Raw genomic sequence first — 129,869 nt, 5'->3', positions numbered from 1 at the left:
CTTCCTGTAGGGGTACACCAGTCCATTAGCATCCATTCAGAACTTAGAATATTCCCTATCTGCTGTTCATTCTATACCATCATGCTCTATCATTGCAGATTCCAGGCTTTTGAAAGAGTTTTAAGTGGTACAGTCCTTTTGGAGACATATATCACTTCTGGGGTTAATGGGCTTGACTTAGCCTTAGGTCAGGTATACTTGATGGTCACTGGTTTGCACATTACAAATTGAGTTCTATCGTTTTCATGTGCCCATAGCATTGTATAATTACATCAGAACTGTGATATAAAACCTAGGTTTGCCGGAACACATTTAGATTGTTACATGCTCAAATAATTATTTGAAAATACAGTCCTTATTTTTCACTGTCAGTGAAATATATTTTGAAGACCGCTTGACCATCAAATATACCAAAACCGGAAAGGTATAATTAGATTTATATATAGAAATCATTAAATGAATAGGGCATAAAGGATATGCGATATGATTGAATATATGATGAGTTAAAACTAACACAGGTCTGCTATTATTTTGTTTTCAACTTAGGTCCACTTCAGTGGGAATATCACTCTTCTCAGCCTGGATAGAGATGTTTCTGGGAGAGGAAACGGGGATTCTAAAAGCAGTTCTGAGTCAAAAAGTAGTTCAGAGGAGGATTCTGACAGCAGTTCTGAGGAGCAGTCTGGTGACAATGGTGGTTCAGGAGACACTTTGAGTATTAGAGACGCTGGTTTATTTGAAAACGGTACAACGACTTATGTCAGTTACATATTCAGAGACTTCAGTGGTGATGACAGCTATGGTGAAGATAAAGTAAATCATGAAATCAGAGTTCCTGTCATAGAGGGAAATGTACAGAACACGGCTGCCATTAGAAATCTCACAAATGAAGTACGTGGTTTTGAAAGCACTAGGGCAGATACAAGAGATGGAAATCTTAAATATTTTAGTGTTCAGAAAAGTGTAGAAGCCCAAGATAATGAAGTGCTCTTATTTGCAAAGCCTGGGGAACGTGAAATGAGTAAGACACCCTATGAAAAACGACGTAGCGATGATAAAGCAGAGAATGCTGCTGATCTATTCACCTTCCAAGAAACAATAGACAACTATGACTTTGACGACGAAGGCATGCAGGGAGATGATCCCAGTGGTTCTTCATCTCACACTAGTGCCAATAAAAGTTCCAGAGAATCAAAAGACACCAGTGACTCTTGCAAGTCCAGTGATTCTAGTGACTCCAGTGATTCTAGTTCTTCATGTAGCTCAAGTGACTCCAGTGATTCCAGTGACTCCAGTGATTCCAGCTCTTCATGTAGCTCAAGTGACTCCAGTGATTCCAGTGACTCTAGTGATTCCAGTTCTTCATGTAGCTCAAGTGACTCCAGTGATTCCAGTGACTCTAGTGATTCCAGTTCTTCATGTAGCTCAAGTGACTCCAGTGATTCTAGTGACTCCAGTGATTCTAGTGATTCCAGTTCGTGTAGCTCAAGTGACTCCAGTGATTCTAGTGACTCTAGTGACTCCAGTGATTCTAGTGATTCCAGTTCGTGTAGCTCAAGTGACTCCAGTGATTCTAGTGACTCCAGTGACTCCAGTGATTCCAGTGACTCTAGTGATTCTAGTTCTTCATGTAGCTCAAGTGACTCCAGTGACTCTAGTGACTCTAGTGATTCCAGTTCCTCATGTAGCTCAAGTGACTCTAGTGACTCTAGTGATTCCAGTTCTTCATGTAGCTCAAGTGACTCCAGTGATTCCAGTGATTCTAGTTCGTGTAGCTCAAGTGACTCCAGTGATTCTAGTGACTCTAGTGATTCCAGCTCTTCATGTAGCTCAAGCGACTCCAGTGACTCCAGTGATTCTAGTGACTCCAGTGATTCCAGTTCGTGTAGCTCAAGTGACTCTAGTGACTCCAGTGACTCCAGTGATTCCAGTGACTCATGTGGCTCAAGTGACTCCAGTGACTCTGACTCCTCAGACTCCAGTGACTCATGCAACACCTCCAATCACTCAGATAATGGCTCTGATCATAACAGTAGCAGTCAGGAGAAGAAATAAACACCATAATCTTGAAGGATCATTGAAATAAAAAAGAAATACATGGGTCTTTCAATCACAGATCTTGTAATTTAAGTATTGCTGTCAAAGATATTTAGTTTTTTACTATTTTTGACACAAAATAGAAATATTTAGATACAAGGTTGTGTAGTATTATGGTTTATTGAGGTATTGATTATGAGAGCAAAGGAGCTTAGGTATAAATATTGTATTATAATGTATGGTTCATTGTCAATGTCCATTTTGTGGAATATGTAAAAATTGTTAAGTATAGTATGTTAAATAAACATCAAATATTAAGTCACGTTTCTTGTATTATTTGTAGTTAGATTGCATTTTTGTTGACTTAAATATAATGCATTATTGTTGTTATTATTTTTACCAACTCCTTTTTCCAAGCTGGTACATTCATAACAACCAATGAACTGGACAAAATAGTATGATGATAGAAGACAATGTAATGAACAATGGTCAGTTCTTCGGATGAGAAGTTAAAAATGAGGTTCTAAATGCTTAATCACTGAATATGCAGTATTAGTTAGTGTTCATAAGAGTACTGGTGTTAACTATGGTGCCCTTCCTAAATTCCACTCTAGACCTCAGCATTCTGGGCTCCCCAAATCTTTCACTTAATTCAACTGATGAAGCTTATTTGTTTTTGCCTTTGGTACTTCATGGTAACTTCCACAGTCAACTAGAAATTCACTATTTTTTAATCGGAAAAGGTAATACATCCGACCACCCAAAAATAGCTTTCGTCCAGGAATTTCAATTCATAGTGTTTGTCACTACGATAACAGTGTGGTAGTGCTGTGATTGCCCACTAAATACAAAGACAGGATGAGATTCTTTCCCAGAAGCATAAGTAAACAGAATGACTTCAGCCCTACAAAGTAATATAACAGTGGTTTAAGACTAAATATACGACCAAAAATAGCATGGTTACCTGCAGCTAGATGATTTCCATTGTCTGGGTGAGAGCAGCAAAGAGAAAAGACATCTACATATGTAGGTTGGTAGTGAAGCACAAGAGAGAGCCAGAACCTTAGCCAAGGTCAAAGGTGACTTTTAAAGGCAATGGAATAGTAGCTGGACACCCAACTGGTCTGTTCCTTAAACATCTTGCATCAGAGCGCCATCTGGCAGTTGGGAGGGGAGCTGTTCTCTACATCCTTATTCATGGCAGTGTGAACACCATTGTCTATTCCCATGAAAATAAAAATAAGCATCCTGAGCTACTCTTTCATTATATAAATAATAATACAAATATTTTATTAGCATTATTCATTTATAATAATATAAAAACAATATGTATATATATAATGTTATTATATAATTGAGGTTGTAATAAGTGCGTTTGGGAGTTATTGAGTTTGGTTTACTAACTAGGCCTTTAAAAAATTGGTTGTAAAAGAGGAGGTGTTTCAGAAATTAACGGCCAAGTCCAGTTCCAGGTACAGACATATAATTTCATCTGAAGTTTGTTAGTTCATTTGTTATTTTGTTTTTTTCCCTGTAGTGAAAACCCAGGTTAATTTATTTTCTGAGAACCTTTCATTCATAGAATTTGCTTTGTTCTTGGAAAGTTCTGTTTGCTGCAATTCTCAAGTTTTCTTCACTTTTGTCAATGTGGACATTGGGTTTTAGGGTGAAGTTCGATTTAAACATTAGGATAAGGTTTAGGCAAAGGTATGGGTTTACTGTAGGGATGGGCTATTGTTAGGGATCAGATAAGAATAAAGTCAGGATTTTAACAGAGATGTCACAATTAAACAGTAATTAGGAAAATGTGTGGTGTTTTCTCCGAGTTCTTTTCTAGTGCAACCAGTGCAACACTGTCTTATTTTTAGCCATTTGTACACCATACACTGCACATAGAGGACCTACTGTAGATTTTTACCAACCAGCTAATAATGCAAACCAGTCATTTATCACAAAGTGCAAATCCAGCAACTAATACTAATACTTTGCAGTTTCATCACAGTTTTAAAGTGAGAGAGCGTACAAGACAATGAAACAAGAGCCTGCAGAGATGAGACAAAAAAAGCCAATGGTTACATTAGAACATATGATTACAAACAAGCAGAGTCATTTGGCCCATCAAGCCTTTACCAATTTATTGATCCAAGGACTGAAAGAAACCAGGGTATCAACTTCAACAACAGGCGTTACGCAAAGAGGGGTCTCCTGTTCTTGATAACAACATTACATATTGATATGTCTAGATAGGATTATTGTGTTTGCTGAATTCTTTTTCTGGTGAATGATACGTTTTATATAATGATTTGGAACTAGCAGCTAATATTTTAAAAGGCATGCGCTCCCAATTACGTTAAACAATTCTCGGTTCCAAGCCTGTATGAAAGTACACGTCTCTTCTGCATGAAGGGTAGCATCACAGTACCATCTCACTATCATCCACTTCTGTCTACAACTCTGAAGTAAGAATTCCAGAATTATTTTTCAGTGTCCTTAATCGATCAATATATTCAACACTAAAAGTTGATTTATAGGTCAATCTTTGATAAAGTCTTTTTCATTACTAGGCCCTTTCAGGTACAGTAAGAATAAATTCACAACATGCTTTGCCTATCCCGGTTGCAGTGTTAATATTGATTCGACACCTCAAACAAATGTCTTTGATTCTGAAAAAGTAGGAAATCTAGTTTGATCGCAGGAACAAACCCAAATCTGTCCTTAGTGTATATTTTCAGAAACGGGGGAAATCAGTGTTTGTTGTCATTGTTCTCTCAAGCTTAAAAATGATAAAGATTTTAATTTTCCTTTGTATGAAAATCACAATGTTGAAAACACACAATTTCAGAAATTCAAAAATGTAAAAACTAACTTTTTCATAGTACCCATTATACAGTATATATATATAATATTATTATTATAATTACTTATAATAATTATAATTACTTACACTTATATAGTGCTTTTCTGGACACTCCACTCAAAGCGCTTTACAGGTAATGGGGACTCCCCTCCACCACCACCAGTGTGCAGCCCCACCTGGATGATGCGACGGCAGCCATAGTGCACCAGAACGCTCCCCACACACCAGCTCTCAGTGGGGAGGAGAGCAGAGTAATGTAGCCAATTCATAGAGGGGGATTATTAGGAGGCCATGATTGGTAAGGGCCATGTCACGTACAGTTCTTTCCGGGCCCTATGCGGACGACACAATCCAGAATAGTGAAGACACAAGGGGAAAAACGGTCATGCAGGAGAAGGGTCTGGAGACGGGGGGCGTGTCCATGCAATGCAGGTGTCCAGGGGAAGTGAATCCAGGCGAACAATCCATGTAGGAAATCCAAACGGGAATCAGAAACAAGGGCTGAAGTCCATAGCCAGGCGATCCATCCGGAGGGGGGGGAACAGGAACCGGGTCGGAACCGGCGAGGGGAACCAGGAACTAGGAACCGAAAGTTAAAAGCATAACGGAGCCAGACGCAGCAGGACCCCCGGGCTCTCACGATACGGAAATCAATGAGGAACCAGGAGTAAGGTCCGCGTCTGGCTTTTAAGGGGGAGCGGGATTAGGGACCAGGTGCAGACAATGGGGCATAACAAGGAAGAGCTAGAGCACCCTTAAGAGGAGGGGTTAGCAATCGTGAAGTTTTTGGCCAAGATGCCGGGGTCACACCGCTACTCTTTTCAAGAAACGCCCTGGGATTTTGAATGATCACAGACAGTCAGGACCTCGGTTTTACATCTCATCCGAAGGACGGCGCCTGTTTACAGTATAATGTTCCAGTCACTTTATACCATATATATGTATGAAGGGTGGCACGCGGCATAGTTGTTAGCCATGCTGTCTTGCAGCAGTGAGGCCCTAAATTCAATTCCAGGCCTGGGGTGCTCTCTGCATGGAGTTTTCATGTCCCCCAGCATTTGTGTGGGTTTCCTCTGGGTGCTCCGGTTTCCTCCAATCGTTCAAAGGCATGCGGGAAGGTTAAATGGCTTCTGGGAAAATCCAGCATGTGAATGTGGGTCCTGCAATGGACTGGCATCCAGGGTGTATCCTGCCTTGTGCCCGTTGCCTGCCAGGAAAGGCTCTGCCTCCTCCAAAACACTGAATTGAATATAGCGGTTAGAAAATGGATGGATATATATATACAGTTATGCACACTCCCTTTATTGTAGAATATTCTTCCATTAAGTTTGAGCAATTATTTTCTAGAATTACACTTACACTTGAGTTAGACAGCAGCAGCGTTTTTTTTTTGTTTCAGAGAATATTCAGAACTCGTGCTTATTTAAATGTGTTCAGTCCTGTAATTTTGCTTTGCTTTGCATCTTGATTCAAGACATGATTCAACAAGGCTGTGTCTGCTTGGCTGCCACCATAATCCTTTAGTAAGACATAAACACACGTGGCTTCATGTTACAAGTAATCCAGCTGCATTTTGTTGGATAAGCGACACCATTTTGTAATCTGTTTAATTTGTCAATTTTCAAGACTTTCATTAAAAGTTGGTGGCTAAATATAATTTCTCAGATAAATGAATACAGCATAACAACTAAACATTAAAGCATCATCTTTGAGAATCCATATATCCAACATAGTCCTAACAGTAAAATAGTGAATGTGCTTGCACTAGACCTGTCACTTATAGGATATATTTCTTGAGACAGTGATGTAGGTCATTTGCCAGTACACATTCCAGTGTAAATCCTGCATATTATTACAATTTCAGTTTGTCTGCTGAGGTAACGCATGAAACAAAGACATAAACGTGTGGAGAGTTTCCTGTAATGCATTTTGGTTTATATCTTAATCAATATCTTAAGCATCTGGAGGTCTGTGTCAAAGGATTCAATAAAAAAAATGTAATTATTTAATGTCAGTACCAAGACAAAACTTAACAGGTTAAGCCAAGAGACAAGAAGCCAGAAAAATTAACAGGTGAAAAGAATTATTACTTACTTGTTATTTCCCTGTTTAGCTTTAAAATGTATGCATAAGTATCTTTGTGATTTTTACTCAGTTTATTATATGGGGTGTCCTTTGGTCTTTATACTACTATGAAAATATACTTAGAAATATTAAACACAAATCCAGGTCGCCTCTTTTAAATTGACAACAATACTGTATTTTACAATGTCTTAACACTTGCAATTACATTTCTGGAGCAGGAGGAGAGGAAGGAGTTAATCCCTAAGGTCCTCACCTCTTCTTTATCTGGGGCACGCCAGTAATCCATAATTAGTGGCATCATCGATGGCTGCATCTTCAATCATCTTCAAAGCTCTGCTATAAATAGGTGTGTCTCCTTTAGAAGAACAGCGTGTCTTCTATGAAAAACGTTTCATGGTGCCAGTTCTCTCATTTTTCTTTCTTTTATGTGTTTGATAATCAGGATGTTGCAGCTTACATTTACAGAACGGGACCAGTAAGAGAGACGGAGCGTCAAGTGATGGACTGCTTAGTCAAACAGGAAAGTATGCTACACCACGGAACCAATGTAATGTGGAATTCAGGTCCAAAAAACTGGTTGCCTGGAGCAGTTCAAGTCCAAAGGGCAGATTGTTTCAGGACTGTTTCTTGGAGTCGCACCTGTCTCCTTGACAGGTGACTTAGCAAAAGGCAACAGGCATAAGAAGTATTTTTAATAGTATGTATTGGGGAGCTTAACCAGTCTCAGGCTTAAGTTCATGGTGTTGTTGTTCTTGGGGGATAAAGCATTTAACAGGTTTTTATGACATGTCCTAGCACTGAAAGGATTGTATTGTGCCATTTCTTTTAGATAAAAGATGTTAGCGTCAATTCAAGAATTTGTCCGTTTAATCTAGATTCAGCAGTGCAGGGGGTTAAGGCTTCATATTTGCGTTTCAAGCCTTTTTCTTATCAGCCAACACTGATTGAACATTCTATGTTTTTGTAGCGTCTAATTTTACTTGAAGTGGCATAAAGAGTGCATTTTATATTACGTGCAGAAGAGCTAAGGTTCAGTTTATGTAAAAAGCCTCTCGTACATGGGAAGATTACATTTTCACACTGAAAACAACACAAAAGAAATCTGGACCTTTTTTTCTCTGTGCAGTCCTTTTAGTGTTTCCATTATGAGACGTGTAACATCAAAACACAGAGTGTCTGATGTGATTCACCTACAACTGTTTGTTAGGACAAACAGGAGTTAGCAGGCCACTGGGCATAACAGTAAGGACTGCTGATGTTGTTACTTTTTTAATCGAAGGACTCAAAACAATGAATCCACTGCTTGACTCTTAAACACTGACATTTTTTATTTATAGATTTTTGCTGAATGACTGAAACCCTTAACAAAGTGTTTGGTAGTCCCTTTATAATGAAGAACAAGAGAATATGTAAGTTCTTTTTCATGTTTTATATTTGTATATATTAATAAAAGGATGATCTCTTCATTGATGCAAAAATTCCAAGTAGCAATATATGGGAGCACAATATTCTTGAAAAGATATTATTTTGTTGGCAATATCAAGTTTTTATTATTGAAAGGATGTGCTAATAACACTGTGCTTAATAAAAGCACAATTTGCTACTGTGCAATTTACACAATATTTTCAAAATACATATTTATCTTAACCAACAAACATATGATAGCTGCAGCAAAATTAAATTACAATAAAAAACTGCCTTTCTCTGTTTTTAACTTAAAAATTGACATATTCAATCCAAATTTACTTTCTGGGCTCTGATAAACGTACAACTGATATAGTTTACAGCTGTTCCACTTTTCAATTCAAAAAGCTTCACATTTCCATCATTAGTTTCAAATTACTAATTTTGAAATCTTTAAAGTTGTGTCTACAATGCAGGTTTTAGTTAATGTTGGCTTTTAAAGACTTAAAAACAGGAATCTATATCAAAATGTATTAATATAAATAAAAGGAAAACACACTCAGAACTATCTTAATATTTGTCACTGACAAAAGTCACTGCATTTTATAGGACTTAATGACATTTGCAAGCTGCCCTGCCTTTTATAATACAAAATACCAGCAGCACCCAGACAAAAAACCAACACAGTGCAATAGTCTGTAATATACAGTGGAGGAGGAAGAGTTGGTGTGGACATAAAATAGAATTCAATTGCTTATACATTTGGCTGAGAAACTGCAATGGTGTCAACCCTATAAATGTGACCAATGTGTGGGTGTCTTTCAACCTGAAAAAGTATCAGTTTTGTGCAGGTTAGATGAGGGAACACTATATTTTATCCAGGAAATGGGGAACCCTCAGTAAAAACTGATGCAGAAAATAAGATCTGTCCGGAGTAGGAAAGCATGGCCCACATTCGGCCTGCTGCTTTCTTGATTTGAAAGTCTGCATCCTGGCAAGACGGAAAAAGTGGAACCATTCATCTGGTTAGTAAATACAATTGTGACAGTAAGGGAGGCGCCAGAGGCAAAATGCAAACTGCAATATGTCATGAACATGAAAATGCCCCGTTAATGGGGTTGACTGGGTGGTGAACTGCAAATGGCCAGGAGTGGTCACAATTCTCAAGATTAAGTGAAACATTCCTGAGAAACACTTCATTTTCAGACCAACCTCAACAATGCGTTTGCGAAGGGCATTTGTTGATGTGTTTGACTTCAACCCACTGAGTCTGAGGGATGACTGCCTAACCATATGGACAAGGAAGTCAGCCCACCCCTGTGATAAATCAAAAGACTCCTAGATTGATACTGGAGCTTTGGGTGGTGGAGGGGATGCTGAGAAATCGTGGTTCAAAGGCCTGTAATGATTTGCAGGAACAGCAGTTTGTCCTTCTCCCAGTGTCTCCCCAGACTTTCAGTATGACTGAAACTTGCATTGTCCAAAACCAAATATCTGGTGAAAAAAGTTTAGTTTAAAAGAATAACTGGGCTGTATAAATTGCTCTTGTGGATTGCATGGGTATTTGAGTTTACAATATCACATAAATGTGAAAGGAAGAAAACAGTCTAATTACAGTAAAGCACCTTCAGTTAATACAGCAAATCACTATTATATCATTGACTTTCAGATATATGAGGAGCATCATTTTACTTTTAAAAAATAGACACAAAGACTGAAAAAGTATTCAGACAGTTCTAAAATAATGCTTAGATATCATAGAAGTGAAAAAAAAAACATACTGGAAATTGTATCCCTTTTCCTGGGACTTATCAGGTTTTTGTGTTAGAGCCGAGAAAAATACAGTATACAAACAATGTAAAAATAGATTTTGAAGGAAAAAGGAAAGAATAGATTTAGAAAGCAGTCCCAAACCTTTTTCAAGACAGTCAATTAAGCTAACAGTTGTCTAGCCATCTTGTAACCACAACGTCCATCTGGTGTTAAATATACCTCTGTTTGCGTTTCCCATAGTGTAGGCGTCCCATTCTCTCGTAATTATGGTGACACTTTGCCTTCTTAAGATGAGTGCTGATTGGTTGAAAAGCTCCTGGGCACCATTTAAATTAAATTGCACCTTTGAGTATTGGAATTTTTGGGGAATTTCAAAATTAATCTCAAATACGACAGAAGGACATTTAGGCTTCCGAATTTTTCTGACTTTCTTTTATCGTCATCTATAGGAAGACTGTTTTCAGGTAAGAGATAAAAAATAAAATATACGTTATAGTATGCTCTTTCAAAAGGCTGGAAAAGTGGGGTAATTTTTCATTGCAGTAGTCATAGAATAATGATTTCTGTGTTTTCCAAAAGACAAAAATGACATTTATTGTTCAATAATGTGTCTGAAAATTTCATGTTTGAATAATAGGAAGGATGCACTTAATATTAAATGCACTCTTAGGCCTCCTTCACAGCACAATGATTATGTACCTTTGTTCCATAATTATTATAGAATTAAAATATGATAAAATCTGTAAAGTTTAAGTCCCTTTAAAGAGGATTTAAAAAGACTCGGACTGGCCAAAGTGGTTCTGTTAATGGCAAAAACATTATTATATAGTAATATAAATAAGAAGCATCTTTTGTTAACAATCTTGCTAGCATGCTTAGATTTGCTCTTTAATAATACATCTGTATATTTCGTTTTCTTATTTAACCTTTTGGTCAGATATGATGCAAACGTTTTTTTCTCTGGTTCCTGAACACCAATGCCTGAATTACAATGTGACTGGACTTTACTGCCCTCTTGTGGTGACAAGAAATGTTGGGTTTTTTTTTGTGCAGTAGTAGCGTTTCACACTTATACAGCTGAAACACTCTTCTTTTCCTATCATCGTGAAATAAACCTTTACCTGTTCCTTTGCAGCTGACGCAGCTCCCTTCTCAAACTTCATTATATATATATATGTTTCTATAGTTTGCTGTCTTTTTAACAAATCTTCTAATTTCTAAAAAAATCTTATAGTTTAACTGTATTTCAACCACTGTAAGACAATTTAATAAATCTGTTTTAAATTTCCTTCCAGAAAGGTCTTGTAAAATGAAGATTGCCCTGTTGTTCATATGTTTCTTGGCAGTAACCCTTGCTTTACCAGTAAGTATATTTTGGAGATAAAAAATATATTGTATTCTTTGACAATATTATGCACTGATAGCAAACTAAATAACTTGAGATATATATTTTAATACTGTAACTTGAAACTGTTTTTAATATTAAAACACATATCGTCCACCAATATAAACTGCATATTTATCTGCTTCTCTATTATTTAGGTACAAAGGAAACGAGTAGCCAGGTCTGACAGCTCACAGGAAAGAGGGGTAAAAACTTATACTTTTTAATTAAAGGAAACAATAATTGTGATTAGAATTACAATGTCAGATACAAATACATTGTTACAGATATATCACAATATGTGCTTATGCAGGGAGTCACCAACAGTTCAAATTGCTATTTTACTGTATTTTATTCTAATTAAAAGGAACCCAAAAAAACATTTGCATATTAAAATTTTCCACTTTATAAATGTACAGTCCTAACCTTTTACTTTTTTGCATGGTGTGTAAAGTACTAATAACTTGTTGATTAAAAGTACTGGTGTAGTTTCTTGAACGTAATAGGATAATAATCTTTTACTGGAATTAAAATGTCCATTCCACTGAGTTTAACTTATGCTCATAAGTGCAACCTGAACTCTTAAAAAAAACCAACACAATAAGTACAGTTTCCCCAAGGATAGAAGTTATTTTCTTCTCTCGCTCTGGTGTCCTGTTCTGCAGAGCGACTCCAGCGAGTCAAGCAATGAAGACCGAGACACCAGTGAGGAGTCTGAAAACGAAGAGGACAATGGAGGAGAGGAAGAGGGGGAGGACGACAATGGGGAAGAGGAAGATGGAGGAGAGGACAATGGAGGAGAGGAAGAGGAGGAGGACGACAATGGGGAAGAGGAAGATGGAGGAGAGGACAATGGGGGAGTGGAAGAGGGGGAGGACGACAACGGGGAAGAGGAAGATCGAGGAGAGGACAATGGAGAAGAGGAGGAGGAGGACGACAACGGGGAAGAGGAGGAAGAAGATGGAGAGGATGACAACGACGAAGAAGAGGAAGATGGGGAAGAAGACTGTGCGGAAACTGACAATGGGGAGGAAGGTGAAGAAGAGCCTGGTGTCTCCGAAAAGAGTGGAGTGAAGGTAAAATTTCTGCTAGTGCCGTCTCCAGTAGGGCCTCTACCTAATGGATGATGGTTTAGCACAATACCTCGCCAGTGACACGGATGGATTAACCATGATTGCTAACATTAAGATACAAATGACCACAATGTGATCTCAGTGGATGTGGATTTATCTGCTCTGCTGCCCGTTTCAGCCTTTATATTGTATTCTGCCATCCACCCATTTCCTCATGCCTTCTTCCAAGTTCAGGGCGGCAGGGGAGCTGGAGCCTATCGTGGCAAGCAGCAGGCGCAAGGCAGGGTACACCCTGGGTGGGAAACTAGTCCATCGCAGGGCAGACACATGGACACAGACATGCACTAGGCCAGTTCTCCCAAAAGCCAGTTAACCTGGAAGAGAGCCACACGAACATGGGGAGAACATAACTCCACACAAACAACACCCCAGGTTAGGATTTTATGTTTCTGTGTGCATTTACAGTACGCGTTACACTCCGCTAAAATGAAAATAATTGGAAATATGCCGATTCAACAAATTATCTTTATTTTTATGATCAAATCTAGGTGTTTTATTAACCACAATTGCTATTATAAAGTTATACCAACATGCATTACATGAAAAGAAAAACACGCTGAATGTTTTGCACATTTGGTCTAACATATGTTTTACTTTTGGGTGTAATTTTCTGTGTTTGTCTGTAAGTACATTAGTTTAATCAGAAAATTGCATTTATCATTATTGGATTACATACATTTTAAAACACTGAATTTTACACAATACGATAAGCATGTGAAGTCTATTACAAGATTTTAAGAGGATAAAACAGTATGCATGGAGAAAATGATTTTAAAACATATTTTATATGTTTACCACACAATAACTGAGCCTTCTGTTGATGTTTCAGCTTATTAACTTTCAGTATACACATCTTCATATTGTGCAAGAGAGTGTCTCTCCACTGAATGGAATTTTTTTTGTGTGGGATTTCATCATATTCAAATTAAAAATAAATTAGTAGTCTTAAATTATCACAATCTATGATAATTTAAAGTCAATTGTCTCCAACCATTTCCTCATGTTAATAGTGACTGTTCCCACCCACACTGGTTATCATGTGGATGTTGACTCCACTGCTGCATAGTGTGCCATTAACCCACATTAATTTTCACTATAGTTTAAGGTCACTATTTTGCTAGCCTTATTGGATTGGTCCTAATACCACACTTTTTTTTACAGGCACTGAAAAGGCAATACGGACATTGAAAGGCCTTTGTTTTATTTACAGATAAAATTATGATGGACATACAGTACACACTTATTCATGAAAAACTGTTACACCTGAAAAGCATGTTACACCTAAAGCATTTTGTTGGGTATTTTTTCTTAGACAGTTTCTTAGACAGCAATTAGTACTTCAACAGTAATTGTGTGAGTACAAAAAAAAAAGTTGCTCAATAATTTACATTTATGGTGTCAGAATGCTTGGACTATATATAAGGTGTTACAAGTTATAGAGTATAATATTTGATGCATGTAACACTACAATGACAGAATCGAACTGCAAACTAGTAGTAACTGAATAACTGAATTCCACAATATGTAGTAAATCTATAGAAATTATAATGATAAAATGTTCAAAATTATGAAAAAAAACAAATTTAGCATGTTCTGAAACTGCAAATCCTACGTCCCAAATGCAGAAGAAAGTAACACCTGAGTATCAGATTTTTAAAAAAGGAAATTCGATATGAAACAGTCTGAGTTTTTGGTTTAATAACTTTACCATCAACAGAAGTTAGTGTCTATCGGGTTATTAACGCTCCATTAAATATGTACTCAGCTACTGCAGGTTATTAAGGATTTGTAAATCCAACCCCTAAGGTGCTGCCACAAAGTGTATTTGCAGAGTGAGGTGGTGATGCTGTGTGTGAGGTCTTCCTAGTTAATATTTATTAAGTCCTGTTTCACAGGCTCCAAAACATACTTGTACAATATATTCTGCTGAATGAAAATTCTGCATTCTTTATACTTCTTCACAGGGTAATGGAGATGAGGATGGCGACAATGGAGATGAAGACAACGGGGAAGATGAAGATGTGATCAGTGGCTGCAATGGCTATGATGAGACTGGAAATGGCATCACCAGAAATGGAGAGGGAGAGGGGGATGGCGAAGGGGCTGAAAACGGCGAAGACGGAGCCGAAGCTGATGGGGACGAAGAAGCAGAGGAGGAGGAGGAGGAGGGAGAGGAGGAGGAGGAGGAGGAGGATGCCGAGGGCGATGAAGACGAAACCTCCGAAACGGTGGACTACGACGGCGCTGAAAACGGTGAAGACGAAGGCGACGGGGACCCCGGCGCTGCAGGAGAGGGAGAGGACAACGAGGAAGGCAATGGGGAAGGAGGAGAAGGCGACGATGAGGAAGAGGGTGAAGAAGAGCAAGAAGAAGAGGGAGAAGAAACTGGCGATAACGGGGATGGAAAGGGCAGTGAAGACTCCGGTAATGCTGGACGTGGAGATTCTGATCATGAAGAAGACAACGAAGAACAGGAGAATGGGGACACAGAGGAAGAGTCTGATAACGGGGGAGAAGAACACACGATGTATACTGAAGAGGGCCCAGGAGATGACAGCAATCACAATGACATTGAAGAAGAGTACGACAGCGAAGACAACAGCGATAGTGAGCAGGAATATTACGAGACGAGGCAGCACGAAAATGCTATTAAAGAGAATTCCGAACAAACTGAGGAATACGGATCTGAAGAACACGGGGATTACAAAAGCCACGAAAATAATGGAGATGACGAATGAATAAAATGAAAAATTAGATTCCAGCAATATTGTTTCGACAGCATTGATATGGGAGGCTGGTGAGAGACGAAACGGAGTTGTGCATCCCTGCATGATTTCCCGGGAAGGAAAAAATATGTACGATTGTGACAGCAAACACAACAGAAATCAAAACACGCTTTGCTTCAGCAAAAAAAAAAAAAACATTTTCAACATTTCTTTGCAAAACTGTTTTCTTCCATAAATACCTCAGCTTCAGGACAGTTATGTCACTTCTGTAACTAAGGACTGAACAAAATCATGAGGTCAGAATCTCGGGTAAAGACTGACAAAACATTGGTATTTTTTTACCATTTGTATAAAATGCATAAATACTGTACATACATAAAACAATCAGTTTTGACTCTACTTGCAATGTAATTTACATGAAGTATATCATTTTCTGTATTGAAAGCCCTATTTAATTAATACAGTTTGTGTTTGTACCAAATTTCCCAATGTGTAATTTGAATAAAGATCCACAGGGTTTTACATGAATAAAGCACTGCTTACTTGCATTGAACAACAGATATTAGCAAACATTTGTGTAACGTGAATACGACCTGTTTGTTGGCTTATGATTCCTTTTTGCAGCACTTTTGCTTCAGGTTACCATAAAGTTATAAAAAACTGAAGGAAACTTCTAAGTATGATAGGTGTATATTCAAAATACAGTGTTAGAATATAACTAATGTAATTTCCAGCATTTCTTTCTATAGCATTATTCTTTTGAAAATAAGAATCACAAATATGCTAATATAAGAAAGGAGACATACATTGTATGTCTGTCATTTCATTCAGTTGCCCCTTCATTCAACCTTTTCACTAACTTAAAATGAACCACTCAATGAATGGAGTGAAATGCACTATTCTTCTTAATGAACCTGTAAAACCGTTAAATGGAGAAAATCTTTGATGAAATCTATATACACAAGAACATTTTGTCGCCCCACCCTGACGAAGCCGAGTTTCCCTTACTGAGTTTCATCTGATCAAGAAAGCTTTTCAATCCACCCACCTCTTTTTTATCCCGCATCTTAGAAACTCGTCACCTGATGCTTTAGCAGCAAGGAAATGAAACATCAGTAAAGGGAGAAAGCTACAGGTCTTTTTGAATGTAATTCAATGTACTTCAGAGAGAGTTATACACTGTAAGCAAATTATATGAGAATTATAGATGTTTATTTTTGTTTCAAATATTTAAAAAAATCTCAGCGTTTGACTACAGGGATGAGAGACCTCTAAAGCAAACTAGGCTGTTACTACACGTAGTGCAGAAGAACCGGTAGGGGGCACTCTTCACTCTAGATAAGAAGGTCTAAGCTACCAGAGATCCTGGGCTAATCAAAACAGTGAGAGTGTCATTCTCAGTGTCCTAGCTAAATGCTACTCAGGACTTGCACAGTCCGAGCTACCTCAGCTTCCCTTTCTTCCCTTTTAATTTAATCAGTAACACAGCATCTCACTTCCCCACTTGATCTGTTAAACCTACTGTAAAGTAGCACAGAACGGAATTAATTGCGCAAGTTTCTACTGCAGATGTGAAGTTTTCCTCTCAATTCCAATTTCAACACCCTCTTGCCCCTTGGAAAAAGGACAGGCTTACCCAGTGTTCCCTCCTGACCTCGTTCATTATACAAAGAGCAGGTAGCAACATTTTGCAGGACTACATAAAAAGATTTTTGAAGCACCGTTTTTTAAAACATCACCCTTTTGCTTTCTAATTTTTGGGGGATTTTTTTAAATATGCAGGCATCTTTAGAAGGTGTGAATCAGCCGATAAATAGCCAATAAAAAACCCAAAATGTTTGTGCAGCTGTGAAAATTTTTAGCGTAGAAAAGTGTATTTAGGTCTGTGATCCTGTTATCCTCCAAATGTACAGTTCACTTACATTATTAGACAGGTTACATATATTTTTATACAGTACATACACCCATTTAGGCATGCCAAAGTGCTTTATTGTGGAAAGAAATAACTGAGAAATTTTACCGGGTATGTGAAGATATATTTCTATTATGATAAATTTGCTCTACGTTTTTGGAATGTAATGATTTTCCAGAATTACACAATTTTCAGAATTGTATATATTAGATGAATCCATGCTGTATAAACTTTGTTCTTAGTGTGTAGCTCCTTATTTTATAAAAATGTTGAAGGAATTATGCTGTTCCCGACTGAACATATATGCAAAGTAGATCCCAGAAACAAGGTACTGTAGCTTATGAAAAAAATAGGAACATTGTGTTCTTTTTGCAGAAAAAAAGTCAATGCAGGTCAGCCTGTTGCTAGGTAAAGTATAGCCATGATTTTTGTGTGAAGAGTCATATGACTTAAAGGAAACTCTTCACTTAATTGTAACTTATAAACCAGTTAGGGAAACAACAGATCGAGGTAATTGTTTTTATTTCAAAAACTGTTTCCTACGCTTAAATGGCATATTTTAAAGATAAAGTTACAGATTATCCTCCAGTACATGGGACTACATTCCCCAATAGTTTAATAATAAATCATTGGGCTATATAAATTATTGATGTTACCCACAAAGTGATTTTGTCTTATCAGGTAATCTCGTATCAATCCAGCCTTCATTTTAACTCGGGAACCAAATGAAACTATAGCAGAGGTTTATGCAACCTTAACAGCAGAACACATACCAGGTGGCACCTACAATCAATTATGAGGAAATGAGTGAGGCCATGACTGTTCAAATAAGACGTGCTGCCAAGTGAACAGCAAATGACTTAGATGACTTTGAAAATTCTAATATATGTTAAGAATATGAGCAACAATAATTTAGCCTAAGTTATACTGAAGTTATAATCTTCAAAACTCACAATCACAGAAATTTAGTGAACAGCCAAAGTTTTGTACTACCTCATACATGGTATTTTTCCAAATTCATTTGATGATAATGTTAGGTCGTCCTGCTCATTCACATCATTTCTTCCTATACACCCAAAAGTCCATGCAAAGATGAGACCATGTTTGATAAAACCTAGACAAGAGCATTGAAAAATATAGTACCAATATTATCTGCACTTACTGAATAATTGCTGTGTAACACACCTCCTGAAGACCTTTTTATACTATTATTTTATCCAAATGGAAAGATAAGCCCAGCGTACATACTGAGATATATTTAAATAACCTTGAAATGCTGAACTCAGCAATGACTTAATAGGTTGCAGCTCCTGTACTAGCCTGTGTTGGATGAAGAGGATAGAAAATAGATGCTAAAGGGTGTTAATGTGATGTGTAGTTATCTTTTAGCACCCTGCCTGTAAAAACATGTAAATTCTTCATTACTGTGTTTCAGCACCTTTTTGCAGGGGCTGGTTTTTGTCAAACCATTATGCTTTTGGAGGGATATTTCTTCCTCACAAGACCTCTCACTGTGAGGGAGGATGAAGACATCACTATTAGAATAACGTAATTCAAAAATGATAAAATTGCATTTGTGAAATTTTATAATGTTCCTTTTTGGACACAGTACCTGCCTTTAGAAGTTGAAAACAAATGTCAATGTAGGAACACCTCTTTCCCCTAGTTCTATTTGCATAACACTATTACTGCAATTGCTGTTACACCTTTTAAACATCTAGTCCATGGCTAAGGCACAAAAAAGTTAAATGTTAAAGTTAAAAAAACATGTTCTATGTAGCATAAATTGCTCTCATGTTTATTTAGAATAGTGCAGGTGACAGCACATTTTGTGCCTATTTTCTGCTGTAAACATTTTAAAACACTGTGATTTCTCTTTGAGATAAAACTAGTGTCCTGCCTAAATCACTATAAATATAAGTAGATTTTTGTCTCAGAATTCAGTCATACGTTAAATAAAGAGGACAACTGTCGTAATGCTTTTCATTTTCTTTGTGTCCACTTATGTGATTATGTGTGGGAGGGGGAGGTATTTTGAGATTTTATAAATGGACATCTTGTATATTAAGTGAACTTTTTTAAGGTTTCAGTTACTGTGTGGGGCAACAACAACAACCATTGACTCGATTCCTTCCAAGAGAGAGGTAAAGTGCTTTTCTTCATTTGAAACTATTGGCAGGTTTTATTCAATGTCTAAACCACATATGGTGTTTTTGAACACTTAACGATATGGTTATTTTTCTTGACGAGTGTTTTGCTAAATACAAAACTAAACATGCATTACAAATACACCTTTTCTGTGCATAACAATATTTATGAAAACGAAGCGTTTTGGCATAGATGGTTAGAGACACAGATATTAAACAGAAACATTCACATTCAGAATTGTAAGTCTAGTGAACTCTTATAGGTCTAGTTGGCTATTTCTGTTTCTCAAGGCAAAGCTATCTGTGCTTTCATTATAGACACAATCGGGACGTTAAGCTGTGATTAAAGTATTCGTTCTTTTGAAGATCTGAAGATGAAGTCAGTGATTCTGCTACTTTGCTTTGTGAGTGTAGCTTTGGCTATGAAGGTAAGTACGGTTATGAAAATCACAGATACATCTCCACTCTCTTAGCATGTAGCATTCTGCTATAATCAACACAATAATGCAATGTGTGTTTTGATCAAAAAGCTAAAAATGTTGTTTCTTTGTTTAGGCATTTCACTATCCCTACAAAAGACAAATTTCATCAGGTTGCATCGATGAACGTGGGGTAAAGTGTTGACATTACTCTTGTTATTCTATGTTACCTAAATCTGCAAAACCTCTAACACTGCTTTTCTAAAGCACTAATTTCTAAACCACTGGTCAAGTCCTGGATTCTTAATTGCTGGCTGATTTCAATTTTTAAAACTAAGGCATACTTCAAAACTTGCTTTTATCTCATACAAGTCTGATTGGGATCTGTAACTGCTAGCAGCCCTGTACAAATTTCTGTGTTTCAGAATTTCTCTCGCTCCGGTGTGTTTTCTCAGATTTAGCTAATCTAACCTGTTCTTCATAACTTCATTACCTATTAACAGCTTTTAAGCATGGACAGAAATAAGGGAACTATTTTTTCCTGAATAAATTGAAGGCACAGTCTATAAAGATCCGCAGGCCAAAGCTGTGCTTTTTTAAAACCAAGGAGTGATTGCAGTTTATTAAATATGTTAGAGCAACAAGGGACATCAACTGATTTGCCACATGCTAATTTGCCTGGAAAATGGGACCAACCTCGTCATAGAATAGATCGTGATATTTTGCACCACACACATCACATCTCTCTGCCTTCCCCAATGTCCACTTTTTAGTCATAACCAACACGATATATGATCAATGTGACCTGGATCATGATGCCAATTCATATGCCTTAAACTGCACATTGTATTGTTTTACATGTATAGGGCTGCCGCAGTCCCCCAATACCAGCATATAACATTTATAAAGGAACACAATCCCATGGGTTAATAAAGATTTGCACATGCACTGATGATTCTGTTTTTTCTCTTCAGATGTATTACAGGACTCACAAGTTACAAAATGGATACTATGTTTTCAAGTATTTCCACGTCTACCCCCCAGGACATCCGCGATATGTGAGGGTAATTTTTCTCTTGTGTGTATGTTTGTCTCTGTCGCCCAATTGTGGCCAGTAAGCCACTTGTCTTGCACGATAAAAAAAAAAAACATACAACCATCTTCAGTGGAGCAATGAGCAAAATACCTAAGAATCCTGTAATGACAGCATGTAATATTGATATCATTAGAAGGAATTCAATTGTTTTCATTCCAGTTTGTTGCTATTTTATTTGAGAAGGCAATTAAAGCATATATGTTTATATATTCACACAAGGGCAGCACAGTGGACTCTGTGCTGTGGACTCTGGACTACTGTCTAAAGATTTGTGGGTTCAAGTCGCCCCCTGTTGACTCCAGCGCTTTTCACCCGATCGCTCCAGTGCACCCGGATGCATGAGTGGGGTCCCCCTACTGTTGGGGCTCAGCCCAGCCATGCCCAATCATACCACCCGGGGGAAGAGTTACTCTCCTTCGTCCTCACACCGTGAAAAACGGGCAGAACAGCTGACTGCATGGACTGACCTTGCCTTAAACATTTACACAGGGGCGCCGTTACATGGGTGATGAAGACGAGCGAGAGCCCGAAAGCGAAGAGGATGGGAATTCTAACGGGGATGCTGACATCGCTGAGAAGGCTGAAGTGGGTCAAGGCGGCAAGCAGCCAAATGAGGTTCTGAGCGATGCCAAAAACTAAAAACAAAAGGGGCAAAATGATCAAAGCTACCTTTCAATAGACGCTAAAGCTGCGGCATTGCGATAGTGCATGACGATTAAAGTGATAGATTTAAAAAAAACTAAACAATCAAAACCTTCCAGGTAACAATTGCCTAGCAGCTACTTTCTGTAAGTTATGGACTGATGAGGAAAATACATAAGGTTTTCTTTTTCTTGTTTAACTGTAAAAAAGAAAAAATAAAGTGTAAAGTGAGATGTGAACATTAGACTCATGTTCTGTTTGGACAAGTTGAAAACTTCAGGTGGAAAATAATACATCCTCTCGTTACGGCGTCAATTGATTCAGTGTAAAATGGGACTTCCATTTATGCGACCTTTGCAGAATGTTCAAAAAAATAAAACATTCCTTCTTATTCAACAAAGAATGTGTTTGTGATTTATCGCTGCTGTTCTTTCAGAAGCAATAAACCGAAATATTTCTTGAAGCATTCAAGGTGATGCAAAGTTACACACCATATTTTGGATATCGCTGCAGATACACTTCAGGAGAGATGGGGTTTGCCTGAAATTGCCAAACATGCCTTAGAAATGTTTTAGATCAACACCAGCCACAGTAGATGGAGAGCCACAGTTCTTAACTTGTCATTCCAGATCAGCTCTGAATAAAACAGTTGCTTACTAGGGTAAATGCTGCAGGTTTCCCAGATCTCTGTTAATAAAGCATATTTAAGGTTTCATATACAAGACCTGCAGGGCTACGACTATCCAGGAGCTATGGTGGTTACCTGTGTTCTAGATTGTAAGTAAGGGACTCAATTCAATTCATTGCTACTGTAAGTCCTAGCATGTTTACTTTATTTTCTGTATAAGTACAGTCTGTAAAACAATACATACAAGAGCCTCAGAATTGGGGCTAGATGTAAGAGGATGCAAGTTAAAATAATATGGAGCACAAGAAGAGGACGAACAAGATATACATTTTCAAACTGATCTAAATATTGAGTAGAAATTAGTTACAATGTTCTTGACTTACCAAGTTGTTTTATCCTGTGTTGGAATTGTTGGAATGTCCAGGATGCTTATCTTACCAGATCAGCTGAGTGCTCTGGTGTCTCTCTGGAGGTGTGGGTTTAAAACCCACTCCTGACAGATAGGTTTAAAAGCATAAGATTTAAACACAGAAATGTTAAGATTAAATCGTACAATATACTAATCAAAACATTATTTAGAATATTGTAGACAATATTGGTCATCATATAAAATACTGCTGCTCTGGAACATAGAGAGGTGCTGTCTAGGACAGTGAATCTGCCTGCTCCTGAACAGAGAAGACTGGAATGAGATCTGAGGCAAAAAAAAAACAAACAAATTAAAACATCTAAATTCCCAAAAGCCTTTGACAAAGTCACCCTTGTGAACTTTTTTTTAAATATTTTTTTCTACTTTTCAGTGTGGAATTACCCTTCCTGACCAGAACATTTTCCCACTGACATGGTCAAGATGCCTCTATATCACTTTACACCTTGGTTTCCTTTGATATCAAAGCACTTGGCCCCCTCTTCCTTCAAACCATCCCAGTCATTTTGTTCACAAAACAAAGTTTGCATTGCTTTTGATAAACATTTCTCTCCTTTTTTCTCTGAGGGCAGAACCCATCTGCGGGATATAGCTCCACTTGAAATAGTTATATAACTAATCCCCCACTTCAAGTTGCCCAGCTCTATTTCAAAGCAGTTCAGTATGTTTTGCGTGTTCCTTTTTTAATCAGCAGTGACTGAAGACCTGGGAAAGCTGTTAAGGCTCCAGTCAAGGCAATATCCATCTTAACAGGGTCTATGAATGCCTGGCTGTTATGACAATCTTGAGACAGAAACCCTTCAGCACTGGAGGTTAAGACTTCTCATATACCTCCTAATTGAAATATCACATTCTTAATTTAAAATATTAAGGTCAATTAAGAGTCCTATCTTAATCAAAATAAAATAACTGAACTAATCTCATGGTCAACTTGAACTCTGCTTTCAACTCTTCATTTTGTTGGGAGTCCTTTTATTACATTTTAGAAGTCTGTACTTTTTGAGTACATAAAACCTTTGGAAGTTAACAACTGAGTGACTCGTTCAATCAATAAAGGGTTATACCCTCATAACGTTTTAGATACACTAATAAATCTGAAAAATTAAATCTGACATTCTTAATATAGAGTATGTCTTTCTAAGTGGAAAACATGTTAAGTTATTTAAAAACACAAGTGGACAAAAACAGTATAGTTATGAAAGGACTAGAAAAGTAGATTAAATTGACATAGTATCCCAAAATAGTTTTTATTGCGTCACTTTGCTCCAGCTCATGTCAGTTAAGGCAAAACAAACTGGACCTCAGAGCTTTTATACGTTTTTCAAGCGTTTTGAAAGAAAAAATCATACTCGAAAACTATATCTCCCTGAGGTGAAAGATCTTTCTAAATAAAGTTATAAATCATGCCTAACAAGTTATGAACTTCTCTAGAAAGCTCAATACAGGTAGAAATTCAAACAGTCCTTAAGAAGGGATGCATGTGTTGGTAGAATGAATGCAGAAGAAATATTTAAAGATATTTAACACACTGACATCTAAGAAAAAAGGTCAGCTTCTGTATAACTGTTTTATGTTCACTTTCTTAACTACATATTATTTTTCCAGTATGCCATGTGATTATTATATAAAGATCATTAAATATTTAAAAAGCACAGCTATTTGTGTTATTTTTTCCTGGAAAAATAAAAATTGAAACCATTATGGTATTAATTAAGTTTTAAATATAAACACCATAGAAAGAAAATTGGTAGAAAGCAGCCAATAACAAGTCATAAAAATATGTTCCTTGAAAAACATTTTGATATAAATAGTTTTTAATGTCAGCAAGGAATGCTATATCAGGAAACATTCCATTTTTTAGCTCATTTTGAAACAAAAGTTGGTCAGTCACTTGATTCCCTTACAGAAACAAACAACAACTCTGCTGCCCACCCAGAAAATTACACGTGGGAGTTAAATTACATGACTGACATTATAGCAATTCTGAGATCGAATATTTCTTGGATCTCTTATAAAAGAGCTCCTGTGCTGGCTGGGTCAGAATATCTGAGCTGAATTCTCAAAGGGTTGCCAATACATTCTCTCTGCAAGGCTACAGAAAGGTAATGTCATATTGTTATAATATTATATTTGATATCAACTTTGATTACAAGGCATACAGTATGGTCTACTTACTGTAAATAGAACACAAATAAAGGGTTTCGGTAATGCTGATAAGATCTTAATATGCCTTGTGCTCGAGCCTTTAATCTTTGCTTTTGCAAAAACTGATTAAAATGAATAAACTAAACACTTGGTGATTAATATCTGTTTTGTCAATCTAGAGATAGTTTTATTCAAAAGTATTAAATGACAATTACATTATTAGTATATTTCCTTTCTATTGAATAAAATAAATTGAATACATATTATTTGTTGAGTGGTGTAGTCTTAAGCCAATTTCAGTAAACTCTTTTGATTTTGTTTTTGTATGCTTAATGTTGGCATTCATTCATGAATTTACTAAAAAGTTTTTTTTTCCAACCCATTATAACAATAATCTATTTCCTAGGCAAACATCATGAAGTCTTTACTGATCTGCTTTTTCCTTGTGAGTGCAGCTTCTGCCATGATAGTAAGTCTGATGTTTTCTTTAAGACACAATTTATAGAAATTATTTTCAGCGACATGCAATACTTATTTCATCATAATCAAAACCTACACAATCACAAAATTCATGACTTTAAGAACAATCAATTTAAATACGCAATATTACTTATGCATTTTACAAAAACAAAAAACAAAAACAAATACAAAAACAATTAAATTTTTAATACTCAGAATTTCTCTCTTCAGCTTTATGTTAGAACTAAAACATGGGTATTTGTATTTTAAAATACACAACAGTTATCTTTCTGGATGCTGTCATATTTCCTAAAAAAAGACACTCAGCATAGCATGTTTTAAACCACACATTAAGAGAAGTACGACATTATCACATTTCTGATAACGCAGGGACCGCAAAAGACTGAAGAAGAATAAAACATTTCCAAAGCTTTTTCTATGTGTTAAAGAATCTATTTACTTCTAGTATGAATACTTCTAAAAATCACCTAAATGTTTTTGCTATTGCTGTTAAGGGAAAAAGTAATGTGTTAAGCCATGGTCTCTAAGACATTTAAGAAGGAATATGTTAAATTACTACAGTATATATTCAAAGCTTTCCCATCAAAGAAACAAATACTCTGTGTTTTGTTAAAATAATGATAAAATACAAGATATGACCTCATAACATTTAATTTAGGTTTGAAAAAGCTATCATTCTTTCTATAGCTTAAGATAAAATTTTATAGCTTTAAGAAAAAACATATTAGGTAAATAAATGTTTTCCTATTAAATGGTTTTATCTGTATTTAGGGGTATTTGGGAAATAAAATTGTCTTATGGAAAATGATCTTTTTTTACTTATGTCAACTGTATCTATTATTCAGTTCAAAAGAAACCATAGCTCTGCTTCTTTCACTGAACTATCTACAAGCATCTGTATTACACGTTGACATAAGAGTGAAAACATTTGCAAACCAAAAGTGAAATCCAGATGATCGAAATCCTACTGAACTGTTATAGTAGAAGTTTGAAAGGATATTGCAGATGTCGTAAAGAAAATGTTTTATCACAGGGGATGTACATAAATTAATACATTGAATAGACCATAACGTTTGTGACAAATGTTTTCTTTTCAGTACTTGATATTACCTATTTGTTTCGTATTAGTCAATAACCAACTTAAGTCATGCCTACTACAGGATGAAGGTTTCCTATAAGAGAGAAGCTTGGAAGGCCAAACCTGTTTAAATGTAAAAAAATGTTTCTCTCTAAATGTATTCCATTTGTTTCCTGTTTCTTTTTAAATTTCATTAGATGTTCCGCCACCCCTTCCGCCGACCTGGGTCAAGATGCTTTGATGAACAAGGGGTAAAAAAAAGTTCTTGATATTTAATTGTGCTTACTGGGCTCAAGCCAATTTCACAATACCACTGTAAAAAAAAACCCTGTCTGCGAATTTGCATGTGCAAAGGTGATGTCTGAATGCACAAACACTGTACACAGGTTCACTGGTTTAGCCACATTAGAAAGATACATCGCTGCAGTCATCACTGTATCACTGGAATTCCAGCAGTGTAAACAGACAGCAATTGTGACTGACACTGACCAACTCAGCAATAACCTAGGACAGACTGCGATTGCTCCTACACTGCAACAGGTGTAGCTCATAACCTGCTTAGATGTCATAAAAGATTGGGTTTCATTAATCAGATGATTCTGAGCACAGGCACCCTCTCAGTAGATTTGAGTCATTCTTTGGTCAGGGCTAGGCATCGGTATCGGTGATAATGTTTTCAATAATATTACTAAGTAAAAACAACGTAGTTCTAGGCTTGACACCAGCTCCACATCAGACAATTTACATCTAAAAGAATTAAGACTGATTTGAAAGAGATGTATTAAATTGCTTCGGTGGGATGCTTATTTGAAGAAGGACTGAGTGTAATTATTCTTTTTTACCACTTAAATATATGGTATTGTGAAGATATTATAATATCTTACGTTTCCACTTCAATATCAAGGACTTGTAATAGAAATTGTAAGTTAATACATTTCTATACTTTAAAAATTGGTTATCTATGAGGAAAAGACAGGAAAGAGATCTGCAACTTATAAAACAATGTCACTTTTCTATCATTTTGTTATTTTTATCAATCAGTCCCTTTTCATTTTTACTGTTCTTCAGATGTTCTACAGAGGCCGGATCTACCAAGACGGGCACTATGTTTACAAATATCTCTACGTGTTTCCTCCAGGACAACATCCAAAATACCACGTATGTTACTTTTTAAATATTGCATTTGCTATAATTGACGGATGTATTTGGTCGTTCTAATTAGTGATACATTTCAATGTAAAGTATTTGGGCAATTCAGACCAAACCAGTGGAAAAATACGCTACTATACAGGTAAACCAAAAATGTTAAAGGTTAAAGACAAATGTTAACTTATGTGAAAAACAGAAGCCTCAACATTTTTAAAACGGCATTATACACTATTTAACAAATCTTTCCTGTATTTTACTAGACTTAACGTGGTTTTTACGACGTAACTCATATGATAACCAGTAAATAAATTCTGGTATATAAGAAGCACACTTCACCTGCATAAATGACACTTTTATCAGCTGTTTTTGGGTATCTGATTTTTATTATTTGATATCTACACAGGGATTAAACCGTTACCATCCTGTTGTGTTAGCGGACAAAGAAATGGCGGAGGAAAACGAAGAAATTGTGACTCAACAACAGGAAGGTCAAGAAAATGCTTCCTGAACACAGAAGTGTAAATAAAAACGTAAAAGAGATAGGTATCAAGATTAAGAATTGGATGTTAAGACCTGTGCTGTAGTGAAAAGGGATTGTAGCAATGTAAGCAAATATAAAAAGGAAAAAAATAAAACCATCTGTAGAGGAATGCAAGGCAATACAATCTGTGATGTCTCTGCATTGTTTAAATAAAAGTATTTAATTATTTTTCGTATTAACTCTAGTTTCATTTTTATACTCGAATTATACACCCCGTTTATAACACATAACTCATAAATATACTCAAGGCAACGATAACCAATCAAACACGTGTCACTGCGAACAATTGCCCAATCACAGCCTCTGTTCTTATTCTTGTTAATTTCGTCCAATCGGAGCCCGCGATGCTGCCAAGTGGAAGGCTGTGGCTTTAGCCAATCACGTGTCGGTCAGCTTTTTGCCTCCGCTGTTCAAAATAGCAGGAAGAGTTACTTTTGTTTCCTCCTACAGTTTTCCTACATATATATTTTTATTTGGATGGCATTTCCAATTAATGACACCCCCACCCCGTTCTCCGCAGTTTTTTATTCAAAATTAAAAACATTCACCTATGAAAAACAAACATAAAACCAACAGTTAACACGCACTTCTTAACAAACGTCTAAGTTCCGCTGCATCTGTTTCTGATACATTCCTCAAACTTCGCAAGAAAAATACAGAATGTCTTCTTGAGCATACCACTAAAACATCGTTAACACCATGCAATACAAGAACCCGAGGTAAGCGTTTTAGTGCTGCCTCCGATGTGAGTAATATTAAAACTGAAAACACAACGCATGCAGAAAATGTCTGCAACTCAAAATGCTTAGCCAGCATTAACAAAAACACACAACGCTTGGTAAAAATGCTCTGAAGCTGCAAATCTTTGTTTATTCCGGGCAGTGCATTCCGAAAAAGTGACTCTATAAGAAACGAGAAATGCTGAACTCTAACCACGTTGTTGCCAATACTAAATAAGTAGTACTTGTACTTACCATGTGCATAAACTTGTACAGGGACTAGAGTACACTGGACATCTTTCCGCCGAATAAAATCCAGGATTTGAATATGTTTTTAATAACAGCATATTCAATACGATGCATGCCTTAAAAGTTAGTTATTCATATAAGAAAGAACAATACTATGACAAAATGCGGTCTTTCAATTTTAAACGCTGAAATGATTACTTGCTCAAGATGTGAGAGATCATCCTTAAATTTTGGAAAACTCTTGCTCGTCCGTAATTTCACAACAATAGCTGAATCGACGCCCTAAGCGGTAAAACCGGCCCTTCTTTCGCGTAAAGCAGAGAATGGGAACGAGGGAACACGGTATGATATCACGTCCGATTTACAAGGTCTTACAATTAAATCGTAGGAATAAAAACAAAAGGAATGCGCCCAACGTGGGGCTCGAACCCACGACCCTGAGATTAAGAGTCTCATGCTCTACCGACTGAGCTAGCCGGGCACCTGCTTCACTTTCCCCTGCGCTTTTCCTCAATCGCGCTCCCACTCTTGCCTCCTGCGTTGTCTACATCAAACAGGAAATTACGCAAAACAGCTACTGTTCCACAAAAGGACAGCTGTTTTACACTGACGTCACTCCTTCGGAGGGAATCCAGACTGTGTAAAGCACACTCTGAATGGTTCCGAGTGGTTCTGAATGGTTACACTCAGTTTAGTGTCTTACTGGGGCTTTCAGGAGGAGCAACTTCACAGCCCGTCAGGATGGCCGAGTGGTCTAAGGCGCCAGACTCAAGGACTCGTGTCTTTCCAATCCGCTTGGGTGTTCTGGTCTCCAGATGGAGGCGTGGGTTCAAATCCCACTCCTGACAGACGTGCTTTTTTGCCTGTCTGAAGCTGCCAATGGCTATAGGAGGAGAATGGACAAACCGCTCGAAAGCAACAACTCGAAAGGCACTTTGTGAACACTGGAGGTTGATTAGCAGAGAGACAAAGTTAGACAGCTTTCGCTTTCTGCATTCAGAACTCTTTGGGCTCCCTGTAATCAAGGACAGATCTACGCTAAAATGTGCATTTAGATGTCAAAGACCGAAATATAAACGCGGCAGAAGAAACCTGCAGCACAACGCAATATTCGCCCCATCGATTTGCAACGCACCCCTCAAACCTTGCAACCCAATACTAAAAAGGTCGTCATGTGCAACAATTATTCCACTGCGAATATGTTTTATTAGGCAAGCCTGAATAAAATAAAAGCCCGAATAAAATCTTACCGAAAAAATCTGCAATCTGCAAATCTGCAGAGGGTAGCAGCATGAATTCAACAACGGGCACTCGGTAAAAACCTTCTGAAGCCGCAAATCCTTTTGATGCCGGGCGGTGCATTCAGACACTGCTACTCTGCATAAGACATGAGAAATGCCAAACGCCAAACACATTGTTGCCATCAATACTGCTCCTTGTGCCTTCGCTTTAAACTGTATTCAGCGGGCACGTAGAGTTTTAAAAGGGCAGGACTATCTTGCACTGTGTGAACTCCAGCATGTCAAGTGACTGAAGCTTTTTTAATCACGGCATTTACAATGCCATACGTGCTCCAAAAAGGCTACGTTTTAGCTAAAGAAGCAGCAGCGTTTCAACAAAGTCTGATCTTCAAACAGTAAACGCTTAAGTGTCTAAATACTACTCCTCACTACTGCTCATGCTGCCGTATCTTCAGGCTCTATTCAGTCGCTACGTAGAGTTGTACAAACAGCAATATATGAATCGAGACCAGGAATGTTAAGAACACTGATTTACACAAAGGCAATAAGGTAGTGGGGATCACACGGTACGACCTCACATCCTGCTTGCACGGTCCTGTGAAGAGGCTGGAGGGATCAAAAGGAAACAAGCACGCCCAACGTGGGGCTCGAACCCACGACCCTGAGATTAAGAGTCTCATGCTCTACCGACTGAGCTAGCCGGGCGCCTGCGTCACTTTCCCCTGCACTTTTCCTCGATCACGCTCCAACTGTTGCCTCCTGCGTTGTCTACATCAAGCAGGAAATTACGCAATACAGCTACTGTTCCACAAAAAGGACAGCTGTTTTACACTGACGTCACTCCTTCGGAGGGAATCCAGACTGTGTAAAGCACACTCTGTATGGTTCCGAGTGGCTCTGAATGGTTACACTCAGTTTAGTGTCTTACTGGGGCTTTCAGGAGGAGCAACTTCACAGCTTGTCAGGATGGCCGAGTGGTCTAAGGCGCCACACTGAAGGACTCGTGTCTTTCCAATCCGCTTGGGTGTTCTGGTCTCCGGATGGAGGCGTGGGTTCAAATCCCACTCCTGACAGACATGCTTTTTTTGCCTGTCTGAAGCTGCCAATGGCTATAGGAGGAGAATGGACAAACCGCTCAGCAACAACTCGAAGGGCTCTTTGTGAACACTGGAGGTTGATTAGCAGAGATACAAAGTTAGGCAGCTTTCGCTTTCTGCATTCAGAACTCTTTGGGATCCCTGTAATCAAGGACAGATCTACGCTAAAATGTGCATTTAGATTCATTTGATATATTCGCCCCATCGATTTGCAACGCACCCCTCAAACCTCACAACCCAATACCAAAAAGGCGTCATTTGCAACAAGCATTCCACTGCGAATACGCAGGCAGGTCCGAATAAAATAAAAGCCCGAATAAAATCTTGCCGAAAAAAACTGCAATCTGCAAATCTGCAGAGGGTAGCAGCATGAATTCAACAACTGGCACTCGGTAAAAACGTTCTGAAGCCGCAAATCCTTTTGATGCCAGGCGGTGCATTCAGACACCGCTACTCTGCATAAGACATGAGAAATGCCGAACGCCAAACACATTGATGCCATCAATACTGCTACTTCTGCCTTCGCTTTAAACTGTATTCAGCGGGCACGTAGAGTTTTAAAAGGGCAGGACTATCTTGCACTGTGTGAACTCCAGCATGTCAAGTGACTGAAGCTTTTTTAATCACGGCATTTACAATGCCATATGTGCTCCAAAAACGCTACGTTTTAGCTAAAGAAGCAGCAGCTTATTAGCTAAAGAAACAGTAAACGCTTAAGTGTCTACGTACTACTCCTCACTAGTGCTCCTGCTGCCGTATCTGTAGGCTCTATTCGGTCGTTCCGTAGAGTTGTCTGCAAGTGGCAATATCTGAATCGAGACCAAGAGTGTTAAAAACGCTGATTTACGCAAAGGCAGTAAGGTAGTGGGGATCACACGGTACGACCTCACGTCCTGCTTGCACGGTCCTGTGAACAGGCTGGAGGGATCAAAAGGAAACAAGCACGCCCAACGTGGGGCTCGAACCCACGACCCTGAGATTAAGAGTCTCATGCTCTACCGACTGAACTAGCCGGGCGCCTGCGTCACTTCTCCCTGCGCGTTTCCTCAAGCCTGAATAAAATAAAAGCCCGAATAAAATCTTACCGAAAAAATCTGCAATCTGCAAATCTGCAGAGGGTAGCAGCATGAATTCAACAACGGGCACTCGGTAAAAACCTTCTGAAGCCGCAAATCCTTTTGATGCCGGGCGGTGCATTCAGACACTGCTACTCTGCATAAGACATGAGAAATGCCAAACGCCAAACACATTGTTGCCATCAATACTGCTCCTTGTGCCTTCGCTTTAAACTGTATTCAGCGGGCACGTAGAGTTTTAAAAGGGCAGGACTATCTTGCACTGTGTGAACTCCAGCATGTCAAGTGACTGAAGCTTTTTTAATCACGGCATTTACAATGCCATACGTGCTCCAAAAAGGCTACGTTTTAGCTAAAGAAGCAGCAGCGTTTCAACAAAGTCTGATCTTCAAACAGTAAACGCTTAAGTGTCTAAATACTACTCCTCACTACTGCTCATGCTGCCGTATCTTCAGGCTCTATTCAGTCGCTACGTACTGTAGAGCTGTATAAACAGCAATATCTGAATCGAGACCAGGAATGTTAAGAACACTGATTTAGGCAAAGGCAGTAAGGTAGTGGATCACACGGTACGGACCTCACCTCCTACTTGCACGGTCCTGTGAACAGGTTGGAGGGATCAAAAGGGAAGCAGCACGCCCAACGTGGGGCTCGAACCCACGACCCTGACTGAGATTAAGAGTCTCATGCTCTACCGACTGAGCTAGCCGGGCGCCTGCGTCACTTTCCCCTGCACTTTTCCTCGATCACGCTCCAACTGTTGCCTCCTGCGTTGTCTACATCAAGCAGGAAATTACGCAATACAGCTACTGTTCCACAAAAAGGACAGCTGTTTTACACTGACGTCACTCCTTCGGATGGAATCCAGACTGTGTAAAGCACACTCTGTATGGTCCCGAGTGGTTCTGAATGGTTACACTCAGTTTAGTGTCTTACTGGGGCTTTCAGGAGGAGCATCTTCACAGCTTGTCAGGATGGCCGAGTGGTCTAAGGCGCCAGACTCAAGGACTCGTGTCTTTCCAATCCGCTTGGGTGTTCTGGTCTCCGGATGGAGGCGTGGGTTCAAATCCCACTCCTGACAGACGTGCTTTTTTGCCTGTCTGAAGCTGCCAATGGCTATAGGAGGAGAACGGACAAACCGCTCGAAAGCAACAACTCGAAAGGCACTTTGTGAACACTGGAGGTTGATTAGCAGAGATACAAAGTTAGGCAGCTTTCGCTTTCTGCATTCAGAACTCTTTGGGATCCCTGTAATCAAGGACAGATCTACACTAAAATGTGCATTTAGATTCATTTGATATATTCGCCCCATCGATTTGCAACGCACCCCTCAAACCTCACAACCCAATACCAAAAAGGCGTCATTTGCAACAAGCATTCCACTGCGAATACGCAGGCAGGTCCGAATAAAATAAAAGCCCGAATAAAATCTTGCCGAAAAAAACTGCAATCTGCAAATCTGCAGAGGGTAGCAGCATGAATTCAACAACGGGCACTCGGTAAAAACCTTCTGAAGCCGCAAATCCTTTTGATGCCAGGCGGTGCATTCAGACACTGCTACTCTGCATAAGACATGAGAAATGCCGAACGCCAAACACATTGATGCCATCAATACTGCTCCTTCTGCCTTCGCTTTAAGCTGTATTCAGCGGGCACGTAGAGTTTTAAAAGGGCAGGACTATCTTGCACTGTGTGAATTCCAGCATGTCAAGTGACTGAAGCTTTTTTAATCACGGCATTTACAATGCCATATGTTCTCCAAAAAGGCTACGTTTTAGCTAAAGAAGCAGCAGCGTATTAGCTAAAGAAACAGTAAACGCTTAAGTGTCTACGTAGGACTCCTCACTAGTGCTCCTGCTGCCGTATCTGTAGGCTCTATTCGGTCGTTCCGTAGAGTTGTCTGCAAGTGGCAATATCTGAATCGAGACCAAGAGTGTTAAAAACGCTGATTTACGCAAAGGCAGTAAGGTAGTGGGGATCACACGGTACGACCTCACGTCCTGCTTGCACGGTCCTGTGAACAGGCTGGAGGGATCAAAAGGAAACAAGCACGCCCAACGTGGGGCTCGAACCCACGACCCGACAACGTGGGGCTCGAACCCGACTGAGCTAGCCGGGCGCCTGCGTCACTTCTCCCTGCGCGTTTCCTCAATCACGCTCCCACTGTTGGCTCCTGCGTCGTTCATTATTGAATAGGAAATTACGCAATACAGCTACTGTTCCACAAAAAGGACAGCTGTTTTACACTGACGTCACTCCTTCGGAGGGAATCCAGACTGTGTAAACAGCTTATGGTTTGTATTCCTCCAAAGGGCCCTAGCAAAGGACAATATTACACCAAAGCTGGAAAGCACACTCTGAATGGTTCCGAGTGGCTCTGAATGGTTACACTCAGTTTAGTGACTTACTGGAGCTTTCAGGAGGAGTGACTTCACAGCTTGTCAGGATGGCCGAGTGGTCTAAGGCGCCAGACTCAAGGACTCGTGTCTTTCCAATCCGCTTGGGTGTTCTGGTCTCCGAATGGAGGCGTGGGTTCAAATCCCACTCCTGACAGACGTGCTTTTTTGCCTGTCTGAAGCTGCCAATGGCTATAGGAGGAGAACGGACAAACCGCTCGAAAGCAACAACTCGAAAGGCACTTTGTGAACACTGGAGGTTGATTAGCAGAGAGACAAAGTTAGACAGCTTTCGCTTTCTGCATTCAGAACTCTTTGGGCTCCCTGTAATCAAGGACAGATCTACGCTAAAATGTGCATTTAGATGTCAAAGACCGAAATATAAACGCGGCAGAAGAAACCTGCAGCACAACGCAATATTCGCCCCATCGATTTGCAACGCACCCCTCAAACCTTGCAACCCAATACTAAAAAGGTCGTCATGTGCAACAATTATTCCACTGCGAATATGTTTTATTAGGCAAGCCTGAATAAAATAAAAGCCCGAATAAAATCTTACCGAAAAAATCTGCAATCTGCAAATCTGCAGAGGGTAGCAGCATGAATTCAACAACGGGCACTCGGTAAAAACCTTCTGAAGCCGCAAATCCTTTTGATGCCGGGCGGTGCATTCAGACACTGCTACTCTGCATAAGACATGAGAAATGCCAAACGCCAAACACATTGTTGCCATCAATACTGCTCCTTGTGCCTTCGCTTTAAACTGTATTCAGCGGGCACGTAGAGTTTTAAAAGGGCAGGACTATCTTGCACTGTGTGAACTCCAGCATGTCAAGTGACTGAAGCTTTTTTAATCACGGCATTTACAATGCCATATGTGCTCCAAAAAGGCTACGTTTTAGCTAAAGAAGCAGCAGCGTTTCAACAAAGTCTGATCTTCAAACAGTAAAAAAAAGTCTGATCTACAAACACCAATATCTGAATCGAGACCAAGAGTGTTAAGAACACTGATTTAGGCAAAGGCAATAAGGTAGTGGATCACACGGTACGGACCTCACCTCCTACTTGCACGGTCCTGTGAACAGGTTGGAGGGATCAAAAGGGAAGCAGCACGCCCAACGTGGGGCTCGAACCCACGACCCTGAGATTAAGAGTCTCATGCTCTACCGACTGAGCTAGCCGGGCGCCTGCACCGATTCTCCCTGCGCGTTTCCTCAATCGCGCTTCCACTGTTGCCTCCTGCATCGTCTACAGCAAACAATTAGAAATACAATAGCAATACAATACAATCGCGGTTCCCCTAAAACCAATTCTTGAACAGTTGAATTGGTGACTACATTAAATACTTTTCTGCATTGTTTAAATCGGTATTTTGAATGATTCTTGGACTTCTTTTATGAACACGAAGAGACCGCCAAGTTTAACTTTATATTCGCCTGATTCGTCTGTAACACACCTCAAACGCTATTTTTCATCTTAAGAAGAGGGTACTGCTACGACCAATTGCAGTCTCATAAAAGGTAAATGTTGTTTGAAGTGTGTGGTTGGTCAAGATGTGAAAAGACCACAATTCAAACTCGTTTCCCCTGTTTTTTACAGAAATACCTGAATCGTGCCCCAAAGCGGTAAAAAATACTAAATTACAGAACGGCTCAAAGGTCGAGGTACGACATCTGTCTTATTTGCACTGTACTTCAACACGATGCGGGACGGATGAAAAGCTAACACGCCCAACGTGGGGCTCGAACCCACGACCCTGAGATTAAGAGTCTCATGCTCTACCGACTGAGCTAGCCGGGCGCTGACGGTGTGCCCGTCTGCCCTTTTTCTGAATCGCTTCACAGTCTTCGCCTCTTTAAGGATCGTGTTTTACGTATAACCCATCCTGATATGTAACGATGTTCCGGGACTGCAAATGAAATCCTGCAGGAGCCAGTAGAACAGGACTGGAACGGATCTGAACCAGCGAGTTTTATTTCCCTAAATCTCCGTTCACTGCGTGCATTCAGTCTGATGAACGCCTTGGCTCTGTGTTGTTAAATGCAGTCCCCTGTGGCCTTTGTAATGGCGTCTTATTTTGAATACATCACAGTCTGGGGTAGGACAGCTGTCTCAGTATCAACTAGCCCGCCGTACTACGTGTGCTGTTTGTGAAGGCATTTCCAGAGCACCGGGCGCCTGTAGCCGATTAGTTCAGGTATTCAAATCATAGTGCCATAAACGCCAAGAGCACGCGTTGGACTCCTGTTCGTGCTTAAAGGATTGTAGTACGCTTATATTTTGCACCATGTATCGGGCAAACCCCAACAAAACGTTTTAGTCTTGGCTCAACTGTGCTGCATTTCATTATACCAAAAGAAAAATAAAGAGCACAGAACAGAAAGTGAAATTTACAACATAGTGCAGTCAATATGATCCAAAATTATAAAGAGTAGTAGATTTGAGTAATATTCAATCCTTACATTACATTTTGTAAGCTAGGTAAGTGTCACTAAATCTTTGCACCTTGTAAATTCCATTATGTTTAATTTAATTTTTCATAACAGTATTTGCAGTTCAATTCGTGCGCATAAAACATGTTGTTAGCGTAAGAAATAGCATTCTACAGAGGAAATATTGTCACTACCTCGTTTTCACTAACATGAAAATAATGTGGAAAAGGTGTGGCCACTGTTGTCCCGCATCCCACTGAAGGTTAGAGATTCGGTTTAATGCAGAAGATAACCAATGAGGTTTTGAAGGAACTCGAGTAAAAATATTCAAACTTTTTCCTACGCCTTAAAACCGAATTAGTTTTAAAAACTTAAAACTGATGTACTTGTGTAATTTATCATACAAGTGAAGTAAATGTTTAACTATATGTTTTTATCAGAAAATTATTTGCATTTTCTTGGCTGTTTCATTGTAAACCCACTGCTGTCCACAACAGTGTGTGCAATGCGATCCACAAAACACGCCTTTTATGTCCCGCTTCCCTGAAGCTGTTGCATTTAAATGATTATTTGCAGTAAACATCAAATGAGTAGTGAAGTCATTAATGAGCCCTCAGAGCGGCATGCTTAAAAAAACTGTCTCTCTAGGTAAGGGTCTCTGTAAATCTTTGTTCCTTGTAAATTCCAGTAAACGCTGAAGTGTCTACGTACTGCTACTAACTACTGCTCCTGCTGCCGTATCTTCAGGCTCTATTCAGTCGCAACGTAGAGTTGTCTGCAAGCGGCGATATCTGAATCGAGACCAGGAGTATTAAAAACGCTGTTTTACGCAAAGGAAATAAAGGTAGTGGGGATCACACGGTACGACCTCACGTCCTGCTTGCACGGTCCTGTGAACAGGCTGGGGGGATCAAAAGGAAACAAGCACGCCCAACGTGGGGCTCGAACCCACGACCCTGAGATTAAGAGTCTCATGCTCTACCGACTGAGCTAGCCGGGCGCTGAGAGCCTACTTGTCTGCCCTTTTTCTGAATCGCTCCACAGTCTTCGCCTCTTTCAGGATCGTGTTTTACGTATAACCCATCCTGATATGTAACGATGTTCCGGGACTGCAAATGAAATCCTGCAGGAGCCAGTAGAACAGGACTGGAACGGATCTGAACCACCGAGTTTTATTTACCCAAATCTCTAGTTATGCCGCCGTTCAATGCGTGCATTCAGTCTGATGAACGCCTTGACTCTGTGCTGTTAAATGCAGTCCCCTGTGGCCTTCGTAATGGCGTCTTCTTGCGTTCCGCTACAATCCTTGATTTTCTTGATGCGGGCTGCTTTTAAAAAATCATCACGTATTCTGCGCTATGTACTGATAGTTTCACGGCCGTGTAGTGAAATCATTAATGAGCCCTTAGAGCGGTATGCTTAAAAAAAAAAACTGTGTGTACTCTATCAACGGGCACCTGGTTTTCCTCCCAGCTCCCGAACAAATGTTGACTAACAGGTAGATCAGAGTCAAATTGACCCTTTCGTTCGTGTTTCCCCCCCTGTGTTTGACGGGTGTACCGTAGAGGGTTGCGACCTAGGAGTGAATCCGGTATGCAACGGACTGATATATATAGTTCAGATGGGCAGCTGCGTCAGTATGCGTAGCCTGTAAATATATATATATATCCGACTAGCGAATCTGCTTCCCCGAATCTCGGAACTCGTTATGACTAACCTCACTGCATGCATTCAATCTGCTGAGCACGTTAGTTATACGTGTTCAGCCTACGCTTGACCTTGATGTGGTAAGGGAAAAGTGGAATATCCAAATTAGTCAAATACTTTATGAAGACACTTGGGGTCGCCGTCAACGCCTCTCGGATGTGGCCGGTTAGCTCAGTTGGTTAGAGCGTGGTGCTAATAACGCCAAGGTCGCGGGTTCGATCCCCGTACGGGCCAGCTATTTTATCATCTTTTTTTCCCACTTTTATCGATTAGGATTGTTTTAGACGATTAATTCACTAGTAAATAATCTTGCTTCAAAATAATTTAAAAAGAACCAATCGAAACAATGTCTAACAGAGAGAAGTGCAGTGTAAATGATATTAAACAGTAAAACTTGTTTAATATGAGATACGGTACTAATAAGGGTTTAATTGTTCTCCCGCCCTCTGATAGTCGGTGTGCGGGGAGCGTACTGGCGCACTTTAGCTGACGTCGGATCATCCAAGTGGGGTTACACCCTATTGGAGGGGAGTCCCCCTCACCTGTTATTCGGTCTTCCGAAGAGCTGACAGAACTGGGCTCAGGCGACTTGCAGAATGTCACAGTAGCGCCGTAAAACTAGTTTATTCCCTGAAATGCTTTGCTTCAGAAGAGCGAGCATCGCATGCCCCGTGTCGACTAAATGGGTCGCATAACTCAAGAGAAACAGGATGAGGAAAATCGTGCATAAGAGGTTTGTGCTCACATTGTATCTTAACATGTTGCGATCTCAAGTTTTGAAAGAATACAGAGCTAATGCAACTTGCAGCCCTTACAGACGAATTTATTTTCTAACAGAAGATGTCGCTACACGCCGAATATCCTGCCTGTCTTGTGCTATAGAACAGGCGGTCTTCAGAATTTATCATATAAAAGTGTTTCGACTTCTAAAGTTTTGTTATATAAAATGCTGTTTTTTTCATCGCTATCTTTTCATATTACATAAAAGATATATATATAGAGAGAGAGAAACGAGAGATTTATAAATACTCATTATAGCTTCACGCTATTTATCGATTTTTCATTGCCCTTTCCCGCAAAACTGGAAAAAAAATTTGATGTGCGTTTTTCTTATCTTGCCAGTTTTGACTACGTAGGAGCCAAACACTGTGAAGAAGGAACGAAATAATGTGCTCCTGATGACGACTTGAGAAGGAAGAGAAAAAGGGAACTAAGAGGGTTAACATCCTTTTATTGTTCCTGGACATGGTTTTAACGTGCTTCATGTATTTTCAGAACGTCATTCCCTTCTTTTTAGCAGTTAATTTTTAACACAGGACTGCCCTATTCATGGGGTATGCTCTGTAGTTTGCGCGTTTTCTTCTTTCGTCGTGTACACTTAGTTAAACTAGATTGTTTTTGTAACATGTTCAGACACCGAAGGCTTTTGCAATGGCATTGATCATTCGGTTCTGCCAGACGACACCTCTGTCTTTATCTTGGACATGCCAGCATGTAGTGTGAAACGGCGCTCTGGGGAGCTCCTGACATTGTGCTGCGTATGTTCAAACATCTCGATGAAGCGCTATTCCTCTCTCCCTCCAATGGGTTTCGTCAGTCTAGAGAAACGTCATTTAATTTCCCACTTTAAAATGCCATCGGTTTTCCCTCAACCTCGGACTTCAGTAAAACAAGGGAATATACATATGTAAATAAAAACAAAGGGACGTGTTGGCAAATACTTGACCTTTATGACAACCACATGACTTCCGCTTATTCGAGAAATTTGATCTTGAAATGTGTCTGCCTTCGCAGGCCGAGAGCCGTAACCTGCCGCTTCAGCTGCCCCGCGCTTCCGATGGGATTACGGACAGCTCTTGTGCAACATACCTGTGGGAGGAGTTACAATTGCAGAACGCACACTGTCCAACTGAAAAACCTGCTACATGAAATAAATTATTTACATAAAACTTGTCTGTTTTCCTACAATGCGTACACAGTACATACAGTCCCCGAGAAAAAGTTTGAGAGCCCCCTAACTTGGTCAGATTTCTCGCACATTTTAGAACTAAAACGTACTTGGATCTTCATGAAAGTCCAAATTAAATTATAAATATAACCTTACTAAACATGCAACACAAAGACGAGTATGTATATTTGATTATTTAAATAACAAAATAATACAGCAGTGAATGTCCTCGGGTGAATATGTATGTAAAGCACTTTTACATGGGTAACAGGTGGCACGCCTTTGAGCAACGAATTCAGCTACATGTTTCCTGTAACTTTTTATCAGTCTCCCACAATGCTAAAAGCATTCAACTGTTAAGTCATGAAAACAAATAGGGATTTTATCATTGTCGTTTTTAGAGTTATTTAAAGATAATTGTCACTTTTTAACCTTATGGTACTGAAAGAGTTCTGAGTGAAAAATGTGATCATATGTCGTTTTGTCTTCGTACAGCCATTGTATTGTGGCTGTATTGTGTTACTGTTGTACATGTTATACGTACAGATGTATATGCGCAGATGCTGAAGTGAGAAATTCCAGCACCTTTTGGGTGAAGGGGAAACTTAGTGAGGTCACATGGTACATGACCTAAGTGAAATTTAGCTGGGATATTAGGGTTAACACAACTACTCTCACAAACAGTGCCATAGGATCTTCAATGTCCAGGGAATGAAAGCTTTGTCTTTTCTCCTAATACAAATGATGAAACCTCCTAGAACACAGTGTCCTTTTCGCAATACTAGGGCATTGATCTGGAAATTCTGGTTCAGAGGGAGTAATGATCCACAATCATTTACATCAACAACCACATTTCCTTTAGAGATCTGACATCACAGTATTGACTAGGTACAGCCTTGCTTAGTTTTTTAGATGTGTTATAACTATGTGTTGCATAACGATCAATTTAGACACAAGCCATATATTGTTTAAGTACTGATACCAAATTCAAGATGGGGCAAACATCTGACTGATGACACTTAAGAGCACAGTGTTACACATGGATAGCAGAAATATAGTAACCCCTGTGTCATATATCACATTTCATGGTTCATCATTTCAAGCCACTGTACAACAGTCATAAGAGACAGGTATACACAAATGAAACAAATTAAAATTAAAAGCTCAACTATGAAGTGAGTTTTAAGATAGGGTTTGCTTTATCAGAAGTGCTGCCTGAATTTCAAGATCTGATATGGACTAGGAGATGAGTCCACAGTGCTGGGGAAACAGAAGAGAAAGCAAAAGCTTACAGGCTCACAGTTTGGAGCCATGTACTTGGAACTGAAAGAAAAAATGGAAACTGAACAAAAATGGACCAAGAACAGGGTCTTGTTTGAGGCCAGATGGGATCAGTTTTGCTGAAAAAGAACAATGACCAATTTGGTTGTTTTTTTAATCAGGTAATAAAGATTTAAACTGTAACAATGTAGTTTTGGTAATACTAAGAATTCTCTGATAATAACTGAGTAAGATGGTGACTATATTCAGTTTTTTAAACTGCAAGATTAAAGACTGAGGCACAAATTCCCAACTTTAATGATCCATTGATAGCATGCATGACAATGGGACAGGGCATTGCCAACTTTGAACAGAACAAAGCAAAACCAGTTGATGTACCAAAGGCAGTAATGTGTAAATCATGTTGTTGTTTTCTGGAGGCAAGCAATCTAAAGTGCTATTAAGGACAGAATAATAAAGAGTAATTGAGTCCTCACATCAAAAGGGCTAAGGGCTCCTGAAAGTAGGCCTTAAGATGCATTGTAAAAAATAAATAATGAATAGACCTAATGTTGAATGAAATGTAATAGCACATGCATCTCCTGGAACATAAAGGAGCAACTTATGTAACAGGCATGTTGGCACAGTACATTCATCTTGTAGACAATGTGAGTAAGAAATAAAAAGGTTAGCAAAATGCTGAAGCTTATAGCATCAAATTGGAATCTAGGGGTGTTAAATGTTAAAAACTAAACAAGTAAGCCATAATTTACTGTAGAACATTATTAACAGTACACGTCTGGTCACCACTTTACAAAACTATGTTGGTGCTCTGTAATTGATCCAGAGGAACCAAATACATCATTGGGATTATAGACATGTCCTACACTAATGGGCTAAATATTATGTCCATTACCCCTGACCAAAGAGGACATCCAGAGGGCCTGATTCACATAGTCAGAATCCTTAAAGGCATTAACAGGATAAAGAAGAGAACACAAATGCAAACTAACTCAGGAAACCTTCTTGAAGAAAAGGCCAGGTTGTATTTTAAGTTTAATTAACTACAAGCCGAAAAATGAGGTACATGGGCTAAATGATCTTCTCCAGACTTTTGCAACATTCCTTATGTCTATGCATAATGTCACGTTTGCAATGCAATCTTATTTAAAGTAAAATAAAATCAGACTTAATGTGCCAAATCGTGTTTAGGATAGATTGATGTATTTTCTTCTTGATTTAAGTACTCTTCATAATACACATGCTTGTTTTGCATATTGTACTAAAAATGACAAATACTTTCATCCTGACTGTGCGTCTTTTCAATTACTGGGCACTAGGTTTCACATGAGCCTCTTGCAGGTTCCTCTAATAATGGAACTTCTCCCCTGTTTTTCCTTGTAATTATTTTAACGGAAGAATCATTACATTTATCAGTAATTTAGTCATATTAGACTAAGGAATTTGGCAGAGTTACAAAGTTTATTAATACTATTACTGTGCCGAGAAAAGGCTTGTGAACGCAAACTATTATAATGAGCATCTCAATTTCTTACCATGATGATAAATTCTATCACCATAATAACTTTTTTAAATTACAACTGGTATAGTAGTTTATGAAGTAAAAAAGTACTGTAGATGAATAACTGAGAATCAGTGTACATGTATGTGAAATAGTGAAAAGTTTAAGTACTACAATTAAGGGAATAATTATAATGAGGTGGTTAATAAATGGATAACAAGTCTTTAAGTATAAGGTTGGGCCACCTTATCCTACAGTTTACAATGGATGGAAATATTGTGAGTTTGGTCTTCTCAATACAGGATAGTGGAAATACACACAATCTAAAGGAATTTCAGAGGACCTCAGAAAATTAGTAGTTAATGCTTATCATTTTGGAGACAGTTACAAAACTACTTCTAAACATTTGGGACTCTATCCATCTACTGTTAGACAGATACTGTAGTCTACAAATGAAAAAATGTAACAATGACCCTATCCAGCTCCAGTCATCCTGCAAATTGCTCCCTGAGCCACTCAGAAAACCATCCAAGAAGCCCATGGTGACATCTAAGGCTTTCCAGGCCTCACTGAAGCTTATATCATTGTTCAGGCCTCAACTATCAAGAAAAGACTGAACTGGAATGGTTTTCTTGGGACAATAGACAGGAAGAGGGCATTGATCCTTACTTGCTGCCCATCTCAAGTTGGCCAAAGAGCACCCGGACCATGCACAAGACTACTGCAAGAGCTTAAGCCCTTTAGCCCCAATGAATAGTGCTGGCCTGTGTTGTACGCACTGCTTGCCAGGATAGGCTCCCCCACAGCTCTGTACTGGATAAGATGGTTAGAAAATGGGTGGATGGATGAAAAATGTTATGAATAGTAAAAACCAAACACTGTCTGACCCACATAGCTTGCCATCATAGATGGAACTGAGAATCTGCTGTTGTATTGGCACATTCTGCAGGAGAATATCACACCGTCCATTTGTCAGCTGAAGCTGAGCCAAAAGTGGGTCATGCAGTAAGACTATGATCCTAAAGGAACAAGTAATAGGCTTATTCCATGCTGAAAAAAAGAAGAGAGAAAACACAACGTTTCGGCCGTGGAGCCTTCTTCAGGTGTGAGCTCTTCTTCAGGTGTGGCCACCTTCTTCAGGTGTGAGCTCACACCTGAAGAAGGCTCCACGGCCGAAACGTTGTGTTTTCTCTCTTCTTTTTTTCAGCATAGAATAAACCTATTACTTGTTCCTTTGCAGCCTACGCATGCTGACGCAGCTACCCACCTGAACTATGATGCTAAATACACAAGCTGATCTGCAACAAGATGACTGAAGAGGTACGTAATTTCACATTTTGGATTGGCCAAGTCAAAGTCTGAATCTAAATCCTGAGGCAATGTTATGGCAGGGGCTTGAAGCAAACTGTTTAAGCAAAGAAACCCTCAAATGTTACTGACTTTTGAAGCAGCTGTATATGGAAGAATGCACAATTCCTCAAGCAAGAGACTGATAAAAAGTTACAGGAAATATGTAATTGAAGTCACTGCCGCTGTATGATATATACTGTATAATATATATGAGAATATGAATCAGCCTACAGGTTTGACAATTTTTTGGCACTGTACACGTGTTACTGTAATACTTCAGTACAGTATTGATATAATTCACAGCTGCTTCTTTCAGGGAATGTCTAGTTTGCTATTTTAACAGTAACCTATCTCTTTTCCCTAACCTCCTTCAAACATCCAGTCAGTTTTCTATTTGCCTTAAGCTGCTGAAATGAGGTATCAAACATCCCTTCTGGTCGGTGTTATTATTGTAGATCATACTACAAGTCAACATCTATGTGACATACCCCACAGAATTAAGATGAGGGTACATTTGTTTTTGCAGTTGCGTATGTTCTGTACTGGGAAGCATCATTTTCTCTACCTGTGATCCAATGTTCTGTGTGAATTGTGAATTATAGATAATCATCTCAACATTAATCCATTTATTACTAGTATTTAAAATAATTTAAGCAGGGGAACTTAAGATGTTTTTGTACCATATATTACTTTGCAATACAAAGTTTGCGGAATTCATCATTGAAATAGAATGATATACACTTCCTAAGAATACATATTTGATATTTACTGTATTTTAGTAATAACTGCTGGATTTACGCAAAACATTTGATTTCATTCAGCAAGTCAGTGATCCACATTCCCAGTCTTGAAGAGTAACAACTCTGTAGATTTTAACAGGGTATTAGATTATTGATTTGACTTAAGACCTTGAAACAATGGCAATATAAGAGAATTTTGGTTTTAATTGACTCAAGAGTTATCCGTCCAATCAATCAATTTGAATTAGAATCTCAGATTTAATGAATTCCAGAAGGCCCTTTGGCTCTCCAAATCCAGGTGTAAAAATCATCAGTACAGTTGAAATATTACATAAACAGTGAACACTGCGCAGTGACAAATATTTATAAAAAGAAGACGGATACAAGTGCCCCTTGTATACTGAACAATCATGAATATTCGCAAAATACTGATAATTGTTGGCCAGGAGCACTTAGGAGCACTTAGCGCGCAAAACCATATGACCAAGCCAATATTTCCTCCTGCAGGTACAGCAGAGAAAAACAAGTCAGTGGTTGTGAGGATTATTGTTTGTAAGGACAGACTTACATTTGTCAATAAAATTAATTTCCAGTCACACAAGCCCATCAGAAGATTGAAGGGGATTCCTTAGAGAGCTATAGTAGAAGGAAGCTTCGCATCTGCAAAGATGGTAAAAGAGTCCAGGTCTCTGTAATTTTTAAACCATTTTCCATTAAAACATTCTTGAGCCAAATGCATCAGAAAGTACAAAAAACACAACTGCAACAGCAGCCATCTTTAAGGATAATGTATATGAATAGCCCACTGGCTGCAAAGAGGCTTAAGGAAAGAATAAAAACAAAATAAAAACATTACACGATGGACAATTCTACGAATATTGAGTGTTTGTCGGTACTGTTTAATTGGTAACGCGACATGTAAGAAACATTTAATCACAAGGGGGGGAAAACACTTGTTAAAAAAAACTTCTTAAAAGTCTGCTGTGCCTTTCATTTTTGTTTTTTAAAAAAAGTGTTCGTTATGTAAGAAACCATGAAGTGAGAAACTTAGAAATTGTCCCGAGTATATCAACCGTGTGTAGCAAAGTGAAAAAAAAATCCAGAATGATCAAAGTCTATTAAAAAAGAGGTGTTACGAATTCACCAGACAAGTTTACCGTCTATAACCGGAAACATCTCACGCATGTGCAGAAGTAGTCTTACTCTGTGACATGGCTAGATACATTCTACTGGAAAAAAAGAGAGAGAAACGGTTTCATTAAGAAAAGGAGTCAGGAGCGCTTGATCTTTTTCATTAATACATTTACCAGAAGTTACCAGAAGAGCTTAATCAGAGCGGTGCGGAAAAGAAGCAGTCATTGAAGGATCTCAGAGTTGCTAAGAAAGAAAAGTACAAGAAAAGTCCGCCGATGCGACTGGGGGAAGTCCCGAAGGAAATCCCCAGTAGGTACTGGAATATTATTTCGAAATTGTATGTACCGATCTATTATACGGCTGACCCTTCTCTCTGGGAGATGTTCGTAGAGCCCTCAGTCGAATAAAAAGTTAGTGCGCGTCTCAAGTGAAGAACACAGCGAATTTTAACCTGGAATGCTGGAGGAATAGCGGAGGGACATCCGATGTCGGCTCTTTCAGGTTGCGCAGAACGCCCGATCGCTGGATACAACCAAGCTGATTCTCTGATGGAAAGCATAAAGCGAGAAAACGCGGCGCTCAAAACAAAACTACAGAGCTACAATACTTTAAACACGTTCTACCACGAAACGAATCAAGAAATCGCCAAGTTAAGCCATCAGATGTGCCTGAAGGACAATATCATTGCTGACTTGAAGACAAGATTGGCCGCATACGAAAACACGACGGTTCATATGGGTGGAGAGGAACCTCTGGTTTTTGGACCTTCTAAATCCTTGTTCGAGAACCTGTGTCAAGAAATCGGTAAACTTAAGCATCAGCAGAGAGAGACCGAAAGAAGCGCTGATCGGCAATTGGGAAACATGAAACTAGTAAGTGATTTTTTGGTGTATAATGTGTACATCTGCTGCTTAAGATGTTATAATACTGCATTAAATGCATTTTATTTGTAGCGGTTCCCCTGCTATTAGTAATAATTCCTTTTTTTTATCTGAAAAATAAATATCTATATATATTAAACTAGTGGGTAATTTAATTATGACTGTAAGCCGCTGTAAATTGAAAAGGATTGTAATTTTCTTGTGACGCAAATAGAAAGGGGGATTTCTGCAGCGTCTGATGTAGGATGTTAGGAAGTTTCATTATAGGCCAAATGGTTACGGCTATATTTCCAATTCCGCCTCGCTGAACAAAGACAATTCGGGTTATATTACAGTATCGGTATAGTTAATTAAATTAGGTATTTTTTATATTTATGTCCAATATTTAATGCACTTCTCAACTGTAATTAGAGTAATTATTTAAAAAGTACACAACATTTTGAACTTGGGTTGGACTCTGCTGACCTAGTTTTATTATAATCGAAGAATAAACGGCTGAGTGAACTACACATTCTATAAACGTCTTCCAGCTTTTAGCGATGAACGCGAGTGTGTGTTATATTGCTTACAACTCTAATTTAATTCAACTCTATAGCTCGTCTTTTTAGTGCCTTAGACAAATATCTCAATATCGTAAAGGTTCAGACATTCAGCGAAATAATTCATTTGCAATACTGAAACCGGAAGAGTAAAAACTTAAAACAAGCAACCTCCACTTTAGCTGGAAAAACTCAGTTTTTCCAAACCCCAAGAGCATTTCTCAGGGAAGAGCTGTATCATTTCATGGAAGGCACCGATTGGCAATGCTGGTGCTTTCACTAGAAACAAATGTGACTTGTTTATATGGTTTTTAAAGTTATCATTTACATTCATAAGCGTCTGTAAACAGGGTAAATGCAAACAGAAAATCAAGATTGTTTTGTTGTTGTTTTCAAAAGTATCTTATCTGGTTTGGTTGTTTTGTTTTTACTTGTTAATTTGTTTGGGGATTTCTTCTGTTTCTCTGCCATCCCTTTCCATTATGCCAGAAAGTGCATGGAACCTATTTTTGAAAAAAGGACTGTTTTGAGTTTAGTGTCCTGCGTTTTTTTTTAATGCTATTAGCATGTTGTGTTTCAGGGAATGTTCATGTCTGTGATTCTGTATTCTTACAGTTTCATGATAAGATGAAGAAATATGTTGATGTAGATACAGCATATAGACTTAGTTGAACATATGCCATTACATGTTTACTTCATTTGACCACACTAGGTAGATCAATTGACAAAAAAAATATGTTCTCAAGGTGTTTGAACAAGCTAGCTTCTGTGCATATAGTTCCTGCAAGATAAGGGCATGACACTGAGAAATGAGAGAAGCCTCCTTTGTTCCAGTCATTTAGTAAGCAATGAATTTAAGATCATATACAGTACAGTGCAAAACTGAAGGTCAGCATCTCATCATTACTCTTCCCCAGTCTGTGTGTGGTCTGCATTGGACAGGATAACATTTAAATGATGTGCTTTAAATAGATATAAAAACACACACACAGCATAGGTATTCAAGATAAAACAACTCTTTATTTAAGATTAGCAACAAGCGTTTTACTTCTTGTAACTGTAAATCCCCACTCTCCTTGAATTTCAGGAGATTCAGGAGCTGCAGCAGCAGCTGAGTGCCAAAGAGCAGGAAATCCAGAGAATCACCAGCAGGCCCCAGCACGAGAAGGACCTGGAGATCATGCAGCTGCAGCAGACCGTGGCGGAGAAGGACAGAGTCCAGGCCACAAGGGCGGTCCTGTGCTACTCTCTCGCCGAGGAGGCTGAAAATCTCAGGGCCCAGCTGGGCGCCACTGTAGGCGTGTGTCAGCAGCTACTGCAGAGACTGGAGAGGAAGCAGCAGAGGGAGGACTCCACCAGCAGTGCCACTCAATCAGAGCAGCCCAGAGAGGTACCTCAACCTGAGAGAAAGAGACCGTACAGTCCCTTATCATACACTGCTCTCAGCCTGCTGTAATACCACTGATGTACTCCGCGTGACTTTAGAGGAAATGTTAACATTATCCCAGCCAGAAAAGAATGCCAATAAGGCAAACCAATTCCAGTCTTTGCAAAGCTTATATAGTTCTTGACTGTGATTGCTAATCCTTGGTTTCCTGTTTTGTATCTCTCCAGGGTGCGGATTCGTCAAATTCTGCTCAGCTTCAAGCCTTGATTTGCCGGCTACAGGAAGAAAACAAATCTCTGAAACAGCAAGTGGCATATGTAAGTCCGCCGTGCTCAGCCTGTTGTGTTATGGTGGTTACATCTTAAAAACATAGCAGGGCCAACGCGATGCACATGTTTCAAGGTAGAGAAAATACTCCCCTCTTCTTTTCTGATTAATTAAACATTGGTTTATGATTACAAAATGATGGAATGAACCTTCGCCTACACATGATGACACAGCTCCCTGCTGAAACAAGTGTAAAGATTGTAATGAAATGTATATACTGTAGGTAAGGTATATAGGTGACTGTAAATAATATCCCCAAAACTGACCATGTTATCATATCTCTACGACAGGTAGAGAATTTGAACGCCAAGTGGCAGAAATACGACTCTAGCCGGGAGGAGTTTGTCAAAGGGCTGTGTCAGAAACTGAAGCAGCTGACTCCCCAGCCTGCTAATGCCAGCATGATGCAGCAGGAGATCGTGAGGCTGAACCGACTGCTGGAGGAGAAGATGAAGGAGGCAGCCAAGACAGAGGAGAACAGGAAAGGAGACAGAGAGCAAATCCAAATGCTTGAGCAGCAGGTAATAATATAATACCTACTGCATAAGAAGGAGCCCTTCCTTCACTGGCCTGTAAGACAGTGAGGGACGCTTTGCACAGCTCTTGCAATCTCTCAGCTGTGTTGTTGATTCATCGTTGTTTTCCGGGATCTTGTTTTCCAGGTGCTAATTTATGCCGATGACTTCAAGTCCGAGCGAGCCGACCGAGAGCGGGCCCAGAGCAAAATACAGGACCTGCAGGAGGAGATAGTCAATCTCCAACTCCAGCTCAGGAGACAGGCAAGGATCTAGAAAGACCTAGGTTAATATTCATCCATTTAGGAAATAAGAAATTGCATCAGTCCTAACATTAACCTAACCCATTGTTCCGCTTCCTATAGGTTTATTCCCCCCTAGATAACAAAAAGAAAGGTGTGTTTTAAATACGAGTGAAGTAATGAAGTAAATATTTTAAAATGCGGATGTATTGCATCATGCTTAGTCTAATTGATTATTCGATTATTGAACCATAACCAACCATAGTTTGGCTATATGCAACCATAAGCACAGGTAATATATACCCATTCTATTGAATATCAGATCTATTTCTGTGCACATTACCATCCATTTCCCTTAAATAGGCTTAGGATCACTGGGAAACAGAACATTACCTATTGACAGGTTCATTGCTTTGCAATTGCACAGTCACTAAACTCAGTTAATAAGGATGTGTTTTATTGGTTCATTTCCTAGGATTCCAGAGATCAAGCTACCTCATGCCGAATATGCATTGGACATAGAAACGTCGTTCGCATAGAAACGGATGCTGCTGAACCATTGCTGAGAAACAGCCCTGATCCACCGGGGGCAAAGCGATCCAATGATGAGGCTGCGCTGGAACCTGCAGTAACAATTAGGACTGAGTTCAGAGCCTCTGCTGACTTGCAGTGCCCAAGGTGCTTCATCTCTTACAGTGATGATCAGACAGCAGAATTCCTAAAACACTGTACAGAGTGTGCGGAGTTATGACATGAAGAAATAACCGAAAGAAAACCCCACCCTATAGCTATCTTCAGAAAAGTAAAGCACTACGAGTCCGGCCTCAGTCCTTTGCGAAATAACAGCTGCTGTACTGTGGTCTAAAACAGCTACAATTTTATGCTTTTATTGCCTTTTAGTTGTTGTTTATGGCGACTTTTAGATACCATCAACATTTTCACATTACAGGTTACATAAAAGATATAGGTTAGACTGGAGTTTTGTTAAGTCAATTTCAGACTATTTTAAACGTATTTCTTAATACATAGTTTTATTGTACCCATTTATACATTTTCTATCTCCTTTTCAAATCATAAAACTGATTTCATGAATGATTTGATAATGAACTGACACTGTCATATGACATATTTATTTACCACATATTGCCACAAACCAGTTTGTAGCAACATACTGTATACCTCACATAAACTGAATTGCTACAGGGTGGTCTATGTTCTGTAATCAATACTATGCTGTCCACCTTAAAGTCTTGAACGTTCTGCACTTTTCTTTTATGGACAGTGTGTTTTAAGTAAATAATAAGTAGTTTACAAAATATTTAATTTATACTTAATTTATTTTCAAGTGTATTGTATGAATTAAGTTCATCACCTCTTTCTTCGTAATGGTGCTGTTAATGTTAATATTGTACATAGTAAATATTTTCTGAATATGTTGTTTGTTTTTACTTGGAAAGTATGTCAGAGGTGAAAAACGTGAGTAATGTTTTGTTATTTGTACATGTTTTTGTGGTGTTAAACATCTGGGCATAGTTCCTACAAAGTTAAAATTCCTGCCAGCATCTGGCTGTTCCCTGTTTATATATGTGAAATGATTTAAGTTGTAAAAATGTGGTTTCATCTTTGTACACAGAATATGACAAAAGAAAATGTTTGTAATATGCTGTACAAAATGTCAGACTCTATACTGAGTTTAAATAGTTTTGCACTAATACTTTTTGTGACACGTCAAACTAATAATTGATTTGTTGTAGTTCAGAATAAGAGCGTATGTTTGATAAAACTTATTCGGTAGTGCCATCTTGGAAATCATATTTTTTTATAATAAAATATTGAAGTTTAAGTCACGTGCATGTGAATACAGTATGTACGGACACAAATAAGATATGTGGTATCTGATGTTGTGATACTTATTCATTGTCCTTCTCAGACATCAGAGGATCAGACTGAAGTAACAAATCATTTGTAAGCAGCATTTCCCCCTTTGAATTTACAAGAAACCTTAACCCAAAGCAATCAATATATTTAATCAATATATTTAATTTCCTTTACATAACGTATAATGAGAGGCGTTAACAATGCAAAAAATGCTATTGATTCCAATACTCATTTGTTGCATTTGTAACGCATTTGTTCTCTCATTTGGTTTCAGTCCTTGTCAAACTTGATTGCACTTCGGTTTCCTGGATCATAAGTTAGCTGGTGAAACTGGGAATGGAATTCCTGGTTGCTGATGTGACTTGTACGTGAGAGACAAGAATAATTAAGGGTGGAAGAAATATCCTCATAGTAACATGAAGTAGATAGTTTTCACTGATACCATTGTATGACTTAAGTGAATACCAGCCCGAAACAATGGTGCTTTTGTGTTCACAGCAGTTCCAGGGCTGAATCCAAAAGTGAAATAACAAAGCATGTTTTAGAGGACTGGAGCAACAGAAGTGATAATTGGAAAAGAGCTGGGCATAGCCAGACCCTTTTAGGTGGGAAGACATTTATGTCCTACAAGCCTTTAGTGTAATATGGACTCTTCCATACATAAATGTAGTCATCTCTTTGTTCTTAACACTGAAAGTAATTATTTTAGGTGTTAAATATGGGGTCCCATGTCAAGTTGAAAACCTTTACAGAGACATTCTGAAGACACCCTACAAGCTAATGGAAAACTGGCATTGAAAACAACGCATGAAAAACTATATAAGTTGTTTGAAGTTTGCATGAGGTGTGCTGGCTTTGCTACTGTATGCTTTCAAGTGCTGAAATACCTAAGCAAGCCAAAATGTACTGAAAAACACCGAAACAGTATTGGCACTGAAGAGGAGCAATGATGCTTGCGAAGGTGTTAGATTGAACCACTGTAAAACTTTACCAAACAAACGTTATGCAAACATCTGCATAAAACATAGACCAATACAGACTTGTCACTAAAACTTGTTCTTAACAATCACGATTATGGGACAGAACAAGGTGAAAATTATATTTTAGTCTATCTCAATGCACTGCTACAGTACAATGACGGTACTCAGCCACTGCAGAAACTGTACTTTTAGAGAGTGTCTGGAAAGCCAATGATTAAAGTAAAACTTTTTTAAAAAAAGCTTGTCAAGACTTACTGTATGAGAGTTTTATCTTTATTCATCTATAACCATAAGGACAGTGTACAGAAAGAAGTGAACTAATGCATGCCACATACAGTACATTTTCAGAAGTGAGGTGGGGCTTACTTTTTGACACGTATGAATGTGTAAGTTGATGAATAACATGATCGTGCATGAAGAATTGGGAAACATGGAACGAGGAATGCAAGGTTAATTAGTAAGCAAACTGACCCACACTGAAAGTAAAGGGTGCAGACACACACCTAAAACAAACAGAAAGCCATATGAACAATTTCTCTGTTCCCACTCATTCACTAATCTACTGGGTGACATGCATTGCAATGGTCTCCCTATTTTCACAATTTCTGAAATACTTGTGCTGGCGTTGTTACTTATGGTTGAATTTATTGTTTGTATTTCACGAGGTTGCTGGGTTTTCCATTATGACTTGCCTTGACAGTTTCCTTGGGATTATCCCTCTTGTTTTTTTCAACCACACCATGCTCTTAATAGTTATATTTATTGAGCTCTTTCTGTGAAGTATTTGCCAGATAACGCCTTTATATACTGTATGTAGCATACAGGTAGTATTTAAGTAGGATGTTAAATTTTCGGAGCTATATTCATATTTCTTAAATTACTTTGAGCGATGTTCAAAAGGTCTTTATATTAGCTTTCAACATCAGTCAGGAGGCACATTCGCCTGTGGGGAAAAAAATATTCACCTTTTCTTTGCTCTTGTCAGCTCTCTCACAGTAATATTCCTTTTTGAGTCAATATCTCCCACTATTGTTTTTTTAACTGTGGGTTAAAATGATTTGACACAGAGTTCTGCATAACTCAGAACGGCTCATTAGAGGGACATTTTCTGGAATTTCCACATCCCTATACATGCCATTTTGGATCACTTTTTTAAAATCATGCCTAGGTTATTGTACCAATACAACAGACAATTTCTCTCATAGAAAGTGTGGGAAAAAACTGACAATCCATTCGGTTTTCTCAGGTTGGACCTCATGACTTCTGTGTAGGGCTCAGAGATAATGACATTGTGAAATTCATTATCTTCTACCTACAAACAATATTTTTATCAACTCCTTTTTGTAATACTAAAATTTGGGGGGGATTTTTGGAAAATATGTCATTCCCATCTTGAAATAGCACTCAAAGGTCACCAAAGTCATCAATATAAACTTTTAAATATTTGAAGAAATATGTGAGCCTTGATGTGCTTTATTGATCTTACTCCCATATTTGCCCCAATGTTTTCTCTACTTTCATGACAACTTCATATTGCTGTAACTACTGTATAATACTGAGCAACATTGAAGAGACTTATGTGAGACCTCATGTCTGAAAAAAAAAACATTCAGATTTTAATATAGTTCACATGACTACATTCCCAATTTATTAAAAATAAATAGGAGAAAGTAAGCATACCCACGTCCATTCATGAACGTCTGCAGATTTTCATTCCAGTTCAGCCCTTAATACAGTATATCAGTTGAACTAGTTATTGGCTTAATTGGAACAGGTTAGCAGCAGCTTTAAAGGGATTAGACTTGAGCACCTCTGTATTACCACGTTACTAATCAGCCATTTCATCGGTCACGGCTGGTCAACGGACCAGCGATCCAGTGCTAGCAGGACAAACTCAATTTCCAGCCCCTCCATTTTCATTATTACAGCCAGCTCCTTAATTGTTAATTAAAGGGTTAGCTTTAGCATGGGAGCTGGTTGCATCGAAGTTCTGAGAGGGATTGGATTGGAGGAGCCACAAGCCTGAATCTGCAATATCAGCGGTAGGCAACCCGGCTCCATGTCTGTTGGGCTGCCAAGGTGTTATGCCGGCGTCACACTGCACGACTTTTTCTAGGATTTTCAGGCGTAGCCGGCAAATCACAGCGAGATGTAGAGAGTCGCAGCGCGCCCGTTACCGTCAGGATGTACAGTATAGTGCGACACCCCAGCAACTCATATAACGTGCAATAGCGTTATCTCACAAGTACACATCTGTCTCACTGCCCACCCCTACGACTCTCTGCGACTCGCTACGACAAAATCAAACTGGTGGGGGTGGGCAGTGAGCCAGATGTGTACTTGTGAGATAACGTCATTGCGCAATACTAATTTGTTGACAATATTTGTTTAAAGGGTGTTTTATATTTTTAACCGTGTTTTATTTTGAAAAAAATCGTTCTATATTTATAAAGAGGAATTATGTTTTTGAAGATGTTTATTTGTGGGAAACAATGCCTGTGTTACGTTTTTCAAGATGTTTACGTGCTTGTTCTCCGTGTTGTTTGTTTACTTTCATGCGGTGCTCTTCTTGTGCTTCAAGTGCTCTTGCACTCTTCCCCCGGTGAACTCGTAGAAAAGACATTTTATTGCCAGCAACTACTGCTGCATGCTATATCGTTGTGCATTTGATAAATACATTTTGATTGATTGTTTGTCTGCCAAAATGAGGCGACCTCGCGGTACTTTCGTGGCACAATACGAGATTTGGAACCATGATGAAAAGTCGTGCGGGAATCGTGAAGTTACCCTCGTATAATTTGACACCGTCTAGGACAGAAAAGGCAGCGAGATTCAGCAATTGCAGTCGATAAATTTGGTAAATTTCGAGTCCTATTGCCCGACGCCGGCTTTAGAGGCACCTTTCAATTAGCACCTTATAAAGAACTGAAAACCGCAGCTGTCTTGACTTGGTGTCCTCTTAATTAGTTTCTTTGGGCCATTAAGCCCTGGGAGGGAATGAAAATCAGACACACAGCACTCAATGGCCAGGGGTACCTACCCCTGTTCTACTGTATATATTTTCTTGTCTGAAGTAAAATGTGTTTTTTTTGCAGGTTTATTGAAGGGTTATTTGTAGTCTGTTCTCCTTGGGTCGAAAATGAGTTTTGACAATAATGACCAGGTGGAATAAACATGGCCTCCCTCTCTATAAACGGACGTGTGTGGATGCTGCCAGGGAATCCCCCTTCTGTCTGTTACATTACCCACGGCATCACTCGAGGCCCAGTATGGATTCCCCTTCGTCCAGAACTGTGTGCAGCCTACCCCGTACTTTCTTGTTTATCTACAGTGGAACAATTTAGCTCATAAATGTCAGAACATCTGCCATTATAGCCAGCTCACAAAGCTGCTGCTTCTTCTCTGCTCTGCCTCTTGTTAAACAAAGGTGAAACAGCCATGTGAAGAACACAAGACAGCTTTATGAGAGAAAAGATGTAGGAGTGGAGTATGGATATCATATCAGGCTATGCCCTAAATGGCTGGGTGAGGTTCAGAAAAACTGGCAAGATTAATCTAGAAAGACTCCTATCCTGGAGCCTAGTCTGTGTGCTAAATTTAAATAAAGGTGTTTATTATTCATATCAGGGATTCTCAATATTTTAAGTATACTGTATATATACACTGTTTAGTATCTAGTAAGATATTGTTATGTATAGACTTCAGCGCTTTTATGATGTTAATAACTGTTGTCAGCAACAATATGTTCATTTTCAAAATACTGTGTCCTTCTCCCAGAAATTAATCATTTGTGGGAGAATCACATCAACAGCATATTTCCTTGTCGGAACTCCTTCACTTCCAAATCTTTCTTCACGCAGATTTACAGAGAATGGAAAAGCCCGTCTGACACACAGACAGTAAATAGTGAAGGGGTAAATATAATTTTTAATCGTGTGTGTATCCATAAACTCTGGGAATTTCCCATGAGATAGGAAATTCCCATAGATTTAAAAGCACTGTCTGTACGTCTTACCCAAAGGCTGAGTGGTTTTTGGTTAAATACTATGTCATTATTGTTGTTGTTCATGTTGTTGTTTGGTTTGTCTGTTTTTTAATAGGAAGAGCTTATCTTTCAGCTGCTGTAGTTTGGGTGTACAAAACAATTTAGTCAATTACAGTATTTGTAAGGGTCTTGGTTAAGTGGGAAATCTGGGTTTTCCCAAAATGTGTTTCAAATACTGTGACTGCTTCAGGCAATCCTTAATGATAAGATATCTTGCCACAGATAATTCACTCCCATTAACTTGTCTTTAATCTCTATTTAAATATGTGTGCCTCATTTTAATAGACAAATCATTAACTATCTCCCTCATTGTTTAAAATATGCCTGTAAAACATGTTTAAAAACAGTTTTACCACATCACAGTTTTTTTTTCTCAGTAGTGTATACCAAAAGGGCAAAACATCCAACTTTCTCCAAGAAAATTATTTACCTGAAATGCAAAGGTTTGTTGTAGGAGTAACAAAGTGAATACCTAAAAACAAAAGTTGTCAAATTCAAAGGTCAAACATGAAAAATATGTTTTTTTCATTACATTTAGTTTGTTCATTCAAATTTCGTACACGGTTCTGTCAGTACAGTTGTATTTATTCCAAGTTTTGTTACACTTTTTTTTCAGTGTCATATGAACAGAGACTCTAGTGAGCCCAAGATTTTGGGAGATCATCCTGCTTTCACACTGCAGCAGTTTTACTTCACGTTAAAAATATAATAAAGTACTCCATGTAATTCATATCTTTTCCAACGTCTTTGGCTGCTTTGTATAACACACTTAAACTCAAGGAACACTCAAGGGAAAAACCAAGGGGAATTTGAACACAAAATGTTTTTGGCAAACGGGCACAGAAATTTGTAGGTCTATTTCAGAAGAGCATTTCCTTCCAGTATCACTGATGCAACATGATATTTCCAGTAAAAATTGTAATTTAGGTAAGGTTTAATGACCATTACAATTGAATAAGCTACATATACAATGACAACATATGCAGCTTTAATTCTGCACGGATGAGATTTAAAAATGGTGTAGAAATATCACCCTCCTACTTGAAAAAAAGTGTAAGACTTTGTTTAGCGTGGGATGCAAACTAAGCCCTCCTTCCACCAGTGGGAGGTGTGCCGACCCCATCGAGTCATCCACGATAGGAAAAAAAATAAGAAAAAATCATGACTTATGGCAAAACGTTGAGTAAAATACAAATCTAGCTCATTGACCACTTTGGAGCCCTGAATCACAAGGTACAAATACTGAAATATCCTTAAAGAGGAATTGGAATTTCCCTGCTTTAATAACCTTCAATAGTCTATTTCCACTGAGGCCACCCCTTGGATTTCAAATCTGGAAGTCCTCAAGCTGTAAGGAGCCAAGCACAGCTACAACGGAGCGCTTGCAGTTAGAAAACACGCTCAGGAGCTGCATTTTCGCTTCTTGCTCTAAACCTTCACAAAACATTAAGGAACTGTGCTGGAACGTGACAAGGGTGCAACATTGAAAAGGCCACCTCTACAGCTTTCAGCACGTCCTCGAAAATACAAATGGTTATTTCGGTGTATTGGAGATCATGATGACAGTAAAGAAAGAATGAGGGGCTGTAAAAGGTGCTGTAATCAGAGTTTATTACGAATACACGGTTTCCTTGTATTCCAATGGTAAAGATGTGTAACTAAATTGACACAACGTTGCTATAAAGATCACACCATACAGTATATAACTTCAAGAGTCATTTGTACAGTGTAAGCAAGGTAAATGGGAATTTACATTGGAGTTTTTGTATTTTACCTGCACGAGCTCAATTCCCCCTCCGTGCTTTTTGTTCAATCTTTGTTTCAGTGTGTCGTATGACGTACTTGTATTTAACCACACACAAAGGCACGGGCTGAACGGCAGGAAGTGTGAGATAACCCAGGAAGTTTAAAGATTAAAATATGCAGCCCTAAAAAGTTCCCTTTCTTCAAAGTAGGTGGTTCTGTGGACTCTGGATATATGACGTGTGGCATGCTATCTTTAGAAAGCCTTTTCCTGTGTTCTTTACTTTTAGTTTTTAGGGCCTGTGTTATTTATGACAGAAAAAAAAAACATCAGAAGAATGCGTTTACATCCCGTAAGCAATTATTTTGATTCATAAGAACCAAAGAACAATAAAATTCACTTCATGCTGTGCAAATTGTTTCTTTTTTAATGTTTTTGTGAAATGCATAGGATAGGATTTGTTATATATAGTTTGTATATGTTGATATATAAACAATTTTAGATAAAATACATGAAAGATACTAAAGGATATTCTGTATCTGTATTTTTCAGTTGCATCTAAATTTCACATTTGGATCTACAGAGGGTGGAGGAAGTTCAGTAACAGGGCTTTGAATGCTCATGCATCGAGACATGAAAGAAATAATCCACTTTTCATCTTTTAGAGAGGTTTAACAAGCATCTAAGAGGAGCCCTTGGAGTGGAGGCTGGCAGTTTCAATTCTGATCACACATACACTTCACATTTGAGGCTGGCATGTCAAACAAACCATGACAGCCTCAAGAACAGAGACGATGAAATGACTTTTTTCTCTTCTACAGTATATGACATCACTAAACTCTACAACTGTCAAACAGCAATGAGTCACAGATTGGCTCCTGTATACTTGTAGTCAGTGAAATCATGAGGCACGCATGATGTTAGCTTGAAATGCACCTTTCTCAAATACCAGTTGAATGCTAATACTTTTAAAAGCTGTCGTAGGATTATTGGGTAAAAAAACAAAACACTGAACCCAAAGAGTGTGTACTGGATCTCTGAAAACCATGTAATTATGAAATAAAAGGGAGCCAGACAGGGCTGAAAACTAGTCTGTGAAAACAAGAAAGATTAGTAATGAGAGGAAGTAAATCATCCCATTCATTCATTCATTTGGTTGCCATTAGCTAACCATTCCTGCAGTCCCAGTTTCTCTCTCTTTTAAATTTAGGATCCATCAAGAACAGGATTTCTTTTTTACAAGGTGATCTTAGAAGTATGCAACATTGCCGCTTTTGTAATTAAAGCACAAAGCAATATTTAATGATGACTGTTGCTGCTTTAACTACAGAAAGAAACATCAGACGACTGTGAAAATCCTTTCTCGTTGTTCCTGACAATGTTTAAGAAGCTTTAAAAGGCCGGTACACAGGAAGGCAAAACAAGCGTTCTGTTTATGAAATAGAAAAGGATTGGCCATTTGACTTTCTCAGAAATGCTTGCCAGCGAGATAAGGTAAATTTCCATTCTCCTTGTGATGTGTGTTGACTTCTTTCACCTTCTGTTCACTCAGTGGGAATGTTCCTACCTTGAGCTCTGGGATTTTTTCCAGCTCATCTCTTCCACTCCGCTAACAACTAAGAAGCCTTTCACAATGGTTCAGAACTTCATGGTGTTGCCCCCTGGAAAGATTTTGATAATTCGAAGCACTTTCACTTTCAAATTGAATTGAGCACGATGATTTCTTCGTGAAATGGGGGTGGGGGAGATGAACCGATGAAGAATTTGTATCTCAGAGTCATGTGTTAGTGGAGGAAAGTACAGTGCACCCAGTGACCCGCCTCTGGATTGTGTTTGTATACTTCTCCACCTCATCTTCTGGGCAGTGGGGGTGCACCTAGGGGCGGTGCTGTACTTCAGTGGAAAATCAGCCGGATCTTCTTCTTATATGCCAAATTTCTTTGGGATCCTTTGGGGGAAAAAAAGAGTTAAAAAAAGCAATTGAAAGGTCAGATATTTATACATCTAGTTACAGACAGATAGTATGGATCAATTAAATATACCCCTGCTTTGGGGGATAGTCAGAGATTATTACAGTTCTGTGTTAAAGGGTTGCTAATCATTAAACGGGGAAGAGTGATGTATTTTTAAGTTGAAACCTTTGAAGCAGACAGGTGATTCCCCACTGAGAAGTTGAAGTGATTGAACCTGCTGAATGTCAAGTTTTGGTCCGATAAAAAAGAAAACCACCAGAAATAGGCCAATATGGCTTAGCAATCAAGAGATGTACTTCCTAATAAAGCTGCAGGCTGGGCTTTCGTCACACAGTTTTGTGGCATCACAGGTATTTACAGTTGGCAGTTTCTAATCCTGCAAGACATTACAGCCAAGCACAGTTAATTATTGAGAGTCTGTCATCTCTGAGTCCCTGAATCCCAACAGTTTGCAAAGATTTACATCCATCGTTTTCACACAGCCAGATGTACTGCTTCAGAAACCTGCTCATTAGCACTTTAAGTGTGAAGAGGGAGCTACAAATTCACTGTGAGCATAAGAACATAAGAAAGGTTACAAATGAGAATGGGCCATTAGCCCATATAGCCTGTAGTGCTCACCGATGTTCATCAGTGCAACCGAATGTCATGGTGTGAGTAAGTCCTCAGGTGGACATGCCAGCAGTGTAAATCCTGTTTAGCCATGAGCCACATTATTGTTCTAGGCTTGTTAAAAAGACAGGGTGCTCTACATTTTTTTTTTAGCTAGTCTTATGGTTATTAAAGGGTTGCTAATTGCCAGTTGGGGAGAAGTATTATTATAAATAAATGGAGGCCTTTAAACCTGACAGTTTCCAGTGAAAGTTAAAGGAAGAGGGAGACCAAGGGTCACTTTTATGGATTTCAACTCCAACAAAATGTCAGCTCAGTATTGTTCTCCACATCTGATCTGAATGTGCATTTATATCCAGTTTCAATTCCATTAAAAGGTAACACCCATTAAAAGCAGCCTTCTGCAACCTGCTGCTGTTCATGGGGGAATATTACTCCTTTGAGTTCTGGGTTTTTTTTCCAACTCATCTCTTCCACTCTGCTAACAACTACACAGCCTTTCATAATGGTTCAGAACCTCTGGGTGTTGCCCCCTGGAAAGATTTTGATAACATGAAGCATTTTCACTTTCAAATTGAATTGGAACGCCAATATTTTTTTTGGTGATGTGGGAGTGGGAGTGGGGGGGGGGAGATGAAACCTAAAATTAATTGAGAGCCAAGTCTTATTTGACAGGGGTTAGAGGGGGCTGCGGGGGATGGGGTGTTGGAGTGGTTGAACAGTCTACTCAGGGGACACATCTCTGTATTGAAATGATGCCAGTTCTTCCTAAGCTTGTTACTGTGGACTTCTACCCATAAATGGCAGATTTGAAAGATGCAACTCTGTTTACGTGTATGGTAACAACACTTCTGAAAGTGGATGACCCAAGGACTGTGACCACCTCTTTGTTTTTTTATTTGATTTTGTGGAACCCCAAGTCCTGTGAGTCATACCTAAGCTCTAGTTTCAGCTCTTATCTGTGATGTAACAGATGGAGACCTACTTTTCAAATACTTTCAGGATGAGACTAAGTCACTAATTCACAGACTGTGCAAATGAGACACTCAGCAATGCTAGCAACCACTAAGTCTGAGAAGGAACTGTGGATGTTCGATTCCATCTATAAATTTTGTTTACATTTTTGTTAAAGTAAGATTCACAAGTCAGTTCTACTGCACAACTGAATTGTATCTGATCTATAACTTCGGAAAGGCCTATGACGAAGGTCACTTGTCCCAAGAGCATAGTATTTTAAAGAAGCTGGCAGTCATGTCCACCCTACCCATGCAGTACAACCATGGAAAAGATGTCAGTATATGACAGATCTGGCATGTTTGAGTAAAGCGACCCATGACACTTTAACTGCATTGAGCTTCTCTGTGCTAGTTAGGACAAAGAGAATAAAGACAAGAGTTTTCTTTGACTTCATCATACAGGCACTACCCCAAAATCATGACTTTTTACAATTTGTAAGTTGTCAATGATGACATTACAAATATACGTTGGGAACAAAGAATCTAAAATTTTCTCCATACGTGTGTATTTGAAAAAGGTTGTTCAGTTTATATTGCAGGCAACCTGAGGTCTTTCATACCACCTAGAGGCCACAGATGGCATGTCTTAAAGGATGATGGACCAGCATTAGGTTAAGGGCCCAGCCTCAATGTCTGACAATGAGCCAATGAGGTCAGAGGGTGTATGGGACAGTCCAAAGTCATTTAAAGGCCATCTATATCCTTCAAGAACCCATTCTTTAAATCAGAGGCGTTTTAAAGTGGAATGGTAGCTGGTTACTATTTCAGCTGTAACACCATCCAGAGGTAGTGGATTCCTGCAGCCAACTGCAAGAAAAACATTTCAGACAAGACCAAAGGACCTACCAGAATGGAAACTAGACCAAACTGACAGACCAGGTGTCACCAGCAGTTACAGACTTGAAGCGTCTTAGGACTAGCACCTGGGAGATTAATGCACAGATGTGTGTGGAAGTGAGGTTAATATATGCATGGAAAGGCATATTTCTTTCCCTTTTTACAAAATATCAATCACATTACTGTCCTCATAATAGATGACACTGCTAAAGTTTTTAATGATTTCTTAATGTCATTTACCCGAAGAAAACAGCCATAAAAACATCTATAAGCATTTTAAACACCAGCATTTGGACAATTCTATTCCTCATTTTTTTCTATTTTAAGGTTCAAAGATCCCTTAATGATTTATTGGACTTACACAAATGCTCATAAACCATTTCTTTTGCTCTCTGCCTCGATTCCATCATAGGTGTGCTTTTCTTCTTCTTAGGCTGTGGATTTTGCCGTCCTGCATTTTGGAGCCCATCTCATTCAGGTCTTGAGCATTCACGTTTTCACTGCAACCCTAGTCTTCCCTCTCCTTTTCTATTACTGATTCTGTGATTTAACACTTACCCTTTTGCCTGGCGCATCTTCTTGCTGTGTTCAAAATACCTCTCTCAATCAGCAGTATTCCTCACTCTGACATTTCTGACCATATCAACCCGATTTCCACCTTCCCATCTTGCATTTTTAAACCAGTGTACCAAATGTTTCCAATTCTAATCATCCTTGGAACTTCTTTTTTTCTGTGTCCTCTGCTCCAATCTCTGCTCCGTACAGGGTAATCAGATGTGGTTTTACAGTACATAGTGGCAGACTTGAAGTAAATGATTTCATGTTTGGATTGTGAACAAGAAAGTCAACCTCAATTCAAATTGAGATTTAACAGACATTACAAACAAAGTAGACAAGTTCCTCTCAAGCCTTTTTGAAAGTTTAAAATATTTATAAGCAATATACCAAAAAGCACATTTTTTGTGCTTAAGTCACCAAGCATTGCTGATTTCTAAATGGAGACAGATTTCTGAAGTTCAGTTTGCAGTGCAATGGTATCTGCAGTACTACGTCTCAGACTACCTTCAAATATATTTTCGCATAAAGTATGCTGTTGCATACTCTAAAATACTACTCTGAGTATTAGACAAATTGAATGCCAATAATCTCTTTAATTTAAGTAGTACCTGCTTTAATTGGCGAAAACATCTACCTCACTGCACACGATGATCAAGATGATACTCATCAAGATGTACGCTACACGCGCAGGCAAATTTCCTTAATTTTTTACCGTGAAAAAAATGCTGCAAAGGTTATTTTAGAAACTCCAAAAGGAAACGTATATATTTTCAACAGACGTTAAGGTTTTACGTGCTATACCTAGATTTAAACCCACAGCAATGAGTGCCTTTGGGTTACTTCCAGCGAATTCAGTCTGTCTCGCTACACTGGAAATGCGAAGATGTCATGTTTCCCTTGCGACAAAAACTCTGGATACGTTTAAAAAGTGAGTTTCTGACACTGTAATGTCTACTTTTCTTTTGATTATGCATGCATGATGCAGTAAAATCAAGAAATTTGTCAGGGTGATTACTCAGACACTGTAAGGGGGTGAGATTGAAGCTACATATCTAGCTTAAAGTGTTACCTTTAAAGTGACTATCCAGGGGTGTGTTGATTAATAAAGTGTGCTATTTGGGATTTCCATAAGCATGTTTCTAAATGTTATTTTCCGTAAGCATGGGGTAAATAATGTAGAACACTTATTGCTAAAACGGTTCTGAAGCACATGTATAAATAATAATAGATTTACAGTATTCTGAAAAATTAATCGTAATCTTTTAAGGGAGCATTAATAAGACTAAACCCTTTGCTGCAATAAAAAATGTAAAATAACAAGCACAATATCTTTTTACGAACAGTGAAAGGAATAAACATTCAGGACACAAAGGAATCTTCCTGCCATACTACTGTATTCCATCTTTCAAAAAAGAAAGACAAGATTTTTAATATTACTTAACAATATGTTAAAAAGTAGCCAGTTTGGCTTCAGTGTTAATACAATATACACTCTATAACAGGTTCGATAGTGTGAGTACTGTTCTTTTCTTAAATTCCATTCTGCAAGTAATCTGATACAAGCTGGCTACAGGTCAAGAAGAAAAAAAAACACATAACTTGAACACTTTTGAACAGTGGATTGTGAGACAAAAAGAAAAATGCATTGTCAAGTATCAGCCCTCCTTCTTTTTTAAAACCTTATTGTGTAGAAAGCTGGAGTAAAGTAGAGTGATACTGACCAAGCCCATTCCCTTGTCAGCAATCTGAAAGAAGTGCTGGATGCATGTGTGATAGAAGCCACAGTTACAGTGAAAAAAGTTTTAATGGTTTCTTTTTGGAGGACCTTCATCCAAACAGAACGTAAGCAGCCTGGACTACTATAGGTGGGGGAGGGGGGGGGGAAGCCAGAATAAATCTGAACAAAAGTCATTTTATGTTCTAGCTTCATCAGGATATGGCTACAGTCAAGAGAAATGTCCCACTCACAGACTACAAGCACACAAGCAAACAAATTCAGGTAGAAAGTAGCTTTTGTTTTGTTTTTCTTTTTTTTTTTCAGTTCTGCAAGAATATCAGGCCAAACGGGTTCTTCACAGACCCTCGCAGCAACAAGGACAAGGCAAGGCAGCAGAAGCTCAGAGGCCAAAGGAGCTTCTAGCACAGCAGGGCTGAGTCAGCAGTCAGTGATTGGTTCCTGCCAATGTCTTTTTGTATGGTTATCAGTGTGCAGCAAATGTGGTTTTCTTCAAGCTAAAGTTTGACCAGTTGATGGAAAGCCGCTGTCTAGTCTGTCTAGCAGAGTCCAAACAAAATCTGCAAAGAGAGTAACGTATAAGTTATATTCACAAATATTCACAATAGCTTAATTTCACTGTTGACACCATACCTAACAATATATGTGTGTGCTAAAAAAGACAGTAATACATTGTTAATGACATTCCTGTTATTCTTAAAGTCACTAATCCAGGCTATGTAAACAAAGCCATTAACACATTGATTGATGAAGGCAACTGGTATTGCTGATGCCAACCTCCACCTCCTCCTCCAATCGTCTACAGAAGTCAGACGGCTTGAAATTAAAGTCACTGACTTGTCTGAGTCATGCTGCTAATCACTGTATGACTTTGAGATGACCAGTGTCTATATAGGTTTCATATTCTTCAGAATATACGATACAAAAAACCAAGAAATTTAAAATCTTCATTTATCTTTAAAGTTTTCTGAAATTGAATGGGTGGCACATTCACTAAAGCTGAAATGTGGGAACTACAGCTAAGATACTTATGCAATACTTTAGGAACTTTAATACCACACATTTAATAGAATATACAGATACACTGAAAATGAAATCCAACTTTAATCATTATACTGATTTACATAGACAACACTTCCTACTCTATGATATCAGTTCTCCAAGCGTTTTTCTTACTTTCAGCAAAACACTTCTGCAAATATTCATAAAAGTGCATTTAAATGGTTTACCAGTGTTATAAAGAGATTTTTATCACACAAGGCATATGTATATTACTCATCTATGCTCCTTCTACAGTGCAAATACTGTAGATTTATCTTTTCTCAAATTTAGAATAAGGTAGGGAAACACATTGATATTTGACCTTTTAAAGTACTCTACTTCTCGTTCTGTTTCATCCATTTCCACGCTGTCCAGGTCAATGTCTTTTGGCAGGAACACATCATCTTAGAAGAAAAACAGTTATTTTCCTTTTATAACACAAAATAAATAAAAAGCAACATTTATGGAAAAAAAAACCATTTCAGTCAGCATCATAATATGCCTCCTTGTCTTAAAAAAAAAAGTCTCTTTTTATAAAACTATTATAAAAAGCTTCTGTAGATAAAGTAGTCTAATTATTGTTTTTTCTCATAAGTGTAAAAGAATAAATACATCTAATGGGGTGCACAATATTAAAGTAACAATACAAGAAGAGTCATGCGCTAGCTATTACAAAAGAATTTTTTAATGCAAACAACACATGACAGAACTTAAGTAATAATGAAACAAATGTGAACACCATTATGTTTGGGAGTCTTCCTGTGAATACTCACCGATGGAGTTGTTGAGCTTATCTCCCTTTTTCTTTTTGTTCTTCTTGGCCTTTCCTTTAGGCTGTGGAGATTCGGCTGTGCTGGGCTTGCTGTTCTGCTGCTCCACCTGGGGAGGCAGCTCTGTGACTTCAGCTGCCTTGTCCTCTCTCACGTGATTTAGCTGCTTCTTGCCGTTTAAGCTGTTGATCTTGTCTTCCCTTTTCACTTCGCTCGAAGGATCCTCTCCAGGTTTAGGCTTAGACTCTATCTGAGCGCCGTTAGTAGTCTTCGCGGTCAACTCTGTACCTTTGGATATTTCAGGGGACTTCTTTGCTATCTCTGTTACAAGTTTGCTTAGTGGCTGCCTTACCTTTGACTTTCCATTCACTTCTTTCTGCATGAGAGCTTCAGGAAGAACAGGTGTGTCCACCTGTTTCACCTTTGCGTTCTTCTGGCTCTGCATTTGATTAAGCTGCCTACAGTCTTTTCCATTCACCCAGGTCTGCTTAGTCATAGTGGGCTCATGCACTAATCTCTGTTGCTCTTTATTGTCTTCCGGTCCAGTCTGAGGACTGGGTAGCTGAATAATGTCTTGCAGTAGCTGGGGTTTACCATTCTTAAAGTTGTCCAATGCGTTCTGAGCGGTTTCCTTTAAGTGTTGGGGGTTCTGGGGTGCAGCAGGTTCTGCTTTTTGAACCTCTTTTGTTTTGTCTTTTTTCTTTTTCTTTACAGCCCTCAGCTGCTGGAGCTCCTGAAGCCTCAGCAGCTCCTGTTTCAGCGTCTCCTCCTCCCTCCGCCGCTGCTCCTCAAGCAACTGCTGCTGCTCCCTCTCCCGGGCCTCGGCCTCCAGACGAGCCTTTTCCTCCATCTGCGCAGCACAGAACACGGGCTGTTAATCCACAGACAAACTCCGACAAACTACAAAGGGTTACACATGGCTCCCTGCTCAGTGCGCAGCAGTTCAGGTCCCACAGCCCTGCACCTTGGACGTGTTTGTCCAACATCTGGCTTTAGGGAAGCAAACTGCAAATGTAAATCCTATTTTTATTTTTTTCAGCCTTCTGTATTAAATATGTAACACATTCCATTGGTTCCAATACATTGGTTCCAATACTCGGTATATATCCAAGCTTCATATACAATTCCTTCCCCCAGTCGAGACATTTCTTGGAATAACAGTGTCAAAAAAGTGGCAACCTGGATCAGGAAAAAAGTGTGCTCTTCCATGCTTCACCTGGGTATTTTAGCAGTTGGAAATGCTTTTTCTATTTTAAAACTAATTGTATTCTGCTTTCATGTTAGATGTGGAAGGCTGGAGAACCTCTGTATATAATGGATTGATAATAAGCCAAATATCTGTTCCAATGAAAGCCAAATATGGACTTTTGTTAAAAGATATATTTTGTCTGCAACCAGCTAACTCCACTTAGAAATTATGGAAATGCTACAGAAAATACTGGAATGATAAAGAACTGTTTTAAAACATAAGAATAGGCCATCAAATGTTAAAATATCTAATTGAATGAGTACAAAAATCCACTCTTCGGATCTTCAGTCCTGTGTGGTGGTTTTTAAAACTGTAAATAAGTAATAATGATAAAAAATGCTTACTATAAGATTTGTTGAGAGATTGAACACCCTTATTACAGAATGCTAGCGCAATGGGTGACGACAAAAAAGCAGAAATACATGCATCTACCGGTCCTGGAATTTTGAATTAGTCAAATATATCACTGTAACAAACAGTAATTTAACATTAATTATTATCTTTCAGTCAAAGCAAGTTAGCTCAAAGTCCTTGTCTGGCTTTTATCTATAAAGTTCCACCTCAGCCAGCAGTGAATATTTTTAAACTGCTTTTACCTGTTTACTCAAAATAACAATACTAATGTTTTTAAATGACACATTAGTGTTATAAAAGTATTTTCTAGTAATACTAATTCAACAACATTCTGGATTATTTGATTACTTTCTGAAAAACGTTATCCTTGGAAGAATACAGAAATGTGGCAAAATATTATTTACTAAAAAAGATCAAATATATTTTGACTCATCTCATCTAGCAGAAAAACTGCCTTTTTTAAATTTACTTCCCAAGGAGAACACTTATCACTGTTTTACATTCCAGTTATTAAGATAGAAAGATCTAAACCAGGAGTCTCCAACTGAAGTCCTGGAGACCCTGAATCCAGCAGGTTTATATAGAACCATTAAATCATTAATTTCCAAAAAACTGTATTATGATCAACTAAGCAGGTGATTTGCCAAATTATGCAATTTAAAGTTTAACTAGAGCACTGTGAGCACTCACGTCCTTATGGACCACAATCTGTTTAATTGAACAAATTACTTATTAACTAATGCATGATATATGCCAATACAAGAAAATATTCCATAGTCTTTAGTGGATTAAAATTAGTTATAGGATTGCAGCCCTTGAGGACCAGGATAGGAGATCCAGTTTTAGGTTATCAGTCACAATCATATGCTGAAATAGTGTGGATAACTGCGAACAAATCTGTAGCTAAGAGAAAAAATTGAAGTACTTCAAAGTCACTTTGAGACACAAATATGTCACATAAGCGTTTTCAACAAGAGTGTCTGCATATCAGTTTTGTGAACGCCTGCCAATAAGTCCAATTCTGATGCTTGTAACTGGGAAGGCATAGAGAAAATATACATTTAAACAGACACCTGGTGTTGAGTTGTCATGCAGATTAGTCAGCAATGATATTGTCCTTCAAGCACATCTTAACTAAAAAAGTGTTTTAATGTGAATTTTATAACATAAATCATTTTGCATGTCTAAAGCTTTACATAAATGTCGTGTCACCCAATCTTTTCAATACTTCCAATGACTTGAAGATTAGTGTTCATGTACTATCCCTCATGGTCATGAATGATTGGTCATCTACAAGTTCCTAGTAGACAATAAGACCTACACAGGATCTACACACTCACTGACTGGGGGAGCAGATGACTCTGGAGATATCTAGTTATGTATTTTAAAATGATAGTTTAATTAAAGTGTTAATTTGTGTTGACAAATATGATCTTGTTACAGTACAAATAAAGTTTTGAATAATGACAGCACAAGTTTGGATTTCACATGAATATAGTAAATATATGTAACTGCACTGCCTACATATGCCAGAGCATCATGTTTATTTAGTTTTAAAGAATTTAGAAACATGAACAAATTAAATATTAATTTAAGGTTACATTTCTGTTATATAACTGTTGCTAACACTTTTTGCCAGTAAAACCATCCTTCCTGCAAGATCTGACAAGCTCTTTGCAGAGTAGTACAGGATTTAGCTAAGAGGTGGTGCAGGCTGGGACAAGTTTGGAGAATGCTACAAGACTGTGATCAAGTGACACCTGCTGGCGGTTAAGGGTGAGACCCATAACCGCCAGCAAATTACAAAAACAGCTTTGTTTTGTGATTCAATTAAACATAGTAGTTTGGTCAGCCAATGAAACACCGAAGAGTTGTTTTATAAACACTAATTAAAAAAGCTTACTTTCCACAGTTTATGGTCCTTCATGAACATCGGAAGTGTACATGAACAAAATGACATAACGGAATACACTTGAAATTTACAAAGCCACTTCAATTTTTTATGACTTCATCATAACAGTGGGAACAAATAAAAAAAAATCGCATCTGTGCTTACCTTCTTCTGTTTGTGCCGCGCCCTTTTGGCCGCCCGAGAGCTGCTGACAGGTTTGGAGTCGGCGCTGTTTATGAACTGTAATAGGTCTTCTACCTTTCGGTGGTCTTCTAAGCTCTCCCTGTCCAGCAGCTGGTCACCTCTCTTTGGCTGTTCCTCTTTCCGCCTTGTGAGCCGAAGGCGTAACTTCTCGCGCATTTCTGCATAGTTCCGACTTGTTGGCGCCGCTGGAGGCTGCCGATGAGAAATCGGCATTAGAGGCTTATGAAGAGAGTTGTTCACCCATGGCAAATCTAAAGTCACTCATTTAATGGTTCTTAAATAATAAGGTAGTCATGTATACAGAGTCGGGCTGGGGGTATTTAAAAACATATTTCCCCTCAACGTTTGGATGTTGGATGACTTCATGGAATAAATGAAACACACATTAAACTTTGGTGTTATTTGATCACTGAACGTTATCAGAGCTTCATTCAGTGATCAAACATAATATGGAAAAATTCAGAAAATCTGAAAGGGAACAGCATTACAGAACAGAATCTGTTCCAGGCCAAGAAAGATGAACAAGGTCAAGGCACCCGTTGTGTTACTGCGGTGTTATTCGTGGTGGTGATTTGTGCTCACTATATTGTTGAAAATGCTTCATTTAACATGACAGCACAGCATTTTTAGGATTAATTTCAGAGGATAATAGAAATTAAAAAGATGTAAAAGTAACGAAGAAGTTATGAAATATCTCAAACATTTTTTAAAAAACACTGCACGCTACCAAACGTCCTCCTTAATATGCTGATAAAGTACTGGTGCTACAGATTTAGTTATTTCTATTTAGTTGTTCCTTAGGGTTGTGTAAAAACATCTGAACAAAAAGGAAGTCCTCTCTGAGGTCAAATTAAACTGTAAGCTAATAAATCCATTAAAAAAAAAATGTAGTCTTACCCCCCCATGGCCAAAGAATTCACAGTAGCAGCAGTCACAGTACTTTCCTTCTTTCTGATTGGTGGATGTCGAAGTGCTAGAACTGTGTTCTGAGCAGCTGTCCTCATCCTGGCTCTCCTCGCCGTCGTACTGCTGATGGTCATATGCACTACTGCCTTCACATCGATGGCCCTCGCAGTCCGGGTCACTGAAACCAAAGACGGGCACCAAAACCATTAAAACAATGGCGCTGAACCTGTTGACGACTGTCTGGATTCTTCTTCACGGTGCATTACAGGGGCAATAACTGCTTTAAGTTGTAGCATAGCTCTGAATGTTTAAATGGCACGCCGTCACATCTGCCAGCACAACTAGGCAAATCCATAAAGACGGTATATTCCCGCTTTGCCAACGGAGGAGGCGCAGATGTGTGCATGAATCCGCTCAGCACCAATATGGAAAAAAAGAGCCGTCTGACAAACCTGCAAACGCTGGGCGGGGCGCTGACAGAGCTTTCGGTGGCAGCAGCAGGGGGCGCTGCTGAGGGAGGGCACAGGCCTTGGTGGGGGTCCACAAAGCCAGGGGCTGTGGCAGCCGTCTTTGGGAAAGCTGGAGCTCCAATAGTGGGGAGATGAGGAGCGGTGGCTGGAGAGAATGTTGTGGCGCTAAGAGGAGGGAGTGAAGCTAAACCTGTCGGGCTATTTCTAGGTACAACTGGAGGTGGGTGTCTGTGGTCCTCTTTACCTAGATTGTGAAATACCTCACCTACAAAGAACAACAAAAAAAATGGTGGTCAGGAAAAGTACACATGCTAGTTTCTAATCTGACATACAGCCAACATTAGATAAAGGTAATATAATCCTAAAAAAAAAGGAATAAAGATGTACACAATTAATATTTCAAAATCACTGTATACATATTATTGTGCATATTACACACAGAAAAGTGCTGATAAAATACATTTTTAAAATTTTGCATTTTGTAATATCAAGGTGATTAAACAGTTTAAAGACCCAAAGCTTTCATAAAAATTAAACTGCTCAGTCAAAATAGTGTATTGTCTAATATGTTCCCTCAGTAAGGTATAGTAACTTCATAAAGGTTCAATTTTAAATAACTTCAAAACACGTGATGATAAATGCCCATTAAGTTTTGATGAATCAGGGCTTTAAATTTAAAGTCTTAAATTTACAGGTTTGCATATTATCACAAACATCGCATTCAAATTCCGTGGAATCCAAATTTGGATTTTTCTCTAAACTACGAATTTTAAAATGTTAAAAAATAAAAAAGCTTATATCTTCAGAGCAAAATGCTTGAAATGCTTAAATCTGGAGACATTAAAATACAGAAACTATGCTAAAGTTCTAGTCTGCAATGTTTTAATTCAGAAGTGCTTTTCCTGGAACAAATTTTCAAGTTTTCCAAAGGTTAAATATAATAAGAACGATGAACTGAATTATAGCCAAATTAGAATTTTATTTGCATTTATGAAACAATGCAAACATTTATGGGACTAGATTTGTTCCAAGTGCATTTTGGTGTTACTAGCCTTGAAAGACATGGCTAGCAAGTCCTTCATACTCCTCCTACCCTATTTACCTAAAGAAGTGGGTCTTTTAGATGAAACTTTGATCTGATTATTACTTGACTGGACAGTAGTAGCTGTGCAGGACACGGATGAGGTTGCTGAAGATGTTGCCATAACAACTTTATTAGCTTCCATAAATGTGTCTTGGAAATTATAGAGACATTTCTTCTTGGCTGTGTTCTTTTTTTCTGTGGTTTCTGTAGGGGTTGTGGTTTCAGCACTGGATGATGGTGGTGGAACTTCTGGTCTGATTTCCGGGAGAGCCGATCCAAGCATATCACCTTTAGGAAAGAGGACATTTCAGCAACAATACACAGCAACAGCAACGATATGAATCGGTGAAAATACATGTGTTAAACTAACAACAACGGCTACTATAAATCATTCTGGTATTCACTGCTGTCATTATTGTGAAAACATTTATTTAAAGACCATACTAACCAAAGGCCTAATCATGGAAGATTAATCTTTCCAAATAACTGGCAAAACGCATTGTGAAAAAAACATCTCTCTACATATCCAATTTCCAGTACGGTCAACTGTTTCCAATGCACTGATGCTATGATGGGAACTACAGATGGGAGACCGCTGCCGGAAAGGGTTCATAAATACGTTTATATGCCTATATACTGACTTACACAAACATATGTTATTTAAAACAGAACAACTGTCACACCTGAGAGCGGCTCCTGCAGAAAAATTGCTGGATTCCAGTTCATGACTGATGTTTCCCAGATGTTTTCAAACTTCAGAGACGGGGGGAGTGAACTGTTCCAGTCTGTAGTGTTCCCAAAACAGTTTTGATAAATATGGTCTTGAAGTGAAGCATTGAAAACCTGATGTTTGCCTGTGTGGTTGGTTGTCGGGGCTGATGGAGGCGTCTGCAAAATGTACACATAAATCACTTTATAATTGCTGAGACTGTATTTACGTATGGATGATAATTGCATATAACAGTTGTTCCTCATACATACATAAAAAAAAACATTTAATAAAAATAAGAAAATAATCCTTACAATAAAGAACTATGAGTGAAGCAAGAAGGAGAGAAGTTTAATAATATTTTAATAACTTTCCATTTTAATACTTTCAGTCAACCAATGACAATATAATTTGGGTGACAATTTCAAAAATCATATTGAATTGCCTAAAAAAATAAACAAAATTTAAGATTAAACCTGGGAATAAAACAGCACTTTAAATATCCCACAGAATCCCCTGTAGCCTTACCTTATTGCTGTGTGTAAAAGGCGGACTAGTATAGAGGGTTGGGTGAAGAAGGGGCCTAGGTAGATGTGAGATGGTGTGCAACGGTAGATGGCCATGGATATGTGGATAAAGGTGCAAAGCAGGATGGGAAGTTTTCTCTGTTAAGAACTGGTGGCCAGGATGGAGTCTCCCAGGCGTGAGTGTCGTTCCATTAATACCAGATACTTCCTGCTTGCAAACATGACATTCGCAAGCATGCTGAACTTGATCAGTCTGTTGGAATAATAAAATAACAAGTTAAAATACATTAGATATACAGTCAGGGAGACAAAATATGTAAATAGGCAAACCATATACAGAAATGCACACAAACACATTCTCACATTTACAGCGGATCTTAAAAACACCAGGGTATAACATTTTAAAAGGACATATGGAAAGAAACATTGGTTAATCGGTCAAGTCACACCAATATACTGTGCATGAATTGAGTTTCTCGGCATATGTCTAACATAACAATATGGAACCTCAAAATTGGGTATTCTAATTACAACTAATTACTTAATTAGCTGTAAGAAAAAAAGTTCAAATTTAAGCCATAAAATTCATAGGACACTAAACAGTACTAATTTATGATACATTTCAGAAAGGCTGTAGGCAAGACATCTTGTGTATTCAGCCAGTTAGACTTCTTAGGGGAAAACTAAAAAGAGATTCAATGATTCTTCGAGTTATCTCAATTCCGCCCCACAGAACTTCAAAAAAGCAGTGTACTAAAGGCAAAGCAGTGTACTAAAGGCAAAGCAGTTTATCAATCTTCAGTACAAAGGACAGAAACAGCACAGCGATAATTACACATCGCCTCACTACGAACTGGACCCGAGTCATGTTATCTGCACCTGTTGGTTCTGGTAAGACGGCGGAGGACTATCGCTACTCATGTCATCCTTCGCTGAAGCTCTCCTTCCTGAAGGGAGCCCCTCCTGCGGCCCTGGGGGCTCCCCACTGCTCTCCCCGTCAGCCTCCTCGTCGTCTGCTTCGGAGGAAGAGCTGCTACTGCTGCTGCTGCTGCTGCTGCTCACCCGCGGGGACTGCACGGAGAAATGGCACATGGGGCGCTTAGAACGTGACCCAGACCCCCTCAGTTACCAATATTCTCTACTGTTCTAAACCTCCTGAGCCAACCAAGGCTACATCCATTTCAGACAAAACGTCAATAATAATCATAATTCCTTTCACTTCTACAGCGCGTTATTGGACACTCCACTCACAGCACTTTACAGGAAATGGGGACTCTCCTCCACCACCACCCCATCTGTGACAGCAGCCAAAGTGCACACAGTTCGCTCCCCACACACCAGCTATCAGTGGGAAGGAGAGCAGGGTGATGAAGTTATGACTCTCCATAGATGGAGGTTTTTAGGAGGCCATGAGAGGAAAACACCAGGGGTAAATTTGGCCAGGACACTGGAGTTAAAACCCCTATTCTTTTTGAGACACACGCTTGGAAATTTTAATGACCCTGGAGAGTCAGACCTCGATTTTATGCCCCATCCAAAGGACGGCACCTTTCCGGCAGTAAAGTGTATCCATTGGGGAGTTTAGGACTGCTGGATGAGTGCCCCCTACTGGTTCACTAACACCTCTTCCAACAGTAACATTTTTTCGAGGTCTCCCATCCAGGTTCTGGCCAGGCTCACACCTGCCTAGCTTCAGTGAGTTACCAGCTGTGAGACGCAGGGTGATATTCTGCTAAATCAGAATGTCAGTCTGAGTATGACTGAAAATGTACAAAAACAACTCAAACCCAGAGGGAAGGAAACTTTTTTTTTAAAAGTATGATTTTTTTCCTCAAACGTTTTTTTAATGAACACTTCTAATCCATTAAAATATACTATAAAGAGATCTTGCTATTGCACTTAAAAAAAAACATATAAATGATTACAAAGTGTCGCACCTCATCTTTTAACGCCATATTTTCTCCTCCTCCATTCAGCTGACCATGAGTTCCATTCATGCTGGCTGCTACCTCTGCGTCATCATAGCTACCCAATGGGTAAATATCGGCAAACTTAGCAGATAGCGGAGGTACTTCATCATCATCACTGCCGCTAGGAAAAAAAACAAATTCTTCAACATTCTGTCTGCACTAGAAAACTGGCAGGACAAATCATTAAGATTACCCTATTATTAAGGACACATACATAGAAAAAGTCATGGGATTTTTAATGGGTTATTTCTGCAAGATTAGTATGGGTTGTCAAAATAACAAATGTGAAACACAAAGTAATCAAACCTGATTAAAAGGTTCTATGGGTTCTAAGGATTGTTTCAGAACACTTGCAAGTCTTCATTACTGAAAACTGTAGGTTTATGGTGGTGTTATTTTGATTTCTGATCCAATTAAGCACACAACTGTCCAAACTGTTGGTTCTTCTTATCAGAGTGGAAAATACTAAAAACTGAGAAAGTGAGATTTTGCACAACACCATATCATATTAAAAATCATATTACAAAATCAATACAATTCTTCCTTCAGTGTGGTAGAAATGCCTCCATGGCATCATGAAAACTAGTATTATTTAAAAGTCTCTCCTTGACCTTAGACTCCATGTTTGTTCCAGGATGGAGCTCTTGCAGGTGTCAAAAGGTTTCAGCGATCAGGGGTGCTTGCAAAACCGGGCTTTGGAAGTGACTTACAAGGTGGAAGCAGGACCACTGTCTGTGAGGATGAGTCTGGGGTGCTGCTGGATTGTGATGGGGGAGCTGGGTCCTGAGCCGGAGCTTGCAGAAGACATGCTGGGTGGATGGACTTCAGAGAGATAGTCAGGAGCAGACTCCACTTGCATTGGCGACTTGGTCACATGAAGATCATCAGCGATGGGAGAATCCATAATGCCACAAGTCAGAATGTGCGAAAGGCTACAGTCATCACACGTACACCTATGGATGGGAAAGAGAGAGCTTTAATATTTTTAATCCCACCCTGATAAGTAAATAGTTATAACAGAAAATGCTTCCTTAGACTATAGCCGTCAAATTGTCAATTACACAACCTTATTTGATACAATAATTATATAAAACACTCAAATTTAACTAATCTTTAACTCTACTTTCCTTAATTATATACTAAGCACTTGCATATACTATTAACAACCATTCAGACACATAACTCGGTCTTTAGAACCCTTTACACTGGAATGTGAAAACCAAAACCAGCTTCTTGATGGTATTTAAGATATACAGATTTTGATTTTTTCTGTTGCGGCAAATTCACATTTGAAAAGAAAAATAATTTAGAAATTACCATGTGCACTCTTTTTCAAACAATATTAACAATGTAAGAATTAATATCAAATTTGGATGTGGTTCCTTGGATAGTGGCTAGGTTAGATTTGTACATCCCACAGATCTTTAGGATCTAGGTTAAAGATAGATTAGTACGCAGTGTTAAAGTAATTGTGTTAGAAACACTAAGCCAGCTATTGCTGAGAATCTAAATTAAAAGTAATCAACAGTTTACTACCAAATGCATGTTTTGAATTTGAGGGTATATGATATAATAGCATTTCATGATTCAAGATAGAGGCGATCTTTTGGTGACAGATGTTTTGTTGTTCTGTGCTCCTCCAGGCTTTTACACAGAGTATGAATGTTTTACCAGGTGTGAACATCACTGTATTTGACAGCGGTTTTACAGAAAATGTTGTTTGAGCCTTTTGTAATGAAATAATTACTGTGCCCTTTGTTTTAAACAGAGATAACAGTCCATTTTAACGACAACTTCACCTAAGTGATGCCAGTTTAACTGATCCTTCATTTAAAGCCCTTCTGTGGTTCTTTTGGTTGGTGACAGAAAGGAACAATGACTGGTTAAGAACTATACAGCTGAGCATGCATGTACACACACACACATATACGTGTCCACATACAGAGTTCATTGGAAAAAAAGCAGCTACAACAAAAATGTCTTTTACCATTCCAGTTCAATAGAAACACACCCCCTATTTAATGTGGCACTGCCTCAGAGAGTGAAACTATGTAAAAATGGTCAGGGCTTTTACATTTTCAAAAAGTTTTTACTGAGAAACACTAACACATCCAATCAATTGTACTTACCTTCGCCGATAATTACAGTTGGGACAATCTGGTATACTCAGCCTAGATGAAAGCATGTGTCTCATTGTATCTGTAAAATTATTGTCTCCTGTAAGGGATTTCTTACTGTTTGTTAGCTGTAAAAACATAAACTGGTATTAATATCACGCACATACAAAAAATTAAAAATATTGAGCAGAACAGCTTGATGCAACGTAAGTTTTAAAACTTCAGTATTGTGCCCTAATTTATTTGAGCATTTTTCAAAAATCACTGAAAGACTATATATTGTATAGAATTTTCAATTAAAATTATTGTCCTTCGTTCAAGACATGCCACTTCTTCTGTACTAATGGCAACATCGACAATAAAACGTATGGGTTAAATGGGAAATATTTTTTGAAAAAGTCATTATACTGTCTTTACCTGTTCTTCAATAAATCTTCTTTGCTTAAAGAACTCCCAATCTTCTTTCAGCATGCGTTGCTTTGTTTTTAATGACATCTGTAAAAACCATACAGAAGATTAATTTAATTTCATACAAAAGATCCTTTCAATTACAAATTTCAGAACATGCCATGGTAACCGAGCATTTGTTGACATTACTTTTTTTCTACCAGCTTCAAAAACATCTTTTTTTAAAAAAAGATGTGGGTTTCAGACACTGTATGATGATGCAATATTGGAAGGATAGGATCACATGACATTTATGTAAAGCTTTATACATACAAAATGATTTACGTTATAAAATTCACTTTAAAACACTTTTGTAGATAAGAGTAAAAGAGTACTTACATTTTTGCTAATTAGTGACTTATGTGGATCTGTCCTTTGATTTGTATGGTTCTGCCCTTCCACTTTAAATAGCAACTGTCAAAATGACAAAATATTCGGATACAGTATTAGATTGTTTAATGTATTCAGGATGAATGAATTCACTAAGTGTGAATTACCACATCTCAATTACCACAGTTAAGAAACTGAATTAATTAATGCAATGCAAGATACCAGGCCCTGGACATAAAAGCAACGTCACACACAGACTAAAGAGAATTGACGACGGAGCAGAGAAAGCTGTTTATGTACAAAAAAAGTTGCAGTTGTCTAGATCAAGTCACCCAATTGAGGTACTGAAAGTGACAGTGACTCTTCACAAAAAAAAGGGTGGATGAGACCCTCAGATTACCTAGCTACCAGCAACAAAATGAACTAGATGGCTCCTCACTTTAATAGCCCCTCAAGCATTCATAAGTGTTTTTTAAAAAATTAAATTACTTTCCATTAAGAAAGTTTGGAAATCAACTATTTTAGATTCTCCATATCTTGCTGTCCACAACAGACCCGACACACCTACAAAAGGATTAGGATTTGAACATCACCCTCGGTGATGCGCATCGTCAGGGCGATTTTTCACAGCCTGAGCTCCACAGGGCTTACGGGAGAGTTAGCATCAGCCCGAGGCGTGAAGCTGCTCTCCCTGACAACGCGGCAAGCTCACACGTGACCAGCGCCTCTCTGCAGTGTGGAAAGCCAAGGTTGCCTCGTAAGACTCGAGCTCAGTTCATCCTGCCTCTTGAGAAACCTAATCAGTTCTTTAATGACAAAACCCAGGCGTGAGCTGGCAAAGTATGAATTGTCAGCCTGCACTGCTAATAAACTAATTGCCGTTGGAGCCATTTGGGGATGTCCCACCACTGCAGAATCCTTAGAATTAAGTTCTGAAAACGACAAGCTAAATTGTACTGCATTTCAACTGAGCAATGTATATACATTTGTTTTACCTGTTCATCTACATAATCATCTATCCGTTTTTCACATTCAAGCCACTCAACAGCAACTACATTCATTTCCTGGTCAAGATGGTGGTAGCTCTGAAGCAGGGTGCTATACATATCTTCACTGTAGGAATCATGTGAAGCTGTCCCACACCTAGGAATTTAAACAACATTGAAGTACATCAAAGTTCAGCTGTGTTTGAAATGTTCTTCTGATTCTTTGAAAATAAAGAAACAAAAGTCACAAAAGCTGTAAAAACATTCTTAAAAAATCTTAAAACAAAAATGTTTCCTGCACAATAATGGATTTCATCCCCATCCACTGAATGTTTACTAAAGATAATTATAGTTTCCAAAAATTAACAGACTCTGTGTACAAACGCAACACTAAAGATGTTTTATAGGAGGATTACAGGTGAAGAACTATCTCAGAGATTTTCCATGATGATTAAAGATCTTGTCTTGTCTCAAAATGAATAGTCTTTCCACAGTGACAACAGCTGGTGGTAATAAAATGGCGAGGAGTAATGCAGAGAGACCAACATTGCTGCTCTCCACCACCAACCAGCGGCAAAGTCCTAAATTTGGGAAATCTTGTGGTTAGCGCAGGAAATACACTCGGGGATCTTTGGCTGAATTGACACACATTTCAAAACTTCCTAAGGGAAATTCATTTAGAATACAAGGATATGTTTTACCACAGCGACACAAAAGAATGTGCTCAAATAAATGAGACATGAAACAGAAATGGGCTCAAATGCTTTTCTGCTTTGCAGAATGAAATTTACAAGATATTTCTGGAGCCAGGAAAGTGCAAAATATCCCTGAACTATCAGATCAGGTATAGATGTGGGATCATGTGGTTCTGACAAGACTTAACGACTCGATCCGCCTCAGTTTAAAGTTGCGAGGTAAAGAAAGGCTCGTCTTTTTCATCTTAACTCACACATAGAAGGCTTTCAGGCAAAACTGAGGCTCTTCCAATGAAACAAGGACAAGGAAAAAAGCAATCTCACTTTCTATCTTCTGAAGAAGTAAATCGTGATCAGAAAGTGCTCCATTCCCTTGTGACCATATGGTAAAAGTTCTTGTTGACTAAAAATGTTGAAGCTGGGTTTTCCAATGTCAAGTTACACACAAACACAATCTGCTTAATTGCCAATGTGGATAATAGATCTGCCTCTCTTCAGCTGTAACTGAACTGCAGTATAATTCAAACTGTGGAGAAGAAATCAGTCAAGCTGTAATCCCTGCTATCCAGTGACGAGTTCACAAATGCACAACAACTCAGATGAATGTGTACAGTTAGTGTACAAAATACTTGCGTGTCACCAATGGATGACAATATCACACTTTGAGTCCAAGTTACTGATGGCTAAGAAAAAAGCCCAGAGCTCTAGCTAACCTGGTAAGTGTAACTTATATCCAACTTCACATGTTTTTTGATGAGGTATTTTTGTATTCTTTTCTCTATCTAAATTTAACATACAATGATAATATGAATGTAAATTTAACATAGAATGATAATATAAACGTCTTTTCTGTATGAATGCCCACCTTACCTTAACTGTGCAACGAGGTTGGGTAAATTGTTGTGCAGAAGGGGTTCCGAAAAAACAAGATTTTCAAAAAGGTGCTTGTTGTGTAGCTCCCATGTCACTTGGAATTTCTTTAAATGCTCATTTTCCTACAAGAAATGTATCCATGATGTATATTCAATGCATCGCAGTCATACAAGATACATCATTTAAAATTCAAAGAAACGCCTGGGAAACACTGGTGAGGTTCTGACTTTGTGAACTTTTACCACGTGGGATGAGTGTAATACTGTAAACTGCCACTTGCAATTGCAAATTATTCTTGTTCTAGACCCAAGGCACACATTTTAGTTAACCCACACAAGAAGAACCTAAAGCTACAAACAACCCAAATAAGTGATATAGTAATTAAAATCTCACACTTTACAACAGACAACAAATTTGTCTGCCTTAATTATACATCACAAGCCCTATCATTTTACCAATCCCCACACTACCCCTTTAGTTCTACTGTTAAATCAGAATCTGTGCTGCTCTGCTGCAGATTGTATACAGAAATTTTGCATGCATGCCACTTCCTGCACCACAAACATGCCACCTGAAGGCTGACTTACCAGTGTGAGCAGGAAGGTGCTGATTGTGCGTGCAGCTTGACAGAGGGCACTGTACTCCTCCAGGAGCAGGGAGATGAACTGATGTGCTTGTGGGGGGCCTTGCACTGCTGATGCCATCTTAGAGCCTACAGACAGATGCTTCAGTAGACGAACCTTCATTTCTAGCACGTACTCCCTAGCTTGCTGCTCTAACCGCTGATAGAGCTGGTAGGGGTCTTTTTCACAAAGTCTGAAAACCCAACAAAGCAGAACAATGCATCACATAAGATGTGCAAGAACAACAACATTATTTTTTGTAACACGGAAACAAAACATTTAAAGGAGCATCAGACTGTTACAAAAGTCCACAACGTACTTTATTGGAAGGTTATTGCTGAAATCCACAAGAGGCTGCAGTCTTCAGCCAGTGAGGAACACTTTGACTAAACAAAATCCTAGAATTTGTATCATGATACATTTATTCACTAGCAAACAAGCATATCTCCCGATATATACTTTACCCCCCTTTCACTGAGAAACTACCACATATAATCACTGTTTTACAAGACGTAAATGTCTGATATTGTGTCACGGCCACAAGATCTTCCACTCTCTCTTAAAATCGAGAAACAAGAATGTTGCCAGAGAACAATGGTTAAATGCTTGAAACATCGGCTAAATAGAGGTTATGGATATTTTGAAATGACACAGTACCTATCTACTAGTTCTTTCATTCCTTCCTTGTCTCGATCCAGGGGCTGGTCCTGGTCATCTGCCAGTGGTGTTCCGGTCTGTCGATAGATACACCTCACCATGTAGCGGATTTCAGACCAGTAATTCTGAAGCTGCTGAGACTCTCTTTCAGACTCTGCCGAAATTTCCCTGGAAAGCATAGTTATAAGATTTTACAGCTCTCACAATCAGCTGTTAGTGTAACTATTCTGATTAATGATTTGTTGTCTTACAAGCTTAAATTTAAGTAATTTTTTATTTGGTGTACAACAATGTCCACATTTGTATTTCCTCAACTTTAGGACCCTAAATTAAAGCAAATGTGTATCTCTGTCTTTCATACTGCAGTGGAATAATTTACCAAGACTTAAATGAGTTCAAATCAGTTGAAAAAAACATCACTTGTTTCACATCACAATAAGCCATAAACCGGGAAAAGAACAATTTATTTTGAACAATATGAACAGCACTTAATAATGAAATAATACTGTAAGGAAATGAAATGTTACAGAACATTTAAATGCTGATGAAGAAGAAAAAAACGATTACCAAAAAATAATGCAATACAGTGATGAAGGGGGTTATCAGATTTAATGCTGGCTTAAGGTGGGCCGATACAGAAGCAGTAGGACTCTACCTTCGCTCATTACAAGCCTCACAGCTACACACTGTATCTGTGGCCACAGGAGTGCCGAGGTCTGGAGTTGGTGGTGTCTGTGCTCCAATAGCTTGTCTTCCTCCTCCGCCCCCAGGCTCCTGCAGCGACCCATTGTTCCCAGCAGGCATGTGCAATAAGAAGTCCTGGTTCTGTTATACAACATAAAAAAAACATTGCGTTTGCATATTTGTCAAGAGGTTTGAACTTCCTGGCCATGACATTTCAACTTAACTGCATACAAAGTCTAATACAAAATTAAAAAATCATTTATTTCTTCGCCTAGTGTACTTCAAAAACTAGGAACTAGCCTCAATTACATAATTTTATCAAGCATACTGTAAAAGTCTCAAATTAATTTGTTCAAGAATTCAAGTAGGAGCAACAGAGAAGCAACAGACCCATTTATAAGCTCCAATTTATGAGTGATATGAAATGGTGCTATTACAGGATGAGAACATAGTTTGGTTTGGGTGTAATGTCACAGGTATGACAATGTCAGTGTGACTATTCCTAAGTATAATTCTGCTGGGACTGACTGAACTGTGGCTATTAACAGAAAGGACAACTTTCCGCAAGGGGTCTCCCATCTTAAATTGACACGAGACAAAGTTTGTTCAGCTTCTGAGATGTGAAAAGTTCAGTCTCTGAATCCGAATGCCTGAGCCTATTTCTACCATATGCTATATGAAATCTTAACTGATTTCCAGGGTGACAGAACTCCGACTGATTCATTAATTGACTTACCACAAGTGACTGCTCCAAGGCAGCATGCCGTTCCTCTTTTTCCACTGTGCGCCGGCAATCTGGGCAGACCCACAGAGGTAACTGAAGCATGCTGTTGGTTTTTGGAGATGTGGAAAGTGCTGTTTTGCTAGAACTGGAAACCCCTGTTTCCAAAAGTGAATTATCTTTACGTTCATTTCTGCACAGGAGACATCGTTCCCCTGTTGTGTATGGTGCCCTCTGACCTAAGCCAAAGGTAAAAGGGGTCTACAAAAGAGAGGAGAACAAGCATATTCTTACATACAGAACTTTGATGAATGTTATGACAACGTCATGTTCGAAACTATCTAACTTTTATCATGATGATGGTAAGGACTATTTTTAGAAATGTTAAAAGCCTTTCAGAGATACAAGAAAGTCGACTGATAATAAGGGTGCTTACAATACAAGATGCAAATAGCACACGCCTAACAGCACAGCAGTGACCTGGTGTCTACCACCATACTGGAAACGCTGGTTCGGGGGGGAGGAAGAGTGCCCTTATCACTTACAGCAGCAACCTGCTTTTATGGTAAGTACTACACGGCAGGGTCTCGAAAACTGCAAACCTAAAAAATGTAACGTTTTCAAATTTACTTGTTCGTGATTCGGTATGGCTGGAGCAGAGCGGAGCGGGATGAAACCCAGTTGTTAGCCGCAACTTTCAAATCAGTGGAGCCACAGGTAAGGGCTGTGAAAAGATTCTTGCTAGTTAGGGAGCCTCTCCCTGCCCCCTGTCCACCAGAATCTCAGCGTTGTTTTAATAGTGTAACAAATCTCTGTATCGTCTGCATGGGGAATAACAGGGTGAAGACAACTTCACAGGCTCACTGACAGTTTTATTGCCCGTTTCATTACAGTGGGGCGTCATGATCACAGAGGCAGAGAGAGAAAGTGCCGGATGGACATGGAGGAGGGATTCATGCTGTTGATTTTAAGTGATTACTATAAGCCTGTGATTACTGTTTGTTTTAGTTGATCGATGTAATTTAAATTAACCTAATGTCAAAGCATTAGGTTCTCTGCACCAAACCTTCATGAAGGTCAAGACTCTACTGCACTGTGATGTTATCCTATCCTAGTTCCATGAATCTCCAGTTTATGTTAATAACGCATTTCTGGAAAGTATTCGTGAACTGTCCCAAACCTGTATTCAAGCTGTTAGCCAAACACAATAATTTCATATATCAGGTTAAATTAAAATCAGGATAACTTCATAAGTTAAAGGGGAGCCGCAGTCTCAATTTCTCAGACAGGTTATTAAGTCTCGGAAACTATATAATTGCATTGACTTAATAGAAAAAAATTACAAATTTTGAATGTGATGCTGCCCTTCCTGCTCACTAGTCAGCGTATTGAATAATGTAATGGGATATACAAGCATGTAAATACAGGTTGTGCAGCAGACAATTTCACCACAGAAATGTTCCATCATCTTCATGCAGAGTTAACAAGTAGTATTTACTGCCTCAAAATCTAAAGCAATATTTCTAATATATGTATTCATAAGCCTGCTTGTTTACAATGTCATAGGGCTTCAGACGTCACTGCAAATTTAGTATTTTTCTGAATCGAAGAACAAGGTGGTGTGCATACCCGCAAACTTTGTCTATTTTGTGATGTAAATTGGAGGTTTTACAAGTTACTGTGTACATTTTACTGTTACTGTGGTTTGAAATGCAATCAGTGCTGATTCTTTCTAACCTCGAAATATGAAAGTGGCATTGCAGTTCCCCTTTAAGAATGTGGTAGATGAGAATGATTAAATGTCAATAGCAGCGATGAAGAAAACATCATAAAAAGAAATTACCTGCAAGACTCCTGCAAACTCAGGATTCACCAGCCCTTCTGTGAACTGGGTACCGTTTAAAGATACCTGAAACACAAAAAGTAGCGGCTTTGTCAATCTAACTTTTTTTACTTGTATAATTAACAGTATTTCAATAACTCTTCAACCGAACATCACTTGTGAAGACGCAAACATAAGAATATGTAGAACACTACATATTACTGCTGCATTTCCTTTAAGGCTTCGGCCAAAGCATCCCAGCCCCACCCGTCTAATGTGAGCCACTCATGCCTGGTGGCAGTCAGGGCAATCCAAGGCCAGAAGCACAGGGTGCAAGTGGAACTGCAGCCTCGATGGGACAGCGGTCTGTCACTGATCGAACACACACAGACAATTCAGAGATACCTGGCTAGCACATCTTTGGGAGGCAGTACGAAACTGAAGCCACTAAGAAAAACCCATGCAAGAACATGTCAGGACACCAGGGATACAGGACAGTACAGGACAGCATCCCCCTTCTTGAAACGAATTTAAATCACCCTCTGATTAGTGACATTGTAGACAGTATCTGAGGTCCAATTCTACATGCAGTCTTTGGATTATCCAGCTGAAACCTTCCATTTCACAAAACTGTCTCTTTTTCAAGCCTTTTTAATTATAATTATAGAATTATTTAACACAATTCAAACACTCTTATTGGAACAAAAAATCTCAATGAATTGTAAATTTAATGCTAACTTGGTTAGATGCGTTTCAGGTTTTTTTAATGTAGATGTTCAACACGTAAAAGTGAGAAAACGATTATCTGAAGTTCATTTCACTTCTGTTGTATCCCCTTTAATGTACATTTCCTATGAGCAAACAGAAATCTTAACTTTGCTTTTGTTGTGAGATAATTTATCTAAAGGCCAATAGAGGCATTTTTTTAAAGGAAGCTGGTTTTTACAGGAAGGTTTTTTAAAGTGGACAGAACTATTTTATCACTTTTCTACAAATAATACTGAAAGGGTCTTAACAGTCTTATCTGTTGATTTGTAACATCAGTAAGGCAAATTGGAATGGGCTGAGGGAAAACAGTGAACATGAGTAGTAAAATCACTGAAGTAAATCAGATCCACTGTGAAACTACACTTCTTCCAATCTGGAAGACGCCTCCGCGTTCCAGGATACGATGGAAATGTCAACCCGAAATACTTTTCCACCTGCAGTTTCACTTTGTTGGAGATATTTGTTTTAGGTGTATTGGACTCTGCTGCAAAACAAATTTAGTCTAGGGAAAAATAATGCCTGAATTAATTTTAAGACTAAAGCAATGAAGCAAATGCCAGTGTTATTTCCTCATGTTACATGTTTATTTCTGCCAAGCCACCCATTTATTCTTAGCAAAGGGAAAAACAGAGAGTCCTGCTCGTAATCTCTGCGACATCCTAACCATATTGCCATACTGTGATTTTCTATTATCACTGTCCTGTTGACGCACATGACCCACTTGCTATTTAATGCAACCTTAGAGAATTACAAAGAAATTTCAGCCACACAATCAATTTTAGTAACACAATCAGTTCAATTTCTCAGTGTTGCCAATGATATGGAGCACATCCATTTCAACACTCCTAAAAGCATTTCAAGTTGACTTCATCTTGTGGGAAAAGATTAATTATAATGATTCCACCTACATATCGCCCAATTACCAACACCTTGTCAGGAAAAATAACTTTCCTTCTGACACTTGGCTGGATATATTTTTTTTTTACCAAGACAGATGTGTTGCTAAGCAACGTCAAACTACATATATTGAGGATACTTTAAAACTCTCAACACAATGCGTTTGCCATACCAGATATTTTGGAAAAAGGAAAAGGAAGAAGGCTAAAACATTCAAAGGTTTGTCATCCGATAAACGCGATCTGATAAATTGCTGTCAGATGTGCAAATTAATATCAAGAGAGGTTCATCACTTATACTTACATAGATTAATTTAACTTAGGTTGGGGTGGGCAGTGGTGGTCCTGCTAAATTACTATCTTTACATTGGTAATAGCAATCATATTGACTTACAGTAGCAATGAACTGATGCTTTTCTGTCATTGTTATGTGCAAAGAAACGATCAGAAGAACACATTTAGAAACAGATTCACACAGTAAAAATCAGAAAAGAAACTGTATCTTGAGTCAAGGAGATGTGCTGGCATAGCTGAGACCTCAAAATCACCACTATAAAGGCGTGACTTTGTAAATGTTGAAATGAAGTTCAATTTAATGTGAAAACCGTAAACCTGAGGACTGCTTGTGCAGGTAACAGGTGTTTTAAATCTTCATCTTCAGTTTTTCAGTTGTATTCATTATTTAAATATGATTTTAACATTCAGGGTTTATTTTTTGTATTAAATAATTAGCTAATGTTGCTCGAAAGCATGGTCCCAGTTTTACTACATTACCTAGAAGCCCATTTCATGACAAGCTTAGGTTTTTCGAGACTTCATTTAAATAAACGTCAAGCAGGTCATACATAATATACGTTATCAAAATACTAGGCACAACCATTATAGTGTATTAAATGTAAAATTAACTTTGAAAATGCAAAATAGTACAACTAAATAACTCCCTATATAATACATTTAAATTTCTCAGTCACTGCATCTTTACTAAATGCCAGTTAGCAAAGCTTGTTTCATACACACTGAATACACAATCTTTTTTAGTAGTATTATCTGGAATTAGTTTAAAAATCAATTGATTATTTTAGACTATGTTAAACTGTATTCTAAAACAAAGATTTAGGAAAATCTTGTTCAAAGACAGGAAGAAATAGTGAGCAATACTAGACTTTGGGAATGAGTTGTAAGTTTGTAACCTGTGAATTATAATGAATTATAATTTAATTTTTGTTTCGGAATTTTGCATTATGAACTGTTTGAGAATGCATTACTTTTGTAAACCGAGGGATGAGTACATGTATGTCAGTTGCAGTAATGTTAGGTATGCATGCTTCACCCATCAGTTATCAGCATCACCTGTAATCTCTTCTTTAGGGACTGATTAAAATGAACACAGCACCTGTGGGAAGCAGCTCAGGTCTTGCTTCAAAATAATCAGAGTTTACTAACTGAGAAACAGAAACAGCAAAAGACCAGGTTGCATGAAAAAACAATGAAAAGGAGGAATGCTATTTTTTACTATTAAATATATTTAAACAGCAAAAAACTACAACTATAAGTGTCAGTCTTTGGCAATTTCAATCTGTGCAAATCAAGCATGTTGACTTCCCATTCGTGTCTACAAAGTGATATACGTTTCTCCACTTCTTTTGAATCAAACAAAAAAACATTATTCTTACAAGGCCCTTACAGCCATGTCCAACACTTTTCCTTCTGATATCATAAAACACTATTGTGTTTATTGGTCAGTACGGCGAGTGGTGATTCAGCCACTGATCTTGCTCCAGAATCAGCAGGGGGAGACTGCAGGAAGTGTGGGTACGGTGTCAATTTTTACCGCTGTTCTCATGCAAAGACACGCCCCCTGTCAAACGAGATGTGTGACTACATCAGACAGATGCACCACTATGTAAGATCGATGCCTGCTTTGTGTGAGGGCTATGCGGGTTCAGACATGGTGCACGCCGAATACCATTCAAGTTCTCTGACCAAAACTGCCACACAGGGCAAACAAATGGGCTTTTAGAGCCGGATTCTGCCCCTGTGCTGTATATGTATATCTGACAGATCTGATATTTCCATATTTGATCAACAATAAGGCTCGACACTCAAGACTGCCCCAGACTCAAGCATCAGGGGGCCCTAGCAGCATCACTGCTTGAAGCCTTGGCTTCCAGATGAGTTCTTACTTCATGTCTGTCCATATACTGTTCCTGATCTGTACTTCAAAGATTCCAGCAATAATTTGCCTGCCAACCATCGGGTTATCAACTTCCTGGTGAAATGTAGCCTGTTTCTGCTTCTGTTCAAAGATCATTTGATTTAACAACACCAACCTTCATAGGCATCATTAGTGACAACTGTAAACATATTCATTAATAAGCTTCAGCTTAACCCACAGTAGGTACTATTGTACAATACAATACGACAAAGCAAAACTGGATTCCACTATAAACCATAATAGCCACCCGGTTGCTTTTTTGTTCACTTGTCATCATTTGTTCTCAACCACAAACTTCCCCTAAACAGAAACTTTGCCGTTTAAATCCAAACTTGGTAGGTATCATTTCTAGAAAAATACAATATAACAGAGTTTGACGTGATTGCATTTTCTTATAATCAATCTCCCCATTGGGATGATTAACTGATACATGTAGTAACTGTTAAAGCTGTTCTTACTGTATAGTCTTTGTTAAATGCATGTAATACTCTTACATATATTAAGTGTATTAAAGGAACAAGTAATAGGTTTATTCCATGCTGAAAAAAAAAAGAAAGAAAACACAACATTTCGGCTGTGGAGCCTTCTTCAGGTGTCTTCAGCTACCCACCTGAACTACTTAACTGTATTAAGATGAAGGAAATATCTATACAGTGTGTTGAACTATCACCTTATTACTGTAGAATAATGCACAAATCTTTTGCAATCTGTGTAATCCTTGCATTTAAAATACTGTTAAAAAAAACTTTATCCTTTCATGCTATATTATGAATTGTATGTGGAGATGCTCTTGAGAAAGGAGAACAGTCCACAGAGACAAAGACAGATTATTGTTACATTCATACATCGTAGCAAAGAGATTTCCTTCTTGTTTCATCATAAACATTCTTGCAGTGTAGGCATTTTCATTAGGCGTAAATTCTTAAATGACTTAAAGCCCGTTTTTTTAACTCATTTTCTTAACGTAGCATCTTCCGTCTATTTTTGCTTTACGGTAAGATCTGTGGAGACCTTGAAATCTGCTGCAAGGAGTGGCTATGAGATGCTACGTCTTTGAGTTTTGAATACTTAGTCAACTCATAGTCTCTTTTACTTATTTTCCTCTTGGGTTTCTATTTTCATTATTATTTTTGGGCACTTCTCGTTTTTGCAATGTTCTGTTTATGTTAATCCGCATAACTTTTTTTCTTCCACTTTTCTTCAGACTAGTACGTAAGGACGGGTACAAATGAGAGAAGGCCATTTGGTCCGTCCAACCTGTTTGGATAGGACCATTAATTGATCCAAGCAGCTGTTTCTGTATTGATTTCTTTACAATTTCTGTGCATTCAACAACACAGCTTGTTCCACTTTGCCTAGTACTCAATCTTAAACAAGTTATATTCAATTCCTTTACCGGGAGCCGCAGAAACCCAGCAGTCACCCTTACTCTGCTCTTTAGAACGCCTCCAATTTCTAAAAGAACCAGAAAATTGTTTCCCAAGCCTGCAGACTTGATAATATTTTTCTCTTAGTGAGGCCTAATCGTGAGAACTGTTTTCCCAAAGAAGGGGCAGTCTTCACTCCAAGTGACAACCATTTCATGCTTAGGTAAGAAAACAAGTGATGTCAACAGTCCAAGAAAACTGACCATCATCATGCACATGTACATTATTTTAACCAGCTTGCTGATGGTGCCCTTTCTGTATTCTGCTGAAATACTTTGCATTTTGGAGTAATCCATACAGTCACTTAAGGACTTGATACATATTTTGATAAAGGAATAACTAAGACCTCTGCAGTACCAAGAAATCTGAATAACTACAAACTTTAATGTTTCTAAACCTGGCCTGTAAAGTATACTATATTTTGGGTCTGTAAAATATAATACATGAGCATTTCTTATTTTCAGAAAATACACAGTTTAGCCTCACACATCAACGCGAGTAAATTATTTTAAATAATGTACTTAATTTCATATGGCAGCATCATCAGGACAATCTATTTTGAGTGCACATTAAACATATGCCTCAGTAAGTGAAAACACAAGTTTGGAATTCAAAACTGCCCGGTTCTGCACATTTACATATGTCTCATAATCTAACCTCCTGATACATAGAACGTGCAGTACTCCGATATTATTGGAAAAATATTTTCTATCAAAGTTATATTGGTGGCAATTCCTGGTAGTAACGGATTAAAGGATCAACATTCCACTTTGAAACTACAGTGTAACACCCCTTAACAATCTTTTAAAGACCCGAGGAATCGAAAACTAAGATAGTCAATTTTTTGGGCTTAATTTGAAATACTCAATAAATCAACAATTTAAGTCTTCAGGGTCAAACTAGTTGGTTTATCAGTTGCACGTGTTCATAAGCATGCTCTGACAAGCTGCTACATATTTCACACCTTCAATGAATGGAAATGTGTCCAGAAAAGTAAAATCAATTTTCAGGAAGTGTTCATGCCGTTTTAAAAACACACAATATTGTGTAGCAAACTACAGGGGCTCCAGGTGCCCTAGCTCTCCTCTCCCTTTCTGAGTGTCTTCATTTTATATCACTCGAGATGGGATGAGACGTTGACATTTGATGGAAGCACCAAAACATGACACTTTACTTAACACTTTCCCCTCTGCTTTGATGCACCTGTCAAGAAAGTCAATTTTTCTTTGAACACGCTTGACACCTGGTGCAGATAAGGCAATCTCCTCCTTGAAGGCATCAATAACGCTGCACGTCATACAAACAGATGCGTGATGGCAGTGAGGTCGGTCTGTGTTTGGTGGAGTTAAGAATTTTTCATACCGGCGACTTTTTTTTTTTTACATGAAGCTGGAAGCACTTCTCTGCCGCTGGTGCCTTTTTTAGTCAAACATCAGAGATTTCAGCCACTGGGCACGTTTTTAACCGAACTTTTTTTTTTTTTTTTTTTTTTTAGGCGCTACTCCGCTTGAAAGTTGAAGAGCAGGGGACAGCTCAACAAGTACAAGCCCCGAGCTGTCACGAAACACGAAACACGCCGTGATCACAAGAGTCAACTTCTCAAGTTGATCGCTATAATATCAAGGTGAACCCAGGCAGCCTCCTGCATCTTACCTGGCGGTTGAACGAGAATAACAAACCCGCCTGCCTCGCCCTTTGCAGAACGCTACGAGCAGTCCGTCTACGGGGGTTCAATTCCCCGGGGTAGTACCCCCCAGCCCTGCAATTGTACACCGCTGATCTGTCTGTAAACAAAACTCTCAATCTCTGCAGGCCTCAAAAGGTGTAGCAATCCAGCCCGTCTCCACACCGTGCGCGTTATCAACCCGTCGCCACACCGCGGCGAACAAACTCACCTCCCTGTTCAGGCCAGCGCTGTCACTCCCAGGACCCCCGGTTGTCAGCAAGCCCATCGCCGCCGCTTGGGCTCCCGCTGCCTGCGGACTCCGGGCCGCGGCAGAAGCCCCGGCCTTTCCACTGCTGCTGCTAACAACACCACTGCAACTACTGCTGCCACCGCCCCGCTTGCTCTTCCTGCGTTTCGCTCCTCGTTTTGCGTCGGTGGGGCTCATTTTCGTTCCCCCTTCCCTCTGAAGTCACAGGCAGTCTGCCGTCTGTCGAAACGCTGCCCGCTCGGTAGATTTCTGGCTCGCACCTTCACCTCGAAAGGCTGTTATAAGGAATCCAAAATATCCAGTCACTCTGTTCCTCCACAGAGCTAAGAGACTTCAGGTTCCAACATGGCCGGCCCAACAGGAATGGGATGCTAGGGCTCACGTCCCCGCGCGACTGCGTCGTTTGCGTCATCTGCCCACCCTCGGGCTTTATGGGAAATGTTGTTTTATCGGCCCCATTCTGCCCACCGGGTCCCGTTGTTTTCCAGGTCGCCACGAAACTACAGCGCCCCAAGATGCATTTCGTTATTGACATTACCCGATGGGCGTTCGAACTTGATGGTTGTAGTCTTTGGAGTTTTTTTTTATTATTTCAGTTTTAGGGAAATTGTAACAGGCAGTAAAATAAACTACAGGTTTTAGGACCAGAATGAAGACGCATACAATAATATACGTTTAGCTAGTTTCCTCCTGTATGCTGTCAAGGGTTATATAGAATTCAAATAATTTCAACTTTTCAAATTTATGTAGCTGGTAGTACGCACTCTAGTGGTGAAAGTCTAGGAATATCTTGTGGGTTGTACCTTTAACAGTTTCACACACTTGAACTCGTCATGCAAGGGACAAATGTTAAGTTTCTTGAATGACTGAAGCGCCAGTGGCAAAAAACAGAACTATTTGTGCGAACGTTATTACCTGGAAGCAAAAGCGCAAAACAGTGCATAAAAAAACTACAGAAATGTTTCCATGACTTGTCAATAACAAAACGCCTTTTTAATTATTTTCATTATGTGCTAAAATTGATTCAGAAATTCAAACAATGCTAAAAAGAAAATAATTTGTCAATCTGGCTTCTCATTAACTTTTTACCGTCAGGTCAAAATTAAGGTAAATTGTTTTCTGCTGCTGTGTCATCCCACCCGATGTCACGCAGTTTCAAAGTTGTCTTTTTCAATGTTGTAATTTGATTAAGTGGCTTCCAGTCCAGGTCTATAGCTATATCTCTCAGTCCCTTTTTGATCGCAGTGTTTCTAGAATAGACTCCGAGATGCAACGACCCTCACCAAGACAAACGCATTTCCGATAATGGTATAGATCGATCAGCAGATATCGTTTCCGGTATTTGCTCATTGTGCTTTGCTCTTTGACATGCAGCCAGAAAAAGAAGAATGCTTGCTAATCGCGTTAATTACAGTCTCGAAAATGAATCCATCTTAATTCATTCTAATCCGTCTTTTGAGGAAAGATGCCCTCAATACAATCCTAACGTGAATAGAAAATGAAAACTAAACAATTAATAGAGATGAGCCAAAAGCCCCCCCTTTTGAAAATTATCTGTATAGTATATTATGCTTTACGATTTCTGAAGCATAATACGCTATACACAGCATTTCTGCGGTGTAAATATAAACTCCTTTTCTGAGGATTTTGGGTTTTAGGTTTAAAAGCGCATGTTTTAGCTAAAATAAGAAAGGGAAGCTGATTTAATTTTTAGATAATACGAGGAAACAATACAAATGGAAATATAAAATTAGGATATATATATAGTTACATGTGTAGAATTTTAACTATATGTAATTAATGTTTAATGTCAAATTATACAATTCAGGATACTGTGTGCAAGTTACATCCAGTGGAAAGAGACCAGACACAGAACATACCCAGGCGTCAAGGAAAGTCTCACTCTGACAGGCTTAAAGTACTGAACGTTTTCAGTCTTGAACGGAGAAGACTGCCAAGGGATCTGGCCTATGTATTAAATCCTCGAAGGCACTGACCAAGTCAACCCAATGAGCCTTTTCAAAATCGGCAGTGAAACACAAACGAGAGGACACAGATGAAGTTACTGGGAAGTGCATTTAAAACTCAGATCAAGGTGGCGTCCTGCACAGGCATCACACGAGTGAGTCAAACCTCCACATACATTTGATGTGTTTGTACTCCATGGATGCATGATTTAATTTCATTTACATGTAGATTGTCTAATGAAATTGGAAGGACGCTTTAACAGAGATCTTGTGCTTCCGTATTGATTTTCACCTCTAACACAACAAAAAGACATGTGACCTAATACCTGATCTGGCCACTTCTAATACAAAGACAAAGAACTATCAACAGAGATAGAAATGATGATCACATAAAGCCATACTTGCCTCTAGAATACATAACCTCACAACAGAAGAGTCTTCTCAGCCTTCACGACTATTTTTTCTCTTTAATGTATGACGCACACCAAACCAGCATTTGATTATTTTCATTTAAAGGTCTTTTTTTTTAGTATAATGAGTGTGCTTTGTGAGCCATCTGCTGGTCAACTCTTGTATTGTAGTTCCAGGAAGTACAGTGCCGTATTGGTGATAGTGAACCTAACAGAGTGGAGAGTCAGAAGCGCACGTTTTGTTTCTCTCCATTTTCTGCTGGCGAACGGTTAATCTAATCGTTAAGAAGTGGAAAACGCCGAGATAAATAAGGGTGTACCTCCCAGCTGAGCAGCAGGGCAAGGAGGAAACTGGTTAGGAATGCCACTATGAGGTTAACAACTACTTTTAATGAGTCATGGAGTTCAGTGGCTCAGATGGGAGAAAACAGTATTCAGATCACTTCACAAAGGGGGCTTGTATGAAATAAAAAAAAACAACATCTCAAGTCAGACATAGCGTTTCCAACAAAACACCTTTGTGATATTGACTAAAGGTTTTGTATCCTGACAGGACAAAATTGGAAATGTTTGGTTTAAATGGAGGCTAAATATGGTCTAAATCAAATTAGGTTTTACATCAGATGCAAACCTAACATGGTGCAGCACTCACCCACCCCTTTCTGTCCAGAATGGTTACAGTATTATGTTATAGTTCTTTTTCTCATCAGAAGCAATTAGAGACCTTGTTAATACTGATGGGAATAAAATGGGACAAAAATTCACTTTTTAGCAGGACAATGACCAAAAGCACAAGGCCAAAGCTGTAGTTTGTGTAGCTGTGCAGGGATGAATAGGAAAGTGAATGTCCTCGAGTGGCCCACTCAAATCTCTGAGGGGAATCCTATTGAGAATGTGTGAAAACACTGAAAGACTGCTGTCCACGAGCGATCCTAAAGCAACTCAAGAAGCCTTGAGAAAATTCACGAAGAACATTGGGCAAAAACTGCACCTAGATCTTGTGCGGTAGAGATTTACCCAAAATGACTGTAAGCGACTGCAATTACTGCCAGAGGTGCTTTCACTAAATATTGATTTTATGGGTCTGCAATCTACCCATATGCAATCAACATGTTGTAGTTTGTTTCTCTTTAGGTTCTGCTGAAGTTTTTGTAATATAACTTATCCTCAGAAGGCTTTAGTTTAAGAATTTATATATGAGTAAAATATTAAGTGTAAAAAATATATTTGCATCATTTTGTAATGATGGGACACAACAAGAAGGGTCTGTAAAGGTTGCAAGACACAATTAAATGTTTGTTGAACTAGAAATATTTGACAGTGGTATTTCTTTAAAGTTTAGTTCACAGCCATTGTAGATAGGGAGCGATTCTTAAGGTTTCTAGTGTTTTTTTTTTAAAACACGGGATGTGATAACTGGAAGTCTTGAAGTCTCTGGAGCTGTAGAAAGAGGTGGTGAATATCTTTGGCCTGAGTCAGTGGCCAGGTGATGTCCCACTGCAACATTCCTGAAAACAGCATTTCTAGAGCACATTCTCCCTGTCTTTCATTAGAAGGTGACATGACTGCGGTGCTATTCAGGCTTTTTATATGTGCCCAATCCCCATTCAGACAAGCACACACATCTTATCACACTTCCTGCATTGTCATTTCACACTCAGGAGTTCAAGTTCAAGTTCACGCTTATTTGTCATTCCAGCCAGGACACTGACATAGACATTGTAGACGGGATACACATAGTGCAGAGTGCAAATTACTCAGGCAAATACATAATACAATATACACAACACACTGGGGGGATTTAAGCCCTGTTTCTGGAATTGGGGTGGGTGCAAGTAGATTCCAGGGTGTTGAGGAGCCTGGCAGCCTGTGGGAAGAAGCTGTAACAGAGTCTGGTGGACCTGGCCCGTACACTGTGGTATCTTTTTCCAGATGGTAGGAGGGCAAAGAGTTTATGGGAGGGGTGGGAGGGGTCATCTACTATACTGGAGGCCCTGTGTCAGCAGCGTTTGTGATAGGTGACAGAAACAAAAGGGAGGGAGGCTCCAATGATCTTTTCAGCTGCTTCCACAATTCGTCACAGGTTCTTGTGGTCTGAAGCGCTGCAATTCCCAAACCAAACAGTGCTACAGCTGGTCAAGGTGTAGGAGGTGACAAGGAGCGTAAAAAAGGGAACATAAGTTCATATTTTTCCTGCGTATCACATTGTCTCGTTATATCTCACCCAAATGGATTAATTGGTTAAATGTTTAAAATTCTTTTTGGATTCCCAAAATGATTCAGAATACAGTATATTCAGCGGAATTCACATTACAAAGAACAGATTAATAAATAAAATACTTATTTAAAATTATGGTCCTAGAGAGCCTCTATCCAGTAAATCTTATAGGTCACCTTAATCACCTATTTTTAAAGTTAACGTAACTATAAGTTAACGTAGCTTATCTGTCAATTAAGGAAACTCTGATCCTAGGGGGTATTGCGATTTTGTTTCTAAATAAACTTTTAAATCACTTACCTTGACTAATCAGATGCTTAATTGATTACATGTAAATTATTTCCAGCATTTGGAAACTGACGATTTAAATATTGTCTATAGAAAGCCTCTACAGAACCAGGTTGGATGACCCCTGATATTAACCTTTTAAGTAACTGAAAATTCAGAATGAAAACAGAATTATCTTGTTTGATTCAATATATTGGCTTCAGTCAAATTGGTATGAGTTGTTCTCCCTATTGTTGCTTCTACCCAGACTGCCTTGATGTATCCTTAGACTGGTACAGTTAGTGGATAAATGAGGCACACCAAGTACAGTATATTAAAAGGATAGGCTTCCACACAGGTATAACTAAGGGTTAACTAAGCAAATGCCAACCCAGCAAGCTCAGGGCTGTGCATACAAATGCTGGACAGATCTGGTTGCCTGCACTGTAATTACAGTGTAGCTGGCATTGCTGCAACAGTGAGTTGAAGGGTCATATCTGTGCATTCAATTATAAGTGCAAGGTAAAACAGACGAGCAACTGCAGATCCAGTGACCACAAATTTCAGCCTGGTTTTTGAGCAGGCAGAATAATCAAAAACAGTCTGTTGAGAGCCCCACAGAGTGGGCTACGGTAGACAGATTGCAGTGCATAGACTGCTTTATACATTTTCACAAAGTAAGTTAGTTTGCAGAGAACGGCACCTTTCACCACGTTCTCGACAAATGAGCAGGATCTAAGTGCTTGATTCCCACACTGAAGAATGCTGGTGGTTCTGTAATTTTGTGTGGCTTATTTTCCTTGCATGGTTTGAGTGGACTTTTTCCCCTAGTGTGCAGTGTCAGTTCTAGTCATTACTCAATGGTACTTGTGATGCCCTGATGCTCCTGCATCAGCACCCTCCATCACCACGGCGCATTCCACATGTGCAAGGAGCTCTTCAGGGCCATCTCTAACGAGATCAGGCCGGGCTTATCAACCTTGTTTTGAACATCGCACAGTATTTAAACCTTGAGGAACTAGCCCTCAGGGGCTCTGACATTGAGTCGACTACCGTGTGTGAGTGTGTGAGTGTGTGAGTATCCCGTTCACAGACGTCCGGTTCCTGTTTGCAATGCTCCCACTTGCTAGCTATCTATCATCCCTTCCTGTCTCCGGCCCAGATCTGACTGCTTCCCCTGCGCATCTCAGCTGCCTGCCATTTTCCTTTCTCTGCTGTGCCCTTTTTCTTTCCTCCTACGGGCCTGGCGTAACAGTACTGAGTGATCATCTTCACCCCCTGCTGCAGCCTGTCTTTCCTATCAGGAGGGGTGTCTCCCAGGAGCATGTGTGCCCAGTGGTCTGATGAGCTGAGACTGATGTTCTCCACACGTCACGGCTTTCTCAGCCACCGGATCTGAACCCAATCAAGCATCCGTGGAAAATTCTGGAATGAAACCTCAAAGTGTTTTCCACTTGTTGTCGACTGTACACGAGTTGATTCAGTTTGTCATGGAAGAATGGTGCCACATCAGATACTGATAGACTTTTAAACCGTGGCTCATACAAGCCATATTGGCTGCATGTGGTGGCCCAAATGCCCCCATTCAGTAAATTTACATTGATTTTGTATTTTAGATCAACTATCTGTATTTTTCCATAACATTTCCGCTCCTGGAAATATAGAATACACACAGAAGCTGTGGTTACTGCTTTGCACCACAGTGGACAGGTTTTGAAAGTAACCTTTGAACTGAAAGAAAATGATGTGTAGACTGAGCATAGCCTTTATTAATTTTGTATTGCTGCTTACTTACTCTGCTATGACAATTTAAAAAAATGAAATGATAAAAATGAAACTCCTGTTACATTGTTTTTATACTTTGTAAATATTGTTTTATTATTATGTAAACACATAATATTGCCATGGTTGAAACAAAACCAGACAGAGATAATGATTGAGTAGGATGATATTCAGTACTTGTTGTCAGGCTGTGCAGCAGAAATTGAATACAAAAATGTTTGTGATCAGACCACAGGGGGCAGTATCTGCCTTTCTAAATCTGAACACTCACTACACAGAATATAAATAAACGTGAAGAGAGCTAAACAGACATTTCGAGACTAATTTAACATTATCTAAAAACTTTGCTGCTTCATATGTTTCAGAACTTTTTAATAACATTTTAACAAACTTTCACAATTCATTTCCCAGTTTCACACATTCCAAAGGTAATTTTACATTTTCCCGGTACAGTCTTATAGGATTTGTATAATCCAAATGAAATTTTCTTAGATATTCTAGAAGGTTTATTTAAGGTCTTTTTATCAAATAGGATTATTTGAAAGGATCTCAGCAGAAAAGCATCTACTAAATTCCATTAACATAATCACACAAGAATGACATTACTCTGATGGATTACACCGTCTGCACGTTGCGACATTTTGTAAAAATGTCATTGTATGTGTAACTATCACATTGTGATATGAAAGATTAATCTTTTTAAAGTAACAATTTAAATAAGAGGCCTATCATTTTTGGATTTTCAGCTTTCAACTGCTTTCAAGATGAAAATAAATAAGATATTGGAAACGCACTAGGAATCTATCAGAAAACAGAAATGGGAAGATTCCAAAGTTGTGTGATATATTTCTACTGGGTTTCCTACTGAGTCTTGTCTATGTGATTTCCTATAGGATTTTTTTTATTAGGGATTGGTGTTTCTCTTCTGCTTTTCAGCTACATCATGCCAAGGCTCTGCTGTACACAACAGATAAAACAGGAGAACTCCTTTGAGATGTAATCTTAGTGAAAGGCACAAATTCATACTTTCATCAAAAGTCTCAGTTTTTTTCTTTCATTCTTGAACATTGGAGGCCAAACGAGTTTTACGGTAAAGCTAAGCAACTCCAAAATCGATGTGGTGATCTTTATAACACTATAACAAGGGGAATTAAACATTTTTGATGAAAGGAAATTATACTGTACACATAATTATTTAATAAATATATAATTGATAAAAATATAAGTAATATATAAAATACATACCATATATTATAGTTTATATATAATATACAAGGGAATGAAACATCCTTTTTTATAATAGGATATTATACACATATAATATATAAAGCCACTAAATCTAAAAGTAACATAATAATTGATTCTAAGGTTTAAATCTAGTTATATTTCTTATCATATTTTTTTCTGAAATGAACACACACAAAATTATTAAATTTCAATCCAATATTTTCTTGTCAGAGAACGGGTTACAGCATTTTAAGAACAGCGATTAGTATAATAATTGTATGTGAAAGGCATGGAAGTCTATAGCCTGCCAAAGGTAAGACTTTCAAATTGGATGTGTCATCTCCGGAGTGGAAAATTACCAGGAAAATACTGGAAGGAAAATGTGAAATTTTCATTGTTCTATATTATCAATTATGTCGGCAACAGAGTAGGGCTCAATTTCAGCAACTTTAAAAGAGAACCTTGACATTATAATTGTAGTGTAAACTCATAGCAAAATATATTTTAAGCATTTAGGAAATGTGCTTTTTTGTCCAATTTAAAAAAAGCAAAATAAATTCCTAAATGAATAACACCATAAAAATATTAAAACAATATTTAATTCACAAAAGCACTGTAATAATTTGAAATATGCTGAGCATTATAAGACATCTGTTATTCTATTTATACTTGTATATAATAAGAAAAAATGCAGTGATCCCTCACTGTACAAACTTTGGTACTTTTGTAATTTGTTCCTTAAAAACTGCTCATAAATTGAAAACCAGATTATTAGAAATTCCGGTGTTATAGTTTTTGATTGGTTCCAGGAATAAAAAATGTTCCCTCAGACATCTGAAGGTCATCTTAACACAACACCAAATGATACCTACTGTATGTATGAAAACAATAACACTTGTGGTTAATTATTTAAGCAACTATTTAAGTATGCTTAAATTTATTAACTAATTCATAAATAACAGGTATGAAAACAACAACACTCTAGCTAATTTATGATACATTACAGTAGTTACATCATTACAGTTGTTAGCCAATTTAAAATTGCTTCATGCCTTTCTCAAAAATGTTAAGTGACAGAACATTTTTACTCATGCTTGTTAAACATACTCATATTGTCCGAAGACTTTTCTGGGCTGATGTGTAAGAAAATTTGAAGTGCTTCCCTGCTTTGTTTTGACATCTAACCTGACCCTGAATTAACCCTGAAATTGACCTGAAATGAATTTGAACTTTGACTGCAGTATTATCCACAAAATCTTCATTTTTTAGCCTAATTGCCCTGGTACTAATATTAATATAAACTACACAAGGACGCTGACAGTGCAGTACATGTAGAAATAAACAAAGCTAAGAGTCTTTCCCTAGAATATGAAAATTATTTGTCTTGTTCTGGCAGGGCTCTGGGTGTAAGGCGTGTGTGTGGTAGAATTCAATAAAAATCCAATAAGTCTTTGTCTTTTTGCTTAAATGTTGTATTATAGTCATGAATCACTGTTTGGCTGTGGTTTACAAATTCATCTTATGTGGATTACAGTTTATTTAATTTCTGTGTGTGTTGCCTGTAATCTTCTCTCTTCTCGGTTTAATGATGCACATTTCAAAAAACGCTTTAGCTGTCAGCTGTGGAATCTGGGGAGAAATTAAGGATACCTGCATCTAACTTCTGTCCCCAAGTATTCTGCCATCTCAGCAAAGCTATTACAAGCTAACTTCCAATAAATCAAGCTATAGAATAATTCTGTAGGGCTTATTAGCACATCATTTGTTTCTTTTTGTTTTTGCTTTCACTTCATGTCAGGAAACCAGCAAAGTAGTTACCTTAAATTCTATTGCTTAAGAATAATGTATATATTTGTCTTGAGTTGTTTTATCTGTGCAGTGATATCGACAGAAATGACATGGTGAAGAAAGTTGTTGTTTTCAAAATGTTCAAAAAGACAATGAAAGTGAATTTCCAGTGAAATGCTGTTGATGAGGTCTTTGGTTCTAAACCTACCTTTAGCTGTATATTCATCAACCATGTTGACACACATCTGGCTTTTGTTTTTAATCAGACCAAAGCAGTAGTACTGTATTGGATCTACCTGGACCTTTTCACGAGATATAATGTATCTCAGTATTTAGCTGTAGGGCAGAAATGATGACAGATGGAGCAAATACTTCTCCTTAATAGCTTTGAAATCTTCACTGAGCATAGGCGCAGGTGTTAAAGCATCAGACAAGAGCAACTAGATGTTTTGGACAAAAAGCAAGCTGGAAGAAGTATCCCTGCTGCATCAATGTTTAAGGAAACTATTCAATGCTTAGTTGTACTATTTTTTGTTTTAGAATACAAACACATATTTCAATTATTTATTTGAGGTCTTCCAGAAATCATTATCAAATGGCTGGAGAAAGTGCAAGAACAGAGAGCCTGGTGTTGATAATATGGTTATTATTTCTTTACAGGTACTTTAATCCTTTGAGGTACAGTATTAATATTTTTTGGATCAGTGAACAGACAGCTGTCTTTTCTTTTATGATATACTACAGACATTAATTTCTAATTGTGGAAGCAGCCTAGTGCATACTCCTTTTACAAGGAATATTTTAAAATGTCAATTTGTGTGACATTATGTGTGTGTTTGCCAGCTAAACTATACTATCAGGATAGTTGCATATTACACAGGTGGGTGTTACCGATCACACAGTTTCATGCATTATTTCAAGTGCAAATTCAAAATGCTGTGTAATCAGAAGTCCAAGTAGGTATTCCATGATTTATTAAGCAATTTACATGTCCTCCTCAATTGTACAGCCATCCAGATAAAGAGAAGACAATTTGACTGCCATCCTACTTATCAGAAACGTTCCTCTGTGTAATGCATTTTCTTTGTACATGGTGTTTCCAGACTTTTGAATGGTACATTGTAACACACAATGTGTTAATTTTACCTTATTCATTAGGATGAATACCAGCCCATGCTATCAATATCAGCACATGTTATATATACCAGAACAGAAAATGTCACAGCAACTTGCAGAAGACTATATGCCATGTCTTATTATTCTAAGAAAAATGCCTGTGAAAAGGACAGAAATTTATCAGAAGCCTCAACAAGGTATCTTTGCATGATCTGAAAAATGTGAGTGAGCAAGTACAAATTTGCAATTTGCTTTTGTTAAGTCTTGATCGTCATTATGGAACGTAATAAATGTAGTACTCCCAAGTTACAATTCTAGGAAATATTGCAAAAATTTAAATTAAAACAGAAGAGTCATAAGTAGCTAATCACCATATCAATAATTGATGGGAAGATTGTGGTGGCAAATGATATCACTAAAAAGCAACAGAAATATAAAATCTTATATTGACAGTAACACTAACAAAAGACTCATCCAAGAACGCATTCCCACACTTTTCAGGAATTATCCTTCTGAAATACAAGCACAGGAACTGTACAATTCCGTACGGCTTTTGCTCTTTGTTTCTCTGTCCAGCTCCTGACAAGATTAATCAGATAAAAATCTGATTTGTCTGTTCAGCATAAGCCTGTGTCTTGTGTCATCATGATCAGAGAGAAATGGGGCTGATCATTTTGTATCATAGTTTAAAGGCAACAGCTGACAAAACAGAGTTTAAAGACTTGATAAATCTCCTTTCTCTTGACAGCAACCTTAACAAACTATCTCAGTCAAGCTGATTTGTGCCTATGTTACCTTCAGAAAATAATATTGCTCCTAGATTTCACTATAATACGCTGCTGATACAACAAGACAGATGTACTTTAAATTCGCATTGATAAAAATATCATCATGTCAGACCTTTATGCATCAATAACATAAAAATGGAATACGAAATAATTTTTTCCACTCACAAGCCTATATTCACATTGCAAGCAGCTGACTGAGTAGTATTTTCCATGCTGGTAAAATCCAGTTTCCATCAATAGTTTGGGGGGAAATCACATGTGGTTTATGCAAATAAGGGAAAAGGGCCCATTTAATGGTTTCCCTTCTGTCAGACTAATGTGAAGACATGTACACGGGGCTCAACAAGATAGTAACAGCATTTACTTCATGACAAAATAGATGGAAGGTTTTAGGAATAATACCTAATATGTTTTTGTTGACATTTATTCAACATTTGGTATATTAATTTGGCATAACAATACCCCAAAAATGCCTTAAAGCTGTACTGTATGTCTTTCTGCTGAGGTATGGACATTGAAAGTTGATGCTTTGGAGTGGAGAATACCACCAACAAAACAGATCACCTTCACTCTGGTTTGCTATACGCTTTTGGACCCCGACGTAGTACTGTGTCAGCCGTGGTTATAAGCACACGAGCACGAATTTATTTAAGCGTTCTTTATTTCCTTCTCCCCAGCTAGGGTATATTCAAAGGAACAAGTAAAGGTTTATCCCCTGCTGCAAAGAGAAAAAAAGAGACTCCGTGTTTCGGCTGTGGAGCTTCCTTCAGGCGTGTGGGGTGGAGGGTGTATTTAGTGTATCAGCAGACAGGACCCCAAGACATTGACAACGCAGCCAAGGTCTCCTGACTCAAATGACAGGGAGAAGCAGGGCCACAGTGCAGGGATCTGCAGAGGCTCCTTTTGGGGGTCCCCTCTCAGGATCTTTGACTCTCTGGGTGTGGTGGGTCAGGGGTTTGCATCATTTTTAGTTTCTTTTTCCCAAGTCTTTGTGGCCCTATAGGCCCACAATATTTTATTAAGTGTTAGTCTCCCGGGTCATAAAACCTAATGGTATATTTTATTAAGGAACTTACGACCTTATTGTGTATGTATTTAGACTTATATACAGTTCATACACTGTGTGTTTGTTTTTACTTATTCTCAAAGGACATTTTTTTATTTTTCTGAAGGCTTATGAGTACAGACTGGCCAGGCTTGTCTCTTTGTCCTGCAACAGTTAACAATTGGCAATAAAGTTTTAAAAATCAGGCTGCGGATTCTGGTTTCTCTGGTTACCTGGTTTGCTTGAACAGGTTGCTGTTCTGCCAGTTAAATGGGATGGGATGCCTGGAGAGGTGTCTGAACTGGAAATGAAAGAAAGAGTACTGCTAGGTGTTTGGCCAGGCAATGTGACCCTGCAGCTAATGAGTTCTCCCAGGGAACGACTAGCTGAGAAGACAATACTCATACTCATAGCCAGGCCAATAACAGGCTGTAGCACAAGGTAATGCCAGTCCAGTGGCATCTGTAGGATTACCAGATGTCCAGCAAGACTGGGAACTTTCTCTATGTATCAGTTTGAGTTAAATATACTTTTATTAGTTTATCTGTGGGTTTCCCATAAACCAGGTGTTTAACCTATAATAATATTAACTATATTATTATAGTAATATAGTAATATATAGTAATATAGTAATATTAACTATCTCCATCTTCAACTATTTATAGAACAAAATACCCAACTTTTAATAAAAGAAAAGGAGCCTAAGAGTACATTAGCTTACTAAGTTAATTTCAGCATCCAATATGAACACTAACAAGAGGGATCAACATGGCCAAAGACATTACAGAGAGACATACAAGACACCAGCAGCACAATTTTGGTCTTTGAATTGTAGTCCAAAGAGGAAACTGCATTTCTTTGAAGTCTGCACTGCTCAGAATTGCTATTATTCAAGCTGTGAGTCCAGCTGTTGATTAGAGGAGGGATGATAAGGCTCTTACTGAGAGCACTGGAAGCTCACAGGTATCCGACAAGTCACAGGACTCACTGATGCACAGTGAGCTGGCCAGCTGAACTCTCCCAACTCCTGTGGCGCTCAGCCAGTTGTGTGCTGCCTCCAGGGTAATCCCCATCACAGATGACTAATGAGATAGCCCAAACTCCGGCTGACAATTACCAGAATATAGAGCTCAGCCTGTGCTCTGAGCTGACAGAGCCACAGGGGAGACTCACCACTGTAATGTTTGTTACAGAATTGTAAAAAAATAAGAGTATGACCACAGCAAGTAAAGTATCTGTAATTAAACTGTTGATCCAGCAAACTTAGATTACAGTAGGCGTCTTAAAATGGCAAGCAGCTCCCACATATGTATTTTAGTTCGTCTTTGAACTGTACATAATTCTACTGTTTGGGCTTGAATACATCACCTCCACATACAGTATTCTCCATTACTTGTGTGACACCAAAGTCTTCATGGCCTCTTCCGCTAGCTGTTTCGTTTCAATCTAGTCCCATTCCTCTGTGACCTCTTCATCCTCCCCTGCAGTTTCCTTTGAATGATTCACCCGGTTTCAAACTAGAGAAAAGGACATTGCTGTCAAGTGAGCTTCATCAGGCAATCCTGACTGTTCCATGTTTGCCATATAAGCTTAAATCCACAAAATCTTTGAAAGTCAACTTCAAGGTGGAGGAAAATCTTTGTAGCGTTTAACAGCGGAGAGAAAAAAATACCCCTTCAAACACTAAACTACAAAATGAAACAAAGACAAAACATGGGGAAACAAGCTCATTAGAATTTCTTTTCAGGTACTGGATCTATAATGCTAATCCTCTTTGACCTCTCTTTAGTTGCTTTTATCTTTTCAAATGGAAGGCAGGGATTTAGCCCCTGACAATATAAGCTAAGCAAAATTGCAGGCAGTGATTACTTAATTATTTCTAGTAAGATAAGCCATTATTTTATTTCCCAATAGAATCTCTTGTTGGTGATAACCTTGCTGACATTTTAATTACAGAACAACGCTCGCATTTAAATTATTACCACAAAGATGACAAAGAGCAAGTGTAAGGTGATAACCTTAAGAGGTACAGACAATTGGAGCTGATGTCTCCTTGGCTAGATTTTCTTAATTAATTATGCTAAACAAACATGGAAAATGAATTGCATTAAGTGGATTAAATATTCAGAGAAAAACAATAAAAAAGAGTGAATCTTGCAAGTTGAAGCCTTTCTACAGTACTTGATTATTTTTATTGATAGCATATAATGTGAAGTGAAGTACTTCACGTACTACTCTGTGAAAATGGTTGAAGAAGTTCCAAACCTATCAGAAAAATTCACAAAGCATTTTGAATTAAGTGCTTTTTATGTATTGGTACTGATTGTCTCAAACAACAACAACAATAACAATTTAATCAAACCACTATTAGGATTAACACTTTGTTTTAATGCTTCTCAGAACAGATTTTCAGACTTCAGCAAAAAATTGATCTGGATTACCCTGTACAACAGGAAGTTCATTGCCATTTCGACTTTGGTAAATTTTACTTTTGTAAATGTCTACTTTTTGAAAAATTGTAACAATTTTAGTAACACTTTTTGTGAATAAAATAAAAAATAAAGTGTCAAAGGTGGAAATCTCATTTAATCCTGCCTATAGTGTCTAACAGAGGATGTGCAGTATATTGGAATTTATTTTAAGAAAGAAAATGTGTTTTAAAGCTCCTCTTCCCTCAATTGACAGAATTAATTCCATATTTTCAGGTAGGGCTTGTTGGCCAATGTTGGCGAACATTGGGACAACATTATATGTAGAATCATTTATTATTTATTGAAAACGATTGTGACTGTCAGAGTGATGTGGCGTGATAAGCTCTTGAACCTTCTGTTTTTAGAGAGACGTTCTCAATAAAACCCAAACTGTGATGGAGGGCTTTAAGAAGCTGGAAGATTTTTAACATCCTGTGACAGGTTCGTTGGAAAAATCTAAAGTGCCTGAGATATGCTGGCATTAAACTAGACAACTGTGCTCTTTCTCAAGCAATTTAGAGCTACACAATTAGCTGTGACACATGAGATTAAGTAGTCTTGTGCTGCCAAAATTTATAAGAACACTGCACTGACATTTATTCTTATGTCACCTCTAAGTTCCTGACATGCTTGCTCTCCCAATAATTATTCTAAATGCCAATTTCTTCCTTGAAACGTCAAAGCAATTTTCTGAGCTTGCAGAATTCAATAACAGGTTTGCATTTTAAATGCACTCTGCCACAACTGTCACAATTCTTTGATTAATTAAGATTCCAGCACAATACTGAAAATTGGCAACAGCAATCAATGTAACCTTTTCAGTTTTGAATAATGAAGCAGAGATGGATGGCTGCCAGAGTGGTCCAGGCAAGACACATTAGATAGCGCTGTAATTAAACTATTAATGTGGTGGAGAAAAACACTTCGAGAAAAGACAGATATAGGTTTATCCATGACATTGGATTGCAGGTTTTGTCGGTTCAGCTTAAAGAAAAACGTTTTGTTTTCCTATAAAGTTGTCATCTACTGAACATACTCTGGCTCTCATCTTGTAAGGCAATAACACATGGACTACAATGGACACAATCACACATCATGTGAGATAATATTGATATACAAAGGAGTCACACATACTCTGTGATTCTGTCATGCTGTACTGTATATGTGTCGACTTAATAGCATTACATTCTGCATCCACCTGAGGTTCTAAAATATTAATAATACCAAAAAATGGATCTTGACATTCATCCGTACCTGTCACAGAACAGTACACCCTTCTTCGGTTAATTAATTACTCTCAGATAGAGTAGCTGTTCTGAAAATGGAACGATTATCTTATTTACATAGCACAACAGTGGGTCCTGTCATTGGAAATGTTACACCATAAAAAATGAGTTTCTAAATGCCAAAAGGTTGTGTCTTAATATCGTAATTATGAAAACTAATGAAAGTTCTGCCATAAAGAAGTCCCTCGATGTTACAGTACAATTTGGAGGAAAAAACGATGTTATGGATCACAGTGATTTTCAACTCACTCAAAATAATGTGTGAGGACCACAGCTTTTTCATGTTTGCTGTGAAATTAATTCCAGGCATTTTTAAAGAGACGTTTCTTTGATATGTAATGCATTGCTTTTATTAACTCATATTCATGTACTGCATAAAAGAAAATCTACAAATTCTTGCACTCTTGCTTGTGGCGGCACAAAAGACATTGAACTTCAAGCCTAAGGCTTCTGTTAGGCAAATTTATTAATTTAAACAATCTTTCTGTTGTAGTTTTAATGCTAATATATTACTGGGTAACACATCAGAATAATGGATGTGAACTCATGTCTACAGTCCTTAGAACCTGTGATACACAACCATTAATACAGTGTCAATAACCTTGCATATCAAGTTACTCATCATTAATTGTATGGTTGTTAACAGAAGTGAGATTTAGCCATTTATTAATACTTCATTAATGGCTACTTCACTGGGAAACATTAGGTTTATTATGCACTTATAAAGTGTAAATTGCACCAATTATAATAATTACCAATTATTATTTCAAAACTAGCCCTACCAGTGACATTATAATAAGCTTTTCCCATTTATTATTTTTTTGCACAAAATTACCTTGGGCATAGGAATCTAACATAAATAATAACAAATAATTTACCTGCCTTTCACTATCTGAACAAAAACATAAATTGCATCTTTTTAAGATTCTTCTGGTGTTTTTACTATCCTTCAAAAGTGTCGTGGGAAGAGAAAATAAAGTGAATGAAATAAAGAATGTCTCAGAGCTTCTTCTTCGCTGGAGGCATTTAAAACTTTTTTTTTCTGCACAGCTGATTTTAAATAATTTAGTCTTTCTCTGTCTGAATAGTTAATAATATACAGTGACTTGAAGAGAAGATTTCGTTTGTATGGTAACACTTCAGCACAGGAGCTACAGATTCAGAGTAAAAGCTCTTCTAACCTAGAATACATGAAGAGAATATTAATACAGTGTTAATATTCTGGTAGTAAGTGACCCATACTAATAATTAACTGCATGTTTGTTAACTAAAATCAGATGTCATTAATACATACTTCATTAATAACTACTTCAGTGTTAAGAAAGTCGTTATGCATTTATAAATTGTGTTTTCCATGCCTTAAAATAAAGGGTTAACACTTGTATTTATATATAATTAAGATTAACTTGAATGAATACTTGGTAGGAAGAAAAAAGAACCTGTTCAGCAGCAGCCCACAGAAAGGCAATTTGCATAGAGGGAGGGAAATTACATGTATTGAAAGTTCGTACATTTAAGGACAATAATTAAATTGTTTAGTGACATCAGCATCACCACCTTCAAGTCTGATCTCATCAGAACTCAAAAGCTAAGCACAGCCAGGCCTGGTAAATACCGGGATGGGAGATCTTATAAGGAAAACCATGGTGCTGCTTAAGTGGCGCTGGTGGACCAGTAGGTGGCACTCATCTTCCTGGATGAGCATTTCCACACCAGTGCCTGTGTATGGTGACCAGGGACTTTGCATGCTAATTAAAGCTGTAGGTGACTATTTGGTCAAGATCCCATGAGTGTCCCAGCTAAACGACTGGGCTCTCACCTCCTGTGCTCCGTGATTTAATTGCTTAATTGCCATGATTGAATTGGCAAAGTAGTTTCTGACTTGTCCACTTGATCTGCTGTGTCGTGGGGGCCGGGGGCACATAATGGCAGCTACTCCTCACTCAGGTGGGCTTCATCGGGTGGAGAGGGGTTCATCCTCAGAAATGAAAAGATTAAACAGACACAAACAAGTACTTCTATTTTGAAATATTCAGTGTGGTTCCATTCACCACACTGGCAGGCAGAAACAGCCCCAAGCCCTTTCCGTGCCTCTTCCATGTTTTACAGCTGACTGGCATCGCGTAGTTGAATGACAATTCAGAATGGCTTCAGATGAGCGGAAGACATTTTCTTCACATCACTGTAAACTAAACGTTACTGTAAACTACGCTGACAACAAGTTCCCTTTGTCACACTGTTATCTTTTCAGGGCAAAAAAAAATGCTATGCATAGTGTTTTGGGTGACTTAAGTTATTTTTTCCAACTTTAATGATTATACCTTTTGAAGTTCAAACCGTTATACAGCCTTCTTAAATCTAAAGCCATTTCCTACTTGTTGAGTTTCCTTACTTTTGGCTTAATTATATTTAGTAAATAACCTATTCACTTCAATAATAAATAAAATTAATCTGTACTGCTGCACAGATCAATCATGCTAATTAAAGCCGTGGAGTGATAAAACCTATCATTGACTGAACTTTAGATAATAACTTGCTCATTATGTGCTTAGTGCTGCATTTCTTTCTCAGGCTTCTGTTCATTTGCATTCAAACTACGCTTCTTATCTTTGGCGATGATTCACACATATGCCTCTTGTTTTCATGTATTTTCAAATAGATCTCGTTCACAGATTTTCAAATTAGCGTTTACCATGTCATTTATTATAATAGCACTGGCAAACTCAAAGTCCTCCAAATAGAAAAAAAATAGAAAAACTATTTTCTATTCTGTTTTAAATCAGGATGGAGTGGGCAGTGTGAATGGGTGTGTCACCATTAACATTAAAAAAAAGCAGAATGTTTTTTGTGATTATGTAACCCTCCAAGAGCATCAGGAGCTTTGGCTTGTGGGAAAATACTAGCAAGAAGGCTGAGATTAGAGAGTTTCCTAGAGTGTGCTATACTTTGGAATCTGTTTTATTTCTTTGAGAACAGCAGAAAAGTCTTAATAGGGCTCAGTAGTTTAATTATCGTAAGTCATGCAGAAACATCTATCTCTCTGATCCTCGAACTGCCTTTGAGAAGCGTGTTTGAATCGTTTTTTCTTCAACACTGGTACTGGCTTTGAACACTTTCCAACCACATGAACATTTGTGGCACTGGAGACAAAAGTGGTTCTCCTCAGTTCAGTGCTTATCCCTCCCTATCTGCCACAGGAATCTAATCTAGTGAATTTCTCCATCCTGGATGCAGTATCTGTCTTGGAATTTTTTTTAAGGCTTAGACTTCAAAGAGCCAAAAGAAATTCTGGTTTAATGCGTCTATGGTCACATTGTAAGTTAAAACAAAACGGGAAAAAATTAACTGTAGCCATTTTTCACAATTTTCTAGCTGTTGCAAATCCAGTCGAAATGTTCATATCTTTCATAAGAAAATGCTCATGACCACAGTAGCGACAATTGACTGTATAAATATCTGTCTGGAGCAGCACCTCCACAGAAATATCTGTCTGGAGCACCTCCACAGACATTCTCTCTTCACCTTACCCCAGAGGAGTAATTTAAGCACTGTCTTAAATAAATGCTCATATCATAATCCGTTTTTTTCTATGGTACAGAGAAAGGAAAAACAAACTGGACTAAAACCCAATTATCCAATTGACTTTTGTACATCCGCTGCTCAGTGCAAGGCCTGCTTGATTTCTTTTTCTTGATCAGCCCTGTACTTTTTAAACCATAGCTATCATGAAAAGGGGTGATTGAATCAATTTGATGAATTTTTGGGTTATTTTCTTCATTTGATTTGATTTCTAAGAAGACCGAAAATGAAAGAAATACATTTGTGCTCAAAGGCAGAACACTGTAGCACATATTAAAGGTCAGAGTTAAAAAACACTTTTTTATTCTCATCTGAAAATATTTGCTGATCATGTTTTTTTGCAGTGCAAGCATATCATGCAATATGCAGCAGATATTTTGCAGTCCTCTTTCCAGCACTTCATAAGAAATTAATCTCTGGAGTATAAATTATTAATTGAATTAGATTAACACATGCAAGTTGTGGCGGCTGTGGACCACTAGAGGGCTCCATTGCACAAGGACGAGGTGGAGCTGCTGGTGGAGACAGGTGGCTGGAGTATCCAGATGGTAATTAAACTGATCACCATGAGGAGAGGGTGGTCTGGAGAATAAGGCCAATAAATCTGTAGGTTAATAATGCATTCATCAGATAAACATACCCTGTAACCACTGGCTGATTCATTTATCTTCCTTTACACTGTGTATTGATCTTTTCAAGAAGGTTCTGAAAGAAAGAAAAAGCAGCATTAAAATGCTTTTCATTCAACGCTAACACATAATTTATATCCTATGCTCCGCCTAGATGTGAAAATGAATTTCCCAACAGAAATAACGACTATACTTACATTGTAAAAATATTCTAGAAGGGTCACCGTGTTTCGTTGTAAAAGATCTTATTACAGGTAATTGGCTGCCTAATGAATTGCAAGAGAGGACTTGTGCCACAGAGGGAGTGTGAGTGGCAGACAGAGGCTTGTTTCAAACTCAAGGACACAAGCTCACTGGTTTTTCTGTTTGTCTTTGTGTTCGGTCATTTCCTTTTGTTTGTACAATTATTTTTCAATCCACTGTGAGAGAATTGCGGTTTATTTGCCTACATCTCTTCTTTGCATAAGCTCTCAGATCCAGAGGAAGCACTGCTCCTTTATTAGTGCGAATTAAAACTCCCCTATCCTCTCTCCCTCTTATACGCACACATATAAATGCAAATGCACAATGATATTGAAAATACAGATTGAGAACACATCTATGGGAGAAGCTATTAAATTCTGCAGGGAAAATATGCAGTTTTAGAGAACTTCAAGTGCACGCACTGCATACTTGGGGGAAACACATTTTTAATGTTTAAGACTGCTGACTCCCAATCCTTTGAAAGGAATAAGATTTTTTTCCTTTAATTCCCCAATTTGGATAGTCTCTGGAGTATCAGAGAGAAAGGTGTTGCACATGATGAAATAGTTGTAAGTAAAAAAAATAACATACTTAAAAACGGTGCATACATTCTTATGTAAATACATGTGCAGTATACACATAAAAATCCCATAGCAATTTTGTCTATACCTCCATAAACTACAAACAGCTATATAGTGGTGCTAAAAAACAGAACATATTGACATTATTTTAATAAAAAAGGACTCTGTAAGTGTACTCTCAAACTATTGTGTCACCAGTGAAATATACTTTCAGTATGAAGGGTTACTCATACACAATCCTCTATATCAGAGGTATCCAAACCTGTTCCTGGAGGACAGGTTTGTCTGAAGATATTCATTCCAGCTCTTAACAGCCTAAATCAGCTCATTATTGTCTCCAGGTGCCAGTGCTGTAGAGAGACCCAGAAACCTGCAGTCCCTCCAGAACCAGGACTGCACAATTGTGCTGTATGTCATGTGATCCCAACTCGCCAGAGGGATTTCATGTTGACCTAAGAGCTGCAGTTAACACTGACCCCTGAGGCATGTGCAACTCCAAGCCTGGACCTTCTTTTGTAGAACTGACACACGGGACCTTTGATGCTATTCGGACTACATCCTCCCCACCAGTACAAGAGGCCACTGGGTAGTGGCCTCAGCTAACAGAGCTGACCTAGCTAACCTTAGCCAGCCAGCATTCTTCCAATCACTGTATAGGCGGTCCAGCTTTTTGTCACCATGACAACCCACTACCAGTGTCAGAGTGGTACAGCTTAGATCATGCAGCCCCAGGAAGGACAGATTCAACCTGCTGTCTGAGGGGAGGTTTTACAAGGTTTGCCGCTCGGTTGTGTTACCATTCTTTAATATTCAATTGAATGTATTTATGATATATATCTTTAAAAAAAAACAGGTGCTGTAGAGAGACCCAGAAAACTGCAGAGATATACATACTGTAGCATTTCATCTCCAAATGAAATTATTACTTAAAAAAGCTTTAAAACTTTTTGCAGACACGCCACACCATCGCTGTTACTGTTTTCTAAACAAGTTAGTTTAGAAAGTTTAGAAAGAGTTAATGGAAAAAAAAACAAGGATAAATTACAAGCCTAAAACACTGATAATTGTTTTTCAGACAACTGTATATTTCAACACAAATGAATTCTAGAATATCTGAGAAAAACTTACAGTGCAATTTATGGTTTTAGAGTTTGACTAGTCACGTGCTTTAGACAACCTGGAATTTAGTTTGTTTCTTGTTTTTTAACTTTAATTTACCAAAATGTATGTGCTTTTCTGAAGCATATATATAGGAGCTTTATCTATCATTATAAAAAAAGCTTTACAAAAAATGGTTTATAATGAACTTGTTTCCCTGTGGGCATTTTCACTGCCTCCCAGTGTTATTTCACGAGAGAACTGACACGATGATGCAGCATTCCGAAAGGAAGCATATTCCATACTACATTTTTTGCTGTGAGCCTTCAAGGCAGTTTTTAGCGATGGAAAGACAATGAAACATCGTTAACTTTTTATTAGAAATACTTTGTGTACTTATAACAAATGACCAGTACTACAAAAAATGACAAATCTTTTAATTTAAAGTGTATGTTGCGGGGCCTTCTTCAGGTGTGGCATTATGCAGTGTGCCATTATCTTTTGGACAATGCTATTTAATCACAGTAGCTAATGGTGAATTGCAACAACTGGGAGGTGCAAAGGTCAGTGTTAGTTTTAGCATTAATTGCTTAGTGTTGCTTCCTCACACCTCTTATGCCCTAGGTGTGATTCCAGCCTGGGGTGCCCTCTATGTGTCACGCCCTGTACTCCTAGGGGGCGCTCTACCTTTGTCCTGTTCCTAGTTCCCTGTGATTATTCATGTCTTTCCTGTGTGTCTTGTTGTGTAGTCTGTTTACTTCCTGTGTCTGCTCTGCTCCTGGCTCAGCATTCAGGGTACGGATGTCTTGAGACCTGCCTATTACCCGGTCGCCTCTTCCGTGGCCTGAGGGCATAGGTTTCTGCCCCGACATTGTCCGACCCCCTGAGCCTGGGCTAACCTCTGTCTTGCCCCTTTTGCTGCTACGCATAGGGTCTCTACTGCTCTCCTTGCCATTCCACGGCTTGCCCTTCAGACATCCGTGACACTATGGGGACTTTCGCCTTATGACCTTCTCCTTAGGGGTTTTTATGGAGTGCTCCTGTTTGCACCCAAAGTCCAGAGACATGCTGTCTACTGTAGGTCTATTGGTGTGTCTAAATTTCCTCCCATGCGAATGGATGTGTGTGGATCCTGAGGTGGACTGAGCATTTCATGGGGTTCCTGTTGTGCCTTTTATTTATTTCCTCTTGTGAGAATTTATTAATAGATCATTTATTGTCTCTTATTTATCCTTGTAGTTTTGTTGCAGTTTGGAGTCCTTACATATGGGGATAACCTTCCGGAGAGATGGACAGTTGGTCTATCGGGGATATACTATACATCTTGTTAACTTGATCTACATTAAAGGTATTTTCTTCTGAAGAGATTATATACACCTTTTTTATGAAATATAGGTGATGAATTCAATAACAGAGAACTTAAAGGGCTGGAATTAGTCATTATTTTTACTGATGTTGCATTAAATCATACTTTAAATCTGTCTCTTGACAAGTTATGAAAAGATACTACAAATCACCCTTTACAACTGCAACATCTATAATGACGTTAACACAGGTTTTAGATACATACTGTAGGTGTATTGATATTATAAGTAGTATGAATCTGCCCTTCTGAAAGCATCAAAAACACATAAGGAGCTCAACTGTACCATTAAAAAATCTGGTTTTATTACAAACTCAAAATTTACAATAAAATCATGTGAATAGAAAATATGACTAGGTAACAAAAATTCTAACTAACATTCTAGCTACAGCAAAAAACATGGTTTATCTTATATACAATCTACAGCTCCAAATCAGACATGGCAAACACTGCCGCATAGTTAATCAGATTGAAAAAAAATCATATTTAGGGTAAATATAAGCTCACACTGTGTATTTAGTTTAACATAGTAATAAATATTCCCCATGGGGAACAGATTTTGCCTCATGCAGAAAGCTCATAGAACTGTCAAATGGGTCCAGTTACAGGACCTGCATTACGTCTTCCTGCAGGTTTGAGTTTTTTTTCCATAAAACAAATACATTGGGTCATCAAAATATTTAAAAATGAACTTATTTTACTACTTGGTATATATTTATTACATTAACAGTTCCTTTTACTTTGGTGGGGTATGATTAAAACTTTACTCACCTAGACTTAAGAGGATGGCAGGGGGAAATGGTAAAACATTCTTGTCTCTTTATCAGCTGTATACCAGCTGTGTAACATGTTTTTTTTTTGCAGGCACTAAGGCATTTGTTTTGACTGATATCAAATAAACTGTAAAAGGCAGAACGATTAGATATATGATGTTTTGTCAAAGGGTTCTATCAAAGCCATTGGCACAATAGACTGGTGGCATTTAACAGAATGTAAGAAATAAAATGTCATTTTAATTAATATAATTAAACTTAAAGAAAGAACATTTTGCTTTAGGAACAGGCATACAATATATACAGTATTAATTACAATTCTCTTGTATTTTATAACAATTGTATAATTCTCTCACCATAATTATATAAGTACACTGCAATTAGCAAGTACAGAGTTCCCAGAATAATCACTGTTGGTATACAGTATATTCAACACCTGTCAGCTGTCACCACTGCTAAGTAAGATATAATTGTGGAATGCAGAGTGACACAAGACTACCACAAATTGAAAGCTGCAATCCAATAGGGAACTGCTTAAGTGATTAAAGAACTGTCTTGGCAATTTAAATCATGTTACTGATATGGGATAAATACCTAAATAACTGCAATTTTAATTTGACAAATATGCAAAAATATAGCCTTGTAACGTTCGTTAGCGTAACGTTCATTCGATAACAATGGCCACTTTAAAATATATACTATTAAACAGGAATGGACAAATATCTAGAAAGCATACCAAGATTTGAAAAATAAGGTAGTTTGGGGTAAAGTTTTGTGCAATAGAAAAATACTGAAAAGCGTGGCATATTAAAGTAAACTTTTTTGTACAAATGGGACATCTACAAAAAGTCTGTAGGTGAACAATACATATACTGTATACTATATAAACTGTGCTTCAAAACATATCACTTAAAACTGCTTCGAATTCACAATGGTATTTTCAAGAACATCTTGAAATCTTTTTGGTAGCAGGTGCACTAACATCGTATTGAACAGACCGGACATGGGCAAAGTCACATTATGCTGATTGACATCAACATCAATTCATCAACTGGGTTGATCAACAGGAGGTGTACTGTAAAATTCAGTCTAGTAGTGTTAATGGGCAGTGCTGGTAGAAATACATGTTGTACATCTATGATACAGGCTTGGTACCAGGTTGAAGATACTGTCTTGTGTGATTCTGTCCCATCTCTCCCACAGATCCTGGATTGGCAGGTACCAGTTCTCTGGTCTCTGAGATTCGGATGTCATTTAGATGTCCCTATTCGTCCTACAAAAACAGGGCTCAAGTCTAGTGAACAGGACATTCATAACATACTGTAACTGTTACATTCTCATCTTTTAAGAAACCGGTTGTTACACAGGTAGCATGGGTATGTACTGTACACTGTCCTGCTGTAATGTTAAGAATATAATAACATGAGAAAGGTTACAAATAAGATGAGGCCCTTCACCCCTTCACGCCCATTATTTAGTTGTTAGTAGTCTAGTGATCCAAACTGGTCTTTTCACGTGAGGAAGAGCAGCAGTTGTGGATTTGATCAGTGTAGCAAACAGTCCAGATGCCATCACTCCCTACATGTGGAGTTCTGTCTCTGTGCAGACTAGAAACACCTGCCCTGACCAGTCCGCTGGGACCTTTCACTCTGTTGGTCTTCATCCACAATAATTAGCTTATTGTTCATCACTTCAGTGCTGATGTGCATCAGTGTGGTCTACAAAAAACACACGAGTGTATGATTCATTGCTAAAGAGGACTTATGGTAGCTCCACTGCTGATGAGATGACTTAGTGTTGGCCTCCACATTCTGAGAGCATAATTTCCTTGATGACCTGGGCATCTCACTTCCTTTTGTGTAGCAATACTGTATGATGTGATATATTATTTAATTGCAAAATACATTAGTAAGAGCGAAGGTGTTTTTCTTTGTCACAGATTAATTCTGGCAATACTGTTGATAGTCAGCAATGATGTATCTGCAGTGATCATTTTTGGGCTTTTTCCATGTGAATAATCTGTATAAGAAGAAAGAAAACTTCAAATGAAGTGTGTGCTGCTTGAACATTTTCTAAAAGAAAATCGCTACAGCACATACATGTACTGATTGTTGGGTCTTGTCATCCATATAAAGAAATAAATATACATTTTACCTCATGGTACCTTTTATCAGGGCTGCCCAGCATGTCGGCTCTAAAATCTGCTCCATTACACAATTTCACTATAACCAGCTCATTAGTTATTTCATTAATAATTACAAGATAAATAAAGCAATTAATGTGCAGGATGTACGACAGTACAGAAATTACTTGGAAGATTGGAGGGCAATTGGATTAGCCCTGCTTATGTTTTTGTTTTATCTCAGCCCTATTAGAAATACACTCCTATCATGCTTTAGTCATACTTCATTAGTATATAAATATACTATCCTCTACCACAAATTGTGCGTTTTATTTGAATGAGGTAGTAAATGCTTTAAGCAAACTGGCAATGTGAGACTCATATTGATAGTATAAACAATATTCAATTAGAGTTCACACATTAAGTGTGTTTTTAATGACAGAAAAAATAAGATCACTTTAATGCTGAGGTTTTGATAGATTACAAAAGCATGTTCATGACTGCTGTAGATTTCAACATGCAAAATGTTAGAAAGAAACATAAAATGATAGGAAGCTAGCTATTTGCTGTTTATCTTGGTATTTCTGTCACATAGCTTTAATTTTAAGTGATCTAGATAAAATTTGTTTATAACACATTCGATTTCCATATTTTTGATGAATAGTATTCAGTAGTGTGCTGTTAACACGACTATGTTACAAGCATCAATTTAATTTATCCTGCAGGGGATTCATAATTACTTTATGGCAACCATTGCCTTATATATAGATATATATAACAAATAACGACAAGAAACATGATTATTTGGGTTGTGATGGATAGATTGAGCTCTGGGTGTCATCTGGGAACTCATTATAGGAACCACATAATATACTGCAGAACTCTTTACTAATTGGATTCAAAATAGATCAGTCTAGTGAGCAGAAACTTTGTTAGAAAGAAAAACACTGGGCATCATTGTCTCCACAAAGCTGTTTACAACTTTAAACGAATATCATCATCATGTAAGTTATTCTTTTTTTTCACAATATATCTACTAAAATACAATTTTTATAGTAAAGTGACAGACATTCCTAAAGCATTACACAGTGTATTAACATTTGTTTTCCTTGGAAAGATTGGTAGCCACTGAGTTGAGTTCAAAACCAAAAACGTTGCTTTATCTCTGCTTTGGTTTTGGCTGCTCACTTAGCTTTTAATCTGTGTTGTAATGAATCCATTGACTCCACAGACAAAGTAGGGCTTTCTCTTAATGCAGATATTCTTCACTATTATATATATAATAAAAGAACATTTTAAACACATTTAATGGTATTTCTGCTTCAGGCTCTGGGCAACTATCGGTTTTTCAATAGCACTTTTTACTTTAATTGTAAAGCTTGCTGTAAAACAGTACATACAAAACAAACAGCAATGTAAGGAAATTGCTCTGCGAAAAGGAAAAGCACTCCTACTGTTTACACCGACATAGATAATGCAGGTATCCAGTACTGAAAATTGCTTTAAGTAGAGGCCTGCTTTGAAACACAGTGACCGCTGGAGCTGAGATGAGTTCATCATGGTATGTAAAGGGCTTGCAGTATAGAACAATGCTGATAATGTGACGCCTCCCAAAAACTTTCAGTCCCCCCATGCTGGGGCACCAATTTGCGAACCAGTGTATGAGTAAACTCTGTCTGGTTTTGAATGGGCTGTCTAGTTTGGTCTTTCCAAGGTTTGCTTGTGAAGGGCACTTTCTGTGCCACAAAAGCAGAAACCCTCCATCAGCTCCAAAACCCCGCATCCCAGAGCTCCATAAAGAAAACAGACACAGTCGCAAGACTGTTGACCGAATTTGTAAACATTAATATGACTGCAACCCCAAGTCAAGATTTAGTCTCACCTTGTGCCTTATTTATCCAGGTTCTTGTTTGCCCCTACCTTCACAAGGAATAAGAGCCTTTCGACTGGATAGATGAACAGGTACTGTAGATGCCTATTTTTGTTAATGCTGGGGTTTCAGATCTATTCTTTACAAAGAAGGAAAAGCACCACAAATGCAATGCAGTCTGACATGAAATAATAACTGGAGGAGCATTGTTTTTTAGAAATAATTTGAGGTGTAACGGGAATGTTTCCATAACTTGTTGATGGCATATTGTACCTTACTCTACCTTGACAGCGACATTAACAAGTCCACCTGGCTCCTAATAAACCATAACCTTTGAGAAACTAAAGCTACCTCTTTATTTTATACTGAAAATAAAACAGAAATAAAAACGTTTATTAAGTTGTCAATGACAAAAGAATGATCAAAAGTAGGATTAAGACATTTTCTTAGCAAACTAAAAAGAATGCACATAGAAGTGGTGATTAATAGTGTATATTTTAATTTAGTTTATTCCCTGTTTCTCTCTTATTGTTAGTTATAATATGAATTTGCTTTCAACACCTGTTGATTAATATAATATCTTTTCACACAGTTTGATCTGTGGAAGGTTTTGTTGGCAATAAAAAGACTAAAGAATTAAGAATACAGTTAGAGTACCAACTGGAACGTCGTCTTCTTTCAAAGTGAGTAGTTGGTGTGGGAGGGGGTAGTGAACTACATCTGCTGTATGTGGATCCTCTAATTTAGGGCAGAGTACAACACAGTGTCTCTGCATCTTGTCTCAGGACTGCTTTCTTTCACAGTTGCCTGCTGAGTAAGATTGTGTGGGGATTTCTTTAATATGTCCCGAAGTCCATTGGACACACTGAGATTAAACAGTTCAAAAGTCACACTGAGATATCTTTGGATAGTGATCTAACTCACTATGGAGGAGAGCTTGTCAGTATTCTTTGGCCTAAAAATAATTCTGCTTTTTGTATGACTTGAGGAAAGCTGAATATTTTACTGAAATCTATTAGAATAAGTTGTGTGTAATTATATTTTCATGAATGCTAAACCTTACTTATGAATGCTGAACTTAATATGTTTGCTTTTACAACCTCTGAGCCTCAAGTTAAGCCTCATACTGGAAAATAATTTTCATTCATGCCAATCTAAAATTTCTAAAATTGTATGTACTGTAGATAAAACCCTTTGGGGCCAAGAGAAAGCTATTATGTTCAAGACACCTCAGAAAGAGATGGCTTTGTAACCCTTTCACTACAAGCCAAAATTCATGGTCTGTGTGTCATCAAAAGTTAAGTTCTTAACTGAACAAGACTATTTATCTATGTCTAAACTGAGATAATTCTACAGTAATGCAAGCTGTTCAGAGATCCATCCAAACTAATTAAGCACATTCAAAATACCCAAACTGAGCTTGTCGTCTAATTTATTAGGTGAACATAAACATTCAGAGTCAGTAAATTTATTTTACATTTATCTTTACTTCCGACATTCCAGAATTCCCCATTAAATGGAAGATATATAGCGACAAGTGAAGTAGTAAATCTTCCAGGTAAGTGCATTGTATTTTAACTGTAAATTCATTTCTGATTGGACACTTCAATTTATAACTTAAGCACCAGAAGAGCTGTTTAAAGCATACTGTTCATCATCAGGCTAAGTTGTGGTTCCCATTACTCCACTTGATTTGCCCTACTGGTGTTTCTCCTACCAGCTCTGAGGGGTAAAAAACTGGGACTCATCATTTAAAACTGCAGAAATAACAATATATTTACATAATAAAACAAAACATAATTTGTCGTCCTGTAAATTATCTTTTAAGTGCTGGCATATTGTAAAAAAACATAGATTTCAGTGTTCAAGCTACAGTTAAAGCACACTTTATTGTAAGAGCCAGATAGACACAAATTAGAATATTTATTTAAATGCACAACTATAAATATATTGATTAGTAAACAACTTACATATTCATCTATAGTGACTTGTTTTTGGTTTTCCATTTTTGGGAATTGCACTACTTTGTTTCATTTTGAAAAGGTGCTCATAATACCATTACCGAAAAATATGAAAAAGAAATCGTTAATTTGAAGAACTGGTTTCTTAGAAGCAAATGAAAATTTGAAATGGTCACCCTGTAAGTCGAGACATTCATAGATAGGGATTGGAGAGAGTTATGAGTAGGCTCATTTGCTTTTAACGAATGTTATGTTGGATGAATGAAGCTTATACGAGCTAAATTCTTGCATACTCAAATTGTTTTCATCTCCTCTTTAGGAAATGACCAAAACATATCAATAACTTGTGGAAAACAATTAAAGAGTTAATAACTAATGAGGAGGTGATTGGTTGCAGGACTTTGGTAAAGCAAAAGCCATTGAAAGGACAGATATCTTCCAAAACCTTTTCTCATATTCTCGTAGCCTTTTTTAATCTTTCCACTGCTTGATAACCGAAATCAGGCAACACTGACAAAACAAACAGAACAGCCTAGTCCATTTGATTTTATATACGCTCCTTGAAAAATTTTAATTTGTCTGTTTCATTAGCTGGATAGACACTTAAATTGCTGAGTACCGCTGTTGCGTCAACTAGCATGTTCAAACGGTTGCTATGAAGCCCTATGTGGTTTCCAGGAACATTGCACTCACAAAGAATAAGGGTAATACACAGCACCAGAGGAATGGAGGAGGGGCAGCAAATCTGAATTTTTCTTTGGGGAAAAATAATATCAGTACAAAAAAGTTCACATGCAGTTTAAAGAAGGCAGATAGACACAAATGTAAAGAGGCAATGCATTGTGACTAGGCTTCCAAGCACAGAAGCCCATGTAATTGCTATCATTTTTCTTTTTGTTTCAGAATTCAAAATGCGGAAGTGTACGATGATTGGAATGATTTTATCTGTCCTTTCTATTTGTTACTAGACATATATTCTCTTCCCAAAATTTCAAACTCGGTGACAGAACAATTGGAATATCAGATCGTGGACACAAATTTAAACCTCTCTCCAAGTTTAATATCTTTTGACAAGCCTGTCAAAACACTCTACAGCAAAAGTATTCATTTTAGGTTCAGCAATGTTTTTTAACATGACTTATATAACTGTAGATAAGGTAGTTCTATTGCAGTTATACACCAATGAAATATAGCAGTTTATTTTTGAAAGGGCTCATTTAGTGTTTCTAGCATTAAGCAAATGGATCTTACAGATCTTTTCAATTTTTATGCCAAAAAGGTACAAATGAAAAATATCAGTGTTTATGTTACTGAAGACACAATTGACTCTTATTTAAAATTAAGCTTCTTATAAATTGCTTTAAATTCTTTCCTGATTTGAACAACAAATAGAAAAACTATGAATCCCTGTGATCTTAGGTATTAATCACTGTAACAATTTAGCGGGTCACAACACTGACAAAAGACAAAAGGTTAGTTAGTCTCCCTTTGCAGGAGTCTGTCAGAAAATTGATTTCACCTTAAACTGACAATCTTTCTTGGGCTGGCTTGGAAAGCACTTTTTTCAGTATTTTAATGTAAAATAATTATCCATGAAGATTCTCACTTAGACTGAAAGACAGGCTACAGTAACTAATTTGTTTGTAGAATGATAGAGAATAGACACTTTTAACAGATAAGATGTGAACACATTCCAACACTTATTTTAAGAGATCTAAAATCTGGTTAGTTTTTGTAATTAAATAAGGACAGTAATAAGGATATGCAGTATCTACATTTATTGTACTTGTATGCAGATATATTAAAACACCCCATTGCATTTGTTCAGTTATGACTGAGTTTACAGAGGATCATTTCTGAAAACATGTAATCATTTCTGAAATAATACATTTTTGTGTGGGTAAACCACAATAAATGGCAGCTTGTGGCTTGTGTATATTCCAGTATACACTATATGCGCACTGCTGTTTAGTGTTTTCTTAATAGAGGTGTGACGCAAACTACCCAAAAAACATTTTTTTTTATCCTACAGTTCAGTTCCATTGATTGATTTTTCTTTGTTCATTAACTGACCGCAATTGTAGGTAACTGCTCAACCTGTCAGCCCCTCTGCCCGTCCCTGGAACTCTGCACTGGATCCTCAGCAGCCTGCCCTGGCAGCATGTGCATAACACACCCTGGCCTCCGGTGCTTCTGCTACAGGCTGCCCCGACAGCTCGTGTCCAGTTGAGCCTGGCTCTGGAGAAGACCACCCTGAAAATGCACTTAGTTGAGCCTGGTTGTTCCTGGCATGCCCCCCTGGCAGACCGCCCTCGATATGTGCACCCTGCCCTCTCCCTGGCTCTCCTCCCTGTACCTATCCCTGTGAAGCACAGTCCTTTCCGGAGCGTGCTGACCACTTCCCCTGAGGCTCCTTGCTCTTGGGTCCATCACACCGTCTTTTCCTGCCCTCCCCATTCAGGTGGGTGGCAGGGAGTAACACATATCTCATCTCACGGAGGCCATCGAATTCCAGAATCCAGCTGAATTAAATTTGCAAGTTCTTAGTGTCACGGCCACACGTGATCAGAGACCAGGCCCGTCCAATTCCCGCAAACGCCGACATATTAAATAATCATCAAATCAGACCTCTCGGCCATCACCACACCTCCTGAGTTCCCACAGTACTTTACCATCACCACGGCGCTCAGTATTGGGTTTACCAGTGGAGCTCCTACAGTAGTTCTTCTCCTAGTCTTCTGAACTCCTGGCTTCCTGACCTGCGCCTTGTCCAAGACTATGATTCCTCGTTCTACGAATTGGTTAAGTACGCTTTTCCTGATCCTGTATCTACTTTGCCACCGACTCCCGCATAGGGTCCATTTCAACCTTTATTTTGGCCTGCATTCTGTGACATTTAGTTGTAAAACCCTTCAATTCAATGTTCTGAAATATCAGCCAAACACTTTATTTTGTAATTTACAATAAGCTTTCCAACAAAACAGCAACAAAACAAATTTCTTCCTTTATTATTTATTGTCAGTTACTTTTCAGAGTGCACTGACATGTTTGTGTGGTTCAGAGTACTATATCCAAAATCTGTTTTCTTTGTGATCGATCTTTTGTGAGAATTAGTGTAGACCAGTATACGTTTCACTGAAAAATGACTGCTCAGAGGTTCATAATTTTTATAAACGTTTTTCGTGTTCTTGTTGTATAATCTTTGTCATGTTAATGTTAAACTCCTTGTTTCCTTGAAACATGTTGCTATGACAATGAAAAGGTGTTCATAGAATCCCAAACCATATTTCAAAAGTATAGTACTCCTTCACTGTGTCGGTTCTGTCTCCAAGAAAATGCTAATGGAAACAGGACTGAGAAAATGCATGTCTCACAATCTGTTAAATTACATTGCGGGTCTTTTTGACAGAAAAGCAGATAATATTGATTTTGGTTTATGCAGCACTGAGTTGTCTAATTATGTATTGCTGTGTAATTAGCGCCATAAAATATACTTTGTCCTGTGTTGTCTGGGGTCAGACATCTCCAGTGGGGCACATTACTACACCAACTCATTAGTTACAGGCCCTTTAGTGGGAATCTGTGGATTCTTAACAATTGAAGATCCATCTGTATATAATTGACTTGATTAACTTATTTCCTGTATAAGAAAGCTTTCAAATGATTTGCTACTCTAGATTGCTTCTGCTTGGTAAAAATGTGATTTGCATAACCATTTCCAATTCACAATAATGTACAGAGTTAGAGATAATAGCAGGAATGAAGGATAGGGAGATGAGTGTTAAAAATAAATTACTTCTTCCAACTTCTTAAATTACTTTCACACCAGTGAAATCTAAAGACATGTTTAGTGTTTTCATATAATTTTACCTTTTTATCTTATTATGAATGCCTTAATGCTTTTTGTGATTGTTTTCTTTTTTGGATTGGCTAAAATGCCAGTAAGATTATTTTTCAGCATCACATGCCAAACCTTAGTTGTCTTATCTGTTCCTGTATATTTTCCTCAGAAATTTGTCATTGTGTGTTATGTCCTCCCTCCTCAATGCAAAATAAACTGCGTGTAGTTTTAATAAGAGGCTAAGCATGTTAATTTCATCAGGGAATTAATTTTGTGAAGTTTTTAGTTTTTTAGAATATTTGAAATATAATAATAGTTGATAAATAATACAATTATTATTAAAAACAGAGAAAAACAAAGAATATGACCAAGCTACATCAGATGCATAAGAAAACGCTGCAGAAGGGGAAGCTCTCAAAAAAGTAGAAAAGGAAGAAAGAAAAAATCTGAGTATGCAAAATGCAATCTGGTTGTAATGCTAGTTGTAAGAAACACAGTGTGGTGCAATTAAAACCTATCCCAGTCTCACCTGAACCTCAGCCTCTTTTTGGCTGCACTAAGACCTGTAAAAAGTCACGTCTGAAGATGTATAATAACCTGGGAATCATCAGTGAGCATGGTCAGTTGAGGTTTTAGTGGCAGTTACACCAGCCACACCCAAAAGCACCTAAGTTACACACATAAAAACACATTGTATATTAGTACCAGTGCTTGTCTGTGTCAGAGAGGGTATCAGGAGCCATCTACACCTACAACTGCTGGCAGTGGTGTTGCTTAGTGTTGCTAAAATGGATTACCTGGTGTGTTTAGTTTGTAGAGGATGAGAAAGTAGTTCCAGACTGTATCCTAATCAGTACTATCATTTACTGTA

The 129,869-nt window shown here is 38.2% G+C and overlaps 6 protein-coding genes, 1 long non-coding RNA gene and 11 other non-coding genes across 23 annotated transcripts in view; 10 read left to right on the top strand and 8 right to left on the bottom strand.

Moving 5' to 3' along the window:
- scpp1 (secretory calcium-binding phosphoprotein 1) overlaps window positions 1-2,355 on the top strand; it is a 5,461-nt gene extending 3,106 nt beyond the window's left edge. The window contains exon 5 of the mRNA XM_088648546.1: window positions 547-2,355. Within this exon, the coding sequence (XP_088504672.1) occupies window positions 547-2,055 (1,509 nt within the window). The 3' untranslated portion in view covers window positions 2,056-2,355. The remainder of the gene's footprint in view (window positions 1-546) is intronic.
- Window positions 2,356-8,296: 5,941 nt separating this feature from the next.
- On the top strand, window positions 8,297-15,957 carry LOC148677577 (uncharacterized). 2 transcript variants are annotated; one of them, XM_088648116.1, is made up of 5 exons: window positions 8,297-8,388; window positions 11,452-11,519; window positions 11,699-11,746; window positions 12,206-12,616; window positions 14,638-15,957. In XM_088648116.1, the coding sequence occupies exons 2-5, from the start codon at window positions 11,466-11,468 to the stop codon at window positions 15,409-15,411; spliced, it is 1,287 nt and encodes a 428-aa protein (XP_088504242.1). In that variant the 5' UTR covers window positions 8,297-8,388; window positions 11,452-11,465; the 3' UTR covers window positions 15,412-15,957. The 2 variants fall into 2 exon arrangements, with proteins under 2 accessions (XP_088504242.1, XP_088504163.1); XM_088648037.1 differs by lacking the exon at window positions 8,297-8,388 and adding an exon at window positions 10,507-10,620.
- Window positions 15,958-19,359: 3,402 nt separating this feature from the next.
- LOC148677576 (uncharacterized) lies at window positions 19,360-22,018 on the top strand. Of its 3 annotated transcripts, none has more exons than XM_088648258.1 (5): window positions 19,360-19,455; window positions 19,777-19,886; window positions 20,014-20,070; window positions 20,852-20,941; window positions 21,463-22,018. In XM_088648258.1, exons 2-5 carry the CDS (start codon window positions 19,833-19,835, stop codon window positions 21,610-21,612), a joined length of 351 nt encoding a protein of 116 aa, XP_088504384.1. In that variant the 5' UTR covers window positions 19,360-19,455; window positions 19,777-19,832; the 3' UTR covers window positions 21,613-22,018. The 3 variants fall into 3 exon arrangements, with proteins under 3 accessions (XP_088504384.1, XP_088504551.1, XP_088504465.1); XM_088648425.1 differs by having other exon boundaries at window positions 19,361-19,455; window positions 20,852-20,935; XM_088648339.1 differs by having other exon boundaries at window positions 19,383-19,455; window positions 19,825-19,886.
- Window positions 22,019-24,617: 2,599 nt separating this feature from the next.
- On the top strand, window positions 24,618-28,231 carry LOC148677575 (uncharacterized). Its single transcript, XM_088647903.1, has 5 exons — window positions 24,618-24,772; window positions 25,222-25,284; window positions 26,571-26,624; window positions 27,442-27,531; window positions 27,926-28,231. Exons 2-5 carry the CDS (start codon window positions 25,231-25,233, stop codon window positions 28,028-28,030), a joined length of 303 nt encoding a protein of 100 aa, XP_088504029.1. The 5' UTR covers window positions 24,618-24,772; window positions 25,222-25,230; the 3' UTR covers window positions 28,031-28,231.
- Window positions 28,232-29,439: 1,208 nt separating this feature from the next.
- On the bottom strand, window positions 29,440-29,512 carry trnak-cuu (transfer RNA lysine (anticodon CUU)). Its single transcript has one exon. It is a non-coding gene; the product is annotated as a tRNA-Lys (tRNA).
- Window positions 29,513-29,766: 254 nt separating this feature from the next.
- trnal-caa (transfer RNA leucine (anticodon CAA)) lies at window positions 29,767-29,879 on the top strand. Its single transcript has 2 exons — window positions 29,767-29,804; window positions 29,834-29,879. It is a non-coding gene; the product is annotated as a tRNA-Leu (tRNA).
- A 1,025-nt stretch (window positions 29,880-30,904) lies between these two features.
- trnak-cuu (transfer RNA lysine (anticodon CUU)) lies at window positions 30,905-30,977 on the bottom strand. The gene has a single exon. It is a non-coding gene; the product is annotated as a tRNA-Lys (tRNA).
- Window positions 30,978-32,313: 1,336 nt separating this feature from the next.
- trnak-cuu (transfer RNA lysine (anticodon CUU)) lies at window positions 32,314-32,386 on the bottom strand. The gene has a single exon. It is a non-coding gene; the product is annotated as a tRNA-Lys (tRNA).
- Window positions 32,387-33,081: 695 nt separating this feature from the next.
- On the bottom strand, window positions 33,082-33,158 carry trnak-cuu (transfer RNA lysine (anticodon CUU)). Its single transcript has one exon. It is a non-coding gene; the product is annotated as a tRNA-Lys (tRNA).
- A 255-nt stretch (window positions 33,159-33,413) lies between these two features.
- Window positions 33,414-33,526, top strand: trnal-caa (transfer RNA leucine (anticodon CAA)). Its single transcript has 2 exons — window positions 33,414-33,451; window positions 33,481-33,526. It is a non-coding gene; the product is annotated as a tRNA-Leu (tRNA).
- A 1,359-nt stretch (window positions 33,527-34,885) lies between these two features.
- On the top strand, window positions 34,886-34,998 carry trnal-caa (transfer RNA leucine (anticodon CAA)). Its single transcript has 2 exons — window positions 34,886-34,923; window positions 34,953-34,998. It is a non-coding gene; the product is annotated as a tRNA-Leu (tRNA).
- Window positions 34,999-35,953: 955 nt separating this feature from the next.
- Window positions 35,954-36,026, bottom strand: trnak-cuu (transfer RNA lysine (anticodon CUU)). Its single transcript has one exon. It is a non-coding gene; the product is annotated as a tRNA-Lys (tRNA).
- Window positions 36,027-36,568: 542 nt separating this feature from the next.
- trnak-cuu (transfer RNA lysine (anticodon CUU)) lies at window positions 36,569-36,641 on the bottom strand. The gene has a single exon. It is a non-coding gene; the product is annotated as a tRNA-Lys (tRNA).
- A 1,559-nt stretch (window positions 36,642-38,200) lies between these two features.
- On the bottom strand, window positions 38,201-38,273 carry trnak-cuu (transfer RNA lysine (anticodon CUU)). The gene has a single exon. It is a non-coding gene; the product is annotated as a tRNA-Lys (tRNA).
- Window positions 38,274-38,705: 432 nt separating this feature from the next.
- On the top strand, window positions 38,706-40,929 carry LOC148677563 (uncharacterized). Its single transcript, XR_015933890.1, has 2 exons — window positions 38,706-39,713; window positions 40,775-40,929. It is a non-coding gene; the product is annotated as an uncharacterized LOC148677563 (long non-coding RNA).
- trnai-aau (transfer RNA isoleucine (anticodon AAU)) lies at window positions 39,141-39,214 on the top strand. Its single transcript has one exon. It is a non-coding gene; the product is annotated as a tRNA-Ile (tRNA).
- Window positions 40,930-46,984: 6,055 nt separating the features above from the next.
- On the top strand, window positions 46,985-52,668 carry tnip2 (TNFAIP3 interacting protein 2). 2 transcript variants are annotated; one of them, XM_088647767.1, is made up of 6 exons: window positions 46,985-47,806; window positions 49,442-49,744; window positions 49,969-50,058; window positions 50,359-50,589; window positions 50,731-50,869; window positions 51,301-51,435. In XM_088647767.1, exons 1-5 carry the CDS (start codon window positions 47,420-47,422, stop codon window positions 50,857-50,859), a joined length of 1,140 nt encoding a protein of 379 aa, XP_088503893.1. In that variant the 5' UTR covers window positions 46,985-47,419; the 3' UTR covers window positions 50,860-50,869; window positions 51,301-51,435. The 2 variants fall into 2 exon arrangements, with proteins under 2 accessions (XP_088503893.1, XP_088503806.1); XM_088647680.1 differs by having other exon boundaries at window positions 46,986-47,806; window positions 50,731-50,847; window positions 51,301-52,668.
- A 13,175-nt stretch (window positions 52,669-65,843) lies between these two features.
- Window positions 65,844-94,952, bottom strand: fam193a (family with sequence similarity 193 member A). 2 transcript variants are annotated; one of them, XM_088647467.1, is made up of 23 exons: window positions 94,535-94,952; window positions 87,355-87,420; window positions 85,527-85,772; window positions 84,762-84,931; window positions 84,107-84,274; window positions 83,414-83,642; window positions 82,824-82,948; window positions 81,268-81,415; window positions 80,282-80,356; window positions 79,913-79,990; window positions 79,508-79,623; window positions 78,089-78,331; window positions 77,346-77,499; window positions 76,288-76,479; window positions 75,410-75,661; window positions 74,856-75,060; window positions 74,191-74,460; window positions 73,071-73,353; window positions 72,610-72,796; window positions 71,674-71,904; window positions 68,018-68,864; window positions 67,567-67,648; window positions 65,844-66,763 (listed from the first exon to the last, which is right to left on the bottom strand). In XM_088647467.1, exons 1-23 carry the CDS (start codon window positions 94,748-94,750, stop codon window positions 66,670-66,672), a joined length of 4,677 nt encoding a protein of 1,558 aa, XP_088503593.1. In that variant the 5' UTR covers window positions 94,751-94,952; the 3' UTR covers window positions 65,844-66,669. The 2 variants fall into 2 exon arrangements, with proteins under 2 accessions (XP_088503593.1, XP_088503680.1); XM_088647554.1 differs by having other exon boundaries at window positions 74,236-74,460.
- Window positions 94,953-129,869: the final 34,917 nt, after the last annotated feature.

Source organism: Lepisosteus platostomus, chromosome 1 (assembly GCF_059453375.1).
Source record: "Lepisosteus platostomus isolate fLepPlt1 chromosome 1, fLepPlt1.hap1, whole genome shotgun sequence".
NCBI classification, from domain to species: domain Eukaryota; kingdom Metazoa; phylum Chordata; class Actinopteri; order Semionotiformes; family Lepisosteidae; genus Lepisosteus; species Lepisosteus platostomus.
This window is presented reverse-complemented; position numbering and strand designations above follow the sequence as displayed.

Excerpts from the sequence above, each read along its gene's own strand:
- LOC148677577 (XM_088648116.1), top strand. The coding sequence starts at position 11,466 with ATGAAGATTGCCCTGTTGTTCATATGTTTCTTGGCAGTAACCCTTGCT. Across the intron at positions 11,747-12,205 it reads ACAGCTCACAGGAAAGAGGG|AGCGACTCCAGCGAGTCAAG; the intron begins GTAAAAACTTAT and ends CCTGTTCTGCAG. Across the intron at positions 12,617-14,637 it reads CCGAAAAGAGTGGAGTGAAG|GGTAATGGAGATGAGGATGG; the intron begins GTAAAATTTCTG and ends ACTTCTTCACAG.
- fam193a (XM_088647467.1), bottom strand. The coding sequence starts at position 94,750 with ATGAGCCCCACCGACGCAAAACGAGGAGCGAAACGCAGGAAGAGCAAG. Across the intron at positions 68,865-71,673 it reads CGCGGCACAAACAGAAGAAG|ATGGAGGAAAAGGCTCGTCT; the intron begins GTAAGCACAGAT and ends TGTGCTGCGCAG. Across the intron at positions 66,764-67,566 it reads GAAGTAGAGTACTTTAAAAG|ATTTTGTTTGGACTCTGCTA; the intron begins GTCAAATATCAA and ends CTCTCTTTGCAG.
- LOC148677576 (XM_088648258.1), top strand. The coding sequence starts at position 19,833 with ATGAAGTCAGTGATTCTGCTACTTTGCTTTGTGAGTGTAGCTTTGGCT. Across the intron at positions 20,071-20,851 it reads GTTGCATCGATGAACGTGGG|ATGTATTACAGGACTCACAA; the intron begins GTAAAGTGTTGA and ends TTTTCTCTTCAG. Across the intron at positions 20,942-21,462 it reads GACATCCGCGATATGTGAGG|GGGCGCCGTTACATGGGTGA; the intron begins GTAATTTTTCTC and ends ACATTTACACAG.
- tnip2 (XM_088647680.1), top strand. The coding sequence starts at position 47,420 with ATGTCGGCTCTTTCAGGTTGCGCAGAACGCCCGATCGCTGGATACAAC. Across the intron at positions 47,807-49,441 it reads AATTGGGAAACATGAAACTA|GAGATTCAGGAGCTGCAGCA; the intron begins GTAAGTGATTTT and ends CTTGAATTTCAG. Across the intron at positions 50,059-50,358 it reads TGAAACAGCAAGTGGCATAT|GTAGAGAATTTGAACGCCAA; the intron begins GTAAGTCCGCCG and ends TCTCTACGACAG.
- LOC148677575 (XM_088647903.1), top strand. The coding sequence starts at position 25,231 with ATGAAGTCTTTACTGATCTGCTTTTTCCTTGTGAGTGCAGCTTCTGCC. Across the intron at positions 25,285-26,570 it reads GTGCAGCTTCTGCCATGATA|ATGTTCCGCCACCCCTTCCG; the intron begins GTAAGTCTGATG and ends AAATTTCATTAG. Across the intron at positions 26,625-27,441 it reads GATGCTTTGATGAACAAGGG|ATGTTCTACAGAGGCCGGAT; the intron begins GTAAAAAAAAGT and ends ACTGTTCTTCAG.